The sequence below is a fragment of the Thalassophryne amazonica genome, chromosome 4, assembly GCF_902500255.1.
Source record: "Thalassophryne amazonica chromosome 4, fThaAma1.1, whole genome shotgun sequence".
NCBI lineage: Eukaryota > Metazoa > Chordata > Actinopteri > Batrachoidiformes > Batrachoididae > Thalassophryne > Thalassophryne amazonica.
In genome coordinates, this window is record NC_047106.1 from 60,121,607 (window position 1) to 60,265,785 (window position 144,179).

The 144,179-nt window shown below is 40.3% G+C and overlaps 3 protein-coding genes and 1 long non-coding RNA gene across 5 annotated transcripts; 1 reads left to right on the forward strand and 3 right to left on the reverse strand.

The window, feature by feature from the left end:
* Nucleotides 1–24,503: 24,503 nt before the first annotated feature.
* On the reverse strand, nucleotides 24,504–41,712 carry LOC117508932 (cyclin N-terminal domain-containing protein 2-like). The gene is made up of 8 exons (XM_034168769.1): nucleotides 41,659–41,712; nucleotides 38,307–38,397; nucleotides 37,892–38,061; nucleotides 31,891–31,989; nucleotides 31,121–31,276; nucleotides 26,309–26,467; nucleotides 25,133–25,311; nucleotides 24,504–25,030 (listed from the first exon to the last, which is right to left on the reverse strand). Exons 1-8 carry the CDS (start codon nucleotides 41,710–41,712, stop codon nucleotides 24,853–24,855), a joined length of 1,086 nt encoding a protein of 361 aa, XP_034024660.1. The 3' UTR covers nucleotides 24,504–24,852.
* Nucleotides 41,713–66,123: 24,411 nt separating this feature from the next.
* Nucleotides 66,124–88,412, forward strand: LOC117508277. Its single transcript, XR_004560040.1, has 3 exons — nucleotides 66,124–67,611; nucleotides 75,576–75,579; nucleotides 88,402–88,412. It is a non-coding gene; the product is annotated as an uncharacterized LOC117508277 (long non-coding RNA).
* akt2 (v-akt murine thymoma viral oncogene homolog 2) lies at nucleotides 72,282–120,245 on the reverse strand. The gene is made up of 14 exons (XM_034167959.1): nucleotides 119,958–120,245; nucleotides 113,974–114,136; nucleotides 106,776–106,907; nucleotides 106,545–106,656; nucleotides 101,703–101,856; nucleotides 100,593–100,724; nucleotides 100,396–100,461; nucleotides 100,228–100,296; nucleotides 90,859–90,981; nucleotides 89,943–90,071; nucleotides 81,278–81,492; nucleotides 74,236–74,323; nucleotides 74,036–74,138; nucleotides 72,282–73,916 (listed from the first exon to the last, which is right to left on the reverse strand). Exons 2-14 carry the CDS (start codon nucleotides 114,017–114,019, stop codon nucleotides 73,837–73,839), a joined length of 1,449 nt encoding a protein of 482 aa, XP_034023850.1. The 5' UTR covers nucleotides 114,020–114,136; nucleotides 119,958–120,245; the 3' UTR covers nucleotides 72,282–73,836.
* Nucleotides 120,246–129,245: 9,000 nt separating this feature from the next.
* dhx40 (DEAH (Asp-Glu-Ala-His) box polypeptide 40) lies at nucleotides 129,246–141,499 on the reverse strand. Of its 2 annotated transcripts, none has more exons than XM_034167961.1 (17): nucleotides 141,172–141,499; nucleotides 139,641–139,786; nucleotides 139,442–139,561; nucleotides 139,104–139,340; nucleotides 138,881–138,947; nucleotides 138,676–138,807; nucleotides 138,431–138,530; nucleotides 137,679–137,765; nucleotides 137,327–137,509; nucleotides 137,154–137,234; nucleotides 136,909–137,066; nucleotides 134,246–134,360; nucleotides 134,018–134,126; nucleotides 132,679–132,770; nucleotides 132,475–132,544; nucleotides 131,279–131,507; nucleotides 129,246–129,474 (listed from the first exon to the last, which is right to left on the reverse strand). In XM_034167961.1, exons 1-17 carry the CDS (start codon nucleotides 141,341–141,343, stop codon nucleotides 129,353–129,355), a joined length of 2,220 nt encoding a protein of 739 aa, XP_034023852.1. In that variant the 5' UTR covers nucleotides 141,344–141,499; the 3' UTR covers nucleotides 129,246–129,352. The 2 variants fall into 2 exon arrangements, with proteins under 2 accessions (XP_034023852.1, XP_034023851.1); XM_034167960.1 differs by having other exon boundaries at nucleotides 132,679–132,773.
* Nucleotides 141,500–144,179: the final 2,680 nt, after the last annotated feature.

The following is a 144,179-nucleotide window of genomic DNA, read 5'->3' on the forward strand; positions in this document are numbered from 1 at the left end:
GTTTTTATATACTTTATCTTATTTCAGCTTCTTTTGTTTTTGAATTAATACATTTTTTATAAAGGCTGTTTTTTTTTTTGCAGGCTTTTAATATTCCTTTGGTTAGCCAAGGACGTTTATTGTATCTTTTATTTTTATGGTATTCTTTAAGAGGACAATATTTGTTATACAATGTGCAGAAAATTTCTATGAAATTGCTATATGCACCATCTACATCTGACTCACTGTAGACTGTGTTCCAGTCTTGTGTGTTTAAACTGCTGTTAAAGGCATTTATTGTTTCTTCTGTTCTTATTCGTTTGTGGACTACTTCTCTGTCATATTTAGTTTTTTTTAAAGTCACAGTCATAAACAATAAAAACAGGTAAGTGATCAGTGATATCACATATGAACAGGCCACTTATAACTTGATTTTTAATAATATTCATAAAGATATTATCAATTATTGTGGCACTGTGAGATGTTATTCTGCTTGGTTTTATAATTGCTGGATAAAGGGACATACTATACATTGTGTCAGAAAAAGCATCTATTGATTTCTGTTTTTCAGGATTCAAAAGATCTATGTTAAAATCCCCACAGACAAATATGTTTTTAGTACTTATTTCTGAAAACATTTTTTCCATTTGTTCATTAAAAATGTTAATACTTGAACCAGGTGACCGATATACACAACTTACAATAATGTTTTTTTTCTTTTTATATATTTCGACTGTCAGACATTCCATTACTCCATCTATTGTTAATGACATACTTTCTACAACCGTAAACTGTTTTGTGAATATATAATGCAACGCCACCTCCTGTTTTGTTTTTCCTGTTTACATAATGCAACTCATAATCATCTAAATCAAAATCAATACCTTTTTCCTTTTGTAACCAATATTCTGATATGGCAATAATACTAAATGGTGATATGAAATGTTGCAAATATTCCTTAATAGAGTTAAAATTAGTGTACAAACTTCGGCTGTTGAAATGTATGATTGACAATTTGTCGTCCAAAGTCATGACATTTGTATACTGGTCTTGTGTATAGTAATCACAGTTCATATTTATTGAATCAAGAAGGTTGTTGACCGGGTCAGTTTCATTTTCCTGGTCTTGTGTGTTGTGCTCGGTATATTTAAATGTTTCCAGTTCCTTTTGTTTAAATTGTAAGATTCTCTGTAGCAGATCTGTATCTTTGTTGTTCCTTGGTGTGGATGTGTTTGTTGTAATGTTCATGGTGGTGTATAGAGTTTCACGTTGTTACCTTTAGTATTTGTCAAGCTCTTCTATATTTCTCACCACCATAACTTTTGCTTCTTCTGGTGTACCATTCAATTTGATGAGAATCTTACAATTTGTTAACCACTTTAGCTGGATTCTTTGCTGTTTCTTCAGGTATCTTGCTTTCTTGGCTATGTCAGCATTCTTTCTGGTTAAGTGATCGTTCATGAATACATTTGTTCCTTTCAGTTTGAATCTTTGCTTCAAGAGTGCCCTTTTGTTTCTTCTGTTGGCAAATCTTACGATGACGGTTGGTCTCTCTCCGGTTTGTCTCAGTGGGTGACACACCTCAATGTGCTCCAGGTCCAGCTCTATCCCTCTACTCTGGAGGTAGGATGCCACCTCTTGCTCCACAGAGAGCATCTCCTGCTCACTGGGCTCCTCACCATCGCTGACAACCGCACGCACGTACGAGCGCAGCTTGATTTGTATTCCTGAGATGACCACGTCGTTCATACAGGAATGTTGCTCCAGTTCCTCCACTCACCGCTCCAGCTCTGTGATGTGCCGGCTTTTCCCCTCGTTCTGGAGGCGCAGCTGTTTAACCTCCTCCAAAAGTTCCAAGAGCTGTGTCTGCTGCATTTTAACAGCAGACACATCCTCAGCCAGGGAGTCAAGTGACTCAAGTCTCCGTAATTCGGTTTGGGCGACATCTTGTTGATAATTCCAACCTCGTAGCGTAATGTTTACTCCAGGAAAGTACGCTACGCCTCATCCAATATTTCTCTATGTTGGACTCCTTACCATCCATTATTTGTGTAATATTATATATATATATATATATATACACTCAACAAAAATATAAACGCAACACTTTTGGTTTTGCTCTCATTTTGTATGAGATGAACTCAAAGATCTAAAACTTTTTCCACATACACAATATCACCATTTCCCTCAAATATTGTTCACAAACCAGTCTAAATCTGTGATAGTGAGCACTTCTCCTTTGCCGAGATAATCCATCCCACCTCACAGGTGTGCCATATCAACATGCTGATTAGACACCATGATTAGTGCACAGGTGTGCCTTAGACTGTCCACAATAAAAGGCCACTCTGAAAGGTGCAGTTTTGTTTTATTGGGGGGGGGGGGATACCAGTCAGTATCTGGTGTGACCACCATTTGCCTCATGCAGTGCAACACATCTCCTTCGCATAGAGTTGATCAGGTTGTCAATTGTGGCCTGTGGAATGTTGGTCCACTCCTCTTCAATGGCTGTGCGAAGTTGCGACGACGAACTGGAATCAGGTCGAGACCCCGATGAGGACGACGAGCATGCAGATGAGCTTCCCTGAGATGGTTTCTGACAGTTTGTGCAGAAATTCTTTGGTTATGCAAACCAATTGTTTCAGCAGCTGTCCGAGTGGCTGGTCTCAGACGATCTTGGAGGTGAACATGCTGGATGTGGAGGTCCTGGGCTGGTGTGGTTACACGTGGTCTGCGGTTGTGAGGCTGGTTGGATGTACTGCCAAATTCTCTGAAACGCCTTTGGAGACGGCTTATGGTAGAGAAATGAACATTCAATACACGAGCAACAGCTCTGGTTGACATTCCTGCTGTCAGCATGCCAATTGCACGCTCCCTCAAATCTTGCGACATCTGTGGCATTGTGCTGTGTGATAAAACTGCACCTTTCAGAGTGGCCTTTTATTGTGGGCAGTCTAAGGCACGCCTGTGCACTAATCATGGTGTCTAATCAGCATCTTGGTATGGCACACCTGTCAGGTGGGATGGATTATCTCAGCAAAGGAGAAGTGCTATCACAGATTTAGACTGGTTTGTGGATAATATTTGAGGGAAATGGTGATATTGTGTATGTGGAAAAAGTTTTAGATCTTTGAGTTCATCTCATACAAAATAGGAGCAAAACCAAAAGTGTTGCATTTATATTTTTATTGAGCGTATATATATATATATATATATATATATATATATATATATATATATATATATATATGCATACATACCTACCTACATGTACATACATAGGGACACACATGATGACAATACTAGTCAATGAACTCAAATTTACAAATGCAACCAGACAAACACTGGCACACAACACACAAACCCAAAAATAACAACAAATCAGTGTTGGTATTAAGTCCTCAGATTCTGAGCCAGTCTGTTGAGTTCCTGTGACAGAGCTGTAACTGTGTCCAGGATCCTCTGTCTGTCCCTTTCCTCCAGTCGAGCTCCACATCGCTGGGGCAATTTATCAGGATGCCACATGACTTGTTGCCTCCTGAGCGCTTTGCGAAACTGTCTCGTTGCTGCGTTCAACACCGTGAAACATGATGGACACCATTTGTTGGACGGTGCCATTTGGAGCTGGCCAGGGGACGTCACTGTAGCTCAGCTTTGTGGTGAGCGATGAAGCGCCGCTGTGGAACATAGCGTCACACCGCTCATCATAACGACGCTTCACCTCCCAACTCTCTTCCTTGTGACGTGCAGATTCAGGACATTTCCTCTGAAAATAAAGAACAATATCTTCAAGAAACTGATTTTGCCATATTTATATAATTTATTATATTTAAAGTTTTACATTTTGACTGTCTTGTAAGTGGTTCACTGGTTTCACACCTTTAGAACTTTGTTCACTGCAGTGTGAGTGTGGACATAATGGAGTGAGCGAGTTCACAAACTTTCTCTCACTATTAAAAACTGCTGCATTTTCCCCGTTGAAGTTTTGGATTCTGACTGATACAGGTGAGGCAACCCCATCTCGTCTCATCTCATCTCATGTCCATCACGAACAGTGAACAAATCTGTTGTTAAACCGTTTCAAAGCTGTAAATTAAATGCAGACTGATTTTTTGACAAAGTGAATCTGTGTGTGATGTTGTTTGCACATTAATATGTGATTAAACTGTTGTGCAGCCATGTTTAATAAGGTTAATTGTTAAAGTCTCGCCCCTCCATCACGTTAAAAATCAGGAGAAAACTTTTGAGTTTATCCTGCATGAAGAAACAGGTGAAAACAAAACCTCTGTTCATAAATATGAAGTTGTGGCTCTTGTCTTGAATCCATGATGTTACCTTGTTGGGTTTGATGCTCCTCCTGTGCATCAGGTCCAGAGGTGTGACTCCAGCTTTGTTGGGAAGATAGTGATTTTGGGCACGAATTCTGGAGTGGCACAAAGAAGCGCTCAAACACTGAAAAGACTAAAAAGAGAGAAACTGTTGAAAAGAAGTGCCTGTGTCTGTGAAAACAATTCAAAAATCAGCAGCTTTACTCTCCAAAAAAAAGGAGTAATATACAAATAAATAATGGAAATGATGCCCAAAAAAAGACTGTCAGTATATATAATGTATACTCAAGGGGTTGGTAAGTTTAGACCTTACTTGTGTTGCTCCTTGGGGCAGCTTTGTTGTGATTTGGTGCTATATAAACTAAATAAATTGACCTGAATAAATTAAATTAGAAACTATTTTAATTTAAAAATAATTAGGCCAAAATTGAAGTAAATTACCAACCTGGCAACACAAATTTAATGTTCTTTATTCTTCTATTGTACCATTTGACCAGTTGAGTTATGAAAATCTATACTCAAAGAAAAGAAAAATTATTTTATGATATGGTCAATAATAGTTATGGTCATTAATTCAAATTTTCAAAATGGTTCATTTTAACGTTGAATAAACAGTTATGGTTGTTGGGGGAAAAAACCCCCTACAAAAACAACCTTTACTCAAAGGTTTCCCCTCGTGAGCCCGTGGGCAGTGCAAATAGAATACACAGACAACAATAATTTGAATTCAAGTTAATCCTACCAGGTTTATTAAAACAGCAGAGCAGATCAGTCGTCAAAAATCATTCATCTTTGTGCAAAAATGGGTTCAGAATGAATACACATCTTTAATAATGCCACAAAACTGATACCCACAGCATGTGCAGCAAAAAGAACACTCTTCTTTTCCAAAACCGAGTTTTTTAAGCTTGCAGTTCAAAAATCTGTCCAGGCGGGGCTCCCAATCCCGCATGTCAATCTGTCTGGGCAGGGTGCCCAGTCCCGCACGTCCTCATTTGATAATTGCCCTGGGTGCTGAGGTTTGCCAGTACATACACCCCCACTTCCTGCCTTTTGCAGCAAAGTGTAACTACTTAATGTCAAATAGTGTTAAAGAATCACTGTTTTCTTGTTTTCAGCTCCGTATGAGAACAAGTCCATGTGTTCAGTTCAGTGGTGTTATTGTGTCTCTACAGACACTTTCAAGTTTGCCTCCCCTTCCCTCTGGAAGCAAAGTTCTTTCACAGTCAAAGTATGAAATCACTCACATTTTACAGAATGCAGAAGCAGCAATTAATTTTGAACAACGCAGTCATTCAACTGTTCATTATTGATGAGCATAGTTCACACATAAATGTACAAACCATATGATTATAAACAGAGGCAACAACAATATTATTTGCAGTACACACCTTGACCTCATGACCTTTGAACATATCATGGAACATCATGTTAGACATTAGTCATGACTTTATTAAAAATGGTCAATGTCTGACATGTTTTAAACCAACATGTTACACCCTACTTAAGCATATGTTATTTATGAAAACCTTAAACCAAAACACTTTACTGATTTGAGAGTCAATACATCTGTCAGCAGTTTAACATGTTCAATACAATTCATCATAAGCACATATTTCAATCATTAATCAAACCGTATAATATTGTATCATTTCAAAACCATCATAAATCAGTTGAACACCTATCAAAGCATACGCATACACATTTTCATTCGTTTGACATCATGATAAAACCCTTAAACACATTATGGCACAAGTATACACTCTATTCAACTTCATTCATTCAATACAATATCTAGTTCATTAAAACCTGCATGGTGTATGTAGCCCTTTCAATACTCGCCAATTGAACGAGTGGGCTCTGGGTTCTATTTGTCCTACTCTATATATACTTAAAGATTAAGTAATATCTTGGATCTCTGCACGGTACCAAATTAAGGACTACACACCATAACTGAACATAATAAGCACTCCTGACTCAAGGGATAACGTATGAACAACCTAACCTTTTATTAAACAGTAAAGAGTAAATTAAAAGTGTTCTTGTGTGGAAAATAAAATATAAAATAAATAAAATAACAAGCTCCTCCCTCTCAACACAGAAAAACCCCAACACAGTATGGTACTCCAAGTTAATAGTCCAACCTATTTTAACCAAAGTCTCTTAACCCATAATAAGGCCGGCACACCATACGATAATACTACGTTGCAGGCCTGTATTGATGCTTGCGTTCGTGGAGACCCCAAACTTATTGATCACTTCACTCAAAGAGCAAACAAAATAAACTTATGGTACCTGGTGTCGGTGTTAGTCCCATCTGACCCAACCTGTTGTGTCATTCTCGGTCCAAGCGAAACCCCAGCACCAGCTTCCGTGGTAGAAGGGTGCGTGGCCCACACCCAGTCACGAACGCCTCCTGCTCGTCTCTCACCATTCACAGAGACACTCGGATAGTTGCAGGTGTTGCAGAGTACTCTCTGGATCCAGTTCCTCGTTGACCAGTTCGGTAACGATGCACTACCAGCTCCCCGGTCCTGCTGATTTAGCAAAAGGCAGCTTAGCAGTTCTTTAGCATCGCCCACATGCTATGCTAGAAGCTAGCGGCAGAAAGTTCAAAGAGCTTCGAGTAGGAGCTCAAAAGTCCTCCACCACAACTCTAGCATAAATACTTAAAGCAGATTGTCTTAGGGACAATCTCACAGCGATGATAGCTGTTACTTTCACAATACAAACAAACTCATTTCGCAGCTGCCGACCTCCTTGGCCGTCCGGGCTGAATCTCTCTCTCCTCTTTTTTTTTTCTTCACGTCACGTTCAAAGACAGTCTGAGTGTCGGAAATAACACATTCTTCAGGTACCACAAATTAAACAATCTAAATATAGAATAACTATTTTAAGACAAGTCTTGAACTGCATTTTAAAGATGAACTTTTAACAAAAATAAATGAACTCACGCTTTTTAACATATTTATATCTTTATGAACCTCCTTTTAATACACAGATTATGTATCTGGGCTACACCCTCCCCCCCCTAGACGTCTGGTGTCCCCAACAGACTACCAAAACTCTAAACCAGGGAGACAGTATAACACTTTTGTGTACAGTGCAGATCAATCTTGTCCAATAGTAATCACAACCCCTCTATGGATGATTGTGATTGGCTGATCTTTAGTTTTTCCAGGTTCATCATAAGTTAAACGTACTACCGGTTTAACGGTTCGTTTAGGTTTAATGTCAGGAGTTGTAGCCAAATGGTTATGAGGTGTTTTCTGTTTTGGGACCCTGACAGACCGCGACCTTCGGGTGTCCATCTCCAACTCTGGGGTAGGCACCTGGACTTGCATGTCGTCTTGATCCGATTCCTCTTGATTCGTCTCTGCCTCACTAACCCAAGTAGACTCCATAACATCCTCCAGTTGTGCGTCGGCACTTGCACTTTCCTCTTCTGACAAGGTGTCATCATCATCACTTTCTTGGTCATTGATTAGAGTCTCTTGCAATATCTCTTGAGGTCTGAGAGCATGCTTTACGACTTCTTGAACTCTTTCACTGGTGTAATACGGTCTTTGAGGTCCATAGTACTCATACTCTGAGGATGAGTCTGTATCTTGAGGCTCCAGCACAACTGTCGATTGCTTTGATGGCTTAGCCTTGGTACTCTTCTTGTCTTTGTGTAGGACTGGCAGTTTCACGTGCTGTCCAATAGGCAGTATATGGTCTCTGTGGACTGTCTTAACTTTCCCACTCCCACTTTCTTTTTTCAGTTGGTAGACAGGAAGGTGTGGCATCCTCCCGACAACTGTGTACGGTACTGGACTCCATCTTGGTTGCAATTTGTGTTTTCCCTTTATCCCCCAGTTCTTTAGTAAGACTCTGTCTCCTACTTCTAAGGACTGGAAACCAACTCTTCTGTCATAGCTGGTTTTGTTCTTCCGATGAGCTTTGTCCGCCGTCTCAGAAGCTAACTGATAGGCTTGACGCAGATCTTCTTTTAGCTTCAACACGTAGCCAGAATGACTTTCCTCAGTTGTATCAAGGGAGGTCTCAAAACACAGGTCTACTGGCAACTTTGATTCTCGCCCAAACATGAGAAAATAAGGTGAAAAGCCAGTGGCATCACTTTTCGTGCTGTTATAGGCATGGACCAAATAAGGGACGTGTTGACTCCACTGCCTTTTTTTTCCTCACTCAGAGTGCCCAGCATAGAAAGTAAGGTGCGGTTGAACCTCTCAGGCTGCGGGTCTCCTTGTGGATGATAAGGGGTAGTTCGCGACTTCCTTATCCCCATAAGCTTGAATAAGTCTTTAATCAGGCGACTTTCGAAATCACGGCCCTGATCAGAATGGATACGGGCTGGTAGACCATAATGAACAAAATATTTATCAACAAGGGTCTTGGCCACCGTCTGCGCAGTTTGGTTCCTGGTTGGGAATGCTTGGGCATATCGTGTAAAATGATCTGTGACTACCAATACATTTCTCATGCCCCTTGAATCTGCCTCCATGGAGAGGAAATCGATGCACACCAAATCCATGGGACCACTACTGGAAATCTGGTGAAGTGGTGCAGCTTTCTGAACAGGAGATTTGCGCGTGACACATTCACCACAGTTCCTAATGTGTTGCTCAACATCTTGTGACATTTTTGGCCAGAAGAACCTTTTACGAACTAAGTCAAGGATTCTTTCGATACCAAGATGTCCTGATTCATCATGAACAGATTTCAGTACACTGTCATGGTATTGTTTGGGCAGAAGAAGTTGGGTCACCTCTTTGTCACCAGGGCGCTTGGTAACATGATAGAGCAAACCATCCCGCATAGTCAGTTTGTCCTTTTCACGTCTCATCTGTGACATTTCAGTGCTCGTTTCCGTCCACTGATTCCTTTGCAGTGCTTGGATAGCAGGCCCAATTACTGGATCCTGTTTTTGAGCCTTAGCCAGATCAATGTTTGAAACATGTTCCAATGACTGAAGCTCCATTTGCAGTGGGAAAGCATAAAGATCTGGAACACAATCTGGAGAAGCTCCAATTTGGTCGACACACCGAGGGGGAATATCTGCTATTTCAGAAGCCTGAACTCTTTGACAGATCGCCTTAACCGCCGACTCAGATATGGTTTCCCACTCAAGGGCTGAGTCTGTCTCAGGAAAACGCCTAGAAAGAATGTCTGCATCTACGTTGTGCTTTCCCGCTCTGTACTGGACATCAAAATCATAGGTGAACAGTGCAGCAAGCCATCTATGTCCCACTGCATTGAGCCTGGCTGTGGAAAGCACGTACGTCAACGGGTTATTATCAGTCCGCACAGTGAAACGAACTCCGTACAGATAATCATGAAAGCGCTCTACCACTGCCCATTTTAGAGACAGGAACTCCAGCTGATGTATGGGGTACCGTTTTTCAGACGGGCTCAGCTTCCTACTAGCAAATGCAACTGGCCTTAAACCATCCTCTGCCTGTTGATAGAGGACTGCTCCAAGTCCTTTGAAGCTTGCATCCACATGAAGCATGTATGGCTTGGCAGGATCTGTGAAGGCTAGTACTGGTGCATGGGTTAAGCAGCAGATTATTTGGTGAAAAGCTTGGGTACAGGAGTCGTCTCACCGCTCCCCAAAAGGTTCGGACTCTTTCAAATAAGTTTTGGCGGGATCTGAGCATGTTTTCCGGCCCTTTTGGGTGGGAGCATAGCCTTTAGTCAATTCTGTAAGTGGTCTCACAATAGTGACATAGTTGGCTATAAACCTTCGATAGTACCCACAAAAACCCAAAAAAGATCTCAGGCTCTTTAGATCTTGTGGCTGAGGCCAAGTGGTTACAGCCTCAATTTTCTGTGGGTCGGGAGAGACACCTTGGGCAGACACAATATGTCCAAGGTATTTCACCTGCGGCTGACAGAATTGACACTTGTCCAGGGAAATCTTTAGCCCTGCCTCCCCGAGACGATCCAACACTTTGAGGAGCCTTTCCTCATGTTCCTCGAGGGACTTCCCAACGACAATCAAATCATCCAAGTAGACCAGAACCTGTAACAAGTTCATGTCTCCAACAGTCTTTTCCATTAACCTTTGGAACGTTGCAGGCGCTCCAGTTATTCCCTGGGGCATTCTCTCAAATTGGAAAAACCCAAGCGGGCAAATAAATGCCGTTTTCTCTTTGTCTTCCTCCGCCATTGCTATCTGGTAGTATCCACTACGCAAATCCAGCACGGAGAACCATTTGCTTCCAGACAAGGAGTCAAGTACCTCGTCAATGCAAGGGGTCGTGTATTGGTCAGGCACTGTTCTGCTGTTTAGTAACCTGTAGTCTATGCACATTCTTATAGTTCCATTTTTCTTACGAACGATAACAATCGGCGAAGCATAGAGGCTACAGGATTCCTTGATGATGCCTGCACACAGCAAATCTTGCAGATGCTTTCTCACATCCTCTATGTCCGCAGGAGCCAAATGTCGAGATCTCTGACGAAAAGGACTTTGAACGGACAGACGGATGTTATGCTCTATCCCTTTGGCGAGGCCAACATCCCACTCATCGACTGAGAAGACTTGAGAACGTTCAGCTAGCTTTTGGCAAAGCCGATCTTTCCACTCTGTCGGCACCGGAGAGTTGCCAAAATTGATTAGAGCACTATCAATCGTGGGGGCGTCCCTCTTGTGGAGTGGCATTGAGAGAACGCTTTCGGTGTGGTACATGTGAGCCATTACTGTCCCCACTGGAATGATGGTTTCTTTTGCAGACTGGTTTTGTACTAAAATCCTGAAGTTGTTGACTTGCACAGCATTGGTGGGTACCACCACTGGCTGTAATAACACATCCCCAGGCAGAGGGGCTAATGGTGAAGAATCCACCATTAAGATTTCATTGTCAACTTTTTGTATGAAGTCCACCTTACAGGAAACTTGCAGGTCTTCCCCGGGAGGCAATATCAAAGGGCTCGGACCTTTTCATACCACGTGTCCCACCTCCTCCTCGGAGGAAGTTAAAGAAACCGAGCCTGCGAGTGCACCGCTCGATTCATGATCCGCTCGGATGCCAAGAGCTCTAGTGATGTCAAAGCCCTCTTTCCAGTATTGCTTTACCAGGCAGCGTACATGGCTAGTGTTGGTGCCCACAATGACCGGAATCTGTTCTTCCTTGGAACTCGGGCAAATCAAGGCTAGAACTGTCACTGTATGCTGGCTGCCAGTGACTACGGCTGGATACTCAAGATCAACCACAACATAGCCACAATAGGGGTAGCTGACACTAGACTCACTTAAACCCCAAAGGTCGAGACCAGTAACTGGATGCACAGGAACAGAGGAAATATGCTTTTCGTACCACGACTCAAAGATGATGGTAACCTGAGATCCACTGTCTAATAAGGCATCACAGGATTGTCCATTGACCTTTAGTGGTATGACACTGGGTGGTCCAATCAGACCCTCAGGGATCCCTGTTGTAGCGGGAGAGGTCAGCAGACCATGCGTGACCTGATAGTTGATATTTGAGGTACTAGGGTCAGCACTTAGGTTACTCTTCATTGTCTTTACAGTTTGAATGAGATTCCTAATTACCTTACTCTGATTTTCTGGATTGCGGCATTTTGCCACAAAATGACCCTTTTCCCCACACCTGTAGCAGAACTGCTCATCTGACTGTTGTCTGCTTGGGTTGGGAACATTCATTTTTTGTTTAACCTCCACCGCTGTGACTGTAGTCGGCTTTACAGAGGTTTCTTGACCAAAGTCCCTTTGTGCCACTTTCTGTTGCAGTCTTTTGACTTGTTTCTTCAAGGCTGCAAGCTCAGTGTCACCACAGTGTTCTTTTGACTGTAATGTGGGCACAGACCGAGCACAGTGACCTTTCTCTTTTACACCTTGGGGACTTATCAGGCAGGAAGCCAACTTAGTCTTAAGCTCTTTGATCTCAGCTTTAAGACTTTGTAATTCCGTGTGGCTGGCCTTTGCAGATTGTTTGGTCTGTACTGCATTAACAGAGGTAGTAAGCTTTCTCCTTGAAGCTTCATATTCTTCCTCTGTACGGATTTCACGCAAGAGCTGCAGGAAAGTAGGGGGGTTTTCCCTTCTTTCACATAAGCGTAACTGAATTAGCATGAGGTCTGAAACGACAGCTCCTCTCAAAAGCTGTTCCAAACGGGCTTTGTCTTTGCCATCAGCCGGAAACCCTCCTCTCTGTATTACTTTATTGAGAGCTCTCTCCAGCCGTCATAGAAAATCAGACAGTTTTTCTGCTGGCTGTTGCTGCATTAGCCGAAAGGCAAAGTAGAGATCATCTCCCGATTCAGCAGTACCAAACGCACTCTCTAGGGCTTCTAGGTACTCTGTGGGTTTTGCATCTGGATATGAATCTTTGACTGACTTTGCAATTTCCAATGCAGACCCTTTTAGGCTTTCCATTATCCTACGCCTTTTCTCCCTCTCTGTACAGTCACTTTCTTCCACCATGAGCCATGCTTGTTCAAGCCAGTAGTCAAATGATTCCTCATTGGGGGGGAAATCGGCAAGTTCCCTGACAACAGGCGTAAACGCCGATAACCACCTTCCGCCTGTGGCTTGCAAGACTTCTCCAAGAAGTCACCAACCGCTTGCAAGATAGACTCAGTGGAGTTGACCTTGGGAGTGGATTCTGTGAAAAGACTTAACATCTTCTATAGTCTTGCCCTCAGCATCAAGCAGGGTTTTCAACTTGGTATTGAAGTCACTTACAACTGGAATTTCACATAATGTGATCACTGGCCAGAGTTTTCCACTTCCCGCATGAAGCACTTCAGGGGGTACATTGTCAGTACACTCTTCTCTGCATTCACACAAAACTGATATACAGCTTTGGGAGGGGTGGAACATTCTTCCTCGGACACAGACTCGACCCAAACATTTCACCTTTTCTAAGGTTTCTTCTATTTGGTCTACTTCCACTTCTTCAGGGACCAGGACCATAAGCACTCTAGCTTCTTCCAAACCTTCCCCCCGGCACCACCTCTTCAGCTCTGCAGCCAATTCGGTGCGATCTGCCATGGTCCAGTCAGCCAATTATGTGGATTGTCGGAACTGGGTACTTTGGAATGACGTTAACTTTAGTGTAATGCCCCTTTAACGTGCCTAGAAAGACCCAAGACATCCCAGCGGTGCCTCCATTTTATGTAGCCCTTTCAATACTCACCAATTGAACGAGTGGGCTCTGGGTTCTATTTGTCCTACTCTATATATACTTAAAGATTAAGTAATATCTTGGATCTCTGCACGGTACCAAATTAAGGACTACACACCATAACTGAACATAATAAGCACTCCTGACTCAAGGGATAACGTATGAACAACCTAACCTTTTATTAAACAGTAAAGAGTAAATTAAAAGTGTTCTTGTGTGGAAAATAAAATATAAAATAAAATAACAAGCTCCTCCCTCTCAACACAGAAAAACCCCAACACAGTATGGTACTCCAAGTTAATAGTCCAACCTATTTTAACCAAAGTCTCTTAACCCATAAGGCCGGCACACCATACGATAATACTACGTTGCAGGCCTGTATTGATGCTTGCGTTCGTGGAGACCCCAAACTTATTGATCACTCAAAGAGCAAACAAAATAAACTTATGGTACCTGGTGTCGGTGTTAGTCCCATCTGACCCAACCTGTTGTGTCGTTCTCGGTCCAAGCGAAACCCCAGCTCGGCATTACCAGTAGCAGCTTCCGTGGTAGAAGGGTGCGTGGCCCACACCCAGTCACGAACGCCTCCTGCTTGTCTCTCACCGTTCACAGAGACACTCGGATAGTTGCAGGTGTTGCAGAGTACTCTCTGGATCCAGTTCCTCGTTGACCAGTTCGGTAACGATGCACTACCGGCTCCCCGGTCCTGCTGATTTAGCAAAAGGCAGCTTAGCAGTTCTTTAGCGTACTAATTAGCGTCGCCCACATGCTATATGCTAGAAGCTAGCGGCAGAAAGTTCAAAGAGCTTCGAGTAGGAGCTCAAAAGTCCTCCACCACAACTCTAGCATAAATACTTAAAGCAGATTGTTTTAGGGACAATCTCACAGCGATGATAGCTGTTACTTTCACAATACAAACAAACTCATTCCACAGCTGCCGACCTCCTTGGCCGTCCGGGCTGAATCAATCTCTCCTCTTTTTTTTCTTCACGTCACGTTCAAAGACAGTCTGAGTGTCGGAAATAACACATTCTTCAGGTACCACAAATTAAACAATCTAAATATAGAATAACCATTTTAAGACAAGTCTTGAACTGCATTTTAAAGATGAACTTTTAACAAAAATAAATGAACTCACTCTTTTTAACATATTTATATCTTTATGAACCTCCTTTTAATACACAGATTATGTATCTGGGCTACATGTACATATTTCTAAACATTTGTTACTTTTTGTAAATAATGAACACAAAACCTTTTATTCAGTTTGGTAACTTTTAGCATTGTTAGCATGCAAAGCTAATTATAAGTAAAATAGCATATATTTGCATTTATTCTTATTATTATTTACATGGTCTATTTTATAGACGTTGGACATTGAATAAAGATTAGAAACCGTTTCAAAGGGATTTGAATTGCCAATTTTTAAATGATGAATATGGATGTGCCTTGAGATTTGCGATAATTTAGTCATTGTATGAGTTGACAAACCAGTCCCGGTTAAAACGTCTCAATCCGACCGTTTACAAATAAACGGTGAAAAAACTTGAGTCCAGAATCCACTCTGGTGACTTTAAACAGCCGGGAGCCCTGTGTGGGTTCCTGTCAGTGGTTCTAGTTCCTTCTTACCTGCTCCACCGTGTCTCTGCACCTTCTCGGCCACGTGGTGAAGGGGCGTGTCTCCTCTGAAGTCTCCCACAGAGGCGTCGGCTCCGTGGTTCAGCAGAAACCGGAGCACAGAGTCCTGATCCAGCTCACAGGCCAGATGCAGCGGGGTTCTCCACCTCCTTCCCTGCTGGAAGTTCACATCCAGGCCCAGGTTCTTCCTCAAGTACCACTTGAGTTTGATGAGGTCGCCCTCCTCCACGAGAGTCCACAGCTTCTCCTGACTGTCAGTCAACATGCTGCTAATCTAATCTGAAATCACGATCAAATGTTTCTTTCTGCACCTGGAAATGTTGCTGCCAACCTCTGAGGGTCAGAAAGACCGTTGGCTCAAACGTCATAATGTCCAACTGACAAAAACAAACAAACATCAATCTCCAGGGCAACTCACTGCACAGCGATCACGTGATGATGTCACCATCACTGAAAAAAGGATAATTATCTAAGCATTTTTGTCCGATTTTATAATGTTTTATGTTCTAATGCAAACCGTGGCTCACAATATTGTGTTGAATCACACATTTTTGTGTGTTCATGCCAAACTCTTGCTTGCCTCTACTGGTGGTTGGCTCTCACTGCGGTATTGTATCACTTCCTGTTCCGGAGCACAGCGGTGTTTTACTGTATCTGTTAGCTGTTTAATCTGCGTAGTTAGATTGATCTAGATAACTAGATAACGATTTATTTCACAGTGTAATCTTCACGTGCCTTAACTAAAGCACTCCCTCTGCTGAATCACCTCTAAATTATTTACACATTATTTGTGTGTTTTTAGGAAACTGCTAGCTTAGCGCAGCTACTAGCTCTTAGCCGGTTTAGCATGGCGGCTTCTCCTGTCTCTCCCGCACTTTTCTGCTCTGGGTGTGAAATGTTTAGTTATTCCTCGGCCTCCTTTAGCAGTAATGGTAGTTGTAATAAATGTAGCTTATTCGTAGCTTTGGAGTCCAGGCTGGGCGAATTGGAGATTCGGCTCCGCACCTTGGAAAATCCTACATCTAGCCAGGCCCCTGTAGTTGGTGCAGACCAAGGTAGCTTAGCCGCCGTTAGCTGTCTCCCAGCAGATCCCGAGCAGCCGGGAAAGCAGGCCAGCTGGGTGACTGTGAGGAGGAAGCGTAGTCCTAAACAGAAGCCCCGTGTACACCACCAACCCGTTCACATCTCTAACCGTTTTTCCCCACTCGACGACACACCTGCCGAGGAACAAACTCTGGTTATTGGCGACTCTGTTTTGAGAAATGTGACGTTAGCGACACCAGCAACCATAGTCAATTGTCTTCCGGGGGACAGAGCAGGCGACATTGAAGGAAATTTGAAACTGCTGGCTAAGGCTAAGCGTAAATTTGTTAAGATTGTAATTCACGTCGGCAGTAATGACACCCGGTTACGCCAATCGGAGGTCACTAAAATTAACATTGAATCGGTGTGTAATTTTGCAAAAACAATGTCAAACTCTGTAGTTTTCTCTGGGCCCCTCCCCAATCAGACCGGGAGTAACATGTTTAGCCGCATGTTCTCCTTGAATTGCTGGCTGTCTGAGTGGTGTCCAAAAAATGAGGTGGGCTTCATAGATAATTGGCAAAGCTTCTGGGGAAAACCTGGTCTTGTTAGGAGAGACGGCATCCATCCCACTTTGGATGGAGCAGCTCTCATTTCTAGAAATCTGGCCAATTTTATTAAACCCTCCAAACCGTGACTATCCAGGGTTGGGACCAGGAAGCAGAGTTGTCTCTGCAGCTTCTCTCCCCCTGCCATCCCCCCATTACCCCATCCCCGTAGAGATGGTGCCTGCTCCCAGACGACCAACAACCAGTAAAAATCTATTTAAGCATAAAAATTCAAAAAGAAAAATTAATATAGCACCTTCAACTGCACCACAGACTAAAACAGTTAAATGTGGTTTATTAAACATTAGGTCTCTCTCTTCTAAGTCCCTGTTAGTAAATGATATAATAATTGATCAACATATTGATTTATTCTGCCTTACAGAAACCTGGTTACAGCAGGATGAATATGTTAGTTTAAATGAGTCAACACCCCCGAGTCACACTAACTGTCAGAATGCTCGTAGCACGGGCCGGGGCGGAGGATTAGCAGCAATCTTCCACTCCAGCTTATTAATTAATCAAAAACCCAGACAGAGCTTTAATTCATTTGAAAGCTTGACTCTTAGTCTTGTCCATCCAAATTGGAAGTCCCAAAAACCAGTTTTATTTGTTGTTATCTATCGTCCACCTGGTCGTTACTGTGAGTTTCTCTGTGAATTTTCAGACCTTTTATCTGACTTTGTGCTTAGCTCAGATAAGATAATTATAGTGGGCGATTTTACCATCCACATACATGCTGAGAATGACAGCCTCAACACTGCATTTAATCTATTATTAGCCTCAATTGGCTTTGCTCAAAATGTAAATGAGTCCACCCACCACTTTAACCATACTTTAGATCTTGTTCTGACTTATGGTATGGAAATTGAAGACCTAACAGTATTCCCTGAAAACCCCCTTCTGTCTGATCATTTCTTAATAACATTTACATTTACTTTAATGCACTACCCAGCAGTGGGGAATAAGTTTCATTACAGTAGAAGTCTTCTGGAAAGCGCTGTAACTAGGTTTAAGGATATGATTCCTTCTTTGTTATGTTCTCCAATGCCATATACCAACACAGTGCAGAGTAGCTACCTAAACTCTGTGAGTGAGATAGATTATCTCGTCAGTAGGTTTACATCCTCATTGAAGACAACTTTGGATGCTGTAGCTCCTCTGAAAAAGAGAGCCTTAAATCAGAAGTGCCTGACTCCGTGGTATAACTCACAAACTCGCAGCTTAAAGCAGATAACCCGTAAGCTGGAGAGGAAATGGCGTCTCACTAATTTAGAAGATCTTCACTTAGCCTGGAAAAAGAGTCTGTTGCTCTATAAAAAAGCCCTCCGTAAAGCTAGGACATCTTACTACTCATCACTAATTGAAGAAAATAAGAACAACCCCAGGTTTCTTTTCAGCACTGTAGCCAGGCTGACAAAGAGTCAGAGCTCTATTGAGCCGAGTATTCCTTTAACTTTAACTAGTAATGACTTCATGACTTTCTTTGCTAATACAATTTTAACTATTAGAGAAAAAAATACTCATAACCATCCCAGAGACATATTGTTATCTTTGGCTGCTTTCAGTAATGCTGGTATTTGGTTAGACTCTTTCTCTCCGATTGTTCTGTCTGAGTTATTTTCATTATGTAATAACCTGATTTTTAGTAAATCAGTTTATTTTATTTTATTTTTTTCTTCAAGGTTTATTTTATTACAAAAAATAAATGAGTACTAGGTGGTTAATGTTTTCTCTTTGTAAAATAACTTACATTATTTCATGGTTTAATGATAAAATATTCACTTTGGTTCATGTTGAAAAACATTGATAAATATTAAGGAATTCATAAAAAATTCATAGTTCAGTTGTAAGAAAAAAAAGGTTGAATTCCAGATCCATTTAATTATTTTATTAATGTTTTTAGTTGTGATGCTTTGAGTGTCTTACGTTAGACCGGAAGGGGAAAGAAGAAAAAAGCGGGACTTGCGATGCGGAGGAGGACGGAAAGTGTCGTGCAGGTGCAAGCAGGAGACATGCGTCTTGAAGAGACTGAAAGTAATTAAAAGCAGAACCACCTTGAGCTTGGGTACCAGTTCCTCACATCCGTGGACTGCAGAGGAATTTTCTGAACGAACCGCACCAAAAAGGAGTGAGTTTGAGCTGCAGTTCAGGACAGAGCTGAGCAGGCTAGGCTAAGCTAACACTGAAGCTAACGCTGCTGCTTTCAAGTTTTACCTCGTTAAGAGTCGGGAGAAGAGACGGTGTTGTTGCCAGTGAAACCACCCTCACCTGCGTGGATGATCAGGGAAAGGAGTTTCTGCATGCACATAGTCACTCTGGGTCTTGAAGACGAGGATTTGCTCCAGACTGGTAGGATTATTGTTTTCCAAAGGGTTCTTCAGTGCATATGAGCTCCAACGCGCGGCTAGCCCAGCTATCTTAGCTAATTATAGGCCAATCTCCAACCTTCCTTTTCTCTCAAAAGTTCTTGAAAGGGTAGTTGTTAAACAGCTAACTGATCATCTGCAGAGGAATGGTCTATTTGAAGAGTTTGTCAGGTTTTAGAATTCATCATAGTACAGAAACAGCATTAGTGAAGGTTACAGATGATCTTCTTATGGCCTCAGACAGTGGACTCATCTCTGTGCTCGTCTTGTTAGACCTCAGTGCTGCTTTTGATACTGTTGACCATAAAATTTTATCACAGAGATTAGAGCATGCCATAGGTATTAAAGGCCACTGCACTGCGGTGGTTTGAATCATATTTATCTAATAGATTACAATTTGTTCATGTAAATGGGGAGTCTTCTTCACAGACTAAGGTTAATTATGGAGTTCCACAAGGTTCTGTGCTAGGACCAATTTTATTCACTTTATACATGCTTCCCTTAGGCAGTATTATTAGACAGCATTGCTTAAATTTTCATTGTTACGCAGATGATACCCAGCTTTATCTATCCATGAAGCCAGAGGACACACACCAATTAGTTAAACTGCAGGATTGTCTTACAGACATAAAGACATGGACGACCTCTAATTTCCTGCTTTTAAATTCAGATAAAACTGAAGTTATTGTACTTGGCCCCACAAATCTTAGAAACATGGTGTCTAACCAGATCCTTACTCTGGATGGCATTACCCTGACCTCTAGTAATACTGTGAGAAATCTTGGAGTCATTTTTGATCAGGATATGTCCTTCAATGCGCATATTAAGCAAATATGTAGGACTGCTTTTTTGCATTTGCGCAATATCTCTAAAATTAGAAAGGTCTTGTCTCAGAGTGATGCCGAAAAACTAATTAATGCATTTATTTCCTCTAGGCTGGACTATTGTAATTCATTATTATCAGGTTGTCCTAAAAGTTCCCTGAAAAGCCTTCAGTTAATTCAAAATGCTGCAGTTAGAGTACTGACGGGGACTAGGAGAGAGCATATTTCACCCATATTGGCCTCTCTTCATTGGCTTCCTGTTAATTCTAGAATATAATTTAAAATTCTTCTTCTTACTTATAAGGTTTTGCATAATCAGGTCCCATCTTATCTTAGGGACCTCATAGTACCATATCACCCCAATAGAGTGCTTCGCTCTGACTGCAGGCTTACTTGTAGTTCCTAGGGTTTTTAAGAGTAGAATGGGAGGCAGAGCCTTCAGCTTTCAGGCTCCTCTCCTGTGGAACCAGCTCCCAATTCGGATCAGGGAGACAGACACCCTCTCTACTTTTAAGATTAGGCTTAAAACTTTCCTTTTTGCTAAAGCTTATAGTTAGGGCTGGATCAGGTGACCCTGAACCATCCCTTAGTTATGCTGCTATAGACTTAGACTGCTGGGGGGTTCCCATGATGCACTGTTTCTTTCTCTTTTTGCTCTGTATGCACCACTCTGCATTTAATCATTAGTGATTGATCTCTGCTCTCATCCACAGCATGTCTTTTTCCTGATTCTCTCCCCTCAGCCCCAACCAGTCCCAGCAGAAGACTGCCCCTCCCTGAGCCTGGTTCTGCTGGAGGTTTCTTCCTGTTAAAAGGGAGTTTTTCTTTCCCACTGTCGCCAAGTGCTTGCTCACAGGGGGTCGTTTTGACCATTGGGGTTTTTCTGTAATTATTGTATGGCTTTTGCCTTACAATATAAAGTGCCTTGGGGCAACTGTTTGTTGTGATTTGGTGCTATATAAATAAATTTGATTTGAATCGACATCATAAAGAGAAAACATGAACTTGTTCAGGTCTTGTTTGGTACAAGTGAACCGATCATTTTCAGTATGAATGGATACAGATTACAGATGAGAGCTTGTTTGGTTTGGAATTTATTCAAAGAAATATAAATGTTTTCTGTATTCACGGTGTTGACTTAATTCGAAGTGTTGTGTTGTTTTCTCTCTGACTCTGGACTTTACAGGCCGACATTCTGGATGGAGGCTGCTTCTCTTGTCAGCACTGAGGCCTGTTCATGTTTTACAGATTATTTTCTTCTTGCTGTTTAAAGTTATACTTACAGTTCAGTCAGCTGTTTTATTATTTTTCCATTTGTTCTACTTCAGATCTAATTACACTGACATGTAACGATTAATGATCTTCTTGTCTTGACAGTATTTCATGGCACATCTAAGGTGTGTTTCTTTGGTCTTTGTTTGGTCAGTAATCAGACCTGATGGTTTCACAGAGTGACAGACATGACCTGGACTGACCTGCCAGTCATTTGAAGAAACTAAATGATCTTATCCAGTCATATAACAATCGAGTTTTATACATTTAAAAAAAAAATGTTGTAATTTAAAAGTATTCCTGGATGATTCATTATTCTGTGGTCTCATGGTGACTTAAATCAAACTTTCTTCTTCCAGGTGTCTGTGCTGAAGAATGAACTCGCTGTTCTGGCCAAACGGCACACATACCACCTACCACTAGGTGGCAGCAAGTCTCTGTCTTTGTGTGGTTCAACACTGTGGCTGTGTCTGCGCAGGTGAATGGATCATCAGAATCACATTCAGGGTTTTTGAAGCCACCTTGAGGCACCCTTTGTCCAACGAGACCATCTTTAAATTCCTCAGTGCACCAATCGAATGAAGGTTTCTATGGAGGCAAAGTTACTGGGGACAGGAAGTCAGTGATGTGGGACACATGTCCTCCATGAATATCACTTCAGGTCTGCAGAATCACAGGTGTCATCTCAGCATATTTATAGACAGGTCCATAAGTTTTTGGACTTTTTTTTGTAGTGTTTGTAATTTTAACTCTGTATGCCACTACAGTGGAACTGAAATGAAACCATCAGGATGTTCTCTAATGTAGACTTTCAGCTTTAAATCAAAGGGTTTAACGAAAATATATTAGTTCTTTAGGAATTCCAGACACTTTTTTAGGTTGTGCCTCCATTTTCAGAGCCCACTAGTACTTGAACAAACTAAAACATAAGTATTTTTAGCTCAAATCATCACTTTAAGAGGCCGTTTCAGACAAATCAGGAAATGGATAAAGTCATTGAACATGTCTTAGACTTTGTTTACATCAATCAGTAAGAACTACAAACACTGTGGTAAATCTGTGAGATGTTTGATGGTGGATTGGCACAGAGGATTTCCTCAAAATGAAAATGTCACATTAACTTGTATCCATCCCCTGACTTAATGAAGTAAAACTGACTTTAAAAGTGACTATGTAATTTAACAGTAATTATATTTAGACTGTCTCATTACTTATGGGCTCTAGAAATAGAAAGTGTGTATAGAAATGACTAATTTGGAAATGATTTTAAAATATTTTTGTTAATCCTCGTGAATAAACGTTGCAGTTCTGCACGCCATACTCACCTTGATTTATTTCAGTTCAGCTCTTCTCAAGCAACAATATAATTGTCCAAATATTTATGGATAAATGTCTGGTATTTATAAAAACAGACTGAAGATTACATCATAATATTGAACAAAAAACATGAATGTCTTAAGATAAAAGCAGCTGAGTCATTTAAAAGTTTGTTTTCCCATCATGCACCTGTGCACTCTGGCAAGAGTGTGCCGCTCTGTGTGCCCCCATTTTTTGGGGGATTGGTTTGTCACGAGTTCAGATGTAAAGCCTCAGGCACTTCCCCGGGACACAGTCGACGAATGCAACACATGCAGTATTTACAGTTTACAATATTAATCACTACATTGTGTAATGTCTCAAATGCGGCGACTTGCAGAATTGACGTGACAATTTTGCATATATTTATAAGGATTGTAACATTCCTGTGTGAATCTGTCATTTTAAAATTTTGGAATTTCAAGCTGTTTTGTACATTTTGTTTGTGTATGTGTGGAGTATTTGATCAATATAGTACATTAATTTGAAGCCAGCTCCTGCAATCACATTTTTCTGAGCAGTTACATCCCCAAAAATGTATTGCTAGATTACAACTGAACCTTAGAGGGAAAAAAAATGCTTGTATGAAGACAGACCAGAAAATGCAGACATAATTTCACCATTCTCTAAGAATTTAATTTTCTTTCCTCCTAATAAAAGTGACAAACGTCAAGACAGGTAGTTACTTTACATTTTGCTTTGAATTTACTGTCCTACAGGGTGTTGCTGTATTTGGTTTTATTGGTGGGGTTTCTACACATCTCAGGGAATTCATTAATTTCCTGTACTCACATCCATCCATCCATCTTCTAGCGTATCCCTGCAGTCATTGGGTGAGAGGTGGGGTACACCCTAGATAGGCTGCCAGTGTGTCACAGGGCATCTCTGGGGATTCCCCTGACATTTCCCTTTGGGGGCTACAACTGAATACAGTGAAAACAGATGTAACCTAGTACTGTGCACATTCTTTCATTATATTAGAAAAGGTCAGGTGCCACAAGTCACCGCATCCACCAACGACAGAACTGTCTGAGGTCCTGGGGGCCAACCACCCAGGAAGAGAAACGGTCCATTCCCACCTCTTGAAAGTAGCCAAATAACTGCCCCTTGGTCTTTTATAATTGCTGTGGTCAACACGGAGGCGCATGCATGCTGAATCATTTCCCAAGAAATGTGTCACGTGGTCTAAATGTCATTGCTGACACTAATTCATAATGCAGTGGTCTCTACGTTTCTGTAAGTAACTGTCCACTTGACACAAAGTCATTCCAGCTGTGTCAGATGCGGAGTGGTTTGCCCAGTAGAATGGACAGGACGGAAGGCTTGGTATCTACAGTTCCGTTTACCGAATACAGAATGGGACAGCTTTGCACATGCACACCATCAGCCTTTCTCTAACATTCCCACTTACAGCAACCACTGTTATGAATTTGACAGTTGCAAAGTAATTATCACGTATGATAAATTATAGATGATACAAAGATATGGATGACATGCACGTGACAACACGGGTATGAACTATAAAATAATCTGTGGTCAGACATGAATATTAATGACTGACAGAACCCACTTTATTTTAAAAGAACCAAACTCAGTCTGAATGATGCCATTTGTTGCTCAAATGTAAATATTCAGGGATGGGACTGAAGAGCCCGTCCTCACTGCAACAGTCATATGACCAGCAATCTGTTGCACCAGTTTGAGATCAGTCAAGAACACAGAAATCAACCTGCCAAAGTCAGAAATGATTACAGACACCAAATTAGGTGCACAAACTAAAGAAGGCGGCGAAACATGACAACAGCACCGTTGGACTTTAAATGGACAGAGGAGAAATCAGATTTTCAGTATCAACGTTACTCTCAACTTGTCCTGCAATAGTTAATTTTCTTAAAGATGTCTGCAAGTCATGACAAATATCCAAAGCACACAAAATACTCATTGTCGAAACTACTTTGCAGCAGACACTTTATTTTTTACATTAAAATTTCTCAAATAACTATGAAAGCTGACATCGTCTCCACAAACAACAAATACATGACATTTCAAATATTTTCTAAGTCAGCTGCGAGATAAGATCATAAAATGGGTACCACTAAGTTGGTGATACCACATGCACACAAAGCACATGCAATTCTTTGTCGAACAGCTTTTGGCATCAAATCTTTCACACTCATTTTCATGGTAATTCCTCAGAATCAGTAGCCAAAATCCTTTGGCTGGGGGTTTATTACACTAAAGTGCTGATGTGATACAGATTTAGTATTACTACCTTTAAAACAAAATATTAGCATATTTACTGTGTGTCAGGTAAGTGATGTGCATAAACCTAGCAGACCAGAGGCAGTCTTCAGACCAGGGTGTCTGCTGACATGCATGGTCTTTGGTGACGAGAACTTAACAAAAGTAGCACAGGTCTCTCTGGTGTGAGCTCTAGCTGCAGCGCTTGCCATAATGTGCATGATCCTCAGCAGGGCAGCTTCACTGGAAAACAGAGTACAGCTGTTAAGTGTTCAAGTTTGGACTGCAGCTGTTGATACCATGGATGGCACCTCAAAATTGGCCCTCCAGAGTCCATGTACACACCTTCCAACATGGATGCTAGCAGCCCGACACCAAGCAGCCTCCCCCTCTGGCGTCATGGTCTCCTGCAGGACTTGACGGGCCAAGCAGAGGGCCGCCCCAGCCAGCTGCACGGGCAGGAACACCACGCACTGTCCGCCCATGAGTGACAGTTCCAGCAGATAGCGAGCCATCCACACTACCTGGTGACAGATGGAACAGAGTGCAAGAACCCAACCTGCTGAGGAGACTTGTGTGCATTTCAAAATTAGATTGTTAGAGTTCAATATTTTTTTAATCAGGAATTTGAGTGAAAAAGTGTATTTTAAATTTTTTTCATAATTACAGCCTACAGCTCCAAAAAAACAAAACACATCTCAAATATTTTATTGCAAGTCTATTTATGCAGGATGAGTACCTGGATCTCAGTCTGATTCCTTACGTACAACCGCAGTCATGGTGAAGACTACTGAAGGGATAGTTGTCCAGAAGACACCTTCCACAAGAGGGAAGCCACACAAGATCATCAATGAAAGAGCTGGCTGTTCACACATTTCTGGACAGTGCCAAACCTCCTCGGAACTGGTTTGCTGACTGTACTTGATTGACCCCATAGACAACACCTCAGATTCTCCATAGGAGTATTGTGACGAGGAAGATTAGAGACACCAGAGCCAACAAGGAAGATGAGCTGAAATAACCTGGGTTTCCAGGACATCTCAGCAGTGTGAGAGGCTGATCGCATCCAGGCCATACTGCACTAATACTGGAATTCATTCAAAAGGAGCCACAACCAAGTACTGGGTGTATAAATGAACACACTTTTCAGAAGTGGGATAGTTAACATTTTCTATTTTTTTGGAGCTGTAGGACGCAATTGTGAAAGTTGACAAAAAAAAAAAAAAAAAACAATACTGGCTGAAACGTTTTAGTTTATGTATTGAAACTGGAATATGTAAAATTTTCTCTAAATACCTGAAAAAAATTTGAATTTTCATATTCTAATTTTTTGAGATACACTTGCAGAACAGTAAATGGACTGCATTTGTAAAGTGCTTTGACCATCTGATGCAGATGGAAAAGCGCTATACAATAATGCCTCACATTCACCCCAACATCAAGGTGCTGCCATACAAGGTGCTCACTACACAATGGGAGCAACTAGGGGATTAATCTGACAACAGTGATAGAATCATTCACCTTAGCCCCACAGCGAGCAATGGAGGCAGACAGGAGGAGGAAGTGCAGAGGAGGACAGTAAGACAAGTCAAACTTGAGTCCACAGAAGACTTTGCGTTCCATCCGAAGCAACTGACGTTTACTGTAGGTGTTGTCCATTAAGTAACAGAGTCCAGACACCTAGAAATAGAGCTACAATAACCAGAAGTATAGAAAACATCCACATCAAGGCTGCTTAACTTACCCAAGCGCATGTGACAAGTTACATTAACCCTGACAGAGATATGCGAGCCACATACCCACATCTTGCAAAAAAAAAAAGTACCCAAAAGTGGAATATGAAATATAAATATCAGGAAATGGTTTTACTGGGGAAATAATTGTGTTTTTCTCATTTCAGAAACCCCAAAGTTTGTTCTGCAAGACAAAGTCCAGGAAAAATGCCGGCGTTGACCCCAATTGAGAGAACAAAAATCGTCGAGTTCTGTACAACGCATCCTAAGGCCTGACTTGCATCTCTTTCCATCCAAAATTCAGTCTCAGAGCGAACTAACTCCCCAACAAATGGCAAGGAGACTTGAATTTGTGAGATGGTTTTCCGGAAAACTGGAGACTGATGTGTTTCTTAGGAAAGTTCAGATGAGGTTACATTGATCATGTGGACTTAAAACATCATAAAGGAAAGACTGAACTACACCCCTGGCAATAATTATGGAATCACTGGCCTCGGAGGATGTTCATTCAGTTGTTTAATTTTGTAGAAAAAAGCAGATCACAGACATGACACAAAACTAAAGTCATTTCAAATGGCAACTTTCTGGCTTTAAGAAACACTATAAGAAATCAAGAAAAAAAAAATTGTGGCAGTCAGTAACGGTTACTTTTTAGACCAAGCAGAGGGAAAAAAATATGGACTCACTCAATACAAAATACAAAACTAACACCTGCATCAAATCAGATCTAGATAGATTTTTAGATACATATTGCAGCGTTTTGGGATTACCTTTCACTGCTATGCTGATGATACTCAGTTATACATGCCAATAACTGTTAGTAATCTCATTCACATAAAATCCCTAGAAGATTGCCTTGCATCAGTGAGAAGCTGGATATCTAGAAACTTCCTACTTTTAAACTCTGATAAGACTGAAATCAATCAATCAATCAACATTTATTTATAAAGCGCTTTACAGCACCGACTGGTGTCCAAAGTGCTTAATATTAAAAACACAAATTTACAAAATAAAACACATAAAATAAAATTTTAAAACAACATAAAAAAACAACATAAAAATAACAGAACATGTCACCTCCCCACTAAGTGTTAAAAGCCAGTTTAAATAAATAAGTCTTTAACTTAGATTTAAAAAGTGCTAGGTCAGGAATAGTACGTAACTCAAGAGGTAGCTCATTCCACAGTCTGGGGCCAGCTACCGCGAAAGCATGATCACCCCAGCGTTTATATCTTGACCTTGGAACATCTAAGTAAAGCTGGCCAGACGCCCTTAACGTCCTACTGTAGGTGCGCAAAGTTAAAATTTCAGACAAGTAGGGAGGTGCAAGGCCACAAATAGCTTTAAAAACAAACATTAAAATTTTAAAATCAATTCTAAAACGAACTGGAAGCCAGTGGAGTGAGTATAGGATGGGCGCAATATGCTCACGTCTAGAAGTGTTTGTCAAAAGACGAGCAGCAGCATTCTGCACCAACTGGAGACGCACAAGAGACGACTGATTAATGCCCGCATAAAGTGCATTACAATAATCAAGTCTGGAGCTGATGAAAGCATGAATGGCCGTCTCAAGATCACGTCTATTGAGAAAGTGCTTTATTTTAGCCAAGAGGCGAAGTTGGAAAAAACTAGCTTTGACAACAGAATTTATCTGTTGATCGAACCTCAAACAGCTGTCAAATATCACTCCCAAATTCTTGACAGCTGGTTTTACATAGTTAGCCAAAGCACCAAAATTTGGTGTTACCACATTTGGTATGCCAGTGCGCTCAAACACCATGATCTCAGTTTTACCATCATTCAGGTAAAGGAAGTTTCGGGACAGCCACGGCTTTACATCACGAATACAATTAAATAATGATGACAAAGCATCACTCCCATTAGTCCTCACAGGCAGATAGATTTGCAGATCATCTGCATAACAATGAAAGGACAAATTGTGCTGGGTTATAATTGACCCCAATGGCAGAATGTACAAAGAAAATAGAATCGGCCCAAGGACAGATCCCTGCGGCACTCCACAGCACAGAGGAGCAGTTGATGAGGAAAGGTCCCCAATCATGACAGAAAAGCTCCTTTCAGCCAAATATGATCTAAACCACTCAAGTGCAGTACCATGAATGCCAATAAAATGTTCCAACCGGGAAACAAGTACTGTGTGATCCACAGTATCAAAAGCTGCTGTGAGGTCCAACAGAACCAGCACAGCAGGATTCCCTGCATCCACCGACAGAGTAATATCATTATGAACTTTTAAAAGTGCTGACTCAGTGCTGTGTCGCGATCTAAACCCAGACTGGAATTTTTCAAGGATGAGATTGTCTTCTAAAAATGATTGTAACTGTAAAAAGACAACCTTTTCTAAAACCTTAGAAATGGCAGATGAGAGACAGGTCTAAAATTGGATAAAACTGATGAGTCCAGGTGACGTTTTTTAAGAAGAGGTCGAACCACAGCATGTTTAAAAGCAGCTGGAACAGACCCTGATCTAAGACAAGCATTGATAAAAGTTAGGAGACCCGCCCCAACAGTATTAAAAACCTCCTTCAGCACCTTAGCTGGAACAACATCAAAAGGACAACTTGTAGATTTTATGTGTTTTACAACATCAGCGAGAGATGCAAAAGAAATGGGCTCAAACTGTTCGAGCACAGCAGAATGTGCACGAGGAGCAGACAACTCAACATTACAGTTCTGATGGTTCTTGATCCAGTGAGACATCGGCATCAATTTGACCCGTTAATGCTTAGCCTAGGCTCGTGTGTCATACATCATAATGACAAAGTGAGGAACCTTGGGGTAATTTTTGATCCTACATTGTCCTTTGACCACCACATTAGAAATATTACAAGGACTGCTTTCTTCCACCTGTGAAATATAGCAAAGATTCAGCCCATCCTGTCTATGGCTGATGCTGAGACCCTGATCCATGCGTTTATCTCTTCTAGATTGGACTACTCCAATGTTATGTTCTCCGATTTGCCACAGTCCAGCATTAGGGTTCTCCAATTGGTTCAAAATGCTGCAGCCAGACTTTTGACACAAAGCAGAAAGTTCGACCACATTACACCCATTTTGGCATCCCTTCACTGGCTTCCTGTCCCAGTGAGATCAGATTTTAAGGTTCTGCTACTAGTCTATAAAATTGTTCACGGATTGGCACCTCCCTACGTAGCTAACCTAATTAAACCTTACGTACCAGCCCGGGCTTTGCGTTCTCAGGGTGCAGGAGTACTTTGTGACCCTAGGGTGAATAAGAAGTCTGCGGGTCACAGAACGTTCTCTTATTGTGCCCCTGTTCTGTGGAATGATCTCCCTGCATCAATAAAACAGTCATTCTGTGGAGACTTTCAAGTCCAGACTTAAGATGCACTCATTTTCCCTTTCATATGGCTGGCATAGTATAGTTCTATTTCATTTTATTAGGAACTTTACCTAAACTCTGGGTCTTTTAGTGAAGCTTAGGACTAGTGGCCGGCGATCACCTTAGTATTTCCTGTTTTTCTTGTTGTATAATGCTGACAAATTATACTGTATTTCTTGTCTTTCTGATGCCAGGTTCTGTTTTTCTCTCTGTTTAAGGTGCAGCTCCATCCAGAGATGGGTGAGGTATTTGTGCTGGAGACCCTCCTGTCTTGTGCACCAACAGCTTTTCCTGTATATTCATTTTGTGAATTGTTCTGTAATTTATGTCTGTAGCATGGCCCAAGCAGAGGGTCACCCCTTTTGAGTCTGGTTTGCTTAAGGTTTCTTCCGCAGAGGGAGTTTTTCCCTTACCACTGCTGCTCTGGGGTTGGTAAGGTTAGACCTTACTTGTGTGAAGCACCGTGAGGCAACTCTGTTGTGATTTGGTGCTATATAAATGAAAATAGAAATGGTACAGTTGAGACACCCTATACACACACACGGGTTTTGTTTTTTGGTGCATGGTTAAAGTCAAGTCCAGGCAAAGCAGAGAACCATGGATAATTGGTCACAGTACTGCAGAACTGTACACGTGAAGAGCCATGCAACAGTTAATGAAAGCTGGTTTCTGATTCCAGGACGCAGCAGTGTGAAAGAAAAAAGTATATATTAATTATGCATAATCACATCCTAGATATACATACCAAGAAGTGAGAAAACATTCGACATTTCCTTCTGATGCCTTGTTTTATTTGTTATAGTTAGTACTGCCTAAGCAGACTGTCACCCCACTGTGCCTGGTCTGAGGTTTCTTAGTCTAATCCAAAAATGACTGATGGACTTTTTCCCCTTACCACTGTTGCCAAGGTGCTTGCTCAGGGGGTGGGTAAGGTAGACTTTACTCTGGTGACACCCCTTGGGGTGACTAACATTATGATTTGGTGCTGTACAAATCAACTGAGTCTACAGTCAAGTGGTTAACAGTCAACCTGTTTGCTTGATACTGTCTTCTGCTCAAGTTAACTGATTCTACAGGCACATTAATGAATGCAACTATGATTAATATTGGGGGGGGGGTCTTAATTTTTTCCCCCCTATGACTAGCAACCAAACATGTTTAAGGAAGTGAGTGACACCATGTCCAAACAAGAAAGGCTACCATGACTCTTGTCGGGGGGTTGGAGGACTAGTGTACCTCAGGGAGGAGACACTCTTCCTTCTTTGCAGCAAGAAAGAGACAAACCATGCCGAGTAGCTGCAGATTGGCTGTGGACACTTTGATCAGACGTAGAGAGCGATTGAGCAAGTGTGTCGCTAAATACAGAGTTTCTTCCTGGAAATGCAGGATCTCCTGGCAGGAAAGAAAACATGGAAAATATCACTCCTATGCCCAGTGTCTAACCAGATTTATACATTTATCCATCCTGTGAAATAGATTTGATCAATAGATACAAGTGTATCCCCTTCAGATTGTTAATATGGTGACTAAAATAAATACCAGTATATCTCACCTCATTAAAAAGAGCATAAAATTAGACTTATCCAAACTAGGTGAGCTTTTCTGCATGAGATCAATCCAAAACCCACCTCTTTTCTTTGGGCAATATCTCATTGAACAGTTTGCTATGGAGTTAAAATTGTCAATTTTAACTCCATAGTTTGCCACCTGAACACTGCCATCTGCTGGACATATTTGGGCAATACTCATCACATGCATGAGGAAAGCTATGCACAGATGTTTTCAATTTGCATGTACTGGAATGACAAATTTAGTTTGTTTTCCTTTTCTAAAGCCTAGTTCTGGTGGACAAGACCACAACTGCCTGTTCTGCATAACAACTGTTTAAATTTGATGCCCACAAGTTTTGCCACACCTCCCACCCCAGTGTCAAGTTCCAAACAATGATTTATGACTTCATAATATCTATGTTCAGTGTTTCCATGCATTCTATGAACAGGACTCACATGAACCCGAATGAGCCAGTCCACCAGAACAGCATGAGTGGCATCGGTGAAAGGATGAGGCAGATCAGCGCTGGGAAAAGTGCTGCTCAGCTGAGTTCTCTGTAATGCCAAAAAACAAAAACAAAAAAAAAAAAAACCCACTTATACAGGTACATACTCTAGACAAGTTAAATTTCATTTTCTGCTTATCCAGACTGTGGTACCAGCAGACTAAGCAGTTTAGCCCACACTTTATTCTATCCTCGACCATGTACTCTCCCTGGAGAATCCTGGAGCGTTTCCAAGCCATCTGGGGATATAATCCCTCCAGTGTGTGTCCTGGGTCTTCCCAGAGGCCTCTTCCCAGCTCCATGTGCCTGGAAGACATCCCTAGGGAGAATACCCAGTGTGCAACCTCACCAGATGCCCAACCAACTCAGTCATTCCTTTCGATGTGAAGAGGAGCAGCTCATGAATCTTAACCTATTGCAGAATATTACCCCAGATAACTGACAGAGGAACCTCAATTCCGTCACTTGTATCTGCATCCATTACCCAAAGCTCACAACCATAGGCTCAAAACTAGTGCTCAGACTAAATAACCAGCTTGTCCTTTTTTGTTATGCCATTAGTGATGACATTGGCACATTCTTCAACCAGTTCATGCAGTAGAAGGTAACTTCAAAGATGAAGCCATTTACAACCCCTGGCAAAAATTATGGAATCACCGGCCTCAGAGGATGTTCATTCAGTTGTTTAATTTTGTAGAAAAAAAAAAAGCAGATCACAGACATGACACAAAATTAAAGTCATGTCAAATGGCAACTTTCTGGCTTTAAGAAACACTATAAGAAATCAAGAAAAAAAAAAATTGTGGCAGTCAGTAACGGTTACTTTTTTAGACCAAGCAGAGGGGAAAAAAAATATGGAATCACTCAGTTCTGAGGAAAAAATTATGGAATCACCCTGTAAATTTCCATCCCCAAAACTAACACCTGTATCAAATCAGATCTGCTCATTAGTCTGCATCTAAAAAAGGAGTGATCACACCTTGGAGAGCTGTTGCACCAAGTGGACTGACATGAATCATGGCTCCAACACGAGAGATGTCAATTGAAACAAAGGAGAGGCTTATCAAACTCTTAAAAGAGAGTAAATCATCACGCAATGTTGCAAAAGATGTTGGTTGTTCACAGTCAGCTGTGTCTAAACTCTGGACCAAATACAAACAACATGGGAAGGTTGTTAAAGGCAAACATACTGGTAGACCAAGGAAGACATCAAAGCGTCAAGACAGAAAACTTAAAGCAATATGTCTCAAAAATTGAAAATGCACAACAAATGAGGAACGAATGGGAGGAAACTGGAGTCAATGTCTGTGACGGAACTGTAAGAAACCGCCTAAAGGAAATGGGATTTACATACAGCAAAGCTAAACGAAAGCCATCATTAACACCTAAACAGAACAAAACAAGGTTACAATGGGCTAAGGAAAAGCAATCGTGGACTGTGGATGACTGGATGAAAGTCATATTCAGTGATGAATCTCGAATCAGCATTGGGCAAGGTGATGATGCTGGAACTTTTGTTTGGTGCCATTCCAATGAGATTTATAAAGATGACTGCCTGAAGAGAACATGTAAATTTCCACAGTCATTGATGATATGGGGCTGCATGTCAGGTAAAGGCACTGGGGAGATGGCTGTCATTACATCAATAAATGCACAAGTTTACGTTGATATTTTGGACACTTTTCTTATCCCATCAATTGCAAGGATGTTTGGGGATGATGAAATCATTTTTCAAGATGATAATGCATCTTGCCATAGAGCAAAAACTGAAAACATTCCTTGCAAAAAGACACATAGGGTCAATGTCATGGCCTGCAAATAGTCCAGATCTTAATCCAATTGAAAATCTTTGGTGGAAGTTGAAGAAAATGGTCCATGACAAGGCTCCAACCTGCAAAGCTGATCTGGCAACAGCAATCAGAGAAAGTTGGAGCCAGATTGATGAAGAGTACTGTTTGTCACTCATTAAGTCCATGCCTCAGAGACTGCAAGCTGTTATAAAAGCCAGAGGTGGTGCAACAAAATACTAGTGATGTGTTGGAGCATTCTTTTGTTTTTCATGATTCCATAATTTTTTCCTCAGAATTGAGTGATTCCATATTTTTTTCCCTCTGCTTGGTCTAAAAAAGTAGCCGTTACTGACTGCCAGAATTATTTTTCCTGATTTCTTAAAGCCAGAAAGTTGCCATTTCAAATCAATCAATTTTTTTATATAGCGCCAAATCACAACAAACAGTTGCCCCAAGGCGCTTTATATTGTAAGGCAAGGCCATACAATAATTATGTAAAACCCCAACGGTCAAAACGACCCCCTGTGAGCAAGCACTTGGCTACAGTGGGAAGGAAAAACTCCCTTTTAACAGGAAGAAACCTCCAGCAGAACCAGGCTCAGGGAGGGGCAGTCTTCTGCTGGGACTGGTTGGGGCTGAGGGAGAGAACCAGGAAAAAGACATGCTGTGGAGGGGAGCAGAGATCGATCATTAATGATTAAATGCAGAGTGGTGCATACAGAGCAAAAAGAGAAAGAAACAGTGCATCATGGGAACCCCCCAGCAGTCTATGTCTATAGCAGCATAACTAAGGGATGGTTCAGGGTCACCTGATCCAGCCCTAACTATAAGCTTTAGCAAAAAGGAAAGTTTTAAGCCTAATCTTAAAAGTAGAGAGGGTGTCTGTCTCCCTGATCTGAATTGGGAGCTGGTTCCACAGGAGAGGAGCCTGAAAGCTGAAGGCTCTGCCTCCCATTCTACTCTTACAAACCCTTGGAACTACAAGTAAGCCTGCAGTCTGAGAGCGAAGCGCTCTATTGGGGTGATATGGTACTACGAGGTCCCTAAGATAAGATGGGACCTGATTATTCAAAACCTTATAAGTAAGAAGAAGAATTTTAAATTCTATTCTAGAATTAACAGGAAGCCAATGAAGAGAGGCCAATACGGGTGAGATATGCTCTCTCCTAGTCCCCGTCAGTACTCTAGCTGCAGCATTTTGAATTAACTGAAGGCTTTTTAGGGAACTTTTAGGACAACCTGATAATAATGAATTACAATAGTCCAGCCTAGAGGAAATAAATGCATGAATTAGTTTTTCAGCATCACTCTGAGACAAGACCTTTCTGATTTTAGAGATATTGCGTAAATGCAAAAAAGCAGTCCTACATATTTGTTTAATATGCGCTTTGAATGACATATCCTGATCAAAAATGACTCCAAGATTTCTCACAGTATTACTAGAGGTCAGGGTAATGCCATCCAGAGTAAGGATCTGGTTAGACACCATGTTTCTAAGATTTGTGGGGCCAAGTACAATAACTTCAGTTTTATCTGAGTTTAAAAGCAGGAAATTAGAGGTCATCCATGTCTTTATGTCTGTAAGACAATCCTGCAGTTTAGCTAATTGGTGTGTGTCCTCTGGCTTCATGGATAGATAAAGCTGGGTATCATCTGCGTAACAATGAAAATTTAAGCAATACCATCTAATAATACTGCCTAAGGGAAGCATGTATAAAGTGAATAAAATTGGTCCTAGCACAGAACCTTGTGGAACTCCATAATTAACTTTAGTCTGTGAAGAAGATTCCCCATTTACATGAACAAATTGTAATCTATTAGACAAATATGATTCAAACCACCGCAGCGCAGTACCTTTAATACCTATGGCATGCTCTAATCTCTGTAATAAAATTTTATGGTCAACAGTATCAAAAGCAGCACTGAGGTCTAACAGAACAAGCACAGAGATGAGTCCACTGTCTGAGGCCATAAGAAGATCATTTGTAACCTTCACTAATGCTGTTTCTGTACTATGATGAATTCTAAAACCTGACTGAAACTCTTCAAATAGACCATTCCTCTGCAGATGATCAGTTAGCTGTTTTACAACTACCCTTTCAAGAATTTTTGAGAGAAAAGGAAGGTTGGAGATGGGCCTATAATTAGCTAAGATAGCTGGGTCAAGTGATGGCTTTTTAAGTAATGGTTTAATTACTGCCACCTTAAAAGCCTGTGGTACATAGCCAACTAACAAAGATAGATTGATCATATTTAAGATCGAAGCATTAAATAATGGTAGGGCTTCCTTGAGCAGCCTGGTAGGAATGGGGTCTAATAAACATGTTGATGGTTTGGATGAAGTAACTAATGAAAATAACTCAGACAGAACAATCGGAGAGAAAGAGTCTAACCAAATACCGGCATCACTGAAAGCAGCCAAAGATAACGATACGTCTTTGGGATGGTTATGAGGAATTTTTTCTCTAATAGTTAAAATTTTGTTAGCAAAGAAAGTCATGAAGTCATTACTAGTTAAAGTTAATGGAATACTCAGCTCAATAGAGCTCTGACTCTTTGTCAGCCTGGCTACAGTGCTGAAAAGAAACCTGGGGTTGTTCTTATTTTCTTCAATTAGTGATGAGTAGAAAGATGTCCTAGCTTTACAGAGGGCTTTTTTATAGAGCAACAGACTCTTTTTCCAGGCTAAGTGAAGATCTTCTAAATTAGTGAGATGCCATTTCCTCTCCAATTTACGGGTTATCTGCTTTAAGCTACGAGTTTGTGAGTTATACCACGGAGTCAGGCACTTCTGATTTAAAGCTCTCTTTTTTAGAGGAGCTACAGCATCCAAAGATGTCTTCAATGAGGATGTAAAACTATTGAGATACTCTATCTCACTTACAGAGTTTAGGTAGCTACTCTGCACTGTGTTGGTATATGGCATTAGAGAACATAAAGAAGGAATTATATCCTTAAACCTAGTTACAGCGCTTTCTGAAAGACTTCTAGTGTAATGAAACTTATTCCCCACTGCTGGGTAGTCCATCAGAGTAAATGTAAATGTTATTAAGAAATGATCAGACAGAAGGGAGTTTTCAGGGAATACTGTTAAGTCTTCTATTTCCATACCATAAGTCAGAACAAGATCTAAGATTAAAGTGGTGGGTGGACTCATTTACTTTTTGAGCAAAGCCGATAGAGTCTAATAATAGATTAAATGCAGTGTTGAGGCTGTCATTCTCAGCATCTGTGTGGATGTTAAAATCGCCCACTATAATTATCTTATCTGAGCTAAGCACTAAGTCAGACAAAAGGTCTGAAAATTCACAGAGAAACTCACAGTAACGACCAGGTGGACGATAGATAATAAATAAAACTGGTTTTTGGGACTTCCAATTTGGATGGACAAGACTAAGAGTCAAGCTTTCAAATGAATTAAAGCTCTGTCTGGGTTTTTGATTAATTAATAAGCTGGAATGGAAGATTGCTGCTAATCCTCCGCCCCGGCCCGTGCTACGAGCATTCTGACAGTTAGTGTGACTCGGGGTGTTGACTCATTTAAACTAACATATTCATCCTGCTGTAACCAGGTTTCTGTAAGGCAGAATAAATCAATATGTTGATCAATTATTATATCATTTACCAACAGGGACTTAGAAGAGAGAGACCTAATGTTTAATAGACCACATTTAACTGTTTTAGTCTGTGGTGCAGTTGAAGGTGCTATATTATTTTTTCTTTTTGAATTTTTATGCTTAAATAGATTTTTTGCTGGTTATTGGTAGTCTGGGAGCAGGCACCGTCTCTACGGGGATGGGGTAATGAGGGGATGGCAGGGGGAGAGAAGCTGCAGAGAGGTGTGTAAGACTACAACTCTGCTTCCTGGTCCCAACCCTGGATAGTCACGGTTTGGAGGATTTAAGAAAATTGGCCAGATTTCTAGAAATGAGAGAGAGAGATTTGAAATTACTTTAGTTTTGTGTCATGTCTGTGATCTGATTTTTTTCTACAAAATTAAACAACTGAATGAACATCCTCCGAGGCCGGTGATTCCATAATTTTTGCCAGGGGTTGTAGCTGTGGGTTCTGAAATCCCATTAACTAAATCCATTATTTCAAGGGTCACATGCCACCTTGCATTTTCAGAGATCAGAAAAGTTAAGTTCCCAAGTGTCTCACCATCATATCCATGAAGATGTCCCAAGCATATGTCCGATCCCATATTAAGCCCAGTTTCTCCAGTGCTAGCTCCACTTCATGACGCAGTAAACTGGGGAGCAGTGGCTGCAGGCTATGAAGGTCTTGAAAACCATGATGGTAAAGTAGTACAGGCTCCTCCACACAGCTGTCTGTAAAAAAGGCAAGGAAAAGAGACCACCAAGGGCAAGCAGTATAGATAATCTGTTACTTACAATATGAACAATGAAAGTCACCATGTCACTACTGATATGGGTAGTTTATTATGGAGCACTAGACACCAAAATGCAGAGCTCAGTTTGTTAAGGACATTTCAGTGGCTTTTAGTATACAAGTCAGGAAAGCTAGTATACAGTGCATCCATTTGGGTAAGTGGTGTAGAAAGAAATTTATGAACCTTTGGTGTTGATTATGCAGGTAGTCGATTGCGTTTGACCATCTTCATGGAGGCCTGTGCCAATGCAGCCACTCTGTGTAGATAATCTGTCCTAAAACAGACAACAGCTTAAACATTAGAATATACATGTTCATATGCAAGTCTGAGCCCAATGACTGAAGGCAGTTACAATAAACAGCTCATTCATAGATCAGAACGATGAGCCAACATCGACTATGGAGCCTTCAACTCCTGAAAAATACTCCTCTGAGCACTGAATAAAACTACCACGCAGGAGTAGATGACAACTGCTCAGTAACAGATGTTTGGTGAGTCGCATGAAGCCATTAGTCCTACCCATCTGTGACATGGCTCCATTTTTAATGGAACCATCCCGGACGCTTCTCCCTCAAACTGCCAGCAATCCTTGGGTCGACAAACATTAACCCAAGCTCTTAAGGGGGCACATCTCTCCTCCGCCTGCAACAGAAGAATTGTGGGGACACCATTTCAGACATTTAAAAACAGTAGCCTACTTATGATCATTACCACTTTAAGGATACAAAAGTCAAACTGCTTATGATACCAGTTACCCTGACATTTTTTTCTGCTGGACATAGACTTCTGAATGTACTTTCACTCTAACAGCAACTCCAAATCTTTCCTGTACAACTGTTTGGGCATTTTCAGTAGGTACATTTGGTGTGTGTGTGGTGGCGGACGGTGATGTCACAAATGCACAACAATTGGCCAAGCTATTGGTGCACTTGTTTCCAGAGCAGAAGGTTCCTCGTTCAAGGCCACCACTGCCCATTTTCCATGTAATAGAGTTGTGTCAGGAAGAGCATCCAATGTAAAACATGAGGAGAGAGAGAAGAGATCAACATTCAGATCAATCTCTGCTGTGGTGACAAAGAGTGGGGGGAAAAAGAAAGTCAATGGGCAAGTAACCATCTCTGATTCTTCCCCCAACCAATATTTTCACAAAATATTAATGCCAGTAAACACCATATTTTACTGCAGAAACAAGTGATCCAGAAAAAGACGTCAAGTTCAGTAAGCCAAAACCTTTGAACTATGCACGCGAAATGCATAAACTTTTTATGCATTTTTTTTTTTATTTACATTATCAAACTGGTTATAGTAAAACTCACAAAAACAGTAAATATTTACACATAAAATACAAATATTAGTTCTGATACAATGCTGTGATAAATACAGTGGCTCTGTATTTTACATTTGTTTGTGGTGAAACATGGCATTTGATTAAAGATAAACTTCATATTTTGTGATTAATACAGACATGTTTCCAGTGGTAGAATTCTTTTTGTAGGATACTGTGCCATACATGATTAATACGCATTCTAATCCAGTTACATTTGGTGCACAAATCTGTTTAATCGTGTGAGATTTCAGACCATAAAATATCAAGTAGACTGTGGCAAAATATTCAAATGTTTCACATTTGATGTATAACTCTGCGCCTTGAGCGTGTTGCTGTGCAGGTGTCACTGAGGTGGCACTGTCAGCTGAGAACGACAGATACTGGCATAGCGATGTCATCGAAATAAGTGGATTTAACTGGATTGTTTGATGGATTTACCTCAATGCAGTTGACGAGATGGAGAAATCTGTGGGTCTGCTCACAGAAATTTCAATTTGGCATGAAGACGCTGTTGCTACAATAAACTTCGTCAATGGAATTACTTACAGAAAAATAAACCATGCAAACGATGGAATTGGATTAGAATGGGAATAACCCTGTTGTGTCTGATGATTTGTGGACATTCATGCTGGATTTTACGGTCGCAAATTGAGTTTTGCCGGGGATGCGTTACAGGAGCCGGTAAAACAGATGTGATATTTTATGGTCTGAAATCTCACACGATTAAACAGATTTGTGGACCAAATATCTTAAACTGACGAGTTTAAAGGGGAACCATGCAACATTTTTACAGTTTGGGAGTAATTAGAAATTGATAAGTGACTTGTTCCAGGGGGAATGGAGCCCCCCCCCCAACGACGACCGAGGCACTGGCTAGCTAACAGCTATACGAACAAACTAATGAAAGCTTTATTTCTCACATTTACTTAGTCATGGCAGAGCCAGAAAAAAAGAGCAAACAAAAGGCCGACACTTCGTAGCCATTAAATGGCTATAGAAGGCAACACTCCATAGCTGGCAATCAATTCACCCTATTGAAGTTTCAAATCCTGCAAAATCTCATGAGACATCAAAGAGGAGGACTTCAATGCGAGATGTACATTTAGGGTGGCCACATGTCTTACTTTGTGCCACAAGTTGAGATGGTTTCCGGTGTTGTTCCGGCTTCAGTTTTGAAATGCATGTTTGAAACATGCATTTTTTTAAAACACGCATTTCAAAACTTAAGCCGGAACAATGCCGGAAACCATTTCAATTTGTGGCACAAAGGAGGACATCCAGCCACCCTATGTATATTATATATATATTGTTATAATGGTTTAATGCTGCAGAGAGCACTGCTCGCCGTAGCCGTTAACTGGTTACAGAGTCACTTTCTAAATAAAATGTTGCTGTTGAAGCAAGCGAGGAAAAGAAAGAAAAAAAAAAAAAGCGTGTGACCAAGCAATGGTTCTCCAGCTCCCTCTTTCACACACATATGCCAACCTCAATCAGATGTTCTCAGAATGCCAAGAGTTGAAAGATGTGTGCATAACTGGCAAACTTGCCATTGCACTTGTAAATATACTGTATTTCTGTGTGTTATTACTTCCTTGATACGGCTCCACAGATAGACTTTGCCAGCTCCACTGACATTAAAGGCACACAAAGAGCGGGGGAACAGGAGGGGAGGGCCAGTACTGAGTTTTCAACAACAGTTTTGTGACATATGTACTCTGAGCTATAGGGGGAGCTCCATTGGAGGAATGAGAAAAAAAATTTGCAAAAAAAAAAAAAAAAAAAAAAAAAAAAAAAAAAAGTGTGGCACTTCCCCATTGGCTTCATTTTCCAGCACCAGATATAAGATCTAAAGATATAAACTAAAGTTTATGCAATATTTTTTACATGTAAGCTTTAATATTTTATAGTATATCCCCTTACACACTTACCCCTGACATGTTATGTCACATTTATAAAAGTGGCTCAGCTACAAGACGTATCCCACCACATGAATGCTAAAGGTACAGCAGAAGTACAGCATTACAAAACTGAAATTCTTCCACAAGTGGAAGAATTTCAATTCCCTTACTGTTGCATTAGCGAATCAGACGGCACGGGGTTTGTCATGTGATGGCAACCAGCCAATCAGCATCTTCCCGTCTCCCACACTTGTAGTCAGTGTCCATTTATAAATATCCAGATTTAAGCAATTAAGACATTGAAGCTCACCGTGGCGTATAAGTCCAGCAGAGGCTTGGAGTCGCAGAGCCCAGTCCTGGCCATACTCAGCCGCAGACGGAGTTCCTGTGCCAGGCCGCTGCAGCTACTTATCCACGGAGCCGACGGAAGTCCTGGTGCGAAAAGAAACGCCGCGCCGCTGGAACAGCCGCTAATAAAGAGACAGGTGCGTCTGATTAATCAGGAGGACGACTTCCTCCACCGAACAGTCCGCCAGCGTCCAGAACATAGAAATAATAATAATAAAAACCTCGCCAGATTAGACAAAAAATATTTTGAGATTTAAAAAAGAGGTAATGTTTGTTATAATTTGTTTGAGATAAAATGCCAAGAATGATCCAGATTTATTCCAAAGGTGCTTTCAACCGATTTGAACCAGATACATAAAACGTTTTTTGTTTGATCAAAAGCATCTTCAGATTGTGGAAATTGCAATCCTTTTTGTCATTAAAATAAATAAATTTAAGCTGAAATATTAACATTGGAAATGTAGCTTCTTTAACGCATAACACATATTGATTTCACTCCAAGAATGACCAAAAAAAAAAAAAAAAACCCCAAAAAAACAAACAAAAAGAAGAAAAAAACAACAAAAGAAGTATTTGGTCTAAGTATGTACCGTTGCATTATTTTAAATGTATAAACTGTGGTAGTATACAATGAATGAATGTTTTTTCATTCATGCAATGGAAATAATATTTCCTGAGCTGAAAGACAGAATGTTCCATTCATGGAGGTGCAGCAAAGTTGAATGGAACATTCCATCTTTCATATTTGTTGTCTATAAAGCCTAAAATAGATCCTTATATTTTATTAATTTATAAACAAGAGAAAAGGGACTTACATTTTGTTGTGGGTCACTGCTCCTAAGGTTCCAAACACTCCATCAATCCAATACAAAATTGTTCTCAGTCAGCTTGCAAAAACAGTCAGTTCAAAAACAATACTGATGATGTAGTCCGTATCTGATGCCGTGCATTTATGTCTTCTTGTAAAAAAAATGATTTCAATGGTGTTCGGCTTGAGTCTGTTCGGCTTTGTTGCCATCTCTCCAGTTGTTGGCATATGAAGCTATACGAGGGCTGTCAATAAAGTATAGGTCCTTTTTATTTTTTTCAAAAACTATATGGATTTCAGTCATGTTTTTACGTCAGACATGCTTGAACCCTCGTGCGCATGCGTGAGTTTTTCCATGCCTGTCGGTGACGTCATTCGCCTGTGAGCACTCCTTGTGGGAGGAGTCGTCCAGCCCCCTCGTCGGAATTCCTTTGTCTGAGAAGTTGCTGAGAGACTGGCGCTTTGTTTGATCAAAATTTTTTCTAAACCTGAGACACATCGAAGTGGACACTGTTCGAAAAATTAAGCTGGTTTTCGGTGAAAATTTTAACAGCTGATGAGAGATTTTGTGGTTATACTGTCGCTTTAAGTACTTCCCACGGAGCGAGACGTCGTGCAGCGCTCTCAGCCGCCGTCGTCAGCCTGTTTCAAGCTGAAACCCTCCACATTTCAGGCTCTATTGATCTAGGACGTCGTGAGAGAACAGAGAAGTTTCATAAGAAGTCGGTTTCAGCATTTTATCCGGATATTCCACTGTTAAAGGAGATTTTTTTTCCGTGCGTCGGGACGCAGCCGGCGCGGTGCGGCGGCACAGGAAAAACACCTCCGTGTTGATAACCATTTGTAAAATCCAGGCGGCTTTTGATGGCTTTCAGTGGAGTGAGTATATGAGAAATTGTTTAACACCTGGACATGTTCCAACTTGTCCTTAAGGCTTCCAACAGAGGTGTTTTTCCTGTGGCGGAGCGTCGCGGCGGCTGCGAGCCGACGCTGCAATCCGCCCGCACGTCTTTCATTAAAAAAATCTCCTTTAACAGTGGAATATCCGGATAAAATGCTGAAACCGACTTCTTCTGAAACTTCTCTGTTCTCTCACGACATCCTGGATCAATAGAGCCTGAAATGTGGAGGTTTTCAGCTTGAAACAGGCTGACGACGGCGCCTGGGAGTGCTGCACGACGTCTCGCACCGTGGGAAGTCCTTAAAGCGACAGTATCACCTCAAAATCTCTCATCAGCCGTTAAAAATTTTCACTGAAAACCAGCTTAATTTTTCGAACCATGTCCACTTCGATGTGTCTCACAGGTTTAGAAAAAATTTTGATCAAACAAAGCGCCAATCTCTGTGCAACTTCTCAAAGGAATTCCGACGAGGGGCTGGACGACTCCTCCCACAAGGAGTGCTCACAGGCGAATGACGTCACCGACAGGCGTGGAAAAACTCACGCATGCGCACGAGGGCTCAAGCATGTCTGACGTAAAAACATATGAATGAAATCCATATAGTTTTTGAAAAAAATAAAAAGGACCTATACTTTATTGACAGACCTCGTAGTTTGTCCAGCTTGTAAAGAGTTGGATAAACAGCTGCCGCCATCCTCCCTTTCTCTCCTTACCTCACACTCTCACTCACTACACAGACTACCACACAAACATTTTCTAATGTTCTCACATTCTCTTTACACTTATCTGCTATCCTATTACTCTCTCTGTATGTGTACTTAATATGTGTAAGTATGCATGTGTATGTGTGCAAATCACTATAGTGTCTGAATGTCTGTGCGAATGTGAGTGTATAAATGTATAATGATTTATAATGCTAATCTGACCTAAATTTCTCTTGCTGGTTGTCAATTGGTCAAACTATACAAATAACACATGCTAAAACTCTCCTCCTCTCTCTCTCAAAAAAAAAAAAAATAGTTGCAGTAGTGTTGAGAATAATAGTAGTGCTATGACTAAAAAGATTAATCCAGGTTTTGAGTACATTTCTTGTTACATGGGAAACAAGGTACCAGTAGGTTCTCTAGATTCTCACAAATCCAACAAGACCAAGCATTCATGATATGCACACTCTTAAGGCTATGAAATTGGGCTATTAGTAAAAAAAAAGTAGAAAAGGGGGTGTTCACAATAATAGTAGCATCTGCTCTTGACGCTACAAACTCAAAACTATTATGTTCAAACTGCTTTTTTAGCAATCCTGTGAATCACTAAACTAGTATTTAGTTGTATAACCACAGTTTTTCATGATTTCTTCACATCTGTGAGGCATTAATTTTGTTGGTTTGGAACCAAGATTTTGCTCGTTTACTAGTGTGCTTGGGGTCGTTGTCTTGTTGAAACACCCATTTCAAAGGCATGACCTCTTCAAGTATTTTGACATATCCAAACTGATCCATGATGCCTGGTATGCGATATATAGGCCCAACACCATAGTAGGAGAAATATGCCCATATCATGATGCTTGCACCACGCTTCACTGTAAGGATGACACCTGGCATTCACACCCAAAAATTCAGTCTTTGTCTCATCAGACCTGAGAATGGTCAGAGTCCTTCAGGTGTCTTTTACTAAGGAGTGGCTTCCATCTGGCCACTTTACCATACAGGCCTGATTGGTGTATTGCAGCAGAGATGGTTGCTTTTCTGGAAGGTTCTCCTCTCTCCACAGAGAAATGCTGGAGTTCTGACAGAGTGACCATTGGGTTCTTGGTCACCTCCCTGACTAAGGCCCTTCTGCCCGATCGCTCAGTTTAGACGGACGGCCAGCTCTCAGAAGAGTCCTGATGGAGCCGAATTTGTTACATTTATGGTTGATGGAGGCCACTGTGCTCATTGGGACCTTCAAAGTAGCAGAACTGTTTCTGCACCCTTCTCCAGATTTGTGCTCAGACAATTCCTTTGACTTCATGCTTGGTTTGTGTTCTGACATGCACTGTCAACTGTGGGACCTTATCTGTAGACAGGTGTGTGCCTTTCCAAATCATGTCCAATCAACTGAATTTACCCTAGGTGGACTGCAATTAAGCTGTAGAAACAGCAAGGATGATCAGTGGAAACAGGATGCACCTGGGCTCAATCTTGAGCTTCATGGCAAAGGCTGTGAATACTTACATACATGCGATTTATTTTTAATAAATTTGCAAACATGTCATAAAGGGGAGGGGGGACTTTTTCACATTAGGGGGTATTGTGTGTAGAAGTTTGACGAGAAAAAAATGAATTTAATTCATTTTGGAATAAGGCTGTAACATGACAAAATGTGGAAGAATTGAAGCACTGAATACTTTCCAGATGCACCATGTACACATTCATCTACCCACTTACTCCAATTCAGGATTGTGGGGGAGTCAGAGCCTATCGGTGGTTACTGGGCGAGAGGGGTGGGGGTACACCCTGGATAGGACGGCAGTCTACTGCAAGGCCACATAGACAAACTCACTCACATACCTACAGTCGATTTAAAGTGACCAGCGTAACAAAGCTGCTTGTCTGAACGTGGGACGAAGCTGGAGCAGCCAGAAGGAACCCATGTGAACACAGGGAGAACATGGAAACTCCACACAGGACCAGGTGAGATGTAAGCCATCACCTTCTTGCTGCAAGGCAGCAGTCCTAACCACCAAGCCTCGTGCATGTATGTAAAAAGAAGTTGACCTTGGTCCATGATCATGAATTATCACCCATTTTGTTTTTTGTATCAAATCACTTTGTCCTTGGGTGTCTCAAATATTTCACCAGGTTTACCCCAAAGCAGATTAACTCAAACACAAGGCATAGAACTGAAAACAATACATCTGCATATGCTACTGCTGCACAAGTGTAAAAATACAAAACATCTGTAAATGAAACACTGCATTAACAATCAATTTAAAATATTTCCAGTGAAGGTGTTTATTCCAAAGCTAATGACTGTTAAACTGGCCAATCATTATATACTGAAAAATAAGAGACAAGCATCTTTATTCAGTAAAAATGTTTACTGGCACATAGTTGTAAATTGCATTTTAAAGACTTGCCCCCAAAAAGAAAAAAAAAAAGGGGGGGGGGGGGGGTGAGCTGTCTTCCGGGACAACATCCTCTCCTTAAAAATAGATTTTTTTTTTTTTTTTTTAAATGCTCACTGAGCTTGAACAAACAAGAACATCCAAGAACCAAAAAAGTTACATCAGCTTCAGGTGACATTCGTGACTTCATCACATTCAAATACACAGAAAAACAAGATAACCTCAGTGAAGCTGCAAATGAAAGACAACAAAGCTTCACAGAGTTTCATTTTCTTTCTTTTGGTAATTACACATTAATGAAGAGGCACTTTGTGTGCCAGTCTACAGGAGACGTCAGCGGTATTAACTTGCATGTTTATCTGTGAAGCTTAAAGCGTGGCCAGCAGCAGCAAGGTTTAGTGTATGGCTTTACAATGAATATTTAAAATACAAAGAAACCCAAATAAATTTCAGCAGCATCCACTTAAGTCCACAGCTGAGTTCATCAGTGTAATGTTTGTGATATCTGGGTCAGCTGTGCCCAAAGGAGATCACTTTGGACAGAGTGGCACAGGAGGCCTGAGCTGGTGAGAAGAGGTGCAGGAGTTGTGAGCTGCAAATCAAAACACTTTGATTGCATTGTCATCTGCAGAAAATTGGGGTCACCTGCTGCCCAGTGATGAGAGCACAGACAAAAGCTGCTGCTTAACTGTGTCCTGATCGCAGCATCACTGAGTCACCTCTCACTTGTTCAGACGCATTTGCTGAAACAAAGGATCGCTGAGAGAACAATGTGTTAACAATACTGGCAAACCTATGAGTTAACACAGATTACTGAGCAGGATATAGCAGAATTATTCCACTGTTATCTCATCACTCTTATTTTCAGTGTTGCCAAACAAATCAGAGGATGCAATTTATTTACATCCTTTTTATGTCATCTGGAAAAGTAAAAACCATGTTGTGGAGAAGACTATTTACCAAGACTGCTCTGACAGCACAATATCCTCCATTATGTAACAGCTGTGAGTGGATCCTTGTCATTTGATTGGTGCTTTGTATGTCACATGACATGGATTAATTCATCCCATTTGTGTTGCATTGCATTTAGAGTGCAAATTTGGTTCCATATGTTTGGTACCATTGCACTTTGCATGCGCACGCACGCACACACGTGATCACACATGCGCCCCCACACATGCGCACACACACACACACACAAATCCACTGTGCTGTCTGGAGGCTGTAAAGAGGAAAGAAGAAAGAAAAGCTGAACTCATTTCTGACATACAGTAGTGTTCAGAATAATAGTAGTGCTATGTGACTAAAAAGATTAATCCAGGTTTTGAGTATATTTCTTATTGTTACATGGGAAACAAGGTACCAGTAGATTCAGTAGATTCTCACAAATCCAAGACCAAGCATTCATGAAATGCACACTTAAGGATATGAAATTGGGCTATTAGTAAAAAAAAAAAGTAGAAAAGGGGGTGTTCACAATAATAGTAGCATCTCCTGTTGATACTACAAACTCAAAACTGTTATGTTCAAACTGCTTTTTTAGCAATCCTGTGAATCACTAAACTAGTATTTAGTTGTATAACCACAGTTTTTCATGATTTCTTCACATCTGCGAGGCATTCATTCTGTTGGTTTGGAACCAAGATTTTGCTCCTTTACTAGTGTGCTTGGGGTCATTGTCTTGTTGAAACACCCATTTCAAGGGCATGTCCTCTTCAGCATAAGGCAACATGACCTCTTCAAGTATTTTGACATATCCAAACTGATCCATGATACCTGGTATGCGACATATAGGCCCAACACCATAGTAGGAGAAACATGCCCATATCATGATGCTTGCACCACCATGCTTCACTGTGAACTGTGGCTTGAATTCAGAGTTTGGGGGTCATCTCACAAACTGTCTGTGGCCCTTGGACCCAAAAAGAACAATTTTACTCTCATCAGTCCACAAAATATTCCTCTGTTTCTCTTTAGGCCAGTTGATGTGTTCTTTGGCAAATTGTAACATCTTCTGCACATGTCTTTTATTTAACAGAGGGACTTTGCAGGGGATTCTTGCAAATAAATTAGCTTCACACAGGCGTCTTCTAACTGTCACAGCACTTACAGGTAACTCCAGACTGTCTTTGATCATCCTGGAGCTGATCAATGGGTGAGCCTTTGCAATTCTGGTTATTCTTCTATCCATTTTGATGGTTGTTTTCAGTTTTCTTCCACGTCTGTTTTTTTTTTGTCCATTTTAAAGCATTGGAGATCATTGTAGATGAACAGCCTATAATTTTTTGCACCTGTGTTTAAGTTTTCCCCTCTCCAATCAACTTTTTAATCAAACTATGCTGTTCTTCTGAACAATGTCTTGAATGTCCCATTTTCCTCAGGCTTTCAAAGAGAAATGCATGTTCAACAGGTGCTGGCTTCATGCTTAAATAGGGGACACCTGATTCACACCTGTTTGTTCCACAAAACTGACAAACTCACTGCCTGAATGCCACACTACTGTTATTGTGAACACCCCCTTTTCTACTTTTTTTTTTTTTTTTACTGATAGCCCAATTTCAGAACCTTTAGAGTGTGCATATAATGAATGCTTGGTCTTATTGGATTTGTGAGAATCTACTGGTACCTTGTTTCCCATGTAACAATAAGAAATATACTCAAAACCTGGATTAATCTTTTTAGTCACATAGCACTACTATTATTCTGAACACTACTGTACACAGTCTTTTTTTGGTAGTACTCGCATGACATGGTTGCGTGTGTGTCCCCGAGCAGGGAACAACAACTCTCCTGAGACAATTTAATTGAGCTAACTGACGCTGCTAATTCTTGATGCATGAAGACGTCTGGATGCATGAAGACCTGTTCACATGAAACGCTGACGTGATTTTTGGCTGGACTAAGGAACTACACAGTTCTTTTTTTTTTTTTTTGTTATGGAAGTCCGAAGTCATTGCACAGCATCACTGGACTACATGTTACAGTGGAACACCAAAATGCAAGTCCCTTTTCTGTTGTTTATAAATTAATAAAATATCAAATGACAAGGATCTATTTTAGCTGTTATATAAAACAAATAATGAATGTTTTTACATTCTTTCAATGGAATGAATATTTCATGAGGTGAAAGCTGGAACATACCAGCTTTTGCCTCGTTGAATGGTATGTTCCAGCTTTCACCTCACGAAATATTCGTACCATTGAACTCCATCCATCCATCCATCCATCCATTTTCTTCCGCTTTATCCGGAGTCAGGTCGCAGGGGCAGCAGCTCAAGCAAAGCCGCCCAGACCTCCCGATCCACGCACACCTCCCCCAGCTCCTCCGGGGGAACCCCAAGGCGTTCCCAAGCCAGTCGAGAGATGTAGTCCCTCCAGCATGTCCTGGTCTTCCCCGGGGCCTCCTCCCAGCGGGACGTGCCCGGAACACCTCTCAAGCGAGGCGTCCAGGGGGCATCCGGAAAAGATGCCCGAGCCACCTCAACTGACTCCTTTCAATGTGGAGGAGCAGTGGCTCGACTCCGAGCTCCTCCCGAGTGACCGAGCTCCTCACCCTATCTCTAAGGGAGCGCCCAGCCACCCTGCGGAGGAAACTCATCTCGGCCGCTTGTACTCGTGATCTCGTTCTTTCGGTCATGAGCCAAATCTCATGACCATAGGTGAGGATCGGAACGTAGATTGATTGGTAAATCGAGAGCTTGAACTCATAAACATTCGTTATTTGTATGCTTTGGTACATGTGTTTGCTACATTCTGATAACATTTCAAGAAATTGTACTAAGCTTCCCAAAATTCCTCCTTAAAATGTGAGGAGTTGATGTCAGAATGTGGACACCAACTCATGAAAATGCAGTGTCTAGATTTGTTAATCAAGGGCCATAACTTTTCCAAAATTTGTCAATCTTGTACAATATTACAATATGACTATTAACAAGGATTTGTACCAAGTTACAATAAATTCCTAATAAAAATGTGAGAGGAGTTGATTTCAGAGTGCTTGCACCCTTTTTGGGATGGACGGACGGAAAACGTCATGACATAATCCTCCTTCGGGCCTTCAGCCGGGGGGGATAAAAATGTATTGTGCAAAATATCCAAGCATCTTGCCTCAATAGTTTACATAATTGCTTTGCCATTTTATTGTTAATTTTCCCTTAAATATGTTTTTGTATGTATTTCAATATAATAATGTGTATAAGGGATAGAGACCTGTGAGACATACAAAAACAAATATTGGCGCTTCAGTCATTTTTAGGGATCAGCATATTCATTCTTTTTTTGTTTTCTTGAACTGAGAGATGTTAAAATACAAGTCATAAATTAAATAAATAAACTCGGCGTCGCAGATTGGTCTGCCCTGCCTCCACTGCGCGTGCGTCATTTCTAAGTTTAGCAGCTCGTCTAAGAGTGTCTTCACCCTAAACAATCAAAGGGAATATTGTCATTACTAACCATCAGATGACAAGGTAAAAACACTTAAATCATTCTAAAGTCAGTTTTAAGTAGAAACAAGGTCATTTTAACCAAAAATGAGGCAATACTCTGACACTTTGAAATGACCCACGTGCAGTGAGCGCATCACCTAGGAGCTTGTGTAGCTGCAGCACTCTGACCGCTTACTCCATCTTTTATGATGAAATAATGCTGAATTTATGTGGAAATTATTGTTGTACAAAAGCTTCAGATATCTGTCGCTGAGATAGATGATGACTGGAGTGCAGTTTTAAGCAGAAACGAGGTGTTAATCAGTGAACCTTGGCTAATGACGCACGTGCAGTGAAGGCAGGGCAGACTGATTTTTAGGGAGGACCATTCGGTCGGCGACACCGGTAATCAAGTGATTTCATAAACTAAAAAGTGACAATCATCACATTATCAATTCTCTAATGGAAGCCCTTGACATGAAGAAAACACTCTGAGACCGTTTCTATATATTTTTATGAATACTTAAAAGAATTTCTAAAATTTTAAAAACAAGAACAAAGACAAAAGGTTGGTGATGTTTCCATAGTGAAGTTCACAGAGTACACTACATCTCTTCGAGTGAGGTGGAATATTAAATCTCAAACACTTAATTTTGCTTTGACGTGTGTCAGCGTGCAACCATACAGTGTGTCCGGAAAGTATTCACAGCGCTTCACTTTATCCACATTTTGTCATGTTACAGCCTTATTCCAAAGTGGATAAATTTTTTTTTCCTCAAAATTCTACACACAATACCTCATAATGAAAATGTAAAAAGTTTGTTTTTTTTGCAAATTTATTAAAAATAAAAGTATTCACAGCCTTTGCCATGAAGCTCTAAATTGAGCTTAGGTGAAACCTGTTTCCACTGATCATCCTCAAGATGATCAGATATTAAGATATAAGATATTTCTACAGCTTAATAGGAGTCCACCTAGGGCAAATTCATTTGATTGGACATAATTTGGAAAGGCACACATCTGTCTACATATAAGGTCCCACAGTTGGCAGTTCATGTCAGAGCACAAAGCAAGCATGGATTCAAAGTAACTGTCTGTAGACCTCAGACAGGACTGTCTTGAGGCACAAATGTGGGGAAGGGGAAAGAAACATCCATCCATTTTCTTCCACGTTATCAGGAGTCGGGTCGTGGGGGCAGCAGCTCAAGCAAAGCCGCCCAGACCTCCCGATCCACACACACCTCCCCCAGCTACTCCGGGGGAACCCCAAGGCGTTCCCAAGCCAGCCGAGAGATGTAGTCCCTCCAGCGTGTCCTGGGTCTTCCCCGGGGCCTCCTCCCAATGGGACGTGCCCGGAACACCTCTCCAGCGAGGCGTCCAGGGGGCATCCGGAAAAGATGCCCGAGCCACCTCAACTGACTCCTTTCGATGTGGAGGAGCAGCGGCTCGACTCCGAGCTCCTCCTAAGTGACCGAGCTCCTCACCCTATCTCTAAGGGAGCGCCCAGCCACCCTGCGGAGGAAACTCATCTCGCTTGTACTCGTGATCTCGTTCTTTCGGTCATGAGCCAAATCTCATGACCATAGGTGAGGATCAGAACGTAGATCGATCAGTAAATCGAGAGCTTTGCCCCCCTACTCAGCTCTCTCTTCATCACGACGGTCCAATACAGCGACCGCATGACTGCAGATGCTGCACCAGTCCGTCTATCGATCTCACGCTCCATCAGTCCCTCACTCATGAACAAGACCCCGAGATACTTAAACTCCTCCACTTGAGGCAAGGACACTCCACCGACCTGAAGAAGGCAAAGCACCTTTTTCCGGTCGAGAACCATGGCCTCGGATTTGGATGTGCTGATTTTCATCCCGGACGCTTCACACTCGGCGGAAAATCACCCCAGTGCACGCTGAAGGTCCTGATTGGACGAAGCCAACAGAACCACATCGTCCGCAAACAGCAGAGACGAGATTCTGTGGTTCCCAAACCAGACCCCCTCTACACCTTGGCTGCGCCTAGAAATTCTGTCCATAAAAATAGTGAACAGAACAGGTGACAAAGGGCAGCCCTGGCGGAGACCAACGTGCACTGGAAACAGGTTTGACTTACTCCCGGCAATGCGAACCAAGCTCCTGCTGCGGTCGTACAGGGACCGGATAGCCCTTAGCAAAGGACCCCGGACCCCGTACTCCCGGAGCACCCCCCACAGGGTGCAACGAGGGACATGGTCGAATGCCTTTTCCAGATCCACAAAGCACATGTGGACTGGTTGGTCGAACTCCCATGAACCCTCGAGCACCCGATGGAGGGTGCAGAGCTGGTCCAGTGTGACTCGGGGTGTTGACTCATTTAAACTAACATATTCATCCTGCTGTAACCAGGTTTCTGTAAGGCAGAATAAATCAATATGTTGATCAATTATTATATCATTTACCAACAGGGACTTAGAAGAGAGAGACCTAATGTTTAATAGACCACATTTAACTGTTTTAGTCTGTGGTGCAGTTGAAGGTGCTATATTATTTTTTCTTTTTGAATTTTTATGCTTAAATAGATTTTTTGCTGGTTATTGGTAGTCTGGGAGCAGGCACCGTCTCTACGGGGATGGGGTAATGAGGGGATGGCAGGGGGAGAGAAGCTGCAGAGAGGTGTGTAAGACTACAACTCTGCTTCCTGGTCCCAACCCTGGATAGTCACGGTTTGGAGGATTTAAGAAAATTGGCCAGATTTCTAGAAATGAGAGAGAGAGATTTGAAATTACTTTAGTTTTGTGTCATGTCTGTGATCTGATTTTTTTCTACAAAATTAAACAACTGAATGAACATCCTCCGAGGCCGGTGATTCCATAATTTTTGCCAGGGGTTGTAGCTGTGGGTTCTGAAATCCCATTAACTAAATCCATTATTTCAAGGGTCACATGCCACCTTGCATTTTCAGAGATCAGAAAAGTTAAGTTCCCAAGTGTCTCACCATCATATCCATGAAGATGTCCCAAGCATATGTCCGATCCCATATTAAGCCCAGTTTCTCCAGTGCTAGCTCCACTTCATGACGCAGTAAACTGGGGAGCAGTGGCTGCAGGCTATGAAGGTCTTGAAAACCATGATGGTAAAGTAGTACAGGCTCCTCCACACAGCTGTCTGTAAAAAAGGCAAGGAAAAGAGACCACCAAGGGCAAGCAGTATAGATAATCTGTTACTTACAATATGAACAATGAAAGTCACCATGTCACTACTGATATGGGTAGTTTATTATGGAGCACTAGACACCAAAATGCAGAGCTCAGTTTGTTAAGGACATTTCAGTGGCTTTTAGTATACAAGTCAGGAAAGCTAGTATACAGTGCATCCATTTGGGTAAGTGGTGTAGAAAGAAATTTATGAACCTTTGGTGTTGATTATGCAGGTAGTTGATTGCGTTTGACCATCTTCATGGAGGCCTGTGCCAATGCAGCCACTCTGTGTAGATAATCTGTCCTAAAACAGACAACAGCTTAAACATTAGAATATACATGTTCATATGCAAGTCTGAGCCCAATGACTGAAGGCAGTTACAATAAACAGCTCATTCATAGATCAGAACGATGAGCCAACATCGACTATGGAGCCTTCAACTCCTGAAAAATACTCCTCTGAGCACTGAATAAAACTACCACGCAGGAGTAGATGACAACTGCTCAGTAACAGATGTTTGGTGAGTCGCATGAAGCCATTAGTCCTACCCATCTGTGACATGGCTCCATTTTTAATGGAACCATCCCGGACGCTTCTCCCTCAAACTGCCAGCAATCCTTGGGTCGACAAACATTAACCCAAGCTCTTAAGGGGGCACATCTCTCCTCCGCCTGCAACAGAAGAATTGTGGGGACACCATTTCAGACATTTAAAAACAGTAGCCTACTTATGATCATTACCACTTTAAGGATACAAAAGTCAAACTGCTTATGATACCAGTTACCCTGACATTTTTTTCTGCTGGACATAGACTTCTGAATGTACTTTCACTCTAACAGCAACTCCAAATCTTTCCTGTACAACTGTTTGGGCATTTTCAGTAGGTACATTTGGTGTGTGTGTGGTGGCGGACGGTGATGTCACAAATGCACAACAATTGGCCAAGCTATTGGTGCACTTGTTTCCAGAGCAGAAGGTTCCTCGTTCAAGGCCACCACTGCCCATTTTCCATGTAATAGAGTTGTGTCAGGAAGAGCATCCAATGTAAAACATGAGGAGAGAGAGAAAAGATCAACATTCAGATCAATCTCTGCTGTGGTGACAAAGAGTGGGGGGAAAAAGAAAGTCAATGGGCAAGTAACCATCTCTGATTCTTCCCCCAACCAATATTTTCACAAAATATTAATGCCAGTAAACACCATATTTTACTGCAGAAACAAGTGATCCAGAAAAAGACGTCAAGTTCAGTAAGCCAAAACCTTTGAACTATGCACGCGAAATGCATAAACTTTTTATGCATTTTTTTTTTTATTTACATTATCAAACTGGTTATAGTAAAACTCACAAAAACAGTAAATATTTACACATAAAATACAAATATTAGTTCTGATACAATGCTGTGATAAATACAGTGGCTCTGTATTTTACATTTGTTTGTGGTGAAACATGGCATTTGATTAAAGATAAACTTCATATTTTGTGATTAATACAGACATGTTTCCAGTGGTAGAATTCTTTTTGTAGGATACTGTGCCATACATGATTAATACGCATTCTAATCCAGTTACATTTGGTGCACAAATCTGTTTAATCGTGTGAGATTTCAGACCATAAAATATCAAGTAGACTGTGGCAAAATATTCAAATGTTTCACATTTGATGTATAACTCTGCGCCTTGAGCGTGTTGCTGTGCAGGTGTCACTGAGGTGGCACTGTCAGCTGAGAACGACAGATACTGGCATAGCGATGTCATCGAAATAAGTGGATTTAACTGGATTGTTTGATGGATTTACCTCAATGCAGTTGACGAGATGGAGAAATCTGTGGGTCTGCTCACAGAAATTTCAATTTGGCATGAAGACGCTGTTGCTACAATAAACTTCGTCAATGGAATTACTTACAGAAAAATAAACCATGCAAACGATGGAATTGGATTAGAATGGGAATAACCCTGTTGTGTCTGATGATTTGTGGACATTCATGCTGGATTTTACGGTCGCAAATTGAGTTTTGCCGGGGATGCGTTACAGGAGCCGGTAAAACAGATGTGATATTTTATGGTCTGAAATCTCACACGATTAAACAGATTTGTGGACCAAATATCTTAAACTGACGAGTTAAAGGGGAACCATGCAACATTTTTACAGTTTGGGAGTAATTAGAAATTGATAAGTGACTTGTTCCAGGGGGAATGGAGCCCCCCCCCCAACGACGACCGAGGCACTGGCTAGCTAACAGCTATACGAACAAACTAATGAAAGCTTTATTTCTCACATTTACTTAGTCATGGCAGAGCCAGAAAAAAAGAGCAAACAAAAGGCCGACACTTCGTAGCCATTAAATGGCTATAGAAGGCAACACTCCATAGCTGGCAATCAATTCACCCTATTGAAGTTTCAAATCCTGCAAAATCTCATGAGACATCAAAGAGGAGGACTTCAATGCGAGATGTACATTTAGGGTGGCCACATGTCTTACTTTGTGCCACAAGTTGAGATGGTTTCCGGTGTTGTTCCGGCTTCAGTTTTGAAATGCATGTTTGAAACATGCATTTTTTTTAAAACACGCATTTCAAAACTTAAGCCGGAACAATGCCGGAAACCATTTCAATTTGTGGCACAAAGGAGGACATCCAGCCACCCTATGTATATTATATATATATTGTTATAATGGTTTAATGCTGCAGAGAGCACTGCTCGCCGTAGCCGTTAACTGGTTACAGAGTCACTTTCTAAATAAAATGTTGCTGTTGAAGCAAGCGAGGAAAAGAAAGAAAAAAAAAAAAAGCGTGTGACCAAGCAATGGTTCTCCAGCTCCCTCTTTCACACACATATGCCAACCTCAATCAGATGTTCTCAGAATGCCAAGAGTTGAAAGATGTGTGCATAACTGGCAAACTTGCCATTGCACTTGTAAATATACTGTATTTCTGTGTGTTATTACTTCCTTGATACGGCTCCACAGATAGACTTTGCCAGCTCCACTGACATTAAAGGCACACAAAGAGCGGGGGAACAGGAGGGGAGGGCCAGTACTGAGTTTTCAACAACAGTTTTGTGACATATGTACTCTGAGCTATAGGGGGAGCTCCATTGGAGGAATGAGAAAAAAAATTTGCAAAAAAAAAAAAAAAAAAAAAAAAAAAAAAAAAAAAAAGTGTGGCACTTCCCCATTGGCTTCATTTTCCAGCACCAGATATAAGATCTAAAGATATAAACTAAAGTTTATGCAATATTTTTTACATGTAAGCTTTAATATTTTATAGTATATCCCCTTACACACTTACCCCTGACATGTTATGTCACATTTATAAAAGTGGCTCAGCTACAAGACGTATCCCACCACATGAATGCTAAAGGTACAGCAGAAGTACAGCATTACAAAACTGAAATTCTTCCACAAGTGGAAGAATTTCAATTCCCTTACTGTTGCATTAGCGAATCAGACGGCACGGGGTTTGTCATGTGATGGCAACCAGCCAATCAGCATCTTCCCGTCTCCCACACTTGTAGTCAGTGTCCATTTATAAATATCCAGATTTAAGCAATTAAGACATTGAAGCTCACCGTGGCGTATAAGTCCAGCAGAGGCTTGGAGTCGCAGAGCCCAGTCCTGGCCATACTCAGCCGCAGACGGAGTTCCTGTGCCAGGCCGCTGCAGCTACTTATCCACGGAGCCGACGGAGTCCTGGTGCGAAAAGAAACGCCGCGCCGCTGGAACAGCCGCTAATAAAGAGACAGGTGCGTCTGATTAATCAGGAGGACGACTTCCTCCACCGAACAGTCCGCCAGCGTCCAGAACATAGAAATAATAATAATAAAAACCTCGCCAGATTAGACAAAAAATATTTTGAGATTTAAAAAAAGAGGTAATGTTTGTTATAATTTGTTTTGAGATAAAATGCCAAGAATGATCCAGATTTATTCCAAAGGTGCTTTCAACCGATTTGAACCAGATACATAAAACGTTTTTTGTTTGATCAAAAGCATCTTCAGATTGTGGAAATTGCAATCCTTTTTGTCATTAAAATAAATAAATTTAAGCTGAAATATTAACATTGGAAATGTAGCTTCTTTAACGCATAACACATATTGATTTCACTCCAAGAATGACCAAAAAAAAAAAAAAAAAACCCCAAAAAAACAAACAAAAAGAAGAAAAAAACAACAAAAGAAGTATTTGGTCTAAGTATGTACCGTTGCATTATTTTAAATGTATAAACTGTGGTAGTATACAATGAATGAATGTTTTTTCATTCATGCAATGGAAATAATATTTCCTGAGCTGAAAGACAGAATGTTCCATTCATGGAGGTGCAGCAAAGTTGAATGGAACATTCCATCTTTCATATTTGTTGTCTATAAAGCCTAAAATAGATCCTTATATTTTATTAATTTATAAACAAGAGAAAAGGGACTTACATTTTGTTGTGGGTCACTGCTCCTAAGGTTCCAAACACTCCATCAATCCAATACAAAATTGTTCTCAGTCAGCTTGCAAAAACAGTCAGTTCAAAAACAATACTGATGATGTAGTCCGTATCTGATGCCGTGCATTTATGTCTTCTTGTAAAAAAAATGATTTCAATGGTGTTCGGCTTGAGTCTGTTCGGCTTTGTTGCCATCTCTCCAGTTGTTGGCATATGAAGCTATACGAGGGCTGTCAATAAAGTATAGGTCCTTTTTATTTTTTTCAAAAACTATATGGATTTCAGTCATGTTTTTACGTCAGACATGCTTGAACCCTCGTGCGCATGCGTGAGTTTTTCCATGCCTGTCGGTGACGTCATTCGCCTGTGAGCACTCCTTGTGGGAGGAGTCGTCCAGCCCCTCGTCGGAATTCCTTTGTCTGAGAAGTTGCTGAGAGACTGGCGCTTTGTTTGATCAAAATTTTTTCTAAACCTGAGACACATCGAAGTGGACACTGTTCGAAAAATTAAGCTGGTTTTCGGTGAAAATTTTAACAGCTGATGAGAGATTTTGTGGTTATACTGTCGCTTTAAGTACTTCCCACGGAGCGAGACGTCGTGCAGCGCTCTCAGCCGCCGTCGTCAGCCTGTTTCAAGCTGAAAACCTCCACATTTCAGGCTCTATTGATCTAGGACGTCGTGAGAGAACAGAGAAGTTTCATAAGAAGTCGGTTTCAGCATTTTATCCGGATATTCCACTGTTAAAGGAGATTTTTTTTCCGTGCGTCGGGACGCAGCCGGCGCGGTGCGGCGGCACAGGAAAAACACCTCCGTGTTGATAACCATTTGTAAAATCCAGGCGGCTTTTGATGGCTTTCAGTGGAGTGAGTATATGAGAAATTGTTTAACACCTGGACATGTTCCAACTTGTCCTTAAGGCTTCCAACAGAGGTGTTTTTCCTGTGGCGGAGCGTCGCGGCGGCTGCGAGCCGACGCTGCAATCCGCCCGCACGTCTTTCATTAAAAAAATCTCCTTTAACAGTGGAATATCCGGATAAAATGCTGAAACCGACTTCTTCTGAAACTTCTCTGTTCTCTCACGACATCCTGGATCAATAGAGCCTGAAATGTGGAGGTTTTCAGCTTGAAACAGGCTGACGACGGCGCCTGGGAGTGCTGCACGACGTCTCGCACCGTGGGAAGTCCTTAAAGCGACAGTATCACTTCAAAATCTCTCATCAGCCGTTAAAAATTTTCACTGAAAACCAGCTTAATTTTTCGAACCATGTCCACTTCGATGTGTCTCACAGGTTTAGAAAAAATTTTGATCAAACAAAGCGCCAATCTCTGTGCAACTTCTCAAAGGAATTCCGACGAGGGGCTGGACGACTCCTCCCACAAGGAGTGCTCACAGGCGAATGACGTCACCGACAGGCGTGGAAAAACTCACGCATGCGCACGAGGGCTCAAGCATGTCTGACGTAAAAACATATGAATGAAATCCATATAGTTTTTGAAAAAAATAAAAAGGACCTATACTTTATTGACAGACCTCGTAGTTTGTCCAGCTTGTAAAGAGTTGGATAAACAGCTGCCGCCATCCTCCCTTTCTCTCCTTACCTCACACTCTCACTCACTACACAGACTACCACACAAACATTTTCTAATGTTCTCACATTCTCTTTACACTTATCTGCTATCCTATTACTCTCTCTGTATGTGTACTTAATATGTGTAAGTATGCATGTGTATGTGTGCAAATCACTATAGTGTCTGAATGTCTGTGCGAATGTGAGTGTATAAATGTATAATGATTTATAATGCTAATCTGACCTAAATTTCTCTTGCTGGTTGTCAATTGGTCAAACTATACAAATAACACATGCTAAAACTCTCCTCCTCTCTCTCTCAAAAAAAAAAAAAAATAGTTGCAGTAGTGTTGAGAATAATAGTAGTGCTATGACTAAAAAGATTAATCCAGGTTTTGAGTACATTTCTTGTTACATGGGAAACAAGGTACCAGTAGGTTCTCTAGATTCTCACAAATCCAACAAGACCAAGCATTCATGATATGCACACTCTTAAGGCTATGAAATTGGGCTATTAGTAAAAAAAAAGTAGAAAAGGGGGTGTTCACAATAATAGTAGCATCTGCTCTTGACGCTACAAACTCAAAACTATTATGTTCAAACTGCTTTTTTAGCAATCCTGTGAATCACTAAACTAGTATTTAGTTGTATAACCACAGTTTTTCATGATTTCTTCACATCTGTGAGGCATTAATTTTGTTGGTTTGGAACCAAGATTTTGCTCGTTTACTAGTGTGCTTGGGGTCGTTGTCTTGTTGAAACACCCATTTCAAAGGCATGACCTCTTCAAGTATTTTGACATATCCAAACTGATCCATGATGCCTGGTATGCGATATATAGGCCCAACACCATAGTAGGAGAAATATGCCCATATCATGATGCTTGCACCACGCTTCACTGTAAGGATGACACCTGGCATTCACACCCAAAAATTCAGTCTTTGTCTCATCAGACCTGAGAATGGTCAGAGTCCTTCAGGTGTCTTTTACTAAGGAGTGGCTTCCATCTGGCCACTTTACCATACAGGCCTGATTGGTGTATTGCAGCAGAGATGGTTGCTTTTCTGGAAGGTTCTCCTCTCTCCACAGAGAAATGCTGGAGTTCTGACAGAGTGACCATTGGGTTCTTGGTCACCTCCCTGACTAAGGCCCTTCTGCCCGATCGCTCAGTTTAGACGGACGGCCAGCTCTCAGAAGAGTCCTGATGGAGCCGAATTTGTTACATTTATGGTTGATGGAGGCCACTGTGCTCATTGGGACCTTCAAAGTAGCAGAACTGTTTCTGCACCCTTCTCCAGATTTGTGCTCAGACAATTCCTTTGACTTCATGCTTGGTTTGTGTTCTGACATGCACTGTCAACTGTGGGACCTTATCTGTAGACAGGTGTGTGCCTTTCCAAATCATGTCCAATCAACTGAATTTACCCTAGGTGGACTGCAATTAAGCTGTAGAAACAGCAAGGATGATCAGTGGAAACAGGATGCACCTGGGCTCAATCTTGAGCTTCATGGCAAAGGCTGTGAATACTTACATACATGCGATTTATTTTTAATAAATTTGCAAACATGTCATAAAGGGGAGGGGGGACTTTTTCACATTAGGGGGTATTGTGTGTAGAAGTTTGACGAGAAAAAAATGAATTTAATTCATTTTGGAATAAGGCTGTAACATGACAAAATGTGGAAGAATTGAAGCACTGAATACTTTCCAGATGCACCATGTACACATTCATCTACCCACTTACTCCAATTCAGGATTGTGGGGGAGTCAGAGCCTATCGGTGGTTACTGGGCGAGAGGGGTGGGGGTACACCCTGGATAGGACGGCAGTCTACTGCAAGGCCACATAGACAAACTCACTCACATACCTACAGTCGATTTAAAGTGACCAGCGTAACAAAGCTGCTTGTCTGAACGTGGGACGAAGCTGGAGCAGCCAGAAGGAACCCATGTGAACACAGGGAGAACATGGAAACTCCACACAGGACCAGGTGAGATGTAAGCCATCACCTTCTTGCTGCAAGGCAGCAGTCCTAACCACCAAGCCTCGTGCATGTATGTAAAAAGAAGTTGACCTTGGTCCATGATCATGAATTATCACCCATTTTGTTTTTTGTATCAAATCACTTTGTCCTTGGGTGTCTCAAATATTTCACCAGGTTTACCCCAAAGCAGATTAACTCAAACACAAGGCATAGAACTGAAAACAATACATCTGCATATGCTACTGCTGCACAAGTGTAAAAATACAAAACATCTGTAAATGAAACACTGCATTAACAATCAATTTAAAATATTTCCAGTGAAGGTGTTTATTCCAAAGCTAATGACTGTTAAACTGGCCAATCATTATATACTGAAAAATAAGAGACAAGCATCTTTATTCAGTAAAAATGTTTACTGGCACATAGTTGTAAATTGCATTTTAAAGACTTGCCCCCAAAAAGAAAAAAAAAAAGGGGGGGGGGGGGTGAGCTGTCTTCCGGGACAACATCCTCTCCTTAAAAATAGATTTTTTTTTTTTTTTTTTAAATGCTCACTGAGCTTGAACAAACAAGAACATCCAAGAACCAAAAAAGTTACATCAGCTTCAGGTGACATTCGTGACTTCATCACATTCAAATACACAGAAAAACAAGATAACCTCAGTGAAGCTGCAAATGAAAGACAACAAAGCTTCACAGAGTTTCATTTTCTTTCTTTTGGTAATTACACATTAATGAAGAGGCACTTTGTGTGCCAGTCTACAGGAGACGTCAGCGGTATTAACTTGCATGTTTATCTGTGAAGCTTAAAGCGTGGCCAGCAGCAGCAAGGTTTAGTGTATGGCTTTACAATGAATATTTAAAATACAAAGAAACCCAAAATAAATTTCAGCAGCATCCACTTAAGTCCACAGCTGAGTTCATCAGTGTAATGTTTGTGATATCTGGGTCAGCTGTGCCCAAAGGAGATCACTTTGGACAGAGTGGCACAGGAGGCCTGAGCTGGTGAGAAGAGGTGCAGGAGTTGTGAGCTGCAAATCAAAACACTTTGATTGCATTGTCATCTGCAGAAAATTGGGGTCACCTGCTGCCCAGTGATGAGAGCACAGACAAAAGCTGCTGCTTAACTGTGTCCTGATCGCAGCATCACTGAGTCACCTCTCACTTGTTCAGACGCATTTGCTGAAACAAAGGATCGCTGAGAGAACAATGTGTTAACAATACTGGCAAACCTATGAGTTAACACAGATTACTGAGCAGGATATAGCAGAATTATTCCACTGTTATCTCATCACTCTTATTTTCAGTGTTGCCAAACAAATCAGAGGATGCAATTTATTTACATCCTTTTTATGTCATCTGGAAAAGTAAAAACCATGTTGTGGAGAAGACTATTTACCAAGACTGCTCTGACAGCACAATATCCTCCATTATGTAACAGCTGTGAGTGGATCCTTGTCATTTGATTGGTGCTTTGTATGTCACATGACATGGATTAATTCATCCCATTTGTGTTGCATTGCATTTAGAGTGCAAATTTGGTTCCATATGTTTGGTACCATTGCACTTTGCATGCGCACGCACGCACACACGTGATCACACATGCGCCCCCACACATGCGCACACACACACAAATCCACTGTGCTGTCTGGAGGCTGTAAAGAGGAAAGAAGAAAGAAAAGCTGAACTCATTTCTGACATACAGTAGTGTTCAGAATAATAGTAGTGCTATGTGACTAAAAAGATTAATCCAGGTTTTGAGTATATTTCTTATTGTTACATGGGAAACAAGGTACCAGTAGATTCAGTAGATTCTCACAAATCCAAGACCAAGCATTCATGAAATGCACACTTAAGGATATGAAATTGGGCTATTAGTAAAAAAAAAAAAGTAGAAAAGGGGGTGTTCACAATAATAGTAGCATCTCCTGTTGATACTACAAACTCAAAACTGTTATGTTCAAACTGCTTTTTTAGCAATCCTGTGAATCACTAAACTAGTATTTAGTTGTATAACCACAGTTTTTCATGATTTCTTCACATCTGCGAGGCATTCATTCTGTTGGTTTGGAACCAAGATTTTGCTCCTTTACTAGTGTGCTTGGGGTCATTGTCTTGTTGAAACACCCATTTCAAGGGCATGTCCTCTTCAGCATAAGGCAACATGACCTCTTCAAGTATTTTGACATATCCAAACTGATCCATGATACCTGGTATGCGACATATAGGCCCAACACCATAGTAGGAGAAACATGCCCATATCATGATGCTTGCACCACCATGCTTCACTGTGAACTGTGGCTTGAATTCAGAGTTTGGGGGTCATCTCACAAACTGTCTGTGGCCCTTGGACCCAAAAAGAACAATTTTACTCTCATCAGTCCACAAAATATTCCTCTGTTTCTCTTTAGGCCAGTTGATGTGTTCTTTGGCAAATTGTAACATCTTCTGCACATGTCTTTTATTTAACAGAGGGACTTTGCAGGGGATTCTTGCAAATAAATTAGCTTCACACAGGCGTCTTCTAACTGTCACAGCACTTACAGGTAACTCCAGACTGTCTTTGATCATCCTGGAGCTGATCAATGGGTGAGCCTTTGCAATTCTGGTTATTCTTCTATCCATTTTGATGGTTGTTTTCAGTTTTCTTCCACGTCTGTTTTTTTTTGTCCATTTTAAAGCATTGGAGATCATTGTAGATGAACAGCCTATAATTTTTTGCACCTGTGTTTAAGTTTTCCCCTCTCCAATCAACTTTTTAATCAAACTATGCTGTTCTTCTGAACAATGTCTTGAATGTCCCATTTTCCTCAGGCTTTCAAAGAGAAATGCATGTTCAACAGGTGCTGGCTTCATGCTTAAATAGGGGACACCTGATTCACACCTGTTTGTTCCACAAAACTGACAAACTCACTGCCTGAATGCCACACTACTGTTATTGTGAACACCCCCTTTTCTACTTTTTTTTTTTTTTTACTGATAGCCCAATTTCAGAACCTTTAGAGTGTGCATATAATGAATGCTTGGTCTTATTGGATTTGTGAGAATCTACTGGTACCTTGTTTCCCATGTAACAATAAGAAATATACTCAAAACCTGGATTAATCTTTTTAGTCACATAGCACTACTATTATTCTGAACACTACTGTACACAGTCTTTTTTTTGGTAGTACTCGCATGACATGGTTGCGTGTGTGTCCCCGAGCAGGGAACAACAACTCTCCTGAGACAATTTAATTGAGCTAACTGACGCTGCTAATTCTTGATGCATGAAGACGTCTGGATGCATGAAGACCTGTTCACATGAAACGCTGACGTGATTTTTGGCTGGACTAAGGAACTACACAGTTCTTTTTTTTTTTTTTGTTATGGAAGTCCGAAGTCATTGCACAGCATCACTGGACTACATGTTACAGTGGAACACCAAAATGCAAGTCCCTTTTCTGTTGTTTATAAATTAATAAAATATCAAATGACAAGGATCTATTTTAGCTGTTATATAAAACAAATAATGAATGTTTTTACATTCTTTCAATGGAATGAATATTTCATGAGGTGAAAGCTGGAACATACCAGCTTTTGCCTCGTTGAATGGTATGTTCCAGCTTTCACCTCACGAAATATTCGTACCATTGAACTCCATCCATCCATCCATCCATCCATTTTCTTCCGCTTTATCCGGAGTCAGGTCGCAGGGGCAGCAGCTCAAGCAAAGCCGCCCAGACCTCCCGATCCACGCACACCTCCCCCAGCTCCTCCGGGGGAACCCCAAGGCGTTCCCAAGCCAGTCGAGAGATGTAGTCCCTCCAGCATGTCCTGGTCTTCCCCGGGGCCTCCTCCCAGCGGGACGTGCCCGGAACACCTCTCAAGCGAGGCGTCCAGGGGGCATCCGGAAAAGATGCCCGAGCCACCTCAACTGACTCCTTTCAATGTGGAGGAGCAGTGGCTCGACTCCGAGCTCCTCCCGAGTGACCGAGCTCCTCACCCTATCTCTAAGGGAGCGCCCAGCCACCCTGCGGAGGAAACTCATCTCGGCCGCTTGTACTCGTGATCTCGTTCTTTCGGTCATGAGCCAAATCTCATGACCATAGGTGAGGATCGGAACGTAGATTGATTGGTAAATCGAGAGCTTGAACTCATAAACATTCGTTATTTGTATGCTTTGGTACATGTGTTTGCTACATTCTGATAACATTTCAAGAAATTGTACTAAGCTTCCCAAAATTCCTCCTTAAAATGTGAGGAGTTGATGTCAGAATGTGGACACCAACTCATGAAAATGCAGTGTCTAGATTTGTTAATCAAGGGCCATAACTTTTCCAAAATTTGTCAATCTTGTACAATATTACAATATGACTATTAACAAGGATTTGTACCAAGTTACAATAAATTCCTAATAAAAATGTGAGAGGAGTTGATTTCAGAGTGCTTGCACCCTTTTTGGGATGGACGGACGGAAAACGTCATGACATAATCCTCCTTCGGGCCTTCAGCCGGGGGGGATAAAAATGTATTGTGCAAAATATCCAAGCATCTTGCCTCAATAGTTTACATAATTGCTTTGCCATTTTATTGTTAATTTTCCCTTAAATATGTTTTTGTATGTATTTCAATATAATAATGTGTATAAGGGATAGAGACCTGTGAGACATACAAAAACAAATATTGGCGCTTCAGTCATTTTTAGGGATCAGCATATTCATTCTTTTTTTGTTTTCTTGAACTGAGAGATGTTAAAATACAAGTCATAAATTAAATAAATAAACTCGGCGTCGCAGATTGGTCTGCCCTGCCTCCACTGCGCGTGCGTCATTTCTAAGTTTAGCAGCTCGTCTAAGAGTGTCTTCACCCTAAACAATCAAAGGGAATATTGTCATTACTAACCATCAGATGACAAGGTAAAAACACTTAAATCATTCTAAAGTCAGTTTTAAGTAGAAACAAGGTCATTTTAACCAAAAATGAGGCAATACTCTGACACTTTGAAATGACCCACGTGCAGTGAGCGCATCACCTAGGAGCTTGTGTAGCTGCAGCACTCTGACCGCTTACTCCATCTTTTATGATGAAATAATGCTGAATTTATGTGGAAATGATTGTTGTACAAAAGCTTCAGATATCTGTCGCTGAGATAGATGATGACTGGAGTGCAGTTTTAAGCAGAAACGAGGTGTTAATCAGTGAACCTTGGCTAATGACGCACGTGCAGTGAAGGCAGGGCAGACTGATTTTTAGGGAGGACCATTCGGTCGGCGACACCGGTAATCAAGTGATTTCATAAACTAAAAAGTGACAATCATCACATTATCAATTCTCTAATGGAAGCCCTTGACATGAAGAAAACACTCTGAGACCGTTTCTATATATTTTTATGAATACTTAAAAGAATTTCTAAAATTTTAAAAACAAGAACAAAGACAAAAGGTTGGTGATGTTTCCATAGTGAAGTTCACAGAGTACACTACATCTCTTCGAGTGAGGTGGAATATTAAATCTCAAACACTTAATTTTGCTTTGACGTGTGTCAGCGTGCAACCATACAGTGTGTCCGGAAAGTATTCACAGCGCTTCACTTTATCCACATTTTGTCATGTTACAGCCTTATTCCAAAGTGGATAAATTTTTTTTTTCCTCAAAATTCTACACACAATACCTCATAATGAAAATGTAAAAAGTTTGTTTTTTTTGCAAATTTATTAAAAATAAAAGTATTCACAGCCTTTGCCATGAAGCTCTAAATTGAGCTTAGGTGAAACCTGTTTCCACTGATCATCCTCAAGATGATCAGATATTAAGATATAAGATATTTCTACAGCTTAATAGGAGTCCACCTAGGGCAAATTCATTTGATTGGACATAATTTGGAAAGGCACACATCTGTCTACATATAAGGTCCCACAGTTGGCAGTTCATGTCAGAGCACAAAGCAAGCATGGATTCAAAGTAACTGTCTGTAGACCTCAGACAGGACTGTCTTGAGGCACAAATGTGGGGAAGGGGAAAGAAACATCCATCCATTTTCTTCCACGTTATCAGGAGTCGGGTCGTGGGGGCAGCAGCTCAAGCAAAGCCGCCCAGACCTCCCGATCCACACACACCTCCCCCAGCTACTCCGGGGGAACCCCAAGGCGTTCCCAAGCCAGCCGAGAGATGTAGTCCCTCCAGCGTGTCCTGGGTCTTCCCCGGGGCCTCCTCCCAATGGGACGTGCCCGGAACACCTCTCCAGCGAGGCGTCCAGGGGGCATCCGGAAAAGATGCCCGAGCCACCTCAACTGACTCCTTTCGATGTGGAGGAGCAGCGGCTCGACTCCGAGCTCCTCCTAAGTGACCGAGCTCCTCACCCTATCTCTAAGGGAGCGCCCAGCCACCCTGCGGAGGAAACTCATCTCGCTTGTACTCGTGATCTCGTTCTTTCGGTCATGAGCCAAATCTCATGACCATAGGTGAGGATCAGAACGTAGATCGATCAGTAAATCGAGAGCTTTGCCCCCCTACTCAGCTCTCTCTTCATCACGACGGTCCAATACAGCGACCGCATGACTGCAGATGCTGCACCAGTCCGTCTATCGATCTCACGCTCCATCAGTCCCTCACTCATGAACAAGACCCCGAGATACTTAAACTCCTCCACTTGAGGCAAGGACACTCCACCGACCTGAAGAAGGCAAAGCACCTTTTTCCGGTCGAGAACCATGGCCTCGGATTTGGATGTGCTGATTTTCATCCCGGACGCTTCACACTCGGCGGAAAATCACCCCAGTGCACGCTGAAGGTCCTGATTGGACGAAGCCAACAGAACCACATCGTCCGCAAACAGCAGAGACGAGATTCTGTGGTTCCCAAACCAGACCCCCTCTACACCTTGGCTGCGCCTAGAAATTCTGTCCATAAAAATAGTGAACAGAACAGGTGACAAAGGGCAGCCCTGGCGGAGACCAACGTGCACTGGAAACAGGTTTGACTTACTCCCGGCAATGCGAACCAAGCTCCTGCTGCGGTCGTACAGGGACCGGATAGCCCTTAGCAAAGGACCCCGGACCCCGTACTCCCGGAGCACCCCCCACAGGGTGCAACGAGGGACATGGTCGAATGCCTTTTCCAGATCCACAAAGCACATGTGGACTGGTTGGTCGAACTCCCATGAACCCTCGAGCACCCGATGGAGGGTGCAGAGCTGGTCCAGTGTGCCGCGACCACGACGAAAACCACACTGCTCCTCCTGAATCCGAGGTTCGACCATCGGTAGAATTCTCCTCTCCAGGACTCTGGAATAGACCTTACCGGGGAGGCTGAGGAGTGTGATCCCCCTATAGTTGGAACACACCCTCCGGTCCCCCTTCTTAAACAGAGGGACCACCACCCCGGTCTGCCAATCCAGAGGCACTGCCCCCGATAGCCACGCGATGTTGCAGAGGCGTGTCAGCCAAGACAGTCCCACAACATCCAGAGACTTAAGGTACTCAGAACAGATTTCATCCACCCCAGGAGCCTTGCCACTGAGGAGCTTTCTAACCACCTCGGTGACTTCAGCCTGGGTAATGGATGAGTCCACCTCTGAGTCCCCAGTCTCTGCTTCCTCTTCGGAAGACGTGACGATGGGATTGAGGAGATCCTCGAAGTACTCCTTCCACTGCCCGACAACATCCCCAGTCAGGGTCAACAGGTCCCCACCCGAACCGTAAACAGTGCTGGTGGAGAGCTGCTTCCACCTCCTGAGGCGTCGGACGGTTTGCCAGAATCTATTCGAGGCCGACCAGTAGTCCTCCTCCATAGACTCCCCGAACTCCTCCCAGACCGCACAGGCTGCGGCACGCTTGGCCTGCTGGTACCTGTCAGCTGCCTCTGGGGTCCCACCTACCAACAAAGATAAGTAGGACTCCTTCTTCAGCTTGACGGAAAGAAACATTTCTGCTGATTTGAAGGTCCCAATGAGCACAGTGACCTCCATCATCTGTAAATGGAAGAGGACGTTTGGATCCACCAAGTTTCTTCCTAGAGCTGCCCACCCATCTAAACTGAGCAATCAGGGGAGAAGGGCCTTAGTCAGAGTGGTGAACAAGAACCCGATGGTCAGTCTGTCAGAGCTCCAGCATTCCTCTGTGAAGAGATGAGAACCTGCCAGTAGGACAATCATCTCTGCGGCAATCCACCAATCAGGCCTGTATGGTAGAGTGGCCAGACCGAATCCACTCCTTAGTAAAAGGCACATGGCAGCCCACCTGGAGTTTGGAAAAAGGCACCTGAAAAACTTTCAGACCAAGAGGCACAAAATTGATGAGACAAAGATTGAACTCATTAGTGTGAATGCCAGGAGTCATGTTTGGAGGAAACCTGGCACCATCCTTACAGTGAAGCATGGTGGTGGCAGCATCATGCTGTGGGGATGTTTTGCAGTGGTAGGAACTGAAAGACTCATCAGGATTGGGGAAAGGTGAATGCAGAAATGCACAGACACATCCTGGATGAAAACCTGCTCCAGAACGCTCTTGACCTCAGACTGGAGCGATGGTTCATCTTTCAACAGGACAATGACCCTAAGTACACAGCCAAGATATCAAAGGAGTGGCTTCAGGACAACTCTGTGAATGTCCTTGAAAGGCCCAGCCAGAGCCTAGACCTGAATCCCATTGAACATCTCTGTAGAGATCTGAAAATGGCTGTGCACTGACGCTCCCCATCCAACCTGATGGAGTTTGAGAGGTGCTACAAAGAGGAATGGGCAAAACTGGCCAAAGATAGGTGCACCAAGCTTGTGGCATCATGTTCAAGAAAACTTGAGGTTGTAACTGCTGTCATCAACAAAGTATTGAGCAAAGGATGCGAATACTTATGTGCACATGACTTCTTGGTTATTTTTTTTATCTTTAATGTACAAAAAAAAAAAAAAAACAACAACAACAACAAACACCTTTTTCATGTTATCATTATGGGGTGTTCTGAGCAGAATTTTTTTTTTGGGGGGGGTGGGGGGGTGGGGGATTAACTCCAATTTGGAATAAGGCTGTAACATAAAATGTGGGGAAAAAAAAGTCAAACACTGTGAATACTTTCCAGATGCACCAGAACTCAGAAATCTGCTGGAATCATTTCAACCTTATGAAAACTCCACCTGATGCTCTGTAATAATTCTTCATTTGTGCTGGAAAACTGGACAAACAGCTCATGCAGGTGGCAAACTTGCAGACTGTTTTTTCCCAAACATTTAGCAACTTAAATGAAAGAAAAAAAAAAGAAAAAAAAAAAAAAAGGGAATCATTTGAAACATACAAGAAGGCAAATTTTGGTCTCTCTCTAAAGATAAGTAGTACATCCTATAGAGGCCCTGAGGCCAGGTGGTGCAAGTGCTTCTCTCCAGATTCTGCAGCGTGAAGCAAATGAGTCTACGACTCCCCCTGGACAGAAGGCCAGTCCGTCACTGGTTACTTCCCCAGCCAAGGCTAGTACCCACTTTACAGCTGGGTGGACTGAGACAATGCAGATTAATTATCTTGTCCAGGGACACAGGTGGCATGAGGATTCAAACCCAAGTCTATGTATTGGCAGGACAGCTCATCCACTCTGCTACCTGTTCTACTTTGTAAAGATAAACCCACAATTAATTTATTGTTCACTTTAACAGAAGAATATTGAAATAGATTAAAAAAACACTGATATTGCGTATATTGTTGCCTAATGCCCTGATTATTTTTTAATGTCGGTTAGCGCTGTGTAGTCGGTGTTTGTTGTTATAGTGCATACTTGTACATCAACTGAATGGGAGAAAAATTACAATAACCCTTTGAACAGAGACGTACAAGGAGATCCATTAAACCCTATGACCGTATAATGTGTCTCTACATTGTACAATCAAGTAGGATCCAGCTCTTGAAGCAAGATCAACAGAATGAGAGAAAACTTTGCAGGCAAAAGTGGAAGCATCTATGAGACAGATCTGTTAAGGCCAAGAAGAAGCTAGAGGTGCAAAATAAGTGGTGCAGCGAGCAGGAACACGTGTGTGGTTTTATGTGGAACTGGGTCACTGGCATACACACAGCAGCGCCATTCAGACACCAGCAATAATGTTGTTCATGAATGAGGAGACCTAAAACCATTTTTCAAATTAAAGAGCAGGGTTCTTTGTGAAACGTTTGTTCTCCTGCATCACCATTTGAGTAATTTTGACAAGTACGCTAAATAAAGTGGATCACATGACTGTGTGTTTACTGCAGAACAGTTAATAATAAAAAAAAAGGTTCAAAAGCAAGCGATGCGATAACTCATCTAATAAGACCAAGAAGTCAAATTAAACAATGAATGGAATGAGTGGTTTCTGGTTCCTTCAGGAAAAAGCCGTGAACAAGCTCAAACTTGTGCGTCGACGCAATATAAATAACCCAACAATGAACAAATGAATTGTCAGAGGAAACATATCTTTTTAAGTGGACAGGGACAAAATATTCAGATCTGCAAAATTAACAGTATTCATTGTGTGCCTGCCCAGCAGACACTAAAATCTAGTATAAGCAAAAAATCGTTTGCAAGGACCCTGGCTCATCTGTGTGCAGTACTGTGCACATCGCTGGCCATTTTTAATTATTTGGCCCTTAAGTATTGAGTATTTCTGCATCAGCTAAAAAGCATTACATGACTAATGAAACCTAATAGTTTTCTGTCACTCACCTGAAACTTGTCTAAAGCTTCGGTCGAGTGTTTAGTCATTTATCTTCTAGTAAATCCCACACTGACCTACAAAAGTGATGGCTTTTACCTTCAGCCAGTTTGCATGATTTGACAGTCTGTCTGCAAAACTTCTATTTTTCAAACAGCCCGACTGCTGTATCACGGAACATAATGCAGCACTTAAAGCAAAGACTAGCCATGCAATCCTGACCGAATTAAGTTCGTGCCAAGCTAATCGCATCTCATTAAAAATTTGCATGCTTGTTCCCTAATCAAATGAACAGAAAAGGTATGCTGTGTAGTGTTTTCAGTATTCCAACAAGTTATAAAACATGCATAAACAGACGGATGGATTGTTGAAAATCAAATAGTTGGTCATACATTCTCTTGCACGCAAGCATACACACTCAGAGCTCACATACTGTGCATACATGCAAACACAAAGATGACAATCTTCCTACCTGTCCCCAGTATTTTTTTTTTAAACTATTTTTTCCAAACTTCCCCTACTGTAGGAACATTCACAAACTTGATTTGTAACAGCAACAACCAGAAAGAGCACTTATCAAGAAAATGAAATCTTTTAAAAAAATAAAATAAAAAGGCTAAAATATGGCTTTACAGTTAAAACTGTAATGACAAAATAAAATTTTCCCCAAATATTTTCCATTTTTGCTAATTGGCAATTATAGTTTTTAGATTCTATCAGGTACATCTGTGTGTATACACTATATGCATTCAATGCATGGGTTGGATTGTGTGGCATGGGTGGAGCTGGTAGAGAGGTGGTACTTGCTGGCGTATTTTGCTTCTGGTGACGCGCATAGGCTTTGATGTGGTGCCCGGTGTAGAACTGCAGAGCCTCAAGCCAAACCTGTGAAGACGCTTCCAAGCTGCCAGTCTGTGCGCACAGACCTGCTGAGGTCAGTTTTGGGAATGTTTCAGCCTTGTCTGTGTGGCCTGTGTGTATGTGACAGTGATTGAAAATGCATCTTGTGCCCGTCTTTGAGTGTGTTATTCCTCAGCAGTGCGAGTGTACATGTAAGATCGTGTTCGCCTGCCTGCGCGCTCCAGAGTTGAGCTTGTCATTCCCGAATGCTGGCAGAGTAGGAGAACTGTGGAAAGTGTGTACGCTGGTCTGAATCCTCTGTGTCTAAACTATCATCTGAAGGATAACACACAAAGAATAAAAATTATCCACCAATTAAAACCAAATCAAACAAAAATCAAACATTCACATTACAAATGAAGGAAACATGAGCTCACAAAAGCAGCTGGACTTACACTTGTCTGGAGGAGTTATTGTAATCGTTTGTGCCGTGAACTCATCATCAAAGTAACGCGTGTCTGTCTCTGATGTTACCTGTGGCTTGAACGGCGGGACAAGCTGAGGGGAAGAAATTCAAAATCAGTGCTGCTGTAAGTCCTGTACTTCACTGCATATCTGGAATGTTTTGCTTCACTTTTGCCACACAAAAGCTGACCTTTTTTTCAGTCACATCCTGCCAGTTAATGGTGGTAAAAAACTTATGACTCATCACTTCTTTGGCATCGTCAGGCCCACCCCCAAGCCTGTAAATCAGAAAAAGCACTCAATATTTCCCTAGTACCAGGGAGCTTTTTACTGAAGTAATTGTGCTGTCACTGCCATTAGAATCATAATACACACACACACACACACACACACACACACACACACACACACACACACACACACACACACACACACACACACACACACACACACACACACACACAAAGTGGTGTTTTCGCTCTCTCGATTGGGTGGATGGAGACGGAAGAGATATTACAGGTACGAGGTGCTCTACTGCACCGCCTCAGGGAGCTGTGGATGATGCTGCTACTCCAAATGATCTAGGGTTGGGTATTGGGAAACGGTTGTTTTCGAGTATCGTTAAGAAATGATTCAATCCACCGACATCAATAGCCTTTTTGCTTAACGATTCCCTTATCGGCCCTTCAGAGCAGCACTGCTTTAGGGGGTGTTTGCCAGGAAAATGATCATTTCTCTACGCTGATTACAGACCCGCTGCCGGGTCTGTAATCAACAACCTTCTGCAGCGCGGCTCTTCTTTGAAGCTTGAAGCAATGAAGCAGTGATCCGACATGCTGCTTCACTGGTTCTTCGTTTTATTTTGCTTTATCTTAATTTTTTCCGTGAAAACCCCAAAGAGCATATGTCTGTGAGTAATATTTACAATTTATGTTAAACCGACCTGTTATAGTCTTCTGAAATAGTTGATAGACGTATTTTATAACTTGAAAATGGGGCCGATGCTAACGCGTTAGGATGTCTACGGCGTTTTCAATGTTAAAGTTAGCATTAAGCTGTTCGCATCTCAGCACGTTTGTGTGCATTTGTTTTCTGTATAATAATTAATGGCTCAACGTTGGTTGTCATAAAAGAGTCAAATGTATTACAAATTGTAAATTTTTTTCATAATTAGTTTTGTTTATATAATAATAATAGCAACACCACCAAAAATAATAATGGTAATACTAACTATTAATGCTACAATACAATTTTAGAGAAAGAGACAAAAAGAATCTGATAAAAAAAACAGAAAATGTAAAACTAACAATGAATATAAATAAATAAATAACTGTTTCCTGTGAACACCTAGTGACTCTTACACCTCCACTTCATCCCTGTTTTATTTAAGTTTAATGACAATTTGTTTCTGTCAAACCATATTTTCAATTTGTTAATTTCTTCAGTGATTTCCTCCAGAACTATCTGCCAAGCTAGAAAACTGCTGCATCCTAGTAAGAGCAGAATACTACTGGAATGAATTTGAATAAGGAAAGTCGGGTTTTTTCTCACTAAAATGGATGCTGCACTCACTGCACTTTATTGTCTGGAATAGTCCCAGATTGCATTTCAGAGATTCTAGAATTCAAACCTTTTCGTGCGGGTGGTGTTGGGGGGTAATTTGGGGTCTCAGCTTTTGCTTTTTTGTTTTTCTCCATGTTCATCCCTGAATATGTCAATTGTGAGTCACTTTTGTGAGGATTAAAGTTACTAACTGGGACTCCTGTCTTGTTGCAAGAAAGAAACGAGAATCGTCCTCCGTTCTGTTCACACAGCTCCAAACGCTGCGCTGCTCTCTGCCAAGTTAGAATGATAGAGTCCAGTCGGAATTAATAACTTCAAAGCCAAAGCCGTTTAAATCGATTGACACCTCTTTCCAAATGTTGTAACACAAACTGCAATTGATCAAAACTATTTCTTTTCCTCCCAAAATGAGACGTCCTGCGCTGATGTGCAGCAGCCAACTGAGCTCAGCTCAGATGTATGGAGAAACATTCATGTCAAAATGTCTGAAAGGAAATGGTTTTGACAACAACTACAGATTTTATTTTTATTTATGTCCAGAGATCAAGGATTTAGTGACCAATTTCATATTTATTTACTTTAAAGACTCAATAAAATGTTGTTGGCATAGAAAACCTGTAAAGCCTACTTTTAGTACACAGAAAATTCACAAGAGGTATCGATATTCTATCTATATCCTATCGATAGATAGAATCTTATCAATACCCATCCCTAAAATGATGTGCTGCATGCTTTGTGTGCAGAATCCTTTGCCAGAAAGCCTCTCATTTCTTTCATTTACTGATGCTGCAATCTAAAAAGAGCAATGCACCAGGCTGAAGAGCTCAAGATTAAGAGACTAAATATAACCGCTTCTCAGCCTGCTCCTTACGTTCCACTCAGACTACACATCATGTAACTAGTATGTGATGCTCACTATGCCGCAAGTGCACTTGAGCTATACTCTTTAAACTGGTCACTGTAGCTGAGGAAGATATGTAGGGCCCAATGACTCTGGACACAAGGAAAAACTAATTTTTCCAAAACAAATCAAAAACTAAATTTGTGCTACAAGCTTTGATGAATGACTTCAATCACATTTTAGAATCAGTTCAGGACTTACTTACTACTTCGTTAGCATACAAATAAATATGATCACAAGAGCCGAGTTGAATGGAACATTTCATCACTTTACTGCACAAATGGAAAACATTATTTGTTTTATATGACACCTAAATAGATCCTTGCCATTTGATATTTTATTTACAATTATACATACGCCACAGCCAAGATCAGGTGTACAATTGAATATGTACATGTGTTATGCTAAGCTAATTCAGATATAATATGAATATTATCATTCCTAATGATGTCTATTTGTGAGTTTTGCCAGTTGCTTAAATAATAAATGCCAAAAACTGATATTCAATACATTTTCAGGGCTGTGAAATGAAAATTGTGAAATCCGAGGAAAATTTGCAGGGGGTAGATTGTAGATTAAAAAACAAAAAACAAATCAGGGTAAAATATCAATAACATACCTAATAATAAAAGCCACACATTCTTGTGTAAATTCCTGTAAATCCACTCAAAGCCACAATGTCTTTTTTCCCATGAAAAAAGTATACATTAATAAAAACTAATTTACATTGTTGTGTAAATTCATGTAGCCTAAATTCATTCAAAGCCACGTCTTTTTTTTTTCAATCAAAGAAAGTCTAGATTAATGAAAGAAAAAAAGGCACATAATCTTTTCTGAAATCCTGTTTGAACACCACAATGTTTATTTTCCAGAGAGAAAAAAATTCTTACCAGTTCGCTTTCCCGTTCATCTTTCAGGTGTGTTGATGAAGCCAGCAACAATTCCACGGATTCTTGTCCTTATCACACTTTTTCAAAACGTCTTTCTCGCCATCTTCGCTCTGTCTGATGTCGCTCCGTGACACAGACATGCTGCAAAATTCTTCTTTTAAAAACTTGAAAGTTCTAAAAGTTTGCGATGTCCACATGCTACGTTCAGCTAGCTTCGCACAGGAGCCACACAGCGTCACCGCAGCAACCAACCAGTCCAACGTTACAACAACTGTTGTAACAGCCAGGCTTTGAGTGGCATTTATTTTCCTCGAAACTCTGCGGATCCGAGGAAACTGATTTGAATCTGTAACACACAGATCAGTGTCCACAGACTTATAAAACTTGCATGATGTCGTAAAAAAAGAGAATGCTTTGCGATAAACATTTTAAAAACTCAGTAACGATCACAATTAAAGAGTACAACACTGACACTCCCGCACCCCTCCCCATGATGAAATCCGCGGAATTCCACGGATCAGCGGAGTTTTCACAGCTCTACATTTTACATGCTGTGTACAATGCTGAACAGTGGTCACTATGCCAGCATTTTTGCTGTTATGCTGTTTCATATGTAATTTTGCAGTAGTTTATCATTCAAAGTTATATTTAAATCTTGAAAAATATGTCTTTTGTGATCAAATATTAGTTACACAATTTTATACTCTCTACAGGTTAAAGTTTGAGGATCCATCGAAAACTGACTGCAGCATTAAAAATCGCAAAAGCCTCTGTTTTTATTTATATATATATATATACATATATATATATATATATATATATATACACACACACACACACACATACTTTTCAGCTTTTTTTTTTGATGATGCTCAATTTTCTTTGCAATTAAAAACTATTAATGCTGATTTATCTCATATTAAATGTCGATCTTTTGTGTAAGTGTTCTGAAATGTATATATATATTTTTTTTTACTTTCAAGGAGAACATTGGATTGGATGTCCTGTCCGTAGACAAAACATTTTTGTTCATATTAGTAGTTGTATCAGTAGAAAATATATTTACATATTGCTGGTACATGAGGTACTATTGACTCTGCAGGAGTTGCAAAAATGAGGAAATAATTTAATAACTGGGCTTCTAGGAGATGAATAATATGTCAATGTCCTGTCTGTAGACACCACATTTACTGTTATATTATCAATAAAATCTGGACTATAAATTTAATATAATGAAATGTATACATGTTGAACAGAGAAATTGAGTTGACTTTTTCACCTTTTTTTTGACAAAGGCTAAAAATATAGGTGCCAAGGCTCACTAAAATGAAAACTTTTGTTTCATAAATTTTATAAAAATTTCAAAACAAATTCATAAGTCCTATTTATCATGTTGACCATATTAATATAGTCATAATATAATGAATAGATATTCAAAAATGTATAAATTATAGTAATTTTGAGTTCATTATACAGGACATAAAACCTTTCCTCTACAAATAAGTCTGATTTATTTTTAACGGAGTGACCACACCAACATGTAACACGGTATCTTGTAGATTCCATCAACTTTTTTCACTGAATTTGAAGAAATCTGATATATAACTCCACTTTCATGAAAAAATTTTTGTTGACTGAGATGGTTTTAATTTTATCCCATGTGACACACCCATTGTACGAGGTCTGTTAGAAAAGTATCAGACCTTTTTATTTTTTGCAAAAACCATATGGATTTGAATCACGTGTGATTGCATCAGCCAAGCTTGAACCTTCATGCGCATGCGTGAGTTTTTTCATGCCTGTCGGTTGCGTCATTCGCCTGTGAGCAGGCTTTGTGTGAGCAGTGGTCCACCCCTCTCGTCGGATTTTTATTGCGAATAAAATGTCTGAACAATTTGGAGCTTTGCTGCATCAAATTTTTCCAGAAACTGTGAGAGACCTCCAGCTGGACACCATTCGGAAAATTCAGATGGCTTTCAGGGACGATTTTATGGGGATTACACAGATTAAGGAGTGCTCCAGCTGGTTTAAAGACCGCCCACAGCGGCTGAGAGCGCGCACTCCGAGCACCGATCGACAGGCTCAAACCCCGCTGAAACAACCAGATCATTTCCAACGTGAAGGCTTTGTTGATCCGGGACGTCATCTAACTTCCACAAAAAAGGCAGAAGACGTGGACATCAGCACTTTTTCGGCACATTCCACTGTTACAGGAGTTTTTTTTCCATGGAAAGAGAAGTGGAGGAATGTGCCACGGAGCCGCTCATGGCGCGGGACAAAACCACCTCCATGTTGGTCTCACAGGACGGCTTTCAGATGGCTTTTCAGTCGTGTGACTATCCGAGAAATTGTGCATGAGCTGGACATGCCACAACATGTCCTGTGAGGCTTCATCACGGCGTTGCTTTGCGCCATGCGGCTCCCCCGCGACGCGCGGAATTTCTCCGCGCGTCTGTCTCAATGTGCCGAAAAAGTGCTGATGTCCACCTCTTCCGCAATTCCTGTGCTAGTCAGAGGACGTCCCGGATAAAACACAGCGTCCAGTTTGGAAATGAACGGCACATTCCACTGTTACAGGAGTTTTTGTCATGGAAAGAGGAGCAGAGGAATTCCGCGCGTCGCGGCAGAGCCACATGGCGCAAAGCAACGCCGTGATGAAGCCTCACAGGATATGTTCTGGCATGTCCAGTTCATGCTCAATTTCTCAGATAGTCACACGACTGAAAAACCACCGAAAGCTGTCCTGTGAGACCAACACGGAGGTGGTTTTGTCCCGCGCCATAAGCGGCTCCGTGGCGCATTTCCATGAAAAAAAACTCCTGTAACAGTGGAATGTGCCAAAAAAGTGCTGATGTCCACGTCTTCTGCCTTTTTTGTGGAAGTCAGACGACGTCCCAGATCAACAAAGCCTTCATGTTGGAAATGATCTGGTTGTTTCAGCGGGGTTTCAGCCTGTCGATCGGCGCTCGGAGTGTGCCGCGCTCTCAGCAGCTGTGGGCGGTCTTTAAACCGGCTGGAGCACTCCTTAATCTGTGTAATCCCCATAAAATTGTCCCTGAAAGCCATCTGAATTTTCCAAATGGTGTCCACCTGGAGGTCTCTCAGTTTCTGGAAAACATTTGATGCAGAAAAGCTCCAAATCGTTCAGACATTTTATTCGCAATAAAAATCCAACGAAAGGGGTGGACCACTGCTCACAGGCGAATGACGCAACCGACAGGCGTGGAAAAACTCACGCATGCGCACGAAGGTTCAAGCTTGGCTGATGCAATCACACATGATTCAAATCCATATGGTTTTTGCAAAAAATAAAAAGGTCCGATACTTTTCTAACAGACCTCTTACACCTGTTCTTGGCTGTCTACTGTCTGATTTCATCAATTCTGTGACAAAGGTACAGCGATAGAAATGCTTCCAATTCATTATCTGTCAGCACTTCTACAACGGCTAGAGATGTCCCTGAGAAGTGTGTGTAAGCTTCTAATCAGAGTATGGTTTACTGGATTTAGCTTCCTCGTATTATGGATGCATTTTTATGAAAAGGTAGTGGAGTTGTTCAGTGGAGCGTAACGCATGGAACTGAAATTCATGGTAAATGTAATCAAATTGCACAAAAATATGTAAATCATTCAAAGGACTGTCTTTTATAATGAGACAAATAATCAATGCCACGTGAAACACAATTCACCAACTGAATGAGAGATTCTATTTAGGTGTTACATAATGTATCAATAGCATTAACAATATGTTTGATTAATTTCCTGTAAACAATGTTTCCACTTGGTTTGTCCAGGTAAAATTCAATGAATTATGGAAAACGTTCCAATGTTCTGTGATTAGTATTTGTTTGCTATTGAACATATTTCAAAGACAGTCACCTCTGTTTGGGATCTTTTTTGAGCAGACCAGCCAGCAGAGCCTTGGCATCAGGAGCCAGATTCTTTGGAAAACGAATCTCCTCCATGAGGATGAGCTCAAAGAGACGCTCATGGTCCTGGTTATAGAAAGGTAACCGGCCACACATCATCTCATACATGACCACGCCCAGGCCCCACCAATCCACTGCTCGTCCATAGTCATTGTCTTCTAGAACCTAATGGGATGGTAGGAAAGATGGGGGGAAAAATAAATACATAAATAAAGCAATTTGACATATATAAACAAATAGGTAGAAAATGATAGCTCTGCTTTCTCAAAACTCTTCAGCAATTGTTAAACATTTAAACTGTTGATAGTAAAGTAAAGGCAATGTCCAGACCTGGGTCAAATACACATACTAATTAAATATTTCTATTTCATAATGCAGCATTTGGTATGTGAAATATTTTTTGTTCTTCAATAAGCTAGGCCAAATAAAGGATTTTCAGCAAAGTATTTACATCACCAGGGCTCTACGCACCAGATATCACTTCCTATGCCCGGCAAGCTGGGAGTCAAATCTATTTCTCCACTTGACAAGAAATATATATATACACAGTAAAATTCACATATAATGGGTTCAGGTGGACCAGCAAATTTTGTCCATTATAATGGAAATCCGTTTTATGTAGAAAACACACAAAATCCATTTGATCTAAATCTGCTGTGGAGTGGTACCTTAAAATCCTAAAGCCTGATTTATGCTTCTCCAGCTCTGTGACCATGCAATGATGTTGACATGCACGTGACCCATCAAAGTTCTCCATCATATCTTTATGCAATTTACAGCAGGAACAGTTTTTTTTTTTTAATGGAATAATTTGTCCCTCAACGAGCTCCACTTCTTTATACAATCATCAACCTCCAAACCAACGGTACAGTACATACAACTTCCTTCATGAATTGCGGGTTACTTGGGCATCTTTTTCGGACTTTGTGTTGTGAAGATGGTCATATTTGCAGACGTTTCTGCTAAAACATATCTGATCCATGATTGAAATGTTATGAGCGTGTCCACTGCAACAACTTTTAAAATATCAGCTTGGGACTCTGACGAAGGCGGTCGCATCTCCTCCATTCTCCCTTTTATCTCTGTTCTCTGCTTTAACCTTCAAGTCCCTACTTCACCAGACTGTGAATTCCTCAAATTATATTGGATACTGGATCTATTGGACTACTATTGGATTAACCATGGAATTGATCAGCTGGTCTCTGAACGCTATTGACACCATTTTTTCTACAAGAAGGTCAGGACCAGGGGATCCTACCTGCCCAGATGGAACACATCCTGCAGGCTATGTTCTCGACTCCTGGAGTTCCTGGCGTGTGGCATGCTTGGCACCTTTCTCTGTTGAGGACGTCGAGGATTTATTCATTTTTTGGTCTTATGGTAGCAGGGCTGGTACTTTTTGGTTTATGTGCTGCCCTGATCTACCGGAAAATTGGCAAGACGGCGGCATTAAGAACCACGGCCCCTCGCTTGTCCGTCATGATTAACAAGGTTGGCAAGGCAGTGCATTCTCAGACTGCGATGACTCTTGAACTCAGACGCAAATTGGATGACATCTTGGAGCAGATGCATGCCTTGCAGTTGAAGATTTCAGAGGCCGGTGAATATTTTTAATTCATAATTGGGAATATTCATTCATTCATAATTGGGATTTGATTGTTCAAGTGGAACTGTTAAAAGTGTTTTTCACTGCTCAAACCATAACACTACAGGCTTATCTGCCTGAAGGTCAAATTGCCCGACTGTTTTCCCTCCAGAGGAATTTCTTCGGCCTGGGGATCATTTGGCTGTTTCTTAACTCACAAAGACAATAAACTGCTTTTCACAGGACTGAAGCATGCTCCATTCCCTCCCCCCAGCCCCCTCCTATCCCTCATCAACACTCCCCACTCCAGCGTCTGCTCACGTCACTCCTTTCCCCTTCTGCGGGGCGGTGCAGTTTTAGCTGCAGCCCCCATTCTTCCCCCTAAGGTGATGGCGGCGCATCTCAGGGTTGCTGTGTGGCCTTCACCCATTTGCCTTAATTCGGATGACTTCTTCAAACTTAGTGCACATAAACAATGTCAAATGTGTATGCACTGTCTTTAATTCTGATGTGTGCCATTATTACGGTAAACAAGTAATAATTGTGGACTAATTGCTGTCTGAGGTAACTGGAGTGTAAACATAATTTCTCCACTGTGAGATCAATAAAGTATATCTCATCTCATGAGAGAGGCAGGAGTGAAAAAATTAAAGTGATAAATCACAGGCTTTTGTGGTGTCCGTCATTTAGCAAGTGCGCAGTTTTACAGCCCCGCTGAGGGCTCTGATCTAAAGTGGTTTGGTTCGTCACACCCAGGGATATGTGTGATATTTAACACCATATTACAGTACAGGCAACAGGCAGCATTTTGTTAATAAATACCAGCCTTGAATTACTGCCTGCCTTGTTTAGGTGCCGGGTGTGAGGATGGTGTGAAAACAAAACAAAACAAAAAAAAAAAACCTAGAAGCACTCAGGGAGTGCAAACCTCCGCCAAGGCCATGGGGTCACTGACGCCATAACATCTACACGCCATGGAATCACTGAACCTAAAAAAGTCTAAATGATGTTTGCTCAGTAGTAAAAAAAGTTTCATCTGCCGTGACTGGACAGTATGTATCCTTAGTGCGTGGCATCATAGTTTATTGCAACATGCACCTTTCCCAGAAGCTACTGTCATCTGAGCACTGATAGTGATATTGCATGTGCTTATAGACAAAAACAAATAAGAGACAAAATTCAATTTATTATTCAGCTAAACTGCAAATATATGAATTTTAACATTTATGAAACACTTCTCTAAACAAGGCCATAGGGTCACTGACCCTAAAGAGATTCCCTCCTTGGCACAGTGATCTATTTATTTTTGTCTTTCTCTAAAATTGTATATAATAATCATTAGATTATTAATATATAAACAAAAATACATTTAAGAAATATTACAATTTGAAAACAAATGCACCCGAACGTGATGACAGCTGTAACTACTTAATGCTAACTTTTAACATTGAAAATGCCATAGACATGCTAACGCCTTAGCATCGGGATCTGGATTGTGATCCGGATCACCACTAAAATTTAATCACTTGCTCCTCTTGTCATTTCCAACCACTCCACAAAATTTCATCAAAATCCGTTCAAAACGTTTTGAGTTATCCTGCCAACAAACAGACAGACAAACAAACAAACACGACCGAAAACATAACCTCCTTGGCGGAGGCAAAAATTCAGCTGGGCTTTTAATCAAGGAAAGTCTGCAGAGATGTTACTGGTATAAGTCCTGAATGCAGGGCAGGCAGGCGCCAATGATTTTTTTTCCTGCAGATATAGATATATATATACACACACACACTCAACAAAAATATAAACGCAACACTTTTGGTTTTGCTCCCATTTTGTATGAGATGAACTCAAAGATCTAAAACTTTTTCCACATACACAATATCACCATTTCTCTCAAATATTGTTCACAAACCAGTCTAAATCTGTAATAGTGAGCACTTCTCCTTTGCTGAGATAATCCATCCCACCTCACAGGTGTGCCATACCAAGATGCTGATTAGACACCATGATTAGTGCACAGGTGTGCCTTAGACTGCCCACAATAAAAGGCCACTCTGAAAGGTGCAGTTTTATCACACAGCACAATGCCACAGATGTCGCAAGATTTGAGGGAGCGTGCAATTGGCATGCTGACAGCAGGAATGTCAACCAGAGCTATTGCTCGTGTATTGAATGTTCATGTCTCTACCATAAGCCGTCTCCAAAGTCGTTTCAGAGAATTTGGCAGTACATCCAACCATCCTCACAACCGCAGACCACGTGTAACCACACCAGACCAGGACCTCCACATCCAGCATGTTCACCTCCAAGATCATCTGAGACCAGCCACTCGGACAGCTGCTGGAACAATCGGTTTGCATAACCAAAGAATTTCTGCACAAACTGTCAGAAACCGTCTCTGGGAAGCTCATCTGCATGCTTGTCGTTCTCATCAGGGTCTTGACCTGACTCCAGTTCGTCGTTGTAACCAACTTGAGTGGGCAAATGCTCACATTCGCTGGTGTTTGGCACGTTGGAGAGGTGTTCTCTTCACGGATGATGCAAAGATGTGTTGCACTGCATGAGGCAAATGGTGGTCACACCAGATACTGACTGGTATCCCCCCCCCAATAAAACAAAACTGCACCTTTCAGAGTGGCCTTTTATTGTGGGCAGTCTAAGGCACACCTGTGCACTAATCATGGTGTCTAATCAGCATCTTGGTATGGCACACCTGTGAGGTGGGATGGATTATCTTAGCAAAGGAGAAGTGCTCACTATCACAGATTTAGACTGGTTTGTGAACAATATTTGAGGGAAATGGTGATATTGTGTATGTGGAAAAAGTTTTAGATCTTTGAGTTCATCTCATACAAAATGGGAGCAAAACCAAAAGTGTTGCGTTTAAAACAAAGGAGCAGCTTTTACTGAAGGTTGCATGGTGGTGCTCTATATCTATCTATCTATCTATCTATCTATCTATCTATCTATCTATCTATCTAGAGAGAGAGAGAGAGAGAGAGAGAGAGAAAGAGAGAGAGAGAGAGAGAGAGAGCACCACCATGCAATAAGCAGGGGAAGGACGAACAAAAAAACAAACATAACAATAACACTCACCTTCAATAAAAGCTGCTCCTTTGTTTTACTTTTTTTTTTTTTTTTTTAAGTAAACAGTTTTTTTATATTGCTGTTCAATTTGCACAGAATTATAGCAGGAAAACTAAGAGTAATATTTACTCAATGTTTTAGTTGTTTAAAATATATCATTATTATTAGCAGTAGCAGGAGGTGCAAAAATGTCTACAATATTATCAAGTCAATCTTTACTCTAGGTTTTTTTTTGGGGGGGGGGGGGGGGGGGGGAGAAGCAAACCTGTTTACTTATGTGTAAAGTGCTATGATAAGATGTTTTCATCACATGTGCCATCCAAGAGAATCACACCTGATGTATATTTGAACAAAAGGAGGGGGATACACAATTTTATTTTATTTTTTTAACAAAACGCTTTTAACAAAACGGTTATTTTTGTGTTGGCACCACATTATGAAACAGAGAGGGCATGGCTGTTGATGTGTGTTATTAAAACAGAAGTGTTGCATATTGCACGCACATCAGTCTGCTTATGTACTTTAAAAACATGCAATGTCCCCTGCAATGAAAGCAGGCATTGAGCTGCATGCTGGCTCACTCAAACATCACCACAGGAGACGGGGTGAGGGGAAATACACATGGATTTAGAGAATTAGGTTTCATTTATCCTAAACTGATTAATTTAAAAAAAAAAGCTTCTGCACTGATTACACTGATTTTTGACCAAATTTTGTCCTAAGTGGGTCTGAAAAATTAACTTGCCACTTCAGGCATGACAGAGGCATTAGTCCGATAAAACCATACATTTGGCAATGTCATGTGGACAAGCAATTACTGTCAAACTCTGGCTACATCTGAGGCTAACGATTGTTGAGCACTAAATTTCAAAGCATTTGCTCAAAGAAGGCATTTATAAAGTTTCTATAGCACTTTCCCATCTGATGCACACACACACACACACACACACACACACACACACACACACACACACACACACACACACACACACACACACACACACACACACACACACACACACACACACACACACACACACACACACACACACACACACACACACACAGGGTTCTCCCCAGAAAGTTTTAGTATAGCAGTGCTTTTGGGAACTATCAACGCGCGCAACACTTCCACTTGGTGTCCTATCTGACCTTGTGTCCTGAAGCCCTAAGACAAAAACAAAAATCTTTTAGTGCTGTTTCTGGTCTGATTCTGTGCTGAATTGTTGATTAGTTAAATTCATCTAAAATGTCTGTGTTTCATTGACACACTGTATGTAGCAAATGTTCAATAAACTTGTTTGAAAAAAAATGCACAGAAAGAATTTAAAATGTGGAAGATTAAAGATTAAAATGTGGAAGAGAGTGTGAAAATGTCACATTGTCCTTGTGATTCAGATTTTGACACCCTTCTATACTGTCAAAAAATGGAAAAACAAAAGGTCCAGCTTTCCTCCCAGAGTCAGCAGGTGCTGTTCTGGAAAACGTCTCATTACTCTGCAGTTGTCGGCATTTCTCAGCGTGTGATGTACGTTTTAGTTTTCCTAAAAAAATTTTATAGAAAATATTATAGAAAATCATATATTTCAAGTAAAGAAACGAACACTGCTCCGTTCGATAACGAAGCTTGTGAGCTTTCATTCTAAAGTAAAGTTTCAGATTTACAGAGGCTGTACAGAGAGACAGGAGACAACACACTTCACCAAAAAACTCTTAAATGTTGTCAGAGTCTGTCGGATTTTGCATTCTAACGTGTGGTGACGCTGCTGTTTGTGTCGCTGGACCCTATTTTAGTCCCACTGTGAGCGTGCACGCAGAATGTCTTCATGATGCTGTTTTGTACAGGCTGGACACGCAGATGGATTTTTTTTACATTGGGGAAAAAGCCAGAAAACGTTACTTTTCGATGATGGACTTTCTATCTAACCATGAGAGAACTTTGTGAGGAGCTCCGCAAAACCGGCTGGCGATCACGCATGATCAATGCGTGGGGACTCCTTCAGTGGAGCGGGCTTTGGAAGTGGATGACTGTTCAGGTTTTTTTCTTCTTCTCAGTGGCGCTGGGAGGGTTTATTTTTATTTTACTTTGAGTGTCTGTCTTGTCTGTCACGTTTTTGCATAGTGGAAAGCGGCTCCTTTTACCGTGACTGCATCAAAATGAACAGTTATCACTTAAAAAATGAGTCGTCATCATCACACCACATCACACTTATATAAACTTTGTAATTAATCTGTGGTTCCGTTTTTAACGTCAGCAGCATTTCATGCAAGTGTGCGGTTTCCTCTAAGAAACGCTGTTGGAAACACTTGGAAATGTTCTGATTTCAGTGCGACATGTCATTTAAAACATAGAAGAATGGAAATAATGCACACCACTATCCAGCACTAAAATATCAAAGTGTGTCTCAGTACCTGAAGAATTTCAAATTTCGTTCTGCTGTTTTCTTCATAAAAGCCTCCCTGTTCACTGTCACAGAGGCTGCAGCATCTTTCTTAGCCTCTGATCTGATCGATCCCACAGCAGACAGCATTATCACGAACCAATAGATTAATGGATATTTGTGCTGCTGAATCACGACATGCTGTGAGATATGGTTGCATTGCCCGAGTCGGCTATGCACCTGCCTCTGTGACGCTCTGCGCCGGCGTGCCTCTTCCCCAGACGGCCCGGCGATCGCTGCGTCCCCGCCAAGATGAAACAAAAAATGGCGAGATCTGGCTTCATTTAAGGCTTGTTTTGTCATGGTCTGTGTCATCTGGATGTCAACAGGATAAAATAAAGAGCTGAAGTTGTTTATGTGAAATTTCCCGCAAAAGCGGGTTTGCGTGCCGTTAGATTCCCACCAAATCTGCCGTTAAAACATGAGATGACACTACACTATAGCGGCACTAGATGGTAGTATGATGGCGTGGCGCCGTTGTTCCATTGTCTGGGGAGAACCCTGCACACTCTTTCATCAGTGTAATTCCATGCATGATGCACTCTGGGACCAACTAAAGGACTTTGCAGAGGGGACTAAGTGATTTTTCAAACTGATGAGGAATTTAACCAAGGACCCTCTGGTTAAAAGCCCACCTCTCTAACCTCTAGATCACTTCTCCTTAATACAAGCATGTCAATAGCTGAATGATGAATACAACATATTTGTGGAGGAATCATTAAGATCATTACCACAGAGTTACTGTGTGTATTTAAAACAAATCCATAAAATCAAATGCTAACACCCCCCCCCCACACACACACAGTCTTTCAAGTATTTGCTTTTTCAAACCTTTCAAATTACAAAATGTGCATTCCCAAATACATTAAATAAATAAGTTATTTTGAGTGCATTTATCCTCCTAAATGCTTTAAATACAAAGTACGTACTTGAATGGTCATAAAATATTTCAAATATGTATTTGTCCCAGATCTGCACAACACCCATTATATACTGTATTTCCAGTTTCATAATATTATAGAAAATCATATATTTCAATGCACAGCACATTCTGTCTTACCTTGTTAACCCTGCAACTGCATTTAATAAAACGTTACTGTGTACTTTGCTGAATTTTCTTTAAAAATGGCTGGATGCAAGTATGTTTCACAGAATTTGAGATAACATAATGTGTTTGGCAATACCTAACTACTGTATGGAATCTAGTTTTTGGACAAATACCTGACAGCAAACCTTTTCATATCTGTGGTGGCCTTGCTGTATTTGGTTTGCTGTGCCAAAACCAAAAACAAAACTTTTTAAAGCAACTTTCATTAAGTCTTGCAATGGGAGAAAAAGATGGTGGTGTCTCACATTATTCATTTACTCTATTAATGGAAACATTCATACTGAAGATGACACAAACACTGAAAACAACAGACAGAAAAACAATTACACACTACGCATTCACAAAACTCTCATGAATATGCTGTCAGTGTCTACGTGGCTCCTGGTGTTACCTCTGGTGCGAGGTATTCTGGGGTTCCACAGAAGGTTTTCATGGTAGCACCATCTGTGATGCCCTCTTTACACAGCCCGAAGTCTGTTATCTTTATATGTCCATCCTTATCTAACATTAGGTTTTCCAGCTGTGCAGGGGAAAAACACAAACACATAACAAGAACAATAAAAATTTACAGTGAAATGCACCTTAGAAATTTAAGAAGTGGATTTATGATGCATCATGTATACAACATCATATAATTTAGGATAAAGCTTTTGTTTTTTAAGCTGTGTCACAGTAAATTGGCATTTTAAATCTGGTTAAATTTTATGGAGTGTTTCTTAAAGCACAGTCTGGCATGATGCTCTGCAGTTTTGATGATCTTGAGGTAACCGCATTTAATTTAATCAAATCTAACGTTACATTTTTGGGATCTCACTGATGAGTTTATCGGTTTTCGACCTAAAGTGTTGTTTTCTCAGACCTCGGATACCGTGTATACCCTGTATTTTAAGCCTTGTCCACAAAGCAATAGAACTTTCCCTTATATGATCTTTTTCTTTGTCGTTTTCAAAAAGTTCTGTAAATGCGGCACCATTTCAAGAAATATCGCAGTCTATATAAAGCTGTTGGAAATGCTGTAGTACATATGCCAGACCTGTATGTGGCACTGTAGCACTTTCAAAAAAAAAAAAGACACAAATATGGATGGTAATATAAGCGACCAATTTGACTGAAAATGCAGTTTAGTAAAAGATGTTTTACTGAACAGGTATTTGAGTACACTGCTATAGCTAATGTATGAAAGATGTTACGCACTTTGACTCGTGAACCCTGCAAAAATTCCAATACCCTTAGATTTTAAAAATACGGTTCAGTGATACTGTGCGAGTGCATGAGTGTGTGTGGTGTGGAGTGAAATGACACTTTACCTTTAAATCCCTGTAAACTACATTTCTTGAGTGTAGGTACTCCAGCGCTGACACTATTTCTGCACCATAAAATCGTGCCCTGTCTTCTGTGAACACTCGGTCCCGGGACAAGTGAAAGAAGAGCTGCATAAAGAAGAAACAAATAGAGATAAACAAGAGGTGGCACAACCAGAAAGTTTGGTCTCTATTATCGGTACGTTCAGATTTAGAACTCAAATTAGTTATGTAACCTGAATGCCTGTGGAATCACAAAAATCTTTTGCAATTTCCACCATAAACTCACTCTAAAGCTGTGAGAAGGGATGTTTTAACAGCACCACTACAACCCATACATGAGAACCAACTTTTACTTTAGTTTTACTACTAAAACTTTTACTGAATGAAAACCTGCAATGACAGAGAGAGCCAAGAGCTAAAAGTAGCACTCAGCGACGTCATTGTAAGAAAAATGTTAGAATTCCTCGAATTCTTACATATTTCTCAGAATTTTTCCTTTGTACGATCTAAGTTCTTCACAAAGCATCTTTGGGGTTAAGAGAGCTCCTAAGGCGCAAAACTGTTAAGAGGAGGGAGGAGGACTTTTAAGGAGTCTAAGTGTCTTAACCCTTGTGTGCTGTTCATATTTTTGTTATTCTGCTAGTGTTCGTGGGTCTGCTGGACCCGCTGCATTTTTCGGTAGGTAATTCAATACAATCAAAACATTTTTTGTTAAAATCCTCAGAGGATTAATTAATTTAATTTACAAGCAATATAAATGTAACATTGGTTAATTTGCCCATTACTTTTGTTAGTTTACATTCATAAGTAAGTGAAAGTCATTTTTTGGTCGATTTCTGACATGTAATAAAAAACAAAAATCTGAAACAATTTTGATCAAGATTTAAGTGGTATGGTAAATGGACTGCAATTATATAGCGCTTTCCCATCAGCATCAGACGCTCAAAGCGCTTTACAATTATGCCTCACATTCACCCCGATGTCAGGGTGCTGCCATACAAGGCGCTCACTACACACCGGGAGCAACAGGGGATTAAATGCCTTGCCCAAGGGCCCTTAGTGATTTTCCAGTCAGGCGGGGATTTGAACCCAAGATCTTCTGGACTCAAGCCCAACACCTTAACCACTAGACCATCACCCCCCCATCATCACCTCCTAGGTTTGCTAGAAAAAATTTACAAATGGTCTAAGAATTGTCATAATTATTTTTTATATATCTGAAGTTCATTAAACTTTAACTGTATTCAATCAGGTTACAGTACACAAACTAAACACATATATAGTAACCTTCAATGAACTGAACACATTGCTTTTCCGTACCAGCCTATACAGCACATGAGGGGCAGAGTTTTGTGTGTGTGTGTTGCATATCATTTTGTGATGGGAGCCCCTGGGCCTGGCTCCTGACAGGCTGGGCCTGTGACTTGTTGAAGTTCAATTTCACTTTCTTTAGAATCACTTTCAGACTCTGACTTTTCAGAAATATGGTCTTCATATTCTGAAGCGTCCTCTGCATCATCATCAAAATCTTCACTTTCTTCAAAAATGAACTCTAAGGCCCTCTGAGCAGAAAATCGTTTCGCCATATTCATCAGTTGTGATAGCGACCCACACTGGCAAAGTTAATTATATCTTGTCCCACTCCTAATTTGTGATTGCCAGCTGGAGAAAAAATATTGGTTCCTCAAGAAAGGAGGTAAGGTGTGCGGGAATGTGAGAGCAGACCGCTGTGGGTGCTTGAATTTTCAATACACAATGTTGCAACCTTGTGCAGGAACGGCACTGGCAGAAACACACACACACACACACACACACACACACACACACACACACACACACACACACACACACACACACACACACACACACACACACACACACACACACACACACACACACACACACACACACACACACACACACACACACACACACACACACACACACACACACACACACACACACACACACACACACACACACACAGAGAGAGAGAGAGAGAGAGAGAAGGCCCAGATAGTGAGATTATAGAATAAAAGGTACACAGGTCCTCTGATTTAGGCACTTTTATGAATTCCGGGTCCAGGGGACCTGAACATGTATGTAATATAAATTTGTACGGGGGTGTTGGGTGTGCGGTCATAGAAAATGTGTTTTGATTTTTCATAATTGCACATTTCAAAATACAGTTCAGGTTATATGATAGGTTGATTTTTACTGTCCATTCATAACTAGGAGCACAGCGCACGTTTGTTTTTTTTTTCTCTTTTGGGCCTTTCACATTGAACGCTTCAGCGCAATGCGTCAAAGCTTCCCAACGCATCGTGACGTCAGAAGCTTCGCTACGGAAGCGGCAAGGGGAGCGGAGATTGCTACGTCACACTCTGCTGTTACCACAACCTGAAAAAGTTCAGCGATCGCCATCTTTAATTTGCATCGCCTGAACCACAAAAAAGCTTTAAAAAACAGCAGTAGAATGATTCTCCCATCACCCTGCTGGGAGAAGCTTTTTTTCAGCTACTGTTCAGAGTGACGCAGACCGAGGGAGGACTGACGACTTGGTGGGATATCGATCGAACCGCGACAGCAGGCCGACCCGCACGGAGAAGCCGGCCTTCAGGCATCATCCCTGGGCAGGCCGAAGCAGGCAGCCGGGGGGATGGAGCAGACCCACTCAGTCCGAAATCTCCCACATTTGGATATATGCGAAGTCCCAGTTTGCCCAACGGAGTTTAGTTCTGCAGCTTAATTGAGGTGAGAATAATATTAAAATAAAACATGTCATTTGCACTGCTGTGAAGGTTTAATGATCGACTAACGTTAGCTTAGCCTTTTAGCACAGTTGATCTGAGTGAACGCTTTAATTTGTAAATGGTTCAGTCTTTTTTATTTTTATCAAATAAAGCTACAGCTTTTTTCGGAGACTACAAAAGCTCAACTTTAAATAACTTTTTTTTTCAGGCATTTTTTTCCATCGTTTTTTTTTTTTTATATATATATAAACTATTTAGTGTTTCTTTATATTTTAAGACATATTTTTATTTGTCCCAATCAGGAACATTTGCTGTGCAGACAACCTAAATTACAGATGCACTTCAAAAACTTCCACTGATGAGCTGAACACCATGAAGTCCAGTTGAAAAAACATCTCTGCTCTTCAAAATAGGAGAAAAGTGTCTTCAGCAACACCACCAGAGTTCAAAGCTGCAGAAGAGACCTTCATCTGGTCCCAAGAATCCAGCATAACATCACCTGCTTTTAAATAAAAGGCTCTTTCAACAGCAGCTATTTTTTTAAAAAGCTGTTTCATTTTATATTTTAACAATAAATGAACGGATCATTAAAAATGTCCACGAAATCAAAGTCAAAAGACATTTGCACAGGTAGAAGCTCTCCACTTATTGTGCTCAAATTCATATTTTCGAAATGACTCTGTCCTGATAACAGCATTAAAAGCAATTACATATTTTGGCGAAATTACAAGTTGAAATAACAAAAAAAAAATTAATCATGAGGTTTAAGTCACAGAAATCCTACTTTACAATCACACTGCACTCATTGATAAATTATTTTCTGTTGCATTTATAATAAACATTTGTATTTATTTACAGTGATTATATAAATAATCTACCAGACTTAAAAATGTACAAGTTCCCATGTTATTTTATTTGTCTAAAAATAAATGCCCAAGGTTCCTTATGTTAAACAAATTATCTAATCTGAAATAACAGGTGGTTTTAATTTACAGATGAAAGGTTTCTAAAGAACCATTTATTGATTTATTTAGCTAATTACAAGTGTTCTAAACTTTTTTTTTTTTTTTAACAGTAATCAGAAATTTAGAGGTAACAAACAACAACAAAAAAACATTTCCAAGGATTTTTCGTCAGAAAACTGCTCTATAAATGAGCAGTCCTGTGACACGTTTCTGTTTTGTACAGATCAGTGGTTTCTTCCACTAGTCTTCCGTGTTTTGGCCCGACGCGTCGTTCCTATTGGACAGCACGAAGCTACGTCACAGCTCAGAGCATCGAAAGTTGGATTGGGTTGAACTTTGACCGCGTCAGCCTGCCAACAAGCGGCAATGCGCGTCAGAAGCATTGCTTTAGCTCGGCTTTTGATGCGACGCTTCTGACGCCTCTAAAAAGCAACGCATCTCATTGAAAATAATGCTTTTTAGACCGATTCTTGACACCTTAGAGGCTTCCGACGCGTTCAGTGTGAAAGGCCCATTTCCCTTTTTGTGACAACCAATCACAGCAAAGATAAAAGTTTCTGTCCACTCCTTGCTAAGAATTGCTCTCAGACACTTCGTGGATCACTCTTAAGCTAAGATTCCCTGCTAGGAATCTTTCGGCTAAGTTGGGAGCTCCTGAGAGGACTCGGATTCTTTGTTAATATGACGGGTCCAGGTCTACAAAGTAAACGAGCAATCCAAAATTTCTGACATCCACCAATACAGATACGGATCAGCTCTAAAATTCAGTGGAGTCAATCAATCAATCAATCAATTTTATTTATATAGCGCCAAATCACAACAAACAGTTGCCCCAAGGCGCTTTATATTGTAAGGCAAGGCCATACAATAATTACGTAAAAACCCCAACGGTCAAAACGACCCCCTGTGAGCAAGCACTTGGCGACAGTGGGAAGGAAAAACTCCCTTTTAACAGTAAGAAACCTCCAGCAGAACCAGGCTCAGGGAGGGGCAGTCTTCTGCTGGGACTGGTTGGGGCTGAGGGAGAGAACCAGGAAAAAGACATGCTGTGGAGGGGAGCAGAGATCAATCAGTAATGATTAAATGCAGAGTGGTGCATACAGAGCAAAAAGAGAAAGAAACACTCAGTGCATCATGGGAACCCCGCAGCAGTCTAAGTCTATAGCAGCATAACTAAGGGATGGTTCAGGGTCACCTGATCCAGCCCTAACTGTAAGCTTTAGCAAAAAGGAAAGTTTTAAGCCTAATCTTAAAAGTAGAGAGGGTGTCTGTCTCCCTGATCTGAATTGGGAGCTGGTTCCACAGGAGAGGAGCCTGAAAGCTGAAGGCTCTGCCTTCCATTCTACTCTTACAAACCCTAGGAACTACAAGTAAGCCTGCAGTCTGAGAGCGAAGCGCTCTATTGGGGTGATATGGTACTATGAGGTCCCTAAGATAAGATGGGACCTGATTATTCAAAACCTTATAAGTAAGAAGAAGAATTTTAAATTCTATTCTAGAATTAACAGGAAGATGAGTCCACTGTCTGAGGCCATAAGAAGATCATTTATAACCTTCACTAATGCTGTTTCTGTACTATGATGAATTCTAAAACCTGACTGAAACTCTTTAAACAGACCATTCCTCTGCAGATGATCAGTTAGCTGTTTTACAACTACCTTTTCAAGAATTTTTGAGAGAAAAGGAAGGTTGGAGATTGGCCTATAATTAGCTAAGATAGCTGGGTCAAGTGATGGCTTTTTAAGTAATGGTTTAATTACTGCCACCTTAAAAGCCTGTGGTACATAGCCAACTAATAAAGATAGATTGATCATATTTAAGATCGAAGCATTAAATAATGGTAGGGCTTCTTTGAGCAGCCTGGTAGGAATGGGGTCTAATAGACATGTTGATGGTTTGGATGAAGTAACTAATGAAAATAACTCAGACAGAACAATCAGAGAAAGAGTCTAACCAAATACCGGCATCACTGAAAGCAGCCAAAGATAACAATACGTCTTTGGGATGGTTATGAGTAATTTTTTCTCTAATAGTTAAAATTTTATTAGCAAAGAAAGTCATGAAGTCATTACTAGTTAAAGTTAAAGGAATACTCGGCTCAATAGAGCTCTGACTCTGTCAGCCTGGCTACAGTGCTGAGAAGAAACTTGGGGTTGTTCTTATTTTCTTCAATTAGTGATGAGTAGTAAGATGTCCTAGCTTTATGGAGGGCTTTTTTTATAGAGCAACAGACTCTTTTTCCAGGCTAAGTGAAGATCTTCTAAATTAGTGAGACGCCATTTCCTCTCCAACTTACGGGTTATCTGCTTTAAGCTGCGAGTTTGTGAGTTATACCACGGAGTCAGGCACTTCTGATTTAAAGCTCTCTTTTTCAGAGGAACTACAGCATCCAAAGTTGTCTTCAATGAGGATGTAAAACTACTGACGAGATACTCTATCTCACTTACAGAGTTTAGGTAGCTACTCTGCACTGTGTTGGTATATTGCATTAGAGAACATAAAGAAGGAATCATATCCTTAAACCTAGTTACAGCGCTTTCTGAAAGACTTCTAGTGTAATGAAACTTATTCCCCACTGCTGGGTAGTCCATCAGAGTAAATGTAAATGTTATTAAGAAATGATCAGACAGAAGGGAGTTTTCAGGGAATACTGTTAAGTCTTCTATTTCCATACCATAAGTCAGAACAAGATCTAAGATATGATTAAAGTGGTGGGTGGACTCATTTACATTTTGAGCAAAGCCAATTGAGTCTAATAATAGATTAAATGCAGTGTTGAGGCTGTCATTCTCAGCATCTGTGTGGATGTTAAAATCGCCCACTATAATTATCTTATCTGAGCTAAGCACTAAGTCAGACAAAAGGTCTGAAAATTCACAGAGAAACTCACAGTAACGACCAGGTGGACGATAGATAACAAATAAAACTGGTTTTTGGGACTTCCAATTTGGATGGACAAGACTAAGAGTCAAGCTTTCAAATGAATTAAAGCTCTGTCTGGGTTTTTGATTAATTAATAAGCTGAAATGGAAGATTGCTGCTAATCCTCCGCCTCGGCCCGTGCTACGAGCACTCTGGCAGTTAGTGTGACTCGGGGGTGTTGACTCATTTAAACTAACATTCATCCTGCTGTAACCAGGTTTCTGTAAGGCAGAATAAATCAATATGTTGATCAATTATTATATCATTTACTAACAGGGACTTAGAAGAGAGAGACCTAATGTTTAATAGACCACATTTAACTGTTTTAGTCTGTGGTGCAGTTGAAGGTGCTATATTATTTTTTTTTTGGAATTTTTATGCTTAAATAGATTTTTGCTGGTTATTGGTGGTCTGGGAGCAGGCACCGTCTCTACGGGGATGGGGTAATGAGGGGATGGCAGGGGGAGAGAAGCTGCAGAGAGGTGTGTAAGACTACAACTCTGCTTCCTGGTCCCAACCCTGGATAGTCACGGTTTTGGAGGGTTTAATAAAATTGGCCAGATTTCTAGAAATGAGAGCTGCTCAATCCAAAGTGGGATGGATGCCATCTCTCCTAACAAGACCAGGTTTTCCCCAGAAGCTTTGCCAATTATCTATGAAGCCCACCTCATTTTTTGGACACCACTCAGACAGCCAGCAATTCAAGGAGAACATGCGGCTAAACATGTCACTCCCAGTCCGATTGGGGAGGGGCCCAGAGAAAACTACAGAGTCCGACATTGTTTTTGCAAAATTACACACCGATTCAATGTTAATTTTAGTGACCTCCGATTGGCGTAACTGGGTGTCATTACTGCCGACGTGAATTACAATCTTACCAAATTTACGCTTAGCCTTAGCCAGCAGTTTCAAATTTCCTTCAATGTCGCCTGCTCTGGCCCCCGGAAGACAATTGACTATGGTTGCTGGTGTCGCTAACTTCACATTTCTCAAAACAGAGTCGCCAATAACTAGAGTTTGATCCTCGGCGGGTGTGTCGCCGAGTGGGGAAAAACGGCTAGAAATGTGAACGGGTTGGCGGTGTACACGGGGCTTCTGTTTAGAGCTACGCTTCTTCCTCACAGTCACCCAGTCGGCCTGCTTTCCCGGCTGCTCGGGATCTGCCAGAGGGAAACTAACAGCGGCTAAGCTACCTTGGTCCGCACCGACTACAGGGGCCTGGCTAGCTGTAGAATTTTCCACGGTGCGGAGCCGAGTCTCCAATTCACCCAGCCTGGCCTCCAAAGCTACGAATAAGCTACACTTATTACAAGTACCATTACTGCTAAAGGAGGCCGAGGAATAACTAAACATTTCACACCCAGAGCAGAAAAGTGCAGGAGAGACAGGAGAAGCCGCCATGCTAAACCGGCTAAGAGCTAGTAGCTGCGCTAAGCTAGCGGATTCCTAAAAACACACAAAGTGAATAATGTGTAAATAATTTAGAGGTGATTCAGCAGAGGGAGTGCTTTAGTTAAGGCACGTGAAGATTACACTGTGAAACAAATCGTTATCTAGTTATCTAGATCAATCTAACTGCGCAGATTAAACAGCTAACAGATACAGCAAAACACCGCTGTGCTCTGGAACAGGAAGTGATACAATACCGCAGAGAGAGTCTTCCTTCCTAAAATCTATCTGTGGTGCAAATTTTGTGAGGATCCATGAAGTAGTTTTGACATAATACATGACAAAGAGGTTATATTTACACACAAAGGAAATGGAGTTTGCAGCTAGCTAGTCTGATGTTACCACGCTAATGTCAGCAAAAGGTCTTGTGAATCACTTCAGATGTGTTAACAGGTTCCACAATCAGTGTTTTCAGTTTTAGAAGTTTTTATTTCTCGCTAGCTTTACATAATGTATGACAAAGAGGTTAAATTTACACACAAACAAAACGTAGTTTGCAGCTAGTTAGCCCAGCCACTGACGTCACGGTGCCGCTCTACTGTGTGGCTGTCACCTGAACACCTTAAAAAAAAAAAAAATTTCCTCAAAGCAATGGAAACACTGTCGGAAACACTTGGAAATGTTATGATTTTGGTGCAACATGTCCTTTAAAACATAGAAGAATGGAAATAATGTACGCCACTATCCAGCACAAAAATTTCAAACAATGAAAGTATGTCTTGGTACCTCAAGAATTTCGATTTCTGTTCTGCCATTTTCTTCATAAAACCCTCCCTGTTCCCTGTCACAGGGGCTGCAGCATTGTTGCTAGCCTGCGATCAGGTCAATCCCGTGGCAGACAGCACCAGCGTCGGCCTCTGTGATGCTCGGCGTGCCCCCTCCCCAGACAGATGCAGTGCCTGCACGTTGAGATGTTTTTCTGACAGCGCCTTCTCGGCTGCACGGGCTGTGGTCACCACCAAGACTTAACAAAAAATACAGGGATCATCCTCTGATCATTAGGCTTTGTGTAACGCTTGTGTTTCTTCATGGTTTGTGTCATCTGGATGTCAAGAGGATAAAATAAAAAGCTGAAGTTGTTTATGTGAAATTTCCCCGCAAAAATGGGTTTGTGCACGGTCAGACTCTCCACCAAATCTAAAGCTAAAAAAAAAAATCACAAGATGATGCCACAGTATAGCAGCGCCATTATTCCATTTTCTGGGGAGAACCCTGCATATTTAACACCAATTACAACTGACCAATTAAAATACATGACTAAGGCATATTGTAAAATCACTCACTTCTCCTCCATTTGCATATTCCATCACAAAGCACAGTCGGTCATGAGTTTGAAATGCATATTTTAGTGTCTGTGGAAGAAAAGAACCCAAATTACTGACAGTATTGGCTAACTAACAATGAATATGACCACTTTTTTCAAAGTACAAACTGAGGCAACTGGCACTTACTGTCAGGAAAGGATGTCTTGTGTTTTGAAGAACTCTGCTTTCTGTTACTGTGTGTGCCACCTCATCCTAAAGGAGCATGCACAAATACAAAAATTCCGAACATGACATGACAGCAAGACCACATGCATCAATAGATTATAGCAGCAATGTCAAAAAATGTGAAACAGTGATCTTACTGCAAAATGATTAACACTAACTTTAGCAATTATGACTTCTTTACGGAGGATTTTCATGGCGTAGTACATCCCCGAGGCCTTCTCTTTCACCAGAATCACTTTGCCAAATGTTCCTTTGCCAAGCAGCTTCAAGTAGTCAAAATCGCTCATTGTCTGCAAGGACAAAAATAAATTAAATAAATAATTAGTCATAACAAAATACAGCCGTGTGTGTATGTGTGTGTTTATATACATCTGTCATCTCCATTTTTCTATATTGAAAACACTGCTCACCAGAAGTCCTAAGACAAAACAGAAATTCCTCTGTTGTAAAAGTGGGCGGGGCTGAATAAGGTGAATACTCTTCAACAAAGTGATTTTCTCTGCCCCCGCCCCCGTTTTGAGGAGTGACAGCTGTGCATCAAGCCTAGTTAATAAGTAGCCCCTCCGATCTCCGTCCTTTATACCAAACTTTCTTATGCCATATGAATCAGCTATTAATGGAGTTGGCTCCAGGGCTGGGCTGTCAAAGGCAACGCATTCACAAATGTGTACAAATTCTCACACCCAGCCACAGCCCGGGTACACTGCTAGTTGACTACACACATTAGATGTCCAGTAGTAAAAATCACATTTCTCCACCTTCTCATACAAAATTAATCCAAACCAAATAAGGGAAAGACAGCCGAGATACATATAGTAAGAGTGAAGTTTTGTTACAACCAACCTCATGAAGTTGTCTTTTTTATGTTTGTTTTAATCACAGCAGTTACTAAATATGACATTTTGTGGTCAAGTGCTGCTACTGTTGCCACAACACCAAACCTTTTGACAGTAAAAACACCAACTCAGGATTCTCCACTGGCCAAGGAGATAACTGCAGCTCCAGTTTTATTTTTTAATTCCTGTTCACAACATGTGGTGCTGACAGGAACCTACAGGACCATGTGGGTGATGCATCTGAAACTAATATAATGACATTTTTGCTTTCTACTGTTGTAATGCCCACATCTGGTGTGTGCAAACAGGTGGTCTGCTACACATACTATGACCTTGGCCAAAGTCTATCTCCTGAAGAAGAGAGGAAAAAAAAACTACACAGTGTATGAAAGGAAATGGTGACATCAAGACAAAATAATGTCATATACTGACCACTTTTGCACGAGATTTTGACACTGCAATTTCCATCTCTTCAGCACCACTGCTGTCACTTGGTGAGCCAAATTTGATCTCCATGGGCTCTTCATCCTGCTGCTGACTCTTCAAGCCATTTGCCACTGCCTGGATTGACCGCATCCACTCCTCCCTGAACGAGTAGAAAACATAGTGGTCACACATTGAAGTTGTTCAAGCAAAATGTCAAATTTCTATGAAATCATTCTTTTCTAAGGCAGAACGCTAAAGGTAAGTTTAAGTGACAGGGATTCACCATTCAAATCAAATCAATTTCATTTATATAGCGCCAAATCACAACAAACAGTTGCCCAAGGCGCTTCATATTGCAAAGCAAAGCCATACAATAATTACAGAAAAACCCCAACTGTCAAAACGACCCCCTGTGAGCAAGCACTTGGTGACAGTGGGAAGGAAAAACTCCCTTTTAACAGGAAGAAACCTCCAGCAGAACCAGGCTCAGGGAGGGGCAGTCTTCTGCTGGGACTGGTTGGGGCTGAGGGAGAGAACCAGGAAAAAGACATGCTGTGGAGGGGAGCAGAGATTAATCACTAATGATTAAATGCAGAATGGTGCATACAGAGCAAAAAGAGAAAGAAACACTCAGTGCATCATGGGAACCCCCCCAGCAGTCTAAGTCTATAGCAGCATAACTAAGGGATGGTTCAGGGTCACCTGATCCAGCCCTAGCTATAAGCTTTAGCAAAAAGGAAAGTTTTAAGCCTAATCTTAAAAGTAGAGAGGGTGTCTGTCTACCTGATCTGAATTGGGAGCTGGTTCCAGAGGAGAGGAGCCTGAAAGCTGAAGGCTCTGCCTCCCATTCTACTCTTACAAACCCTAGGAACTACAAGTAAGACTGCAGTCTGAGAGCGAAGTGCTCTTATGGGGTGATATGGTACTATGAGGTCCCTAAGATAAGATGGGACCTGATTATTCAAAACCTTATAAGTAAGAAGAAGAATTTTAAATTCTATTCTAGAATTAACAGGAAGCCAATGAAGAGAGGCCAATATGGGTGAGATATGCTCTCTCCTTCTAGTCCCTGTCAGTACTCTAGCTGCAGCATTTTGAATTAACTGAAGGCTTTTCAGGGAACTTTTAGGACAACCTGATAATAATGAATTACAATAGTCCAGCCTAGAGGAAATAAATGCATGAATTAGTTTTTCAGCATCACTCTGAGACAAGACCTTTCTAATTTTAGAGATATTGCGCAAATGCAAAAAAGCAGTCCTACATATTTGTTTAATATGCGCATTGAATGACATATCCTGATCAAAAATGACTCCAAGATTTCTCACAGTATTACTAGAGGTCAGGGTAATGCCATCTAGAGTAAGGATCTGGTTAGACACCATGTTTCTAAGATTTGTGGGGCCAAGTACAATAACTTCAGTTTTATCTGAGATTAAAAGCAGGAAATTAGAGGTCATCCATGTCTTTATGTCTGTAAGACAATCCTGCAGTTTAGCTAATTGGTGTGTGTCCTCTGGCTTCATGGATAGATAAAGCTGAGTATCATCTGCGTAACAATGAAAATTTAAGCAATGCTGTCTAATAATACTGCCTAAGGGAAGCATGTATAAAGTGAATAAAATTGGTCCTAGCACAGAACCTTGTGGAACTCCATAATTAACCTTAGTCTGTGAAGAAGATTCTCCATTTACATGAACAAATTGTAATCTATTAGATAAATATGATTCAAACCACTGCAGTGCAGTGCCTTTAATACCTATGGCATGCTCTAATCTCTGTAATAAAATTTTATGGTCAACATTATCAAAAGCAGCACTGAGGTCTAACAGAACAAGCACAGAGATGAGTCCACTGTCTGAGGCCATAAGAAGATCATTTGTAACCTTCACTAATGCTGTTTCTGTACTATGATGACCATTGACAAAACTGTCCCAAACTGAATTGGAATTGCTTCATTTTCGAAATACAAATAATACCCCCCCCCCCCCCCAAAAAAAAAAAACCTTTTCAACATTGTATAAACTTTTCTTGTGTTGTGAAATATAAAACACACACACGTTTATTTACCAAGAAACAACTGTATATGTGTTGGGTGTGTATAAGTCCCTCTCCTGCCAAAAAGGCCAAAAAGTTGAAGGGAAACGATGTGTATGTTAATGAACACCTGATGAAGAAAATGCTGACATAGCAAGAGAAGCAAGAACCTTCCGGAAGAAAAAGAAAATTCAGGAGACTTGGACGAGAAATTGTAAAGTGATGATTAAGCTAAATGGACCGCTGGAAGAAACTAAAGTTATAGTGTTAAAAGAGCTTTCAGAATTGAAAGATTTAAATCATGTGTATTTGTTATGGTTTAGTAATGGTTATATCTGTGGTGTCAAAAGAACATGGATATAATCAATTAGGGGCAATGATTTCCACAGTATGTATGTGTTTACAGCTGGTAGTGAGTCTGAAATTAACTGTTTTCTTTGGTTGTGAAATTTTCTTTTCTATGTTATGACAACAAATGATTTGTTTGAATTTACTTCTGCGCAGGAATTACAACCTTTTCAGTACACTGAACATTACAAGATTTGGAATATGAGATAGACCCGCATAATCATTTTTTTTTTTTCTTCTGTGAATAGCAATTGTCAGTATTATACTGAGGAACAATACAATAAGTGTACTATAAGTGATGGGAAGTTCTCAATAATCCATTTTAACAATAGGAGTTTGAACAAGAATTTTGGGATTATTAAAGATTATTTAAAACAATTCTGGCAACCGTTTAGTATAACTGCTATAATGGAAACTTGGCTTGCTGACATTGACGATTAAATTATGAGTTGGAGGATTATGAATTTAATCATCTGAATAGACATAGCAGAGGAGGCGGAGTAGCATTGTATGCTGATAAAAGGCTTAAATACAAAATTAAAGATCAAGTGACAATGACCGTAGAAAATCTTCTGGAATGCATTACAATTGAAATATGTATGGGAAAGGTAAAAATGTGATTATTAGCTGTATTTATAGAGTTCCAGTATCAAATATTGAAGAATTTTCAAAATTGGATTGAGAAATATTTTTCACAGATGGGCAAAAAACAAGTATTTGTCTGTGGAGATATAAATATTGATCTTTTAAATCCATATCAGCATAAAGGGACAGAGGATTTCATTAACTTCTCAGTCAGCTACTCTCATTGATAATATACGCGTACTTACAAATGATATACCAAAACAATAAGTGGTTTATTGATCAATGATGATAGTGACCAGTTACCAATTTTTATAGCAACTGATTTAAATTTAAATAAAAAAGTAATGAGGAAATACAATATCAAAAACGTCTGCAATCTGAAGAAGCTATTACTGCCTTAAACAATGATTTACATTTGCAGGAATGGAATTCCATTTATATGGAGAATGATGTGAATTTAGCATATGCCAAATTTAAAAAACATATTTCCCAATATATACAACAAAAATTGTCCAATTATACACTGCAGTGCAAATAAACATAAGGCTCAACCATGTATAACAAAAGGGCTGCAAAAGGCGTGTAAATGAAAAATATGGTATACAGAGATTTTATCAGAAGTAAATCAGGAGAGGCAGAGATTAAATATAAACACATAAATTAACAACCATTATGCGGAACTGTTAAAAAAAAAAAAAAAAAAAAAAAAAAAAAAAAAAAATCATACTTTGGAAAAATACTAAATGATTAAAAAAATAAATAAAGGAAACATGGAAAATATTGAATAGTATTTTAATAAATAAACCCAAAGCAAAGAACTACCCAACATACTTTACTTATAATAACAAAGATGAATATGACATGAACAAAGTGGTTAACGGTATACATTTTTTTGCTAATGTTGGGCCAGATTTGGCAGCTGACATTACACACACTACATGGGTAAACCAGCAATTAATTGATAGAAATCCATATACAATGTTTCTTGGTCCAGTAGATGAAAGGGAAATTATTATGGTAGTCAGCACATGTAAAAGCAAAAAGTCAACTGATCATAATGATGTACATATGGCCTTAGTAAAGCAAATAATTAGATAGACCCTTTAGTGCTGCATCATCATTGGCAAGTGAAAAGTTTGGTGTCTTAATTTTCTGTTTCTTTTTCATTTGACATCTTTATCTATTCATTTTTGCAAGTAGTAGTAGCAGGATAGTAATAGTATTAATAGCAGCTGTCTCTTCTTGAGGCAGCTTTAGTCACACCCTAACAATTCTCTTGAATCCGGGATAGGTGAGATAGCTTTGCTGGTGAAGACTGAGTTTTCATTTCGGTTTCTGAATCAAACGCAGCCTGGCGGGGGTAATCAGCTACTATGCATATATAAATAAATTAGACTGCAGCAGATATATTTCACAATTGAATAATGTCACCATGAAAACACAGTAACTTATGGCAGAAAAATAATGTGCACTGTGTCCAGCAGCATCTCACTCACAGACACAGGAGCATGTGAATTCAATGGTCTTAAAAAACGTTTGTGAAAAAAGCCCACTGAAATTTAAATATGGTTTAAAACTATAATAGTATCTCGGGATTGCACTGTAAAAGAACCCAAACATTAAATGTGGCTGTACTAGTGTTGCATGTTTTTCTTCCCCAGTGGCAAGCCTTCTGATGGTTCAACAAAAGGACTACAATATGGATCGGGTTTTACTAATCCAATGCCAGTTTTCCATAAAACGCAGCCATCTGACAGCTACAGTGATAATATTTCTGAGAACATTTTCAATACCTTCACTATGAATATATTTTATTCATGAAAGAAAAATAAAAAACAACAGCTTTGAAACTGAACTCTTGGTGTGAATGTTCCTTACCTCTCTTCATCAGTGTCCACATGGAAGGTGCGCTCGATAACTGAGGTCCACTGCAGACAGCGAATGACAAATGTGTTGGGTCTGGGGCGCTCCGTCTTCATCAGCTGACATTCTAAACGGTAAAGAGACACGGAATGCGCTTGTTGGCAACTACTGCAGGTAACCAGTTGAAGGCACCACATGAACACTCCTCTTGAACTTTGTATTTGTAAGCCTGAGTAGAGAACCAACCTGCAACAGAAAAGTTGTTGAGTGGTGGGAGGCTGTGATCACTGGACACCTCAGGCTTCTCTTTGTACCCAATGAAGGAACCATCACTCTTTAAAATGAAATAACGAGGCCTCCATGTTTTAATGTATTCACCTGAACAAACAGACAAGGTGGATTCACTGCTGATAAACAGGCAGGAAGGTAGGAATACAGATTAGCGTACTGAATCCCAAGCCACTCTCTGGGAAGTCACTACTAGGAATTATTACTATAATAAAGTGATTAGTAATATACCAAAGTATGTCACTAAAAAATGAATAGGTGACTAGTGTGACAGCTAATCAAATTCACAGGGAACATTTTTGGGACACAGACCATGGTCAAGTTTAAAAATGGCTAACCTTGACCTATTTTAAGTGGTTAAAAGGTCACATTCTGTTCCTATTTTTATGGCATGATCGTTTGGTAACATCACTTTGTGGTGTTGCTAGCTGCTAAAATGCTTCATGTTTTTGCTGCCTCCGATGATGACATTAGCTTATTATCAAGGTAAGAAGGCTAGAACGTTTGAATGACTAAAATTAATGTTTCAAAAATGTTAGCATAGAGCAATACAATGCAAATAAATAGAACGCCACTGACAATGATTTTACATGTGTGTATGCAACTGCTGATTATTACAGTGACGATTATTAAGGTGATAATCCATTATTAAGGTGATAATCCATAATGGTAGTGACTCTGGGAAGATTTTGGGAAGCTCCAGTAAACAGCGAGTAAACTCTGAGGACTCATATCTTCACAGTACAGTGTGCTCTATCTGGTGCCATCAGGCGTAGAACTCATAACTAATGTGTGCATATATGAAGACATGCAACACAGTATGGTACTCTATAGTAAATCTGTGTGGCACAGACACAAAAAATAAATAAAAATATAACGCAATGCTAAAATACCCTCGGGTGTATGAACATTGTGTTCTTTAATTTGCAGTTAATTAATTATGAAGATCCTATTGTCTTACCTACAATTTGTACATGTTCAATAAAGCCCCTCTATCAATCAGAAACAATATTTACCTTTTAACGGCATCTGCTTGTACATGAGCTTTTGACAAGAGCTGAAGTTGTGCAAGTGAAGGAATATTTATAGATCACCCTCTATGCATTTGCAGGTACAACCCCAGTTCCAATGAAGTTGGGACGTTATGTAAAATGTAAATAAAAACAGAATACAATGATTTGCAAATCCTCTTCAACATATATCCAATTGAATACACCACAAAGACATGATATTTAATGTTCAAACTGATAGACTTGTTTTTGTACCATTGTGCTACATCACCTTTCCTTCTAACCACACTCAATAAGCACTTGGGAACTGAGGACACTAATTGTTGAAGCTCTGTAGGTGGAATTCTTTCCCATTCTTGCTTGATGTGTGACTTCAGTTGTTCAACAGTCCGTGGTCTCCGTTGTCGTACTTTGCGCTTCATAATGCTCCACACAATTTCAATGGGTCTGGAACAGGTCTGGACTGCAGGCAGGCCTGTCTGGTGCCCGCACTCTTTACTATGAAGCCACGCTGTTGTAACACGTGCAGAATGTGGCTTGGCGTTGTCTTGCTGAAATAACCAGGGACATCCCTGAAAAAGACGTTGCTTGGATGGCAGCAATGAGCTCAGTCCCAGAGAAGGCGGCAGTGTTTCTGGATGCTGTTGATGTATGGCTTTCGCTTTGCATGGTAGAGTTTTAACTTGCACTTGTAGATGTAGCCAGTGGTGGGCACAGTTCCGCTAATCAGCTAACCGCTAATTATGGAAGCTAATGTTTTCATTATCGGATTAGCTTTTCAGATGACTTTGAAAACCATCATCGAACCAATTATCTTCCGATAAGTTTTGGTCTGATCATTTTTAAACTGCAACATATTTTTGCATGCGTGGTGAACAAAGCTTAACAGTTCTATTATGTCCATCTATTATGTCTAAAATCAGTTGAGTACCTACCTGTTAACTGTTTTGTAGTAGATGTGCAACTCTATTAGAGGAGAGCTGGTTCCAAAAGAAACCACTCTAATCTCTGCAGGCAAAGGAGAACTGATCACAAAAAAGAAAAAAGCTAATTTCTTTTGACCCCATACTGTTACGCTGGCAATATCACTTAAGTCATCCAGAGGCATACAGTTTTAACTTCTGGTTAAAATTTTAACCAAACTAATTTCAGACAAGTGATTTAAATTAACGTCACGTCTGAAGTTTTATAAAGTGAAAATATCAGATATATATGTTTTAATTTTAAAGTAATGCACTAATTGGCCAAGTGGTTAATGCGCTTGGTTTCAGTGCAGAAGGTTCCGGGTTCAAATCCCACCCCTGCCACATTTCTCCATGTAATGTGGAGTTGCGTCAGGAAGGGCATCCGGCGTAAAACCTGTGCCAATTCAACATGCAGATCCACCTTGGATTTGCTGTGGCAACCCGAGTGCAAAAACAGGGGAGCAGCTGAAGGGACTTACTTTAGTGTGGACATGCTATGTCCAGGTGCATTACTGGTAATCTCAGGACACTCATGATAGACGAAATGCATCCGAGACGCTCTGATCAGGCTCCACACGGACAACAGCATTAAACTCTTTGTATATTGTGCCTAAAACTCTAGTGAATATATTCTCTGGGTTTATAGATGCCGTTATTGTGTTTGTTTTATGTAAAAATGCCAGAAGAAGCCCATGTTGTGAATTTCTCCTCTGTGAGATCAATAAAGTTTATCTTTATGTTGCTTCTCCATTATTTTCAATTGGAATCATAGCAATCGATTCCTGTTTGCTATTTAGAGTCCTGCTTATGTCAAACACTGTCTGTGATCTTTGTTCCAGAGTAATATATATATAAAATGTCTGAAATTCAGTTTGCATTTATTAAATTCCACGCATCTTAAATGTAGCAGACACAGATTGTCTGGAATTTTGTTTTGGCAAGTTTCACGGTCTCTACTGCCATCTACTGGCCAGTAGTGTTCATGGCAGTATGAGTGTCTGGAAGCCAGTAGATGGCAGTGTTCTATTTATTTTGACCCCAGTTATATCAGACAGTTGTCAAATCAGTTCACAACTTGACTTTCTGCAAATGGCTTTTTTTTTTTTACCAATAAAAAGGCATATTTTGCAAAAGCACCTTTATATGTAAACACCAACACACACACACTTCACATTAACGTGTTGGTTTTTACATAGAATGAATGAGTCAACCAATCAGTGTTAGCGGAGGCACATTTTACCCATAATCCCTTTGGCATCTGTCTGTGTTTGTTACAAAACTTTAGAATTAGTGTATTATTTAAAATCAAAAGATATGTTACATTTTAACTTTGTACAAATGACAGAACTGACATTAATGGAGTTATTCTATCGGTATTAATTTTATTTATAAATCAAAACCATAAGTCAGCACTACTCTATTTTCCAAGACCTCCACCTCACTGCGACACTGCTATTGAGTAGAGAGCTGAGCTTCACTGTTCTTCAAAACTGCTTCTCTGCTGCAAGCTATGTCGTAAACAGGAGCTTACAGCACTGGGCAGGGCGCTCAAAGACAGAAGTGCTCACTCATTGTTTGGGTCTGTGGTTGCCTTTGATGCTACCAGAAGCGATCATGGTGTTAAAACTCAAAGTCAGGTTGTTAGTAGTTGTAAGTGTATCGGAGACAACACTGGACGTTAACCGATAAATTTTTGGGTGGTTTGTCGGTTTAGCTTTATAAAAGAAAACTTTTCAGTTAGGTGATTATCTGTTATCAAAGCTAACTTTTTGGTTAGCTGTGCCCACCACTGGATGTAGCAACAAACTGTTAACTGACAATGGTTTTCTGAAGTGTTCCTGAGCCCACACGGTAAGATCCTTTACACAATGATGTTGGCTTTTAATGCAGTGCCGCCTGAGGGATCGAAGGTCACGGGCATTCAATGTTGGTTTTCGGCTTTGACGCTTACGTGTAGAAAGTTCTCCAGACTCTGAATTTTCTGATTATATTATGGACTGTAGATGATGGAATCCCTAAATTCCTTGCAACTGAACGTTAAGAAACATTGTTCTTAAACTGTTGGACTATTTTTTTCACGGAGTTGTTCACAAAGTGGTGATCCTTGCCCCAGCTTTGCTTGTGAACAGCTGAGCCTTTTGGGGATGCTCCTTTTATACCCAATAATGACACTCACCTGTTTCCAATGAACCTGCTCACCCGTGGAATGTTCCAAACAAGTGTTCTTTGAGCATTCATCAACTTTCCCAGTCTTTTGTTGCCCCTGTCCATGCTTTTTTGAAATGTGTTACAGGCATCCATTTCAAAATGAGCAGAAAACAAAAAAGGCTATCAGTTTGAACATTAAATATCTTGTCTTTGTGATGTATTCAACTGAATATAAGTTGAAGAGGATTTGCAAATCATTGTATTCTGTTTTTATTTACATTTCACACAATGTCCCAACTTCATTGGAATTGGGGTAGTACTAATGAGACAAATTTAACTGAATAGAAAGTTATCTTTAAGTTAAAAGAAGTTAGCGCCCACACTAACATCTGCAAAATGTCTTGTAAATGACTCTTTCTCTCCGATTGTTCTGTCTGAGTTATTTTCATTAGTTACTTCCTCCAAACCATCAACCTGTCTATTAGACCCCATTCCTACCAGGCTGCTCAAGGAAGCCCTACCATTAGTTAATGTTTTGATCTTAAATATGATCAATCTATCTTTATTAGTTGGCTATGTACCACAGGCTTTTAAGGTGGCAGTAATTAAACCATTACTTAAAAAGCCATCACTTGACCCAGCTATCTTAGCTAATTATAGGCCAATCTCCAACCTTCCTTTTCTCTCAAAAATTCTTGAGAGGGTAGTTGTAAAACAGCTAACTGATCATCTGCAGAGGAATGGTCTATTTGAAGAGTTTCAGTCAGGTTTCAGAATTCATCATAGTACAGAAACAGCATTAGTGAAGGTTACAAATGATCTTCTTATGGCCTCAGACAGTGGACTCATCTCTGTGCTTGTCCTGTTAGACCTCAGTGCAGCTTTTGATACTGCTGACCATAAAATTTTATTACAGAGATTAGAGCATGCCATAGGTATTAAAGGCACTGCGCTGCGGTGGTTTGAATCATATTTATCTAATATATTACAATTTGTTCATGTAAATGGGGAGTCTTCTTCACAGACTAAGGTTAATTATGGAGTTCCACAAGGTTCTGTGCTAAGACCAATTTTATTCACTTTATACATGCTTCCCTTAGGCAGTGTTAGACAGCATTGTTTAAATTTTCATTGTTACGCAGATGATACCCAGCTTTATCTATCCATGAAGCCAGAGGACACACACCAATTAGTTAAACTGCAGGAATGTCTTTCAGACATAAATACATGGATGACCTCTAATTTCCTGCTTTTAAATTCAGATAAAACTGAAGTTATTGTAATTGGCCCCACAAATCTTAGAAACATGGTGTCTAACCAGATCCTTACTCTAGATGGCATTACCCTGACCTCCAGTAATACTGTGAGAAATCTTGGAGTCATTTTTGATCAGGATATGTCCTTCAATGCGCATATTAAGCAAATATGTAGGACTGCTTTTTTGCATTTGCGCAATATCTCTAAAATTAGAAAGATCTTGTCTCAGAGTGATGCTGAAAAGCTAATTCATGCATTTATTTCTTCTAGGCTGGACTACTGTAATTCATTATTATCAGGTTGTCCTAAAAGTTCCCTGAAAAGCCTTCAGTTAATTCAAAATGCTGCAGCTAGAGTACTGACAGGGACTAGAAGGAGAGAGCATATCTCACCCATATTGGCTTCTCTTCATTGGCTCCCTGTTAATTCTAGAATAGAATTTAAAATTCTTCTTCTTACTTATAAGGTTTTGAATAATCAGGTCCCATCTTATCTTAGGGACCTCTTAGTACCATATCACCCCAATAGAGCGCTTTGCTCTCAGACTGCAGGCTTACTTGTAGTTCCTAGGGTTTGTAAGAGAAGAATGGAAGGCAGAGCCTTCAGCTTTCAGGCTCCTCTCCTGTGGAACCAGCTCCCAATTCGGATTAGGGAGACAGACACCCTCTCTAATTTTAAGATTAAGCTTAAAACTTTCCTTTTTGAAAAAGCTTATAGTTAGGGCTGGATCAGGTGACCCTGAACCATCCCTTAGTTATTTACTGTAAATTCATCAACGGGTGCCAATAACTGTGTTGCTATAACGGCTGAGTAGATCCTTGTCATTTGATTGGTGCTTTGTATGTCACATGACATGGATTATTCATCCTATTTGTGTTGCATTGCATTTAGAGTGGAGTTTCATTCCATTTAGAGTACAAATTTGGTTCCACACGTACATACGCGCACACACACACACGCGCACACACACACACGCACACACACACACGCACACACACAAAAATCCACTGTGCTGTCTGGAGGCTGTTAGCAGGAAGTTAGAATGAAAAGCTGGAGTAATTTCTGCCGTGATTTTTTTTTCGCTGCACTGAGGATGTACGCATGCTTTTTTTTGGTAGTACACACACCCACCCCATTGTGTGTATGTGTGCGCGTACAAGGGGACAACAACTCTACCGAGACGGCGATCTGATTGAGCTAACTGATGTTGCTAATTCTTCTAACACACACACACACACACACACACACACACACACACACACACACACACACACACACACACACACACACACACACTCCGCTGTAAGCCGTCTGGATGCATGAAGAACTGTTCAGATGAAAAGCTGACAAGATTTTTGGCTGGACTGAGAATCTACACAAATTTTTTTGTTTTTTTTAATGGCAGTCCAAAGTCAGTGCACAGCATCACTGGACTACACGTCACATCTATTTTAGCTGTTATATAAAACACATAATGAATGTTTTTACATTCTTTCAATGGAACAAATATTTAATTTGGTGAAAGCTGGAACATACCATTCAATGAGGTGAAGCCTTGTTTCACTTTATGAAAACATTTTATTTTGCTCTTGTTTTTTTAAAATATTTTGATGAAACAAAATTACTTTGTTTGGATTGATTTATCACCACATATTAAAATGTGTATAGAAAATATAGGGGTACCAAAAATTCTGTCTACGTGTAAAAATCCAGAACCCAAAAGCATCTAAATTACTGCCAATACAAATTATGGATGCACAGGTTAAGTGGCCTCACCTCGCTTTTGTAGCCATCCCTCTCTCACAACACTGACTTCATTCATGCTGGGGCAGAATACCGTTTGGGTTGGAAGGAGCTGTAGACAGGCTGGTGGAAATTGTGCTTTTCTGGTCAAATGTCCAACAAGGGGCTCAGATCAAGTACTTACATAATATAGTATCTATTAGAAAAATAAACACATGCACAAAGACAAGTTAGTTCAAGACGTAATGGATCTCAGATTTGCATAAATCACAAAAACAATGGTCACAATGGCTGATAGTTACAAGATGTCAGTGAATCACATATAGACCTTGAGACCAGTTTGCGCTGAGGTTCATCCCGGGTTCTGTAGCATGAAGCAGGTTAGAAATTCCCCTGAATGACCAACGTCGGTACCCATTTACAGCTGGATGGACTGGAACAATACAGATAAAGTGTCTTATCTCAAGACACAAACAGATAATGAGACTGGAATACATAATGGTAGCCAACTACTTATTCCACTGATCTACCTGCTCCGTAAGTTGTGATTATCTAAAATAAACAAATAGAATCAAAGAAGTCATTTGTTAATTTCAAAAAGTCAACAAAGCACCCATGTAATTAAAAAAAAGAAAGTTCTTTCAACTTCTCCCTTTTTCCTTAGTCATCACAGTGGATCAGATACAGAATTCCCTGTTGATTTGGCAAAACTTTTATGCTGGATACCATTCCTGAGGCAATGCTGCATTCCATGGAGTATGGGCACTGGTGGTCTTAAACTGGGAACCTTTTTTTTTTTAAAAGCAAGTGCACTGAGTACTTAACCACCATGCTGCCCACCCATGTTCCTTAAAAAAAAAAAACACGCACAATTGAGCCTTATTAAAATGTGTAAAACATATCACGTCAATACAAGGGATGTACTTGTACTAAGAAAGAAAGAAAAACAACAGTGAGCAAAACAGACATGATTTCAAAACATATCAGTCCCCCATTCAGTGATTCAAGACACCAATAACCAAACAACCATGGACCATTATTCATCAAGCCTGCAACTAATGATATGCATGGTGGATTAGTGTTTAACACTGTTGCCTCATAGCAAGAAAGTCATGAGATTGATTCCCACCTGTGGCCTTTCTATGTGGAATTTGCAAGTTCTCCCCTGTGGGTTCCCTCCAGGTGCTCCAGCTTCCTCCCACAACAAAAGACATGCAATTTAGTTGAATTGGAAACTTTATAACTGTCCAGCTCTCCCTTCTAAAAGAGATCTCGATCTCAATGGAACTAACCTGTTAAACAAAGGTTAAATTAAAATTTGAATAATTGAATCAATCGGTCCACACAATGTCAGAAAATGTTTTCCAGTGCAGAAAATGTCTTCAAATGTCTTGTTTAGTCCACAACCCAGAGATATTCAGTTTAGTGCCAGACAAGAGGAAATAAACTACTAAAATGAATCAAAAATTTTATGAAGCTGAAATCAGATCATTTAAATTTTTTAATTACTCAAAATGATTAATTATCAAAGTAGCTGTAAATTAATTTATCAGTTCACTGTCTGTGCAGCCTGTCAAACCAACGATGACTGTTTCATGTAGTCTCTAGGGTCGTATCATACTCCTCCATTTCAGTTTGTCCTTTGCATATTTTTGCCATTTATTCCAGGCTACAACCCCTGGCAAAAATTATGGAATCACCGGCCTCGGAGGATGTTCATTCAGTTGTTTAATTTTGTAGAAAAAAAGCAGATCACAGACATGACACAAAACTAAAGTCATTTCAAATGGCAACTTTCTGGCTTTAAGAAACACTATAACAAATCAAGAAAAAAAGATTGTGGCAGTCAGTAACGGTTACTTTTTTAGACCAAGCAGAGGAAAAAAATATGGAATCACTCAATTCTGAGGAAAAAATTATGGAATCACCCTGTAAATTTTCATCCCCAAAACTAACACCTGCATCATATCAGATCTGCTCATTAGTCTGCATCTAAAAAGGAGTGAACACACCTTGGAGAGCTGTTGCACCAAGTGGACTGACATGAATCATGGCTCCAACACGAGAGATGTCAATTGAAACAAAGGAGAGGATTATCAAACTCTTAAAAGAGTAAATCACGCAATGTTGCAAAAGATGTTGGTTGTTCACAGTCAGCTGTGTCTAAACTCTTGTCCAAATACAAACAACATGGGAAGGTTGTTAAAGGCAAACATACTGGTAGACCAAGGAAGACATCAAAGCGTCAAGACAGAAAACTTAAAGCAATATGTCTCAAAAATCGAAAAATGTACAACAAAACAAATGAGGAACGAATGGGAGGAAACTGGAGTCAACGTCTGTGATCGAACTGTAAGAAACCGCCTAAAGGAAACGGGATTTACATACAGAAAAGCTAAAAGAAAGGCATCATTAACACCTAAACAGAAAAAAACAAGGTTACAATGGGCTAAGGAAAAGCAATTGTGGACTGTGGATGACTGGATGAAAGTCATATTCAGTGATGACTCTCGAATCTGCATTGGGCAAGGTGATGATGCTGGAACTTTTGTTTGGTGCCTTTCCAATGAGATTTATAAAGATGACTGCCTGAAGAGAACATGTAAATTTCCACAGTCATTGATGATATGGGGCTGCATGTCAGGTAAAGGCACTGGGGAGATGGCTGTCATTACATCATCAATAAATGCACAAGTTTACGTTGATATTTTGGACAATTGAAAGGATGTTTGGGGATGATGAAATCATTTTTCAAGATGATAATGCATCTTGCCATAGAGCAAAAACTGCACAAACATTCCTTGCAAAAAGACACATAAGGTCAATGTCATGGCATAGGGTCAATGTCAATGAGCAGATCTGATTTGATGCAGGTGTTAATTTGGGGGATGAAAATTTACAGGGTGATTCCATAATTTTTTCCTCAGAATTGAGTGATTCCATATTTTTTTCCTGCTTGGTCTAAAAAAGTAACCGTTACTGACTGCCACAATCTTTTTTTCTTGATTTCTTATAGTGTTTCTTAAAGCCAGAAAGTTGCCATTTGAAATGACTTTAGTTTTGTGTCATGTCTATGATCTGCTTTTTTTCTACAAAATTAAACAATTGAATGAACATCCTCTGAGGCCGGTGATTCCATAATTTTTGCCAGGGGTTGTATATCCTTCCATTTCATGTTTCTTTTGGCTGAATCCTTGAATTTGAGGCTTTCCCTGGTTTCTCTTCCCTTCGCAGAGCTGTGAATAGCTGCCAAGAAAGACATTCATATCCCAATCTTAGATTCATCTAAGTAAATCTGCCATAGATGGCAGACCAGACCAATCCAGAATTTCTTAGTTATCCTGTCTTTCCATGATATATTCATAATTTGCCCGAGGTATCTCATCATATAAGCATGAAGTTTCTTGACTTGCACTTTATAGATGGTCCATGTTTCTGCACCATATAGTAACATAGAAAACTACAGCTCTGTAAACTTTTCGCTCTGACTGTAACTTGTCAGTTTTTCCACAGTCTATCGTGGAGCTTACCAAAGGCTGCACTGGCTCTTCCCATTTTGAGTACAATTTTGTCATCCACCTTCATATTCTCAGAAATAGTGCTGACTAGGTGTTTGAAGCTCTTGCATTTGTGGACCGGTTCATCCAAAGTCAGAGATTTTGGAGGTTGGTAGTGGGACGAAACTTCGGCAAAAGTAGGCAAGTCGAGTACTTTGGCAACCCCTGGTTCCCAGCTCCATCAAGACCCCAATGTTTTTCAGTTTTATTTGATAGAGTAGGGCCTATATTTTTTGATAACATTGAAATCTGGTTGGGGTCTTGATGGTGCCGAGGGTTATGGACCTTTAAATACAGCCAATTTTGCAAAATGACCAGACTTTAAGCACCCCCTATATTCAGCGCCATCGGTCCCCCAACCTAATATGTATGCAAGATGAAAGAGTTTGCCTCCATAAGTCATTTGATAGTTAAACTGGCTTGGGGACTTGATGGCGCTGAATGCTACACCACTTGAAAGATGGGAATTTAATGAAATATCAGTTTTTGTGTATTTTTGCCTTGAACTTTGATGACCCCTGGCAAGGTTACCGTTTGGTTTTCTGTCAAAAAACTTTGGGGAAGTTAATTTCTTGGTAGGTTCCATCTCTGAGCCATGTTTCATTGAAATCCTTGCCTTGAATCACAGCCCACCTGATCCTTAAAAAAAAACTGGCTCTTAAAGTGAAAAAGTGAAATTGGTTTGCAATCAATAAGGGGCAGCATGGTGACTTAGTGGGTAGCACTGTTGCATCCTAGTGAGAAGATCACAGGTTCCCATCCAACCTGGTCCTGTCTGTAGTGTCTGTATGTTCTCCCCATGTGTATGTGGGTTCACTCCTGGTGTTTAGCCTTCCCTACACTTCCAAAGACATGCAGACTAGGTAAACTGGAAAGTTTAAATCAGTGGTGTCCAAAGTATTCCAGAAAGGGCCAAGGGGGTGCAGGTTTTCTTTGCAGCCACTGACTCCACTGTGTGATTTCACTGATTAACATCACTTTGAGCAGATGGGATAAACTCATCAGTGAATTTACCTGGTGGAATCAGTGGCTGCAAAGAAAACCTGCCACCCTCTTAGCCCTTTCTGGAACACTTTGGACACCACAGGTTTAAACTGACCATGAGTGATAGTGTGAATGTGTCTATGAGTATGTAGCCCTATGACAGAGTGGTGGCCTGTCAAGGGTCTGACTACACTCTCATCCAGTGACCACTGGGATAGGCTCCAAGCCCCTTGTGACCCTTAACCGAAATAAACCCATATCAAAAATGAATGAATGAATGGGCAGGATGAGAATGTGGTGACAGTGACTTAGTAACATTGTGATTACGTAATTTAGTCTGCAAAAATAACACAAATACTATCCAATCGACCTGACAAGATCCTCATCAAAATATACCATATTTTAAGCACCATAAGTTCCACCAGAGTATGACTGATTTCTTTTTTAATCATGTATTTCATAAGAATTCAAGAAAACATTTTGTAACAATCTGGAAAGAATACTCAGTCACACACGAGCCCAAAGATCATCAGCTAAATACCTGAAAATGCACCAGATAGCTATTTGTGCATGTGGACTTATTTTTTGGCATATAAATTGCAGGATTTTTAAAAGGAAATATCTTTAAAAGAAACAACAACAGTAAACAATGTCTTTCTCCACCAGTTAAAATGTTAATAACTGCAGTTAATAACTAAAGCAATTATTAGTTTCAGTCCCGCCCAAATCAAAAGGTTACACTGGATAAACTGAACAGGAAGTTCGAAGTTTGTCAGTAAACACAATGTTTTAATAATTAGATACAGTCATAAATACCCAAAGGGCATTTGAAGTGTCTGGTTTACAAGATAAAAACAGATAAGGCTACTATCGACTTCAGACTTTTTGTGACCATCAAAGAAGCTTCCAGTTACACACTTTAATCTACACAGTAATAAGATTGATTATATCTCTTTAAAAAACATAACAGGTACAACAACAGCTAACCAGTGTCATAAGACGAAGCTCTCTACATAAGATGACAGAAAAAAAAAGAAAAAGAAAACTAGCTGCCCACGTACGTTATTTTAAAACGGCAAATAGCATTTAGAACTAGAACAGCTTCTCTTCCTTTCAGTTTAGTAACTAATCTACTGCTCAGCTACAATCATCAAACATTATTTCCCAAACACACATTTTTGTATTGCAACATAACTGAAAATAAACTACTGCACTAGCCAGTGAACAGTTCGGTCAGGACCACAATGTAAACAAGTCGTTTGACTCTTGTCTTGTCCTCAGCATTTTATCTCATGTGCCAGTATTTTATTGTTTTTTTTTTTAATAAATGATAACATATGATTATGTTTTAAATGCCAAATCAATCACTAAAAAAAGGTTATAAAAACACAAGACCGCATTACGAGCACAGCTAGCCAACACAAGCTAAAGTCGCCTGTTAGCATTTTTAGTTAGCCGCTTGGTGCTAGTTCTCACCTGGTCTTCAGTGACCTTTCCAGTTGTGTATTGCTGAGGTGGATCAGGAATAATGAGCACACAGTGTTGGCTGTTTGGCGTTTGAAGCTGGTGCGTATTGAACTCTGTCAATGATCACACCGCTGATTAGCTGCTCGGTTTAGTCTGGCAGCGGCGGCGCGTGCGGCTGCCTGTTGTTGTTGCAGCTGCTGCAGTTTTGGAACTGAAGCTCAGAATAAAGTCCTGTTCAGACAGTTTTGTCCTAAGAGACTAAAAATACTTCAAGGTTTTTGAATAAGATATGTATCAGTGTTTTTCCTAGTTGAATTTGATTAACCAACGCATAGCGCACAGACAACCCAGCAGCCCGTCAGACGCAGACGCGCGCGCGCGCACACACAGGATATGACGTCCAGGTGTTGTGCCAAAGTACTTAATCCGTCAGAATTTGTAACCCCTGGTGCGGAAGCGCGCATTCACTCAGCGCAGCGCTTCCAGACGTTCTGCAGCTCTTTAAACTATCTCCCGCTGCTCCCAGACAAAAATAACAGCATGTTGGTTGTTCAATACATGACATTAAAAAATAAGTTTCATAATCTTTTGACGACGTTTAATGCATGCGTGTCTTCACGTCGATTACACGCACAGACACAGGAACGGTGTCCAACATAAAAAAAACCCGCTGAAGACGTTTATTAAAAAAGAAAACACTGTAAGACGTTTAAATATGTAAAAAAAAAAAAAAAAAAAAAAAAAAAAAAAAAAAAAAAAAAAAACACGCTGTAAGACGTTTATAATCGCAACACCCTCAAGATAATCCAATGATTTTCACTCTTCAGTTTGTTCATTCGAAATTAAAATATGAACAGTTATAAACTGTATACTCTTGTACTTGTCTGTGACTTTTTCTATTTTAAATAAGATAAGCAGACAAACGTGATATGGGTATAATGGGGATGTTTTGGTTTACAAGAAATAAAATTCAGCTTTTACACTGTAAAAAAAATTCAGTTGTTTTTACAGAAAAATTCTGTCAGCTGTGGTTGCTGCAGGGGAATTCTGTCAAAATTACAATGAATATGTAAATGGTTTGCACATACATATTTATGTAAATTTTACAGTTTAAACCTGTAAATAAAAAATATTAATCTGTAATTTTGACGGTCTTTTTCATGTTGAATTGGCATGGCCATGCTGATATTACACCTTTTTTTGTAAAATTTACAAATATATTACGTCCCTTTGGCTGCTCCCATGAATTCACTCAGGGTCACCACAGCAGATGCAAGGAGAGTCTGCATGTTGATTTGGCACAAGCTGTACACCAGATGCCCTTCCTGCTGCAACGTCATACTGCAGTGAAATGTGGCAGGCGTGGGGTTCTAACCAGGAACCTTTGTTACTGAAACCAAGTGCACTAAACACTTGGCCACCACCCTTGATATCTGTCTGTATCTTATAGATTAATAAGCACAGTAGCTTTGTGGTTAGCGCATGTTGCCTCAGAGCAAGAAGGTCATTGCTTCGATTCCCACCTGTGGCCTTTCTGTGTGGAGTTTGCATGTTCTCCCCATGTTTGTGTGGGTTTCCTCCGAGTGCTCCGATTTCCTCCCACATTTAAAGACGTGCAAGTTTGGTGAATTGGAAACTTTATACATGTTCAAGTCTCCCTTTCAAAAGAGATCTTGATCTCAATGGGACTAACCTGGTTAAATAAAGGTTAAATTAAAATTACACCCTACCATCAGATATTTCAACTTCATACACGTATACCTTAGCTCATCCACAATTACTACAGTAAATTTGAGGAAGTTTTGTCTTTATTTAGTAGAGTTGCATAGGGGATACATTTTCTGGCAGCCACCATCTGTCGGCCTGCCAGAATTTGTATCCCCTATCTTTATAGCTGGAATTGCACACCACCATCAGGTGTTTTGTCATTTATACTTTAGCTCATACCGAATTCATACAGTAAATTTGAGCAAGTTTTGTCTTTATTTAATAGAGTTGCATAGGGGATACATTTTCTGGCAGCCACCATCTGTCGGCCTGCCAGAATTTGCATCCCCTATCTTTAGCGCTGATATTGCACCCTACCGTCAGGTGTTTCATAGTGAGATATATACTTAAGCTCATCCACAATTACTACAGTAAATTTGAGCAAGTTTTGTCTTCATTTAGAAGAGTTGCATAGGGGATACATTTTCTGGCAGCCACCATCTGTTGGCCTGCCAGAATTTGTATCCCCTATCTTTATAGCTGGTATTGCACCCTGCCATCAGGAGTTTTATCTTCATTTATACTTTAGTTCATATCCAATTCCGACAATAAATTTGAGGAAGTTTTGTCTTTATTTAGTAGAGTTTCATAGGGGATACATTTTCTGGCAGCCACGTACAGCCTGCCAGAATTTGTATCCCCTATCTTTATAGCTGGTATTGCACCCTACAATCAGGTGTTTTATCTAAATTAATACTTTAGCTCATACCCAATTACTACAGTAAATTTGAGGAAGTTTTGTCTTTATTTATTAGAGTTGCATAGGGGATGTATTTTCTGGCAGCCACCATCTGTCGGCCTGCCAGAATTTGTATCCCCTATCTTTATGGCTGGAATTCCACCAACATAACATATTGCTTTAAGACAGGATGCCATTCTTATTGACAAAAACACAGAGCATAAAAGTATTTTCAGAGTAAAGGATAGGATGGAGGTGGGCAATGTGAGCCCCTCCCTTAACTTTATCACTCAGTCTCATGCCAGGTTGTGTTGACATTATGAAAAGTACAGTAATCTATGGGTTCATGACAGTAGCACGAACACAGGCTGTTTTTTACGAAGGAATAAACTAATGAGCATTTACTGGAATATCTAATGCCAGCTATAACGATAGGGGGTATAAATTCTGGCAGGCCGACAGATGGTGGCTGCCGGAAAATGTATCCCCTATGCAACTCTACTAAATAAAGACAAAACGTCCTCAAAATTACTGTAGTAATTGTGGATGAGCTAAAGTATGTATCACTATGTATGTATCACCATGTAAAGTATGTATCACCTGATGGTAGGGTGCAATACCAGCTACAATGATCCGGGATACAAATTCTGGCAGACGGAGATGGTGGCTGCCAGAAAATGTATCCCCTATGCAACTCTTCTAAATAAAGACAAAACTTGCTCAAATTTACTGTAGGAATTGGGTATGAGCTAAAGTAAAAATGAAGAAAAAACACCTGATGTTAGGGTACAATACCAGCTATAAAGATAGGGGATACAAATGCTAGCAGGCTGACAGATGGTGGCTGCCAGAAAATGTATCCCCTATGCAACTCCACTAAATAAAGACAAAACGTCCTGAAATTTACTGTAGTTATTGTGGATGAGCTAAAGTATAAATGAAGATAAAGCTGAATTTTATTTCTTGTAAACCAAAACAACCCATTACCCACATGCTCTGCTTATCTTTTATTTAAAACAGAAAAAGTCACAGACAAGTACAAGAGTGTACAGTTTATAACTGTTCATATTTTAATCTCGAATGAACAAACTGATGAGTGAAAATCATTGGATTATCTTGACGGTGTTGCGATCATAAACGTCTTACAGAGTATGTTTGTTTGTTTTTACATATATAAACGGGTTACAGTGTTTTCTTTTTTAAATGTCTTACGTTTTTTTTTTTTTAATAAACATCTTAGTGTTTTATTTTGGACACCCTTCCTGTGTCTGTGCGTGTAATCGACGTGAAGACATGCATGTATTAAACGTCGTCAAAAGATTATGAAACTTATTTTTTAATGTCATGTATTGAACAACCAACATGCTGTTATTTTTGTGTGGGAGCAGGAGGAGATCGTTTAAAGAGCTGCAGAACATCTGTAAGCGCTGCACTGAGTGAATGTGCGCTCCCGCACCAGGGGATACAGATTATGACAGGGATAAGTACTTTGGCATGACACCAGCCACGAGCCACTGCACCGAAATCTGTTAAAGGGGACAAAGGAAGCTACAACTTTATTTGGAAGAATAAAACCCTTTATATAAAAGTCTGTATTAATGGATAATTACAATAATGGTGTATTCACTATTACTGGAATTATGAGAGGAAGGAAACAGTCACCCTGCTCACCGTGCCGCTCTCGTTGGAGCGACAACACACAAAATGTGTCTCTTCCCAGATAGATCTCTTTCAGTGCAGCTTCTTGTTCTGACTTTAACACAAAGTTAACGCCCACGTCTTTCATCGCCAACTGTAAATGGTAATCAAAACATTCCAATTATATCTTTCTGAACTCTTCTGCACGTCGGCCTCGGGTGCGTACTAACACAGAATGCCCAGAAACTAGAGGTGGGTGATACCGAGAATTTTGGTATTGATCCGATACCAAGTAAATACAGGCCCAGTATTGCCGATATTGATACCGATACTTTTTCATATTTAAGCTTCATAGATCCAAAGGATCCAAAAGACCTAGGATAGAATTTCGCCAAACACTGTATGTGACAACAAAATACTTTATCACAATCCACATTTTTGTTTAAAAAAAATATCACCCAACACAACTTAAAACAAAATCTCCTGAGGTAGAGGGCTGACTCGAGGAGAGCTCTGAGTGGGCGGGCCAGGCTGAGCCTACCTGCAAAGCTGGGGGGGGGGTGCGCTGCTCGTTGTGTCACACAGCACAGCTCTTACAGACAGAGAGTAGAGTTTGATGAATCTGCGTGTGCAGCAGTCAGTGCGTGCGGGAGAGAAAAAAGCTTGAGTATCGATCTTTTTACACAAGGATTGTTTAATATCAATACCAGTGTTGGTATCGATATTAGGATCGATCCGCCCACCTCTATCAGAAACTGGACAGTTGTTCGACCAAAACCAGAGCGTCCACTTTTAGCTTGCCATAAGCTAAGCTAGTGGCACTCGTGAGTGTGGGAAACAGTGTTGGCATAAATGGGAACACGTCATCATCACTGAGGGTAACAAGTGGGATCCCTCATGGATCAATCCTAGGGCCTGTTTTGTTCCTAGTCTTTGTTAATGACTTGTCAGGTATCCCCAACCAAACAATATGCTGTGGTTTTCGATGTGGTCCCATCTGGGGTAATCATGCTTTATATGCAAATTGCAACACCACCTTTACTCAATCCTATCAAGGCATCTATGTGGAAACTATGTTTTCTCCCAACTTCCTGGAAAAACACACACCATTCCTGACTGACTGTGCATCTGGCTTTGGCATAATAACTGAAATAGCCTTGCTTAAGATTTATGTGGGGGGGTAGCATGAGGAGTCGAAAAAAAAATCAGTCACGTGACTCATGGTGCCATCTTGGGTTCAAAGTAGCATTCGCTGTTAATGTGTCTGCATGTAAATCCAGCTATTTTTTTTTTTAATTCGCTGAAAATGATGGGTTGCTGTGCATTTGGATGGACAAATAGACAGCAAGGGCTTCAAGATGTACAGATTCCCTTCAGATCTGAACAGAAGTAAAATTTAGGAAAATAAAGTCAGCTGTGTGGGATGGAAGCCAACATTGTCAAAGCTTTGTGAGGTAAATTTATTTTTCAGTCCCATGTACAGTAAAACTCACCTAAACCGTCATCGTACAAACCAGATATTTGCAGTCACTGGACGAAAAAGTCCCAAAGTTTTAGTATTGTTTTCCAGATTTTGTACAGTGGATTTTTCGCTCACATCAGATAAAATGTCCCGTCTCATCGCAATGTAAGTAAGTCCCTGCTGCTGCTCCGTTGTTTGCACTCGGGGTCGCCACAGCAATTCCAAGGTGGATCTACATGTTGAATTGGCACAAGTTTTACGCCGGATGCCCTTCCTGACGTATTACCATTAAAACCCCTCGCATGTGGGACTGGAGTTTTTTTCCGATGATTTAAAGCCTGACCGCTTATTTTTTTCACACTGTGCTCAGACTTAGAGCCGCAGCCTGATGTGCACCTGTTAAATCAGACACCAAAGGCTGTGATTTGACACTTTTCTGCTATTAATCCTTCGTCTCTCATCATATCTTAATAGTTTTACAGTGCACATGCAAATTACATTTTGATAATGGATCAAATACATTTGGCAGGAAAAATTTTTAGAGGAAATTTTGACACAGTCATTAAATGAGGCTCAGGTCCCGATTCAGGATTCCCGTAGATGTTTGGCACCTCCTGACTGTAACTAATCCATTACATACATATGGCTCACATCGGATAAATGTCCCGTCCGATCACAATGTATTACCATTAAAAACCCTGAGCAGTCTGGACGTGCAGAGGTACAAATTAAAGTTCAGCGCTGACACTCACCAATTTGAGGAAAGTAGGACCGGAGTCATTTCTGTGATTAAAAGTCAGACTGTTTAATTTTTTCAAACTGTGTTCAGACTGGGCCCTGAAGCCTGTGCACCTGTTAAATCAGACACAAAAGGCTGTGATTTGACAATTTTCTGCTTTGTCTGACATCATATTATATAGCATGCATGCTGATAAATGGATCAGAAAAGTCAGCACATTTACAACACAAAGTCAGTAAAAGAGGAAAATGTACAGCTTACCTTTCATTTGGAGGTGATGATTGTAGAAAGAAAAGCTTGTTGAGGGTTAAATTAGTCCAGAATAAAGCATAATCCAGAGACGGAGAACTTTATCACACGTGTCATGCAACGACAGAGTTACAGAGCTGCAGCTGCATAAATCAGGGTTTAACTAATTAAATAAATCATAAATTGTAAATTTATGTAAATTTGATATCTTAACTATTTTTATATTTATTTTGATAGCACCTGTACCTGGATGTGTTGCTGTATGTGGTTAAATTATTTAAAAAAAATGGTGAAAACATTAAATGTTCATTCAGTAGTTCAGCGCAGTTGAACCTAAAATGGCACCATGTTCTGAGTTGATGCCACTCTCTCTAATCAAGGCACTCTAGATACGGCATCTTCCTATTAGGTATCTTCAGATCAACAAAGTTAAAGATTTCTTTTGAGGTCATTCATCTTTGTTATCCTGTCAAATTGTTTTTAGTTAGGTTTAAGAAAAACACTGATGTCATGTGTACTTTCTGTAACATGCACCCAGAGACCGTTTTCCATTTGTTATGGACTTGCAAACACACTGAGTCTACGGCAAGGTATCTGTCAAGTTTATATTGGATTATACCTATGTTGCCTTTGTCTTTTGTTTGAAGGATGTACTTTTAGGATTTACAAGTTGTAAGAGAAGAAGAAAATGCTTTTCTCACTATTTAACCTCATCATACTGTTGGCCAAATTTTATATCCATAATTGGAAGGTGTTATGAATCAAACCCTCTTTTTGTATGTTTAAGAAAGAAACAAAATCTTATAACATTAACATTCTCTCTCTCATATATATATATATATATATATATATATATATATATATATATATATATATATATATATATATACACACATACATACATACATACACACACACACACGTATACATACACACATATATATATAGTGAACAAAATTATAAATGCAACACATCCTATAAAGTTCACTTTCGTCTTCTGGAGGTAGTTCACCAGGAGCACCGCATGTGTTGCGTCGTCGTCATGTTGGAAGACAAAGAAACGACACAGACCAACTACTTGTATGATTGCTTGAAATTTTCTTTCAAAATCTTCATGATTCATTCCACCTTGAGGGGATTCCCAGTTCTACATGCACTGAAGCACCTCCACAATATAATACTCCCACCATCGTGTTTCACAATGGAGATGATGTTCTTTCTGTTATAGACCTCTCCCTTCATCTTCAAACATAAGTAATGCCTCTACAGCAAAGAGCTCTAATTTCATCTCATATGACCAAAGGACATGCTTCCAGTCTGCATAGTCTTTCTCCAGGTTGTCCACAGCATACTTCAGTCTGGCTTGAAGGTGTCACTTTTGGAGAAGTGAAGTTTTTCTTTGTCTACAACCTCACAATCCATTTCTGTCCCGGGCTGTAGTAGTGATTGTCTTCTCTGACACTACATTTCTCATCTTAGCTAAGACATTCACTCGTGTCTTAGCAGTTGTTATGTAGCCTTTAGACACATCTCTCACTAGTTTTCTTTCCAGAGTCTTTGAAATCTTTCGCTTCCTACCTCTGCCAGACTTGTTCTGTACTGTGTGGCTCTCGTTGAATTTATTGATACTTCTCACTGCTGTACTTGACACTTGGAAATGCTGTGATAACTGTGCATCTTTCTCCTCTGTGAGCATCAACAATTCTGTTTTTCAAGTCTAAACTGATTTCTTAAGATGCTTTCTCAAGTGACAGCTGAAACCCTTACTGAAGTTTTTCTACTGTGTGTACATTAGAAGATAACCCTTGGTTTTAACTTGATTTTACAAGATTTGAGAATTACAAAGTCAAAGCACATTATTGCACAGCAGTGGTTTGTGCTATAGTTCAACAAATAGGTCAGTTCTTTACGAGGCTAATATTTTTGACCCTCGTAGTTGTTTTTTATAAAACCTTTTTTTTTTCTGTGTGCAAAGTAAAATAATGTAAGCATCCAAAATCATACTAGGATGTTTAAGAAATTAAAAAGCACTTGGGAAAATTTTGAAGAAAATATTAAATTTCAGGGCTGGGGGAGTTAATAATTTTGTCCTCATCTGTACATATGCATGTGTATATATACACACACACACACACACACCCTTTCTCTGTAAAGTACGCATGTTCTTCCAGTGGGTTCTCTCTGGGTGCTCAAGCTTCCTCCCACTTCTAAAGGCATGCAGATTAGGTGATTTGGGAACTTCAAATTGATTGTAGGTGTGCATGAGAGTGTGGATGTGTTTGTCTGTTCACATGTGACCCTGCGGAAAATTGGCAGCCTGTCCAAGGTGAACCCTGCCTCTTGCCCAGTGACTGCTGGGCGAGACTCCAGCTCCCTTGTGACCCTAAATTGGACTCAGCAGGTATAGACAATGCATTTGTGACAGGGCCTTAAAGTTTCCAATTCACGTAACCTGCATGTCTTTGGATGTGGGAGGAAGCCGGAGAACCCACGCAAACATGGGGAGAACAGGCAAATTCCACACAGAAAGACCACAGGTGGGAATCGATCCCATGACCTTCTCGCTGTGAAGCAAAAGTGCTAACCACTAAGCCACCGTGCTGCTCAAATCCCCAATTACTCAGCAAAAAAAGAAGGTGATGGATTTTATTTTCTAACTGGTCCAACAGGTGTTCCTGGCCACTACACTTAAAACACACATACACAGAAAACCACAACAGCTTCCTGTGTCAAGTGGAGATGAAAAAAGTAAATAGAGTGGTGTACTGTTCCACATATAAAAGGTTCTTTTTATTCAGATGGGATTTTAAAATGTGCTGTTTTGGAGTAAAGTATATGAACAGTGTCATCACAAAATAAGGGGCTTTCTCTCATATTGTTTTACTTTGTTGTCGCTGTTGCTTTCTCTGGAGGTAGCGAGCACGAGCATCATTGACAGTGGTTTCGTTGTTCCGCTTCTCCAGCTTCTTCGTCACATCCTCTTTACGAACATCTGGCAAAAAGAAGAAAATCAGGTATTATATTGTTATAAAGGATTATTAACCGAGTGCGAGGTCTATATGGGAAAATATCAGACTGAGGTGCTGACAGTACACACCGAGTATTACCGAGGTTTGTGTGAAAAACACAGAGGTCTGATATTCCCGCACAGACCGAGCAACCAAGGTTAATAATTTGTTTATTATATGGCTGTTTTTGTAGCAGCATCAACATTTTGCATGTCCACTTTGAGCTTTTTTGCTGTTAATTCCTCCAGTTCAAACTCATCAGTGTAATAAAATTGGCTAAGAGAATGGTCCTCTTCGTCGCTCATTTCTTTGGTGACTTTTTGTTTTATTTTGCTTTTAAATTTTTTGTTTAATGAGGGAAATATTGCGTGTCGCCTTGGTTCCTGCCTCTGAGCTGATCATCATAGCTGTCACTCATCATCACCCGCAGTATATCAACCCCGGTCCTACACTTCCACCTTTGTGAGAAACTTCGCCAAAAAAGAAAAAAGAATCTTTGGAGAGATCTTGCACCTCGTCAGCACTATGGGCTGCCACCTGACTTCGGACTTTATCTTCACCTTCTCATCTTAAACAAAGTCAGATACACGTTCCAGACCGATTGTCATAATAACCGGTCTGATTTGGGAAAATATCAGACCGGAAATCAGCCAATCAGAGCATGCGTAGAATATTCCTGTGACATGCCATTCGGAAGATTCAGACGGCTTTCGGTGGCTTTTCAGTCGTGTGACTATCTGAGAAATTGTGGAAGAGGTGAGCATGTCACAACATGTCCTGTGAGGCTTCAACACGGAGGCACTTTTGCTGCGCCATCAGCTTCGTGCCAAAGCCATTGGCATGAATTTCGCTGCAACTCTTTTCATGGCCAAATCTTCTGTCACAGTGGAATGTGCTGAAAAAGTGCTGATGTCCACCTTTTCCACAATTTCTCGGATAGTCACACGATGGTCCCACATCACCACAGAGTTCACTTTGGAAATGATCCGGTCATTTCAGCATGTTGATGGCCACCCGGAGCGCGGCGCGCTCTCCACCGTTGTACGGCCGTCTTTAAACCGGTTGTACCACTCCTTAATCTGTGTGATGCCCATAGGATCATCACCAAAAGCCATCTGAATAATCTGAATGGTTTCCACCTGGCTGTCGCCCAGTTTCTGGCAAAATTTGATGCAGTAGCGCTGCTCCAGTCGTTCCACCATTTCCATGCAAAGAAAAAACGAAGAGAGCCTCCACCCATCCTCACACAAAGGCTGCTTACAAGCAAATGTCGTAATCGACAGGCGTGAAAAAACTCACGCATGCGGACGAAGGTTCAAGGTTGGCTCATGCAAGCACACGTGAGTCAAATCCATCAGGATTTTGAAAATAATAAAAAGGTCAGATACTTTTCTAACAGACCTCGTATATTTTGAAAGTACAGGTTGTGCTGAAAAAAGAGACATAAAACTTGATTGTGGGATGCAGGGAGAGCTGTTAACAGCAATAATAAAACATTTATGCCAGGCGAGTGAACCGTCCAAAAAAATGCCCTCGGACCCCAGAGGGTTAACCACTGAATCTGAAACATGACGGTAGATGCATGAAACGACGTGGAATAAGTCTCTTTGCCAAAGGGTATTCCATGTGACGTCAGTAACCCTATGGCCTTGGTGGAGGTTTGCGCTCTCCGAGTGCTTCTAGTTTAAATGTGCATTTAATAGTCAGACACTGAGCATTTCAAATGTATCACAAGGCAAAATGCAGCCACAGATTATATGTTTAAAAATTAGAGAATTTTTCCAAAACCTGAACGTCTTTTGGCCGCGTCTCTGTTCTCCCATTTGGTCACCTCCTCCTCCGTCACCTCTTCTCGTGCCACGCTGCTGAGTTCATAGACATCCACTTCATGGAGTTTAGGTAGGAGGTCCTTCACCCACTCATAACGAATAGGACACACTGTCCTGATATAGACCCGTGATGTCACCAGCACATCATGGAAAACAACCCAGTCTAGTTCCATTTCCTGGTCAAACAACTTGGAAGCAATAAGGAATACAGAGATCAAATGTTATAATAAAAACTACAGAGCACTCAGAGATCATATACCTCTTCCAGGGCCTGTCAGCTGGATATCTGGAGACCTTTTGCATATTACAAAGTGGATTATTGAAAAACAGCCAATATTTTTCAAATACAGTCACTTTATATATTATTATACTTACTTCATTCTTGTCTCTGTTTATGTCAAGCTATCTAGTTTGTGAGAGTACTGTGAGCAAATGCAACCGGAGTCAAATTCCTTGTATTTGTTGACAAATCTGGCCAATAAAGCTGATTCTGTTTATAATGTTAAAGACATGCTGCACTGAGCAAAGGTTTTACGCAACTTTAATGAGGTTAAAACTTGAGAAAACTAGGCATCTGGGAGCAAGCTTAAAATAGTATTTACTTGTGTGTATTTTGTATCAGTGGTATTTATTTATTTATTTGAAATACCGAAATTAAGATAGTGGTTAACCTCTGTAGTGAACAGTTCAACAAATCTTTTGATACATTAATTAGCAAATATGACATGTACTCGATGGCCTGTTAGGTTTTTTCACAACTAATGACAGGAATGGTTAGATCAGGTGACAGAATGCCTTGAATGGAATACTGATTTCATTTGATGTCATAATGCCCCAGTTGCTACATTTTAGACATTACTGATTTCACAGTTGTTGGTAATTGTGATGAATGCAGGGCCCATAAGAATTATATAAGTATACCCTGCTATCACTGCTTTGCTAGTGTGCAGGGCAAAATATATATATATATAAAGATGACAAAAAAAGCAAATGGGAAAAAATGGCATCATTTGTATTGTTATTTTTCATTTTGCGATATCTCATACTAAAAGAGTGATCCCATAACATCCACGTAAGAGAAACAATCACAGAGGCAGCGTCAGTGAAAGTTTAGTGTGTTCTATGAAAATATAGATTTTTTAAAGTTATATTTACCGATGATGAAGGATGAACATGAACCATGGACCCATGACCATCCATCGTGCAAAATACCTTTCCAACAGACCTATAATGGATGAAAAAAAATTAAGATGAGTGAAGTATCTATTCATTCAGTGTGCAGTAATTTACATTCCTATTACACAGAGAACAAGGAGATTACAATAGTGGTAATAATAATAATAATAATAATAACAATACCTCCTGGCAACATTGCTGAAGTATCCTGTGCACAGGCATCGTCTGAAGAGTTCATTCTTTTTTCCATCAAATGTTTCCACAGGGAAATCTCTCTTCTTAAAGACAAGATAGTGCATCGACAAAATAAGCCACCTTAAATCATAAATCAGTAAAAGAGTATGCCAACAAGCACAATGTTTAACTCATATGGCAGACTTCACAAGAAGACTCATTGCAATTACCATGCCCGTATATAGAAGGGGTTCAACCGAACCCCCCGAGAATTCTGATGATTTTTTTCTGATCTGGATATCGACGTTATGTATTTTCTTTTCATTGATAATAAGCAACAAGCACTAACTGTTACACAGCTATTATCACACACCTTCAAGTTTCAATTTCCTCTGCCAGAGTAATCCCTTAAGTATTGAAAGGGGAAACTGCTAGATAAACTTTTCCCATGGGGGTTGAGAATTTTTGCTCCCTGGTCCCTATCCTCCTCTGATATCAAACAGATTAGTAGGCTTGTAAATACCCATGTAGACACACAATTACACTTGTCTGGTTTGTAAAAACATGTTTGTATGTATAAGCTAAGAAATAAAGGGAGCTTCTCCTTCCTGTTGCAAATACTGTAAAGGTGCAAATATTCGCGTGGGATTTACTATGCGAATTTCGCGAGTTAAACAAGGTCGCCAAATTAAATACCGCTATTTTAATACATAACGTACATATACGTACATATTCATACATGTAAACGCGAATATTACTACCGCTAAATATGAGGTCTGTTAGAAAACTATCCGACCTTTTTATTTTTTGCAAAAACTATATGGATTTGAATCATGTGCACTTGCATCAGCCAAGCTTGAACCTTCGTGCGCATGCGTGAGTTTTTTCACGCCTGTCGGTTGCGTCATTCGCAACCGACAGGCAGGTATAAAGTTTGCATTAATGTTATCTTGGTTCTTCCTGGGTGGTTCTTATGGCAACTGATCCAATTCCAAGCAAGGACTATTTGTATATAAAAATGTATTTCCTAAAATGATACATTTTGGGTTTCAAATGAAATTTATGTAGCTTTTTACCCCTCGATATCCTCAAAAAGCTTCTGCTTCGGGGGGCTTTGCTCCCCTGAGCCCCCCACAAGGGCGTTGCCCCTCGACCCCACCGGGAGCCCTGCGGCCCACTAGACCCCCAACTCAAGGATTAGAACCCCCCCTTTCACATTCCTATATAAGGCCCTGCAATTACAGCATACTTAATGACATAAATCAATATTACTATCAAAAATAAACAAGCACACAGAATAATACAAGCTTTAGATCAGATGTGAAAATAAGGTCCGTGTTTACTGTACCTGTTGCAGCCGGAGAAGGATTTCCCGCAGCTGAGTCTCCACACTGAAAGCCGACTTCAGCGCCCTCCAGTGGATCCAATTATCTTTACACCATGCTGAGGGTTGATCACTTCAGATTACAAGAACGAAAGCTAACATTTATGACAGTTTTTATATGAATCATCTGACATGTGTTCTGTGCCATGTTTAACAGAGTTGACCCAGGTTGAATGTAGTTATTTTGTGTACCTGGATTTACATTGCTGAAACACACACATAAGTGTGGCAAAGTCATTTAAACCGCCACATTTTGCAGCCAGTGCTCTGTGCCTCTTATCAGCCTCTTTCTGCTTCTCTGGAAATCCTGCAAAACACACACACACACATAAAGCAGATAAATCTTTGGACACACATAAAATACATCAGACTAAACTTAGCTTGAATCACTTCACAACTAAAGACTTCCTGACACTGTAAATAAGAGCAACTGAGTACGGCGGCTCTCTGTCCTGAAGGAAAATGCCCCATATTTTCATCTTAAAAAAAAAAAAAAAAAAAAAAAAAAAAGCATTGTTAGCATTAAAGCCTATGTATGAGGTATTCACATGTGACAAATTCATTACATGAGAAAATTTTTATTTTGCATAATTGTATATTACACTTCAAAAAAAGGTAAGTTGAAAAGGAAATAACATGGTTTGAGCTCTAACTGAACTCAAAACAATTTTCCCAGAAGTTAAAACCGCAAAGTGTGGTCATGCGTTTTTGTATATTTTAAGGTTAAAGTCCCCTTGACCCACTGCAGGTGGTGGGTGAAAGGAGGCTGTGGGCAGGTCCTTCAGTGACAGACTGATTCCCCTAAAGCGTCTGAAGGGGAGATATCACAGGTCCTTCGTTCCTGCTGCTGTTTGACTGTACCCTCAACACTGCTCCCAGTAAGTGTGTATACTTACTTATGTATATTCCATGTCAACAAACTATGCAGCACTTTTGTTAAATCTGTTTTACTGTACACAAACTAAACTTACCCTACCCACTGCATATACTGCATTTGTGTCCTGTTTACAATATACATTGTATTTATCTACTTTTTAGTCTCTTGGTATGTCATGCCAAAGTATTTGCCTTCTATTTGCACATTTACTTTGCCATACAGTTATTACTATTAGCACTGGTGCTGTGACACTGCAAGTTTCTCTATGCAGGACTAATAAAGGAATATATCATCTGAAAGTTACAATATAAATCAGTGGTGATGTAATTAAAGTTTTATAGGGACTATTTATCAACTAGAGGTACTACACTGCAAGCATCCACTGAAGATTCAACACCATCTGTCAATGTTCAAAAATATGAACTACAATGACCACTCAAAGGATTTCGGTTGGGTCTCATCTCCTCCTCTGTTTCTCTATCTCTACCCCAACCTTCAAAAGTCCCAACTTCACCAGACTATGGATTCTTCAAACTATATTTGGAATAACCATGGAATTGATCGGCTAGTCTCTCAACGCTATTGACACCATCTTTTCAATAAGGAAATCAGTGCTGGGGGACTCTGCGTGCCCAGATGGAACCTATCCTGCGGGCTATGTTCTCTATGCCTAAGAGAAGTGGCACGTCACATGCTTGGCACCACTCTCCGTGGAAGACATTGAGGATTTATTCAATTCTTATTCTTTTCTTTTATGGCAGGAGGGCTTTTGCTGCTTGGATTAGGCGCTGCCCTGACCTAATAGAAAACTGGCAAGACGGCTGCTAACAAAACCACAACCTCATACCTCTCTGTCATGATTAATGGGGTGGGCAAGGCGGTACAATCTCAGACTGCATTCACTCTTTAACTTAAACACAAATTGCAAATCATCTCGGAGCAAATGTCTGCTGTATTGGAGAGGCTGTATTGGAACTCTGTGCTTCTCTGCCTAACCCAAACATGGCAGCCATATCAGCTACCAAAGGTTAAAATGCCCCATTTGTTTTCCTCCAGAAGGATTTCAATGGCCTTGGTGAAGCATCTGGCTCCCTCTTCATTTGCCCTCCCCTACAGGCTGCGGTCGTCAAGGTCACTCCAGAATCTACGCACTTCCGCATGGCGGAAATGCTGCTGCAGCCCCTACACACTCATTGCCTCAATTCTGATGACGGACTGTTTCAAAGCTTAGCATACATAAAAAAAAATCAAATGTATATGTGCGGTTGTTTTAATTCTGATGTGTGCCATTATTACGTTCAACTAGTAATAATTGTGGATTAATTGCTGTATTTTTATTTGAGGTAATTAGGTGTGAAGATGAATTGTCCTTTTAGGGATCAATAAAGTTGTTTGAATCTTGAAGAGTGCCAACAGCTGCATCGTACATGTTTGACAAGATTCATACACATTATTTCTTAGTGGTTCAGTGTTACCAAGAATAAATGGTTCTGTGTGGTACTGATATTGGACCAGTTGTCCAAAACTGAGCAAAATCATTCTTATAGCTAACATACAACCCTTTCACCGTGTTTAATACATATTGGCTGCAAAATGTTTGAAACACTTGTAATCTTATGTTTGACCATTATTGGGCTAGGCCAGGAATTAATATAGTTTTATGTTTATGGTCAAGCAAAGAACATTTACAAAATTTCTTTTTCAGATACAAGATCAGACTTTGAGTGCTCTAATGAATGTCCTTGTGGTTATCAGTCACAAGATAATTCCTAAAAAAAATAACATTAATATTACAGAAAAATGAATGGTTTTCTGTTCATCAGTCACTTTTACCTTACAACATAACACAAACATTCCTAACAAATTGAAAGTTTCAATGAAAACATATTTTACAGTTCTGCACAACTGGCAGTCTGAACACATAAAAAAAAAATCAAAAGGCCTGCTTCTAAACTTAAGCAGGCAAAGAATCGTTCACCTGGGCGGATAAAGATGTTTTCTACAGATAGCATGGCAGCCACGGGCAGCAGCAGATCTGAGTAGTCGTACGACGCGGCTTTAAGCACGGCCCTGGTAAGGCCTGGGTTTAATGGGAACTCCACCATCAAGTGCCCCAGCTGGGTCACTCTACCTCGCCTAAAAAGCCAAATACCAGAAAGGTTGCAATCCACTGACTACTAAAGACAAAAGTCTGATTTTGAGTCCACAAGTACAACTGCTCACCTGTCAATGGCATCAAATTGGTAAAGCTGTTTTAGTGCTTCTAGAATAAACCGCTCCTCTGGACAGTCCAGGTAAGGGAACCTAAAATAAATAAATACATTTTATATAAATTCATTAGGCCAAAGCCAATAAACAGAAAAGATCTTCTGAAGACACAATGAATACCAGGGTACCTAATGACATCATGGACCCCCAGGCACTTCAGTGTAAGTATAACTGCAGTTAAACTTGTCCTCTGGATCTCTGGAATTGTATATTCAGGCATACATTTTTCCCAGAATTCTTTGGTATAGATTCTAAAGCATTTCCCAGCTGAGGTTCTTCCAGCTCTGCCTGCTCTCTGCTGGGCTTCACTCCTAGTCACAATAATATGGACACATAAATATAAGAATTTTCTTCTATTAAGAATCTTAAAGGCATTCTATTAGAATATATATATATATATATATATATATATATATGTATATATATATATATATATATATACATATACACACACACAGTGTGATTTATTGCATAACTCACTTTGAAATCGGCACCACCTCCAAGACATCCATGCCCACCCTCGAGTTGTGACTGAGCTGTTTCACATATCCACTGTCTACGATGTACCTAAATGGAAAATGTATTTTTGACATGAGCAGTATATTTCAACTATATTACCAATATTTACTGGATGTATACATTATGAGTGGTATATATCTGCTTTGCTGCTCAGCTATAAGCAATTGTATCAAACAGACTTTCAGTTCGAACAGTTTCATCACAATAATTTGTAAAAAGGCAGAAAGACTTGAAGCTATATTAAATTAAAAACAAAAGTATGATCAGAGAAAAAAATGAAATAATAAATACAATTTTGTTTCCCTGTGATTAACAGGGCATGCGTAGACATAATGGAGTGAGTGAGTACACAAAATTTCCATCAGTAACTCCACAAAACAACTGGACACTCAGCTTTGAAATCTTGGATTTCGATATGATACAGGTAAAGAGCAATGATTCTCCTATTTGGGGCCATGTTGGCTTCTTTTAGCAGACTTTACAGATATTCTTTTATATATTAGTTTCAATCGGAATGTTGGCACAGTGGGACATGTCTGGGCTTGCTTAGGCAGCCACCTGTAAGTAGGTCTTTTGTTTATGAAGCTTTGCTACTCATGTTGGTCAATAAGGCCACTGTTGCTTGTTATCATTTTTCTACACCCGTAATAATTAAACCCATTAAACTTCATGATCGCATAGTGCATCTCACTATTGCCACATGCCTTACTCACTTAATGCCACTGATTGTCAGAGATGTTGCTGCAATATTAGTAGCCACCACGCACTTGCGGATTCCTGGAGGGGGCGCTTGAAAGATCTGTCTCTGTTGCTCTGAAGAGATTAGAAATTATTTTTCTTTCCTTTTCTTGGTTTCATCTCAAACATAGGTGATTTTTTTTAATTCCACATCATGAAGTAGTACAATATTAATGTACTTTACTGTGACTAACAAGGAAAGGTTTGTGCACTTATTTACCAGTGGGCATGGAGCCATACAGGGGCAGAATAAGAAGACCCTCCACTGACTGGTCGTGAACATCATATCGGTAGTCTATCGACTCAGCTTTTTCAAACAGCATGTCACAGGCATGCTCAATTTCTGACTGACCTGTCAAATAGAGTGAAGTTGAGTGGGAATGTTCTGTTGATATCAATTAGTTGAGCTTGATAATTAGGCTTACCTGTCAAAAACACTAGAATATCTCCAGCCATTTCACTAGTGTGGACATCTAAGGCCATTCTTACAACCTGTTCAGAAAAATGTACAAAATTCAATAAACAGCTGCAAAATACATCAAGACAGAACAATATAGTACAGTTTATAATCTTGACCCATTAGTGAAACACTTTGACAAGTTTCTTTGTACCAACCTATCACAGTCCCCACCTCCCCCTTTTTATTACCTCTTTAACATAAATGGAGCTTTCTTTGTCTTTAGGTCCTACAGTCAAGCCAAACTCGCAAGTGACCGGAAAAGTCCTTCCAGGAATAGTGAAGACAGGACAGTCATATAGGAAGTCTGAAAGCTTTTCCGTTTCCAAGGTAGCTGACATCACTACCACCTTGAGCGGTGGAGATCGGCACTCTGCTCTTTTAGCAGGGTTGGAAAATTTTTTTTTCAATAAACCCAGCAGAATATCCTGGGAGGTAAATAAATAAATACATACAAATTCAATGTGAACATTGCAGGAAACAAAGATGTACTTTAACTATATAGATTCTGAATGCAAAACAAACTTACTGTGTTGAGGCTTCGTTCATGGACCTCATCCAGAATGATAATGCTGTACTGTGACAGTTCAGGATCTGCAAGGATCTCTCTGAGCAAACATCCATCTGTCATGTACTTCACCGCTGTATCCTGTGTCAAACACAATCATAACTACGTGCTCTCAAACATTCTAAATGGCCCCAGAGGGAAGCTTGTCATTGTATCCTACCTGTGATGTGCAGTCATCAAAACGGACTTGGTAGCCAACTTCTCTGCCAAGACTGTAATGCATCTCCTGGGCTACCCTCTGGGCCACAGCGATAGCCGCCACTCTGCGAGGCTGGGTGATGCCAATTTTGCCATCCTTACAAAATCCTATAAAAAAGGAAGCAATATCACATTTCCAAAATGGCTGACATGATTAAATCTTAATTCACATTTGTTTTGCACGGCCCAGTGATGCAGTGATCATTAAAAAAGCCTTTTCTAAATCACAAGCATATTATATAACAACCTGCTAACAATACATTACCCAACATGGAAAAATAAATTACTTTTTTGAGCTGCAATTCTGGTGAAGTGAAACATTTCCTAATTTTTCTGCTACTTGACTAGGTTTTCTAAATATTGTTATATTAATAAATGGACAACAGAGCAACAATAATTTCATTCCTAATTATTAAAGGCAACCTGTAAGAACTGCATCAAAAAGGTGCATAATTTTGAATGTAAATGAACTACACATCTGCAATTAACCATATTTCAGGCAATGTTATATGGAGTCCAGGGCCCGGTTTCATAATTTAGTCTAATAAACTTACTTAGTCGCCCAACATTATCCGTCTTATCACCATTTCACATAGACGGCTAAACATATAGATTAGCCGTGTTATGTTTTTCAACGATTTTCACAGGCATAACGTCCTCGGGAGTTCCGTTGCCAAGAAACGAGAGTTTTGCTTACTTCAGGGTTGGTTGTTGTCATGAACTATGCAGTCTTTGTTTTGGATAATTTACAGTTTCCAATCCACCTAACCTGCATGTCTTTGGATGTGGGAGGACACTGGAGCACACGGAGGGAACCCACGTAAACACGGGGAGAACATGCAAGCTCCACACAGAAAGGCCATAGGTGGAAATCGACCCCATGAGCTTCTTACTGTGAAGCAGCAGTGCTAACCACTAAGCCACCATGCTGCCCTTATTCTCAGTCTGTATTATATTAAGTCAAATTAATAATACACACAAACAAACTGCTGATATGGGTCACAAAAAATGTCTTCACCCTAGAATTTTGGATAAGCTTTGTTTTGCTGGCCTTTATTTTACTAGCTGTTGGATATCATGCATGACTACAACAAATGTGCCTGTGTCATATGGAGCTGGAAAAATTCTGCCGTTTTTGTGTCAGGAGTGTTGGTGATATTTTACAACATGGACACAATGTAGGATCTTATACTTTGAAGAATGTGTGATAAGTAATGAGAACTATATTCAATTGCTTCATTGAATTATACACAGTATACATTAATTCAATTTATTATTTTCACTTATCAGAAATAATCACTTTATCAACAATAATATATATCGCCAGAGGCTGACTTGTAGGAAAAGTATTTACTTTTGTTTTAAGATGTTCACAGACTTTGCTTGACTGAAATTGATAACGCACATTTTGGATTTTTAGTCTTCGTGTTTAGTCCAAGTATGAAGCGCAGAGAGCGGTTTTTGGAGGAAATTTGTCCATTTGGACGGCTTACCTGCCTGATGTAAGAACTGTGGGAGCTGCGTGGTTTTCCCGCTGCCAGTCTCTCCGGTAACAATCAGGAAAGTGTTATCTCTGACAGCCTGAACCAGTTTGTCTTTGTGTTTGTAAATCGGAAGCTTTTTCTGCTCGGGTTCTTTCGGCTCCCACGTCGTTGACTTAGACATAACTGAATGATCAAAATAGCGTTAGTCAACAGCGAATATTTGTGAAGAGAGCAAAAACAAACAACACCACGCACACAAAGAACGACTTAGACGCTGTATTTGCTGAAAAACAAAACAGAAAAATGTTCAGCTATCATAAACATGATGCAAATTTCACGATACTTCCGCAAAGTAACCCAGTTCGTGTTTCCATTGGTCAAATTGTGACCACGTGGTCAGAAGCACCAGATTCGTATATTCGTTATCTGCGCATGCGCAAGCTATCGGCCCTTCATGTTTTGCGCGTGCGCAGATAACGAATATACGAATCTGGTACAGGGGTCGTCTCAGTACGGGACACTCTCCCATATTAAAATGTAGTCCTTTTCGATTTTTTTAATCCATTTATTGATTTCGTTTATTGGTTTTATTTAAGTTATAAAAATGATGTTCTTTTGTAGGATTCAGAATTTTATGCCACCACTAAGATCAAAGTTCAGCTTTGGAAAGTGTGTAGGATTTTTACCCAGTGAGTTAAACATTATATTGAAGACCTGGGACTCCCCCCCAGTTTGAGAAGTAGGGCTAAAATATTTAAACATCCTGCTTACCAGTTATTGTAAACTTTACAACTGGGTGAACCTGAACCAGGAATCTTCTGTTTAGATTAGATTAGATTAGATAGAATTTCTTTAATCCCGAAGGCTCCCTCAGGGAAATTGGGGTCCGTTTCAGCAGTGTTGTATAGCAACACACAGGGTAAGCAGGTGCACCAACCAACTGGCCACATGGTAAAGATTATATTTAAGCCCAGGCAAGGGCCCATATATCAATCAAGAGATCAGTTCAGTTAATCAGTTCAAAAAACTTTGCCAGGGCACTATATATAGCCCAATCAATGTTTGATGCAAGACACATTGATAGATACAAACATATGAGGGGAGGATGGTAGCAAAATGACCCATATTTTAATGCTTAATACTCAGAAATCATACATTCAATATCATACATACAACATACAAAACCAGCCGGCCCTCCATCCAGGACATATACCGGTCCAGGGTCAAGAAATGAGCTAGTAACATTTCTGCAGACCCCTCACACACTCTGTTTAAACTCCTCCCCTCTGGTCAACGTTACAGAGCTCTGTACGTCAAAACAACCAGACACAGGAACAGTTTCTTTCCACAGGCCGTCACACTGATGAACAATTTAACCTGCCAAAAACTAATTCATATACCTCATGTACAGCTTCACTTCGGTCCGTTGTCTGTTTCACACATTCTTTTTTTCTCTTATTGCACATTTTATTTTACTTGCACATTTTATTACTGTGAATTATTCAGTGTTTAGTGGATATTTATACATGTACCCGTACATGTATAGCTCAAACCAAACCATGCAGCTCAAACCAAAGTCAAATTCCTTGTATTCTGTGGATACCTGGCAAATAAAAGCAATTCTGATTACGATTCAATCTTTTGTAACCCCACATCTGAAAGATTATCATTACTCTTCTTCTTCTTCTTCTTCTTCTTCTTCTTCTTCTTCTTATTATTATTATTATTATTATTATTATTATTATTATTATTATTATTATTATATTATTATTTTACTGTGTGTAGCAGGCAATGTTGGGCAAGTTACTTTAAAAAGTAATTAGTGATAGTTACTAGTTACTTCTCCCAAAAAGTAACTCAGTTAGTAACTGAGTTGCAGCATTATAGTAATTAGTTATGTATCAAAAGTAATTAGTTACTAGGGAAAGTAACTAATGCATTACTTTTAAAAAAATGTTCAAATATGTCAATTAATTTGGATTCCTCCCCTCCCTTAATGAACTTTAAATTCAACTGTATGTTCAATTATTTATAATAAAAATTAATATTAAATATGTTTAGTGAATTGTTTTAATATTGCTGTGTGACAATGTGAGACAAGACACTCATCACGTTTAATATATTATTCTAGATACTATCATTACTATGAATGAATGAATGAAAACTGTTTATTTCGAACATTTGATACAACAACAATTACAAGATAGATCAGTAAAGACAACAACAAAAAAGTTCCTACTGTGTACCCAACATGTCCGAAAAGGGGTAGGGTGAAGCATCAGCTTATTTATCCCTACCCCTTCTTCCCCACAACCAGTAATACCACATGCCACATATACACATAGATTCCTACACACCTAAACCGATATCAATATATATATATATATATATATATATATATATATATATATATATATATATATATATATATATATATATATATATATATATATATACATATATATACACATACACATACATATACACATCAACATACATACACATATACATACACATATATACACATATACATATATACACATATATATACACAAACATAAATATTCACCTACACATACCTACTTACATACAAAATACTATATATTTACAAGCCGAAGCAAAAAACAAAAACACCCTAACCCTCATTACCCTTCCTCCTCCCTATACCCAGAAAAAACCATATTTTTGTACCGCTGTTTGAACTGGTTCATGCTTGGACATTGCTTGAGCCCCACTCCCAATCTGTTCCACATCCTCACCCCACAGACAGAAATACAGAAACCTTTTAATGTTGTTCGTGCCCACTGATGCTTTAAATTAAATTTCCCCCTCAGACTGTAATCCCCTGATCTGTTAAAAAACATATTTTTAATATTTGCTGGAAGTAAATTGTTTATTGCTTTATACACAATTTGTACTGTTTGAAAATGAACCAAGTCTGTGAATTTTAAGAATTTGGATTGTAAAAATAGTGGATTTGTATGATCTCTATAGCCAGTATTATGAATAATTCTTAT

Coding starts and splice junctions, on each gene's coding strand:
- LOC117508932 (XM_034168769.1), bottom strand. CDS start 41,712: ATGGCCAGGACTGGGCTCTGCGACTCCAAGCCTCTGCTGGACTTATAC. Junction 38,398..41,658: donor TGCTGGACTTATACGCCACG/GTGAGCTTCAAT, acceptor TGTCTGTTTTAG/GACAGATTATCTACACAGAG. Junction 25,312..26,308: donor TTGCTCGCTGTGGGGCTAAG/GTGAATGATTCT, acceptor ATCTGTCACCAG/GTAGTGTGGATGGCTCGCTA.
- dhx40 (XM_034167960.1), bottom strand. CDS start 141,343: ATGTCTAAGTCAACGACGTGGGAGCCGAAAGAACCCGAGCAGAAAAAG. Junction 137,067..137,153: donor CAATTTGATGCCATTGACAG/GTGAGCAGTTGT, acceptor TTGGCTTTTTAG/GCGAGGTAGAGTGACCCAGC. Junction 134,361..136,908: donor AAACATCTTTATCCGCCCAG/GTGAACGATTCT, acceptor TGTGTTTTGCAG/GATTTCCAGAGAAGCAGAAA.
- akt2 (XM_034167959.1), bottom strand. CDS start 114,019: ATGAATGAAGTCAGTGTTGTGAGAGAGGGATGGCTACAAAAGCGAG. Junction 106,657..106,775: donor CAACAACTTTTCTGTTGCAG/GTTGGTTCTCTA, acceptor TTTACCGTTTAG/AATGTCAGCTGATGAAGACG. Junction 100,297..100,395: donor CAAGACATCCTTTCCTGACA/GTAAGTGCCAGT, acceptor TTTCTTCCACAG/ACACTAAAATATGCATTTCA.